We start from the raw sequence: 144179 nt of genomic DNA, 5'->3' as shown, positions 1-144179 counted from the left end.
TGTGAGACTTTTATGGGCTAGACATGGAAGTGGCACCTATATTTCAACTAACATTCATTGGACTAGAACTCAGCTACCTGGTCAAAACCTAACTGTGGGGGAGCCTGGAAAAAGTACACCACTGCATGTCCAGAGAACAGAGGAAATAGTGGAAAGTGGGGAAAAGACTGTGAAATCTTCGAACTGCACTTCTCTCTTAATTCATCCACCTTTCTTTAAACTTATCCAGTTCTTGAATTTCATATAAATATTTATAAATTCAAGTTTTTATTTCATAAAATTAAAAAAATTCTATTGTCAAGTTTCTTTTGAAATCATGTTCAACTCTTTTATTTTATAGATGAGAAATATGAGGTCTAGAGAGGTTAAATAATTTGCCTACCATCCCACAGCTTGTAGATGACAGAGCTAAGATTAAAGCTCAGGAGTTTCTTGATTTTCTAATGTTTTTTTTTTAAGATTTTATTTATTTATTGAGAGAGAGTGAGAAGGAGAGCATGAGCAAGGGGGGAGGCACAAAAGCAGACTCCCTGCTGAGCAGGGACCCCCCCCACACACAGATGCAGGGCTCAATCCCAGGACCCTAAGAATATGACCAGAGCCAAAGGCAGATGCTTAAGTGACTGAGCCACCCAGGTGCCCCTTTTCTGTATCTTCCCAAGTTCTTCTTATCTGTTTTATATTTTCACTTCCCACAGAACAGTTTGAATCCATTTTGTAGAGAGCTCGATATGAATATTATTTATTTATTTCACTTATTTTGTATTTCATTTTATTTTTCTTGTTCAAAGAGGTTCTCACTATAGCCTTTAGGTGGCACAAGTTAGCTAATCCAAGGCTGTTTTGTAGCTACAATAATTACAGAAGGTTCAAGTAAAGTTTATGGAAAACGGGAGCATTGAATAATAATTTAAACAAAGTAGATGTATTATCAGCAAAGTCTTCTTGCATTTAGAATCAGTCTTCTGAATGAGTCTTTATGTGCAAGAGGCAAATGTTTGGAAGTTTTTCCAGGAGTCCTCTAACTCCTCTAGTGTCAGGAGTCACTAGGAATAAATGACTCTTGGGATAGATTTTGTGATAAAAATTGGAATTGGAGAAGGCTTTCTGAAGTGGATAGAATATAAAGCTGGGAGATAAGAGGCCTCAGTTTTCCATGAATTCCTAAATATTCAGGATAAGTTTTCTATTGATTGGCTTATGCTATTTATTGTGGATCTGCATAGCATTTGCTAATGCTGTTTGCCTCACTAGGGTGTTCTGAAGACCGATAAATTGATGTCTGGAAAGTATTTTATGTACCACTGTAGGATGGTACTGCAGCACAATGGTTTGCCTTTGTTAGGGCAATAGCAATGATTTCTGGAATTGAATTTTCCCACTTGATTTTCTTTTTCTCATTCTTATCCCTGGAGGGGTTGTAAACTCCTCTCCCAAGACGCCAAGGGGAAGTGGTATTTACCCAGTGCCTCTTAGGTTGACCAGCACTCTGGCAGTCAGTGTGAGGAATCCTAGGAAAATCTACTCTTTCCTGAGATCTAATTCAGTTCTGAAGACAATATTTAGCTAAGAAAAAAAAATCACAAAAAGAAGAAGCAATTTCAAATCAAAACACTGAGTGATTAGGTGAATAATTAGTCCCTCTGCTGTGAGCATGTGCAAACAGCCATCATACACCACATAGGTGAAAATGTGTTGAATTGAGAAAGGAGATGATAAAATTTTCCTCTACTATTTACCTAGAATGTGCTTGTTGGCTTTACCATTTCTAATTTTCCAAGTTCTATGATTTTATAAAGAGTATTGGAATCTGAATTGGAGTTTGAATATGCTAACTTCATTTCTCCTGACAATGTCAATTGCTAGGTTTATCTAATAATATGAAGTAGGCAAAGCTAAATGTTGGTGTTCTTGGATTCAGCAATGTGAGTCCTTTCTCATTTTGGGTAGTATTCCTACCCTCAGCTCATTCCCGGCACCTAAATCTTCTTGTTGTCTTCCCATTATTCCTCACAAAATCCACTCTGTCAACCTTCACAGTAAGGCATATGTAACTGATGCCAACCTCAATTGTTCCTGATATCCACCAAGTTTTAAATTTTAACTCATCTCAACCATTTTGTAAAAATGTACACATGGTCATTATAAAAATTCAAATGATACAGATAAGCACATCCTAATTTCTATTTCCCAAAGTTTCCACTATAAACACTTTCATGAAAATTCTTCCTTATACATTTATATATGCATACATATGCACAAAAATGGGATATGAGGTTTTGTGGTGAAATTGAAGTCCTCCAAATGCTAGCCTATTCCAACAACTATGTAATTTGCTTTGCCTACAGGTAAGACACCTTGCATAACAGGCTCAGGAACTTAAAATACATTGTATCCAATTATCCTCTGTGAGTTGATGATATATCTATCTTTCAAATATTCTGAAATGTGAAAGATTATTTTTGATGATCCATTTCTATTTTGGTACATCTTATTGTACAATTTTTGGTAGGAGAGAATGGACACCTGCATTTGGCTTTTAGTGCCCCATTAGGAAAAATCACAAGTGTGGTTCCTATTGACTGCATGAGGGAAAAGGGTTAGAAAATTTGGGGTATGAATCACTGAAAAAATGATTAGAAACATTTTGATTCTAGTCCATTTGTCTAGTTACTATTATGTCTTCTAGAACAAAGTTTGATATCTTAGAACTACATTAAGGCTTCTATACTATTCCCCTATTAAATTTCAAAACTTTATTTAAATTTTTATATGGAAATATCTTCTGTAGAATGTAAAATTCTGTACACTTGATCTCTTGAATACTTTTCTCCCACTCCAAATACCTGCCAATCATTTTCTTCATCTTTTAGGTTTAGATTTTTCCTTTCTCTTATCCTTATTCTAATCTGGACCAGCATTTTTTTCTTCTTGTTTCCATTCTGAAGAATAGGGTTTTTCATCCAAGATAAACCATTAACTAATTAAACAGGTAAGCCTTTTAGTAGTGTGCCTAGTATATTTCCAGGTACTGTAAAGGTTATGAGAAGAGACAGTGTTGCTTAGTGGTTTAGCACTGGATTTTCAACTCTGGTTGCATGGGTTCATACACCTGTTTTACTAGCTGTGTTAACATGGGCACTTTTTCTCCTATGAAGATGACAGTAAGAGTAATTCCATCAAAGACTGTTGATATAATTAATAGAAATAATCTACATAAACCATTAAGCCCAGTACCTGGTACATAATAGTCAATAGATGTTATTATTTTTTACTTATAATTCTTATTTCATTATTATTAAAGAGTGTTTAACATGAAGACTGTTCCAAGGAAATACACGGTTTAGCTGAATTAATATTCGTATGTAAAACCACAAAGAACAGAATAAAGTAACAAAATTGAGTGATGTAGATTGTGAAATTGGCAGTAGAAACTATAACTAAGGAGGAGTTCATGAAGAATGCAGGGATTTAGCTGAAACTTGAAAGGTGGGTTAAGTCTGCAAAGAAGAAAGAGAGACAAAATTCCCTTGTGTAGACAGTATGTGTTAAGGTTAAGTTTTCTTGAATATCAAGACTTGGGATCCTTCCCTCTTTTATGGGTAAGCTACTTCTAGAGGTAGATTCTGGCAAGACCAGGAATACAGTAACTTCAAGGCCCCAGGGTTTGATGAATATGTCCTGTGGGGATTAACAGAGCAAATGAATGAGTAACAGAAATGGTAATTAAGCAATATGATAGGACAGACTGTGGCCTAACAATGATTAATGGGATGCCTCAGGTGAGTACTGAGGCACAAGACAGAACTGAAAGCTCTTGATGTACCAGAGAAGTGTCATTAATCAGCATTACATCATGCTTGAGAGTAGTTTATTGAAATTATAAAATAGGTACTTAAAATAACATTAAAAGCACAATTTTAAACATGCACAACTGATTCTAGTGAAATCCTACGCCAGAAATGAATTTCAACCTTTCAGAGGACAGTACCCCAAGAAAAGAAAAAAAAAAACCAAACAACCTATGCTCCTCAAGCTGAAAGTAGCCCATTGACACAGTGTGGCCCTGCCAGCTTTACCTTCTTAAAACCATTCTTTTCACTGGAAACCACAGTAGAGACCAGCAAAAACAGAAACAAAATTTTGGCAGTGCTTCTTCCTGTCTCATGTGCCTTGTAATGTCGCCCAAGCTGTCAGCCAAGGCTGGCTGTTTCTTCCACACCAGATCGCCAGGGACTGTATAAAGGAAGGGGTTCTGGACAATGCACAAGCATCTGTTGAATTTGGGACAATCTATTGCAACTACACATCAAAGAAAAAAGATGGAGTTTGGGGGTTGATGGTCCAGAAAAGAGATCAGGTCTTTCACCTTGAGCTGCTACTGTGGGTTCATCCCAGCAGGAGTACAGTTCAGCATCTAGCATTGAAAATCAAGTAGTTAGACAAGAGGTCAACATCCAGAGTCAGATTTGGGTTGCTACTTGGGAACTCAGGATCTAGAGAAGAGCTAAAGTTTAGAGAAGGCTTTTGGACAGAGAAGGGAAGAATGAGCCAGGTAGTACAGAGTTGATGCACTTGACAGGGCTCAAAGAGGTGCCTAGAATATTAGGCCGTCAGAAGCTAGGAAAGAGGCATGAATACGTTCTCCCCCAGAACAACCAGAAGGAACCAAACCGTGCTGATGCCTTGATTTTGTACTTTTGGCTTCCAGAACTGAGAGAATAAATTTCTATTGTTTTAAGCTACCAAGTCTGTGGTAATTTGTTACAGCAGCAACAGAGAACTAACAGTCTTGTAGAGCTTGCCTCAAGAAGCAATTCTGAGTTAAGAGGTTCAGAAACTTGCTAACTTGCTGAACTTAGTATCTAATAATAAGCCTCTACAGTTCACTCTGGCAGTCTGGGTTTCTGAGGCCAAAGCAGAAAGGTTTGATATGGATGAATGGATGGATCACTCTGCCAGTTTTACTCCAGACCATTTTTTTTTTTCTGAAATGGGTGGAAGCCTTTTATTTCACAACTCACCCCTACCAGCTTGCTTTGATAGCTGTCAAGTGGATGGGTTTAACTACTTTGATGAATAGTTAAAATACCATCTTAAAATGCAAAGTTTTTTTTTTCATCTGTTAAAAGAGCACAATTCTATAAACCACAGACAAGTGCTCCGAGCTCTGGTTTCATTAATTTATTCATTAAAAGATATAATAAGCACATTCAAGGTCTTTGCCTTCTTGGGATTCACATTTCATGGGGTCCTTCCATTTAGTTCAATAAACTTCATTTGACTTAGTTTACTCTTCCTTCAAGTTCCTCTCAATTGATGTATAAAGATCCAGACTTGCAAAACGGATAAGAAAGAGGATGACGATTTTACAGAAGGATCCTTTGCTTCATGAAAACATTATATACATGGTTCATTCATTCATTTTGTGAACATTTATTAAGAACCCTTGAGGCAGATACCTTTCAATGCCCTGGGGATACAAGAATGAACAAGGCAAACTCCCCTCATCAAGCTTACTTCTATTGGGAGAGACAGACCCTGAACAGATAAACCAATTATATTAATGAATAAACATATAATATAATGCCAGACAATAATAGGTATACGAAGAAGTCCCTTGTCCTTCAATTCCTGGATATATTTTGACAGGATGTTTCTATCATTTATGACTTTTTTTCCCCCCAAGGAACCTTGGTTCCTCTAAAGGCAACAACTTCCATTTGAACTCCTGGTTTCCACTCTTGAATGCAAATCTGTCCTTCATCCAGCAGCCAAAGTGATACTTCTAAAGCACAAACAAAGTCATTTCTCCCTTGGCTTTGCCCTTCAGTGGCTTCTCTTGCACTTAGAATGGAATCCAGATTCCTGCAAAGTCTTGCATTATCCAGCCCTGACAACCTATAACTTTGTTTCATGCCAGTTGCCCCTCTGCTCACTTGTTCAGCCACATTGCTTTTCTCTCCTTTCCTTGAGTACCCACGCAAGTAACTTCCTCTATCTGCAATGCTTTTCACTCCTTCCCCTTTCAGAAGGTCCCTCCTATAATTCCCTATCACAGCATCTATTACAGACTGGAAATATATTTTTATTTGTTTTGTACTTGCTTCCTGCCAGTCTTCCCCTGACTTTGCTCATTTGAAACCCCTGGAGGGGCTGGGATTACAGTTGTGGACCTAGAACCCAGCCCAGCACTTGGCACATAGAAACTATAGGCAAATATTTGTTGGACAAATTTAAAAAAAATGGGAAATGCAGTTGTGAGTAAGTTCCAAGCTTTAAAGTAATCAACCCATTGCAAAGAATTACTTATATTATTCTTATGTTAAATTGTATTGCTTTATACATGTGTTATCTTCTAGTCCTTTTGTGCCTATGGTTGTAGGTCCAGAAAGGAGAAAGTTTACTGCGGATTAGGTGATTTGTTGCCTTCAGACGTACTTTTATGTTCCTTCCCAGCAACAATATATTGGTTAACATATAGAAGACAGCCATCTAATAAATATGACTGGCTGTTGATTGAATGTATCACTAATAAAATAGGAGATAAATGAGATCATTCTTCAATAAGTTCTAGTAAACAGGTCTCCAGTTTATGAGTATTCAATCTACCAGTAACCTTTAACACAATTAAAGATTACTGTCCCCTTTTTCAACCAGGTGGTTTCATCTTCCTTCCCACTATGGAAACTTTAGGTGCTCTTAATGCTGCTTGAAGGAAGAGATGCCCACAAAGCCAATTCCTCTGTCTCAGTAAAGTCAAAGTTAGAAATCACTATTGCTTCATGTCCAATATGCACCAGTGCTCATGGCTCAGAAATGACTGGCAAAGTCTCTGCCTCCTAGAAGAAGACTAGAGTTTGGTGGCTTGGTGTCATAGCTTTACCCATGCCATAGTTCAGTACCCTTATACATTAAGTAGGATTTTGTGGGCTGATCTGGAAACCTAATAGCCCTTCATGGCATTGTTTTAAAGGAAGAATGCAACCAGAGTGCCAGATAATAAATCTTCAAGGAAAAATTTAGAACTTAATTCACCCACAAAGTAAGAAGGAACTTCACTTTTTTTATTCTCTGGAGAGAATCTGAAACCAATTTTTTTGGAGATACTGGGCCAATTTAGCTAATTTGGAGTCACTTGGCCAAGAACACTTGATTTTTCTATTTTCTGAATTTTCTATAATGAGTATGTCCTTTTTATTAAGAAAAAATATTTTTAGATGAAAGCAAAGACATACAGGGAATACAATGGCATAAATATCATAAATGACATAAGGATCCATCACAGTGGAGGTGAGGATAGGAAATGTGCACACTGCTGGGAATCACTCACACATGATGCTGGAGCTCTCAGTCTCAGCCTGAAGAGGAATGGACGTGAATGAGCAGATTTGAAACCGGAGTTTACACTGATGTGAACAGCTTCTGTTTGAACTCCTGGTTTCCACTCTTGAATGCAAACCTATCCTTCATCCAGCCAAAGTGATATTTCTAAAGCATAAACCAGGTCATTTCCCCCTTGGCTTTGGCCTCAGCTTTGATCCTTCCCTTTGGAAGATGAGTCTAACTCTTGAAAGCATATTATATTCTCTGTTGGACAATGTAGACGGTGGCCAGAGAATGCGCTTGCAGTCAGAATTAGAAATTGTCAGACTGTCATGTAAAAACCAACCTGGACCCACTTTCTTCGTCTCATTTCTTTTCTGGGGCTGCTAAAGTCCAGATACTGCCAGTTTATTCTAGGCTTCTGCTGTTTCCATCATTTATTCTAGACATTCAGAGAAGGAGTAAAAGTAAGTCACACAAAATCCTCTTCTGGGGAAACTGCTGATTCATAAATTGTAAAGAATTAAGAACATTTTTAATAGTTTGCATATGTTTGGCACTTTACAATCTACCAAGTGTTTTCTTTTTAGAAATTAAAGAAAATTAAATGTGGTAAATACACATAACAAAAAAATTTTCATCTAACCAGTTTTAGGTGTATAGTCCAGTAATATTAAATATATTCAAATTGTTGTGCAGCCATCACCACCCTCCATCTCTACAACTTTTCTTGTCTTGCACCATGGGAACCCTGCACCCATTAAACAACAATTTATCAAGTTTTTTTCTTTTCTTGTATATTACTTCATATTTCATGCTTTTCTCTACAGCCCTGAAAGTGAGAGGGAAGATATTATTAGCTCTATAGAGCACAGTGGTTAATGGGGAAGGCCCTGGAATAAGGCTATCTATCTGGCTTAAACTTCACTCATTAAGTATTAATTGTTAACAGTATAGAACCTGTGTTCTGAGGTTTTTATGAGGATTACACAGGGTTATTCATAAAGTGTTTAGAACATTGTAAACACAGAAATGCTGGCTATATTTGCCCACATTTTGCAGATAAGAAAAGTAAGACTCAGGGGTGCCTGGGTGGCTTAGTTGGTTGAGTGTCCGACTCTTGGTTTTGGCTCAAGTCATGATCTCAGGGTTGCTGGGCATGGAGCCTGCTTAAGATTCTCTCTCTCCCTCTCCCTGTGCCCCTCCCCACTTGTGTTCTCTCTCTCAAATAAAAGAATAAAAAATATAAAAAAAAAAGTAAGACCCAGAGAACTCAAGCAATTTACCTAAACCCACAAAATTAATAAATGGCAAGGGGAAACCTAAGCTGTGGTTGATTTAGTGTTCTTTCCTTTCTATCAGTCAAGAATTAGTCAAGACTTAGCTCACAACCAACAGAAGCAGCATACAGTAGTCCAGATTTTAGGCTAGCAAAAGGAAATGATTTCACTTGAGCCTTATTTTATGATTTTTTTAAAAAGTAGGCTTCATACCCAGCATGGGGCCCAATGCAGGGCTTGAACACAGGACCCTGAGATCAAGACCTGAGCTGATATCAAAAGTCAGATGCTTAACCGACTGAGCGACTCAGTCACCCTTACATTTTGACTTTAGAGTCAAAGCCTTGCAAACTTCCTTATCAGTCTTGGAATACCATCGAAGGTACTACACATGATCTTAAAGCATGTTGGGAGTCCAGGAAAGCAAAAGCTAGGGATGGGGAAGTTAGAGGAAAGGTGGATAAAGGTCAAATAGGAGTAAGATAAATTTAGTCCAGTTCTCAGCTAGGTACTAGAGGCCCAAAGGGAGCTTCTTTTGAGTGGACTGGCATAGGGAATGATTTTGAATTGCAGAATAGCAATGGTGAAGGAACCAAGCAAAGCTTTGTTAAGAAGTCATTCTCAAAATAAGGTGAGAAATAGCATAGATTCCAGACCTAGGCACAGGGGTGTGTGTGTGTGTGTGTGTGTGTGTGTGTGTGTGTACCTGGGATTTACGGCAGGATTCTCTCCTCACCTTCCTGCCCCACTCTGTACTAATGCCCTGGGAATGTCGGGGAAACAGCAGAATCCTTCCTGTCCCAAGAGCAGTTAGGCAGCAAGGGGCAGAAAAGTGATCTGGTCATCTTCTACTTTAGGGATTGCTGAGGAGAAAGAAGTTTTGTGATTAATAACACCATGAAAGTGCCTGAGGCTTAGCTTTAAGGCATAAGATCCTTACCATTTATTTCCAGATTCCACTGGTGCAGGAATTAAAGGCTCTTAGTTATGGTGTTTCTAGTGGCAAGGTGGGGAAGTCTTTGTATAGCTGGATGCATCCTTCAGAGCTGGCAGGAGGCTAGGATAGGACAGAAGATAATATGGGTAAGATTTGTAAGATGAGCTACATACTTCCTTATCCTATTTCTTGTTTTTCCCTCAGGGACCTTCTTCATCAACACCAATCTCCTCCCCACCGCCCCCACCTTTTTTGTAGTACTTCTAACCTCTTCTCCATGGCACATTCTTTTTGTGTATAAGCATGTTCAAGTCTCTCATATAATTAAAAATCAAAGAAACAAAACCAACAAAATAGCCCCTCATCCTCAGCTCCCCGTTGCCTCTGGTTCCTGCTCTTGATTCTTGACTATCTTCATTGTCATATACGCTTCTCACTCCTTCTTTCCACGAAACTGCTGCTGCAAAAAACCACACAGTTCTCTGCAATCCCTAATCCCATGGCCACTCTTTCTCCTTTTGATGATAACAACTGGGTCTGTGTTTGTTTTTCACTGCTCTATCCTCATTACCCAGTAGCATATACCTGGCACATAGTAGGTGCTCGATAAATACTTGTTGAACCGACTTGACCCCTCTGTGGCATCTTATACTTTACCATTCTCTCCTTTCTGTTCTTCATCAGGCTTCTTTCTTGCTCTCCTTCCCACAACTACCTCAAAGTCAACAGTTTCTGAGCTGAATTCATTCTCTCCCTCCTCAACCTACCTCTCCTGTGATCCCTTAGCTCAGTGAGTAACACCTACCATGAACCCAATTGTCTAAGGCAGAAACCTGGAGCTGGGCTCATTCCTTGTTCTTCTTCATCTCTCTCACCCTTAATAAGTCATGAAATCCTACCAATTCCAACTCCTTAATAGCTCTCAGATCCATCTTTTCTTCTCTAACACCACTGCCATCGGCAAAGTCCAGGTCATTGTCATCTCCTCCTCCATTATTGTGGTGGCCTCCTCATTGTTCGTTTTGGCCTTTGGCCTTCTTAGACTCTTTGTCTCATCTCTATCCTGCATGGACAACTTCCAGTCATCCCTCAATGTCACTTCCTTTAGGAAACTTCCCTAAGTCCTCCCTACCCCTTTGCATTAAGACCTGTTGTGTCTATTCTATGTGTTCCAAGCACTTAAATCTTCCTATTATAATTTTTTATTTAATTGCTTAATTGTCTAACTAACCTACTAGATTGTAAATGCTCTGTTTTGTGCTGCTGTATTTTTAGCACCTAGCACAGAACCTAGAGTGCATAGTATACAGTAGCACATAGCACATAGTAGATACTCAACAAAATATTTGTCAAATGAGTCAGTGAAAAGATCCTCTAAACTGAAGAAGCACCATTTTGTACTTCATCTAAAAATAAACAAAATCAGTAGTTTAGCAAATAAATCTATGGTGTGTGTGCAAACCTCCCACTCTCAGATCATGTGGTTGATGAACCTCAACTATGTAAGTAAAACCTTATTTTCCAAATAAAAATACTCAGTGTGAATTGCAGTGTCATAACTTTTGGTGCTCATGGCAACAAGCAGCTGCAACAAACGAAATTAGCAAGGAAACAAAGGTAACAAAACCTCATTTATCTCCCGGAATCTTTTCTGTTTAACTGGGCAGTCTTAACAGTTCAACAATTAAACTGCCAATTTGTTAAGATTCATTGCTTTCCAAGTCTATCACATGCTTGGGCCTATTTGCTTGTCTCTTTCTGCTGGGAAACTATTTGTCTGTGGAGTGGCCCAGAAAACAAATCTTTTCCACGTTAATTACTCAAAGATTATGAAAGGTAAAATAAGAGTTATGTAATAGAGGGTTTGTTTTCTCCTGGATTACTTGGTAGTGAGCACGCATACTTTTCCTTGGGAATGCTTACAATGATGTTATTTTACGAATGGTAGATTTTCTTCTTGTGACCCTATGAATAAGATACTAATTTCCGTTTTCTTATCTCCATCAATTAAATAGATTTGTCCAAACCCTTCTGTACCTGTAATTACAATTTTGGACTATTTACTATGTTTCTGGGAATGTGAGAATTGCGAAAGCAGTAAGGAGATGTATCCTAGGTCCTCAGTACCTTTGGGAGCATGGGATCCAAACCCTCATGAGGCACATGGGATGGGATGTGAGGAAGTAATTGTAACCAAAACCTCAGAGGCAGGGTTCCTTCCTACTAACCATCACCCAGTAAATACTGAATATTTCAACTCTAAGGGTGAGTTTTTTACAAACCCGAAACGTTGTTTTCTTCTTGAGTTGTAGTCTCTAGAACTATGGCTGCATTTTTATAATACTTTTATAATTTTTTTTAATACTACAGCATGTATAGAAGTCTAGTTTAAGAGGAATAATTTGATTCTTTCCTCCCTCCTTTCTTTCCTTTCCTAAAAAATTAATAGTGTCCTGGGACACCTGGGTGGCTCCTGCCTCTCCCCTGCCTGCCGCTTCCCCTGCTTGTGTGCTCTCTCTCTCTGACAAATAAATAAAATATTTAAAAAAATAATTAAAAATAAATTAATAGTATCCTGTTTTTCATCAAACTAATATGAGCACACAGTTTGAAAAGTCAACTAATACTAAGAGCCTTAGAGAAAACCCAGTATTCTCTGAATTCCTCCAGTCTTCATTGCCTCTTGTCCATCAGGTGCTCCTACCTCCCTCCAATAACTACTTTCAAAATCTTCAGCTTTTTAATTCAGTATTTATTTCTAATATCAAAATACTATGAGCTACTGCTATTGTTTAATATTTTTAGGTATTACTTATTTTGGCTTCTTGAAAAAAATTTTATTTATTTATTTATTTGAGAGAGAGAGAGAGAGTGTGCAAGTGGGAGGAGGGGCAGAGGGAGAGGGACAAGCAGACTCCGTGCTGAGCATGGAGCCCAATGTGGTGCCTGATCTCATGACCCAGAGATCATGACCTGAATTGAAATCAAGAGTAGGAGGCTTAACTGACTGAGCCACCCAAGTGCCCTTGGCTTTCTTACAGCTCCTATCTCCATTCTATTCCTTTCAAAATGGTAAATTCACAATTTTTGGTTGAATCAATATTCAGTGATTTTTTTATAACTGTTATGTAGTAATATATGTATATAATTGGTGTATATATCATATATAGTTTATACTGTGTATAGATCATAATATAGTCACACTATATATACTGTTTATATAGTTTATACTATATACTATATATTGTGTATATATGCTATATAAGTTTAAACATACTAAGATATAGTATATATGTATATATAGTGTATATATATGTAGTTTATACTATAATTGCTTTTCTTACACAATTTCTAAGTTTTCTTGCAGTTAATGTTTACTTTATATTTTCATTTACTTAGTTTTTATATTTTTTGAATCTATGGTTGTGATTCTTTTCTTGTGAGGTGGCTCTCAATACAGCTTTCCACATGATAAAATCTGTAAGATAACCTGCAAGTTCCATTTTATTTCCTTCCTAGAAAAATCCATCCAACCACCTTTCAAGTTCCTTTTTCAGTCAGGACTGGTTGCTTTTTAAACCTGTTATACACCTGGTTACTAGGATTCGTTTTGACACCATCTCGAGAATTCCTTCTCAAAAAATTCTCTCTCTACTATGTTGAATCTTCCTTTTTCTTGGTTTATTTCAGCATTTTAGAGGAACACATTTCTCAGGAGCTTCTATAGAAAGGGTGCTTAGGAGTTTGCATGAGACTTTGTATGCCTGGAATTGGTTTTATTTTAACCTCATGTAGTTTGATGTTGAAAATTATTTTTTTCAGAATTTGTCTTTTTTTTTTAAATTAGAACTTTTCTTCAAATATCTGGCAATTCTTGGCAATTATTCTTGGTTTTTATTTATATGTTCTCTGTGGGACAAGATCCTTCCTTTATTTTCTTTCTTTCTTTCTTTCTTTCTTTCTTTCTTTCTTTCTTTCTTTCTTTCTTTCTTTCTTTCTTCCTTCTTTCTTTCTTCCTTTTTTTCTTCTTTTATTTCTTTCTCTCTCCCTCCCTCCCTTCCCCCATCCTTCCCTCCCTCTTCTTTCCCTTTCTCTCTCTCTCCCTCTTTCTTTCCAATGTTATTTATTACTTTGACAATTAAAATTGGTTTAAAAAGATAGACCAGTTTGAAGGAGAGGAAAAAGGCCTGATCACATAAATTTACAGCTATATTTAAAAAATATTTTAAAGTTTTATACACAAACACATACATGCAAATATACAAATATATACAGAAATGTCTATATACACATGTAAATGTGTAAATATACATCCATATAATATTTTCACATATAGTGAAATGCAAGATCTTAAATGAACAATTGATGAGTTATGACAAATGTATATGCCTGTATAACTAACACCCTAATTAAGAAATAGAATATTTCCATGACCCCAAGGTAACTTTCAGTTTGGAAGCTTTTAAAGACAAAGTTGAGGGGTGCCTGGGTGGCTCAGTTGGTTTAGCCTCTGCTTTCGGCTCAGGTCATGATTCAGGGGTCCTGGGATGGAGCCCCATGTTGGGCTCCCTGCTCAGTGGGGAGTCTGTTTCTCTCTCTCCCTCTGCCCCCCACAACTCATGCTTTCTCTCTCTCTCAAATAAATAAATAAAATCTTAAAGAAAAATAAAGAGAAAGTTGGAAGATAATTTTAACTAAATGTAATTTAGCTTAATCAATCTTCTTTTTAAAAACAGCATTGGGGTGCCTGGGTGGCTTAGTTGGTTGAGTGTCTGACTCTGGGTTTCAGCTCAGGTCATGATCTCAGGGTCATGAGATTGAGCCCTGCATCAGGCTCCACACTCAGGGGGTAGTCTGCTTGAGATTCTCTCCCTCTCCCTATGCCCCTCCCCTAACCCCCTCACATGCTCTCTCTCTCAAATAAATCAATAAATCTTTAAAATAAAGAAAAATAAAAACAGCATTAACAAAGATATACAGAAGTGTTTTAAAAACATTATTAATAAGTTCTATAGCTAAATAAACTTTTAAATACTTTATAGAAGAGATAAGACATTGTTTTATTTAGACATTATTTTTTCTTTATACCTTAGAGTTAACATAAAAGATTACCAAATTCACTAATTGACTTTGTATTGATTGTATTCTATTAATATTGTATCCACTTATTCTCAAATTTCTGTCATCTTTTTTGTATTCATTAATTTTGAGGGGAGGAGGTTTATCCTTTTTTTTTAATATAGCAATTCAACAATTCTATACATTACTCAGTGCTCACCAAAACAAGTGTACTCTTGGGGTGCCTGGTTGGCTCAGTTGTTAAGTGTCTGCGTTCAGCTCAGGTCATGATCCCAGGGTCCTGGGATTGAGACCCGCATTGGGCTCCCTGCTCGGTGGGAAACCTGCTTCTCCCTGTCCCACTCCCCCTGCTATGTTCCCTCTCCCGCTTGTGTCTCTCTCTCTGTCAAATAAATAAATAAAATCTTTAAAAAAAAAGATAAGTGTACTCTTAATCCTCTTCACCTATTTCACCCATCCCCCCACCCATCTCCCCTCTGGTAACCATCTCCATAGTTCTCCATAGTTCTTTATAGGTAAGAATCTCTTTTAGTTTGTCCCTTTTTTTTTTCTTTGTTCATATTTTTTGTTTCTTAAATTCCAATATAAGTGAGATCATATGGTATTGGTCTTTCTCTGACAGACTTGTTTCACTTAGTGTTATACCCTCTAGATCTATCCATGTTGCAAATAGCAAGATTTCATTTTTTATGGCTGAGTAATATTCCAGTGTGTGTGTGTGTGTGTGTGTGTGTGTGTGTATCCTCCTTTTTATCCATTCATCTATTGATGGACACTTGGGTTGCTTCCATAATCTGGCTATTGTAAATAATGCTGCAGTAAACATGGGGATGCATGTATTTTTTCAAATTAGTGTTTTCATATTCTTTGGGTAAATACCCAATAGTAGAATAACTGGATTATATGGTAATCCTATTTTTAATTTTTTGAGGAACTCCCATACTGTCTTCCACAGTGGCTGCACCAGTTTGCATTCCCACCAACAATACATGAGGGTTCCTTTTCTTTTACATCTTTGCCAACACCTGTTTTGGTTTTTTGATTTCAGCCATTCTGACAGGTATGAGGTAAGATCTCCTTGTGTTTCGATTTGCATTTCCCTGATGATGAGTGATGCTGAGCATCTTTTCAGGTGTCTGTTGGCTGTCTATGTTTTATTTGGAGAAATGTCTGTTCATGTCTTCTGACCATTTTAATTGGATTATTTGTATTTTGGTGTATTGGGTTATATAAGTTCTTTATATATTTTGGATATCAACCCCTTCATTGATTTTTTTTTTTTTTTGCATTATTATTGTTGGTGTGGGACTTTGTTGACACTTTGTTTTAGGTCTGCACCTATTTGAGATTTTTTTTTCTTTCTCATTTCAAAGAGAAAGGTTAATTTGGGTAGATATTACATTTGTAGTTAGAATTCCATTTTTCTTGGAGAGGGAGTTCAAGAGACCTGATTTGTTTTTCTTACTAAATGTGCTTTATCTTACATGATTATGTTAATTGTCCTTTGAGGTAGGATTTTTGTACTCATTCTATAGAGTACAGCACAGTAAACAGAACCAAAGTCACATATTTAAGACCAGTGCCACTGTGATTTAACTCAGGTTTTTCAACTCTCTGACCTTTGCTTTTCCAATTGGAAAATTTGGAATTGTCTAAAATGTCAATAGTGCAGATTGAGAAACCACAGCTTAGATGATTTAGGAAGTTTAGGGCAGTTACTTTCTTTAGGTAAATAATATTTCCAACATTACATATGTCATGCAGATTCTTATCAGAGATTCATTTTGAAGACTTCCTTTTTTATTGTCTCCAGCAACTGTCCAAAATTACACCTAATTTTTTTTTTTTGATAGAACACAAAATACAGTAGCCCCCTTTTATAGTTGCAGGTATTTACTTTGGCGTTTAAAACAATGCTTTCATTTGAGGCATTTCCAGTAGTACATTATTTGTAAATCTTAACTATCACTTTTTTTCCCTGTTTATTCAAGGGACTTCATAAATCAGTGAATAAAGAAAGGTGATTACATTTATAAAGCTAACACAATAGGCCTGTACTTAACTTGGATCTTTTTTTCCAAAATGCTTTTGGATGAAAAATATATTCTCAGCAAAGTCTTTTTAAGACTTGACTATTTTAAAGGGATTCTCAGCATGAACATACCACAACATTTGCTCAAGAAGTTATCCAGCATGTATGCCGAAAACTCTTAAGTTGAGAAACTGAACTAGATCAACTTTTCATTCCCTCTGGTTGAACTTCAAGTACTAATAAACACTATAGCATGAAAACATGAGGATATTTGGGGTTAGAGGTTGGTTTGTAGTCTTGGTGAAAGGTTTTATTATGTTATTTTTTTCTTGGGCTTAGGATTTAAACTAAGATAAAAAAAGAAGTAGGAGAGTTGATGCTTTGCTCTGAAGCTTTAAAAAGAGAAAACGGAGGATTTGTGTCCACTCTGTACTTGCTGATTAGTGCATCTTAAACCCCAACCAGGCAGATGACTTCCAGACGTCCTGAAAAGAAGTGGAGTCTCCGTAACCTTCTCATGTTTCCTATGCATATGGCCTTTAGAACACAGGAGTGCATTTTATTATTATTTAGATCAAATATTTATTGATTACATATTGTGCTAGGTGTGGGGGATACAGATAATGATAAGATGTAATCTTTGCATTTTAGGGATGCATATATTAAAATATTAGTCACTTTCCAAATTAGAACCTGATAACTGCAGAAAGGACAGGACAGGCAGTTTCTGCTACTGAAATCCCCTTTAATTTTCTCATGTAGCCTGTCCTGCCTTGAGCTGTGGGGCAAATTCTGTTCTCCTAGGGATGTGCTCTGCATGACCCTCTTGCTTCTGGTGTACTAGGAGCACACCCTAGCTCTTGGATATCCACGTGGACACTGGGGTTTTGTGTCTGCAGCTAGGCTTCATTGGCTTGGTGATTAATTGATAAAGACCATCTTTTCTGGATTACTGACCTCTGTGCTTTGCCTGTCTCTTCCCTCTGCAGCCTGGCTTAATTTTGTTCCTTAGCAGGTTCTGGGAGATGACAGTCTAAATTGGGCCCACAGCATCCCTATTAGTGCTGAGCAGCTGACACTTCCTGATGTTCCTTTCTCCCACCTTGGTCACACTTACCTTCCTGCCAGGGAGGAGGTAGGACTTCAAGTGAACCTTGTGCAAAACAGAGCTTTGAAAAGATTAATCTGAGAGGGTCATGCATGCTGTGGAATAAAGCTGGGGAGACTTCATGGAAGTTTTGTAGTAGCCCAGGATCAGGGGATAAAGTCCAAATTGGTGGCAATAAGAAAAGAGATTGATGGTAGAGATGTTACTAAGAAAGAATTATCTATGGCGCACCTGGGTGGGCTCAGTCGGTTAAGTGTCCAACTCTTGGTTTTGACTCGGGTTGTGATCTCAGAGTTGTGGGATCGAGCCCCCTGTTCCTTGTTCAGCGTAGTCTGCTTGGGATTCTCTTCCTCTCCCTCTGCCCCTCCCCTTGCTCACCCTCTTTTAAATAAATAAATAAATATCTTAAAAAATAAAATTAAAAAAAGAAAGAATTATCTAGGGCAGAAGGAAAAAAAAAAGAAGTTTTTGAATTGTTGGAAATGCTAGACATAAAAATAAAAAAATTTGCTCTAAAGGTAAAACTGACCCCCTGGAGAAAACATGAGAGAATTTTGAGGGATCATCCCCCACTAGGGTGACAACTGTCCCAATTTGCCTAGGACTGAGAAGATTCTCTAGAAGTGGGACTTAGGGTTTCAAAACCAGGATGGTTCTTGGCACACTAGGATGAGTTGGTCACCCTATCCCCAACCAGTGTCAACATCACATAGCATGGTGTTGAATAATAGCTTTTATTCTTTTTTTTTTATTTTTATTTTTTGGTGTGGGCTCTTTCAACTTTGTGTAGGTCATCTTGGACAGGCATTTCAAATAGCTGTTGGGAATTTAGCCAAAAAGGTTGGGATTTTATAAATGGGGGAGACGGCCAAATATGCGTGGCAGGTGCCTTCGTGAGTATAGCCAAACTTCCTGCTCCCATTTTGCTGAGAGGCAAATTTAAAAAGTAAGATCTTTCCTTTTGATGTACTTTCATTTCTCTCCCACCAACCCCTTAACTTCTGCGCCCCTCCACAAAAAAAATCAGAGTTCAATTTGTATGGCTTAAAATGTTTTGCGCTTTATGGTTTCTTTCCTTATACTGGATAATTTAATAATTACTGACACGGCTCAAAGCAGGAATCAGAGGGACAAAGAGAAGACAAGATTAGGAGGGGAAGAAAACCCTGAGAGTGAACAAATTGATTGCTGACTGCTGAACTTGGCTGTGCAATATCCAAGGACAAATAATCTCTCTGCTGTGAGATACAGATGAAGAGCTGATGAAGAGCTCAAAGGACTTTGAGCTACCAGGATAGATGCTGCATATTCATATACTGATACTTATGCATTTATATGAGAGGGCTGAGATTCAGAATACCATCCAGAACTAATTTACTTTTTTTTTTTTTAAGATTTTATTTGTTTGCCAGAGAGAGAGAGAGAGTGGCAGGCAGAGGGAGAAGCAGGCTCCCCGCTGAGCAAGGAGGCTGATGTGGGACTCGATCCCAGGACCCTGGGATCATGACCTGAGCCAAAGGCAGACACTTATCTGACTGAGCCACCCAGGCATCCCAAGAACTAATTTACTTTTAACAGAGATGTTGTGTCAACAAACTTGTTTGGGTTTCCAGTCATCCGCAAGCTGGAAGCAATAAACCCAAAGTTTGCTTCTAGGGGCTGACATATGAACATCAGTGCAAAGTAAACACTGAAAGTTTGATATATGGAAGGACATAGAAATAAAAATATAAAAATTTGCCAAAGTAACCAAGAAAGCATAGTGGCCTATTTAATGTAGGGGCAAATAATTCTATGTATCTATTATTGTTTTATAACTGATAGCTTAAAGATGACCCTAAATCACCGAGAAAAAGTCAAATACATTTAGCATAACTTGTATGAGACCCAAGAGAACTACTTAATATCTTAGAAAGAGTTTGTACCAAACCTTCACATTAACAAAGTCTTCAGTTATCTGAAAAATTGACTTCTGTGAAATACTTTACTCCAGGAACTAACGATAGGGAAATGTTACTGCATATTTAAAACAAACAAAATGGAGGAACCTAAGTGAAATTCAGAACTCTATGTTGGGATAACAGGGAACCTGAATTTGTGAGAAAATTGACTTGCAATCTCCCTATTCAGCTGGGGCTGCACAATGGATGCCAACTGTAGGACAAAGCCGGATCTTGTAGACATTCTGTTGCCCTGACTGCCGGCAGAGAGCCATCACAAGCTTCAGTGCAGCCCCAAGGGGTGCATATATTAAAGAAAAAACAAGAACCATGCTCCAAAATGGCTTATTTAAAATGCAAAGGGTAACAAGAGAGCTACATTCGGGGAAAGCCCAGCTCTCAGAAACAGGAAAGTAATACCAAATCTTGGTTAAAGTTGCTTGCTCTTGAACTAATTAGTTAGGGATTGAATTCAGCATGAGAAGTCAGAATGTGGGTTAAAAGTGAAGGAAAATGTTATTTTTCCTCTTAGGTACCAGCCTGGCACTTCAGAATGTAGTAGCAGGCAGTACATGATGAAATTGCAAAATTGTGAAAAACACCATGGCTAACTGAAAAGGGGTTCCAGAGATATAATTTGGTCCAGATGCATGATAAAAGACATTTTTATCTTCTTTGGTGGAAACCTCTTTGTAATAAGATATGGGCACATTTGTCATTAAAGAAAAAAAAAGAGAGAGAAATGAATAATAGAGAATGCAGTGGAACAACAAATATGTTCTCACCACTTTTGAAATACTATTCCTACCTAGCATTGATCTGCTATTATTTTCTTTCAAATTTCTTTTCTTGTTTTTCTAAGATGGGAGATTTGTGGGAAAATCATACATAAAAGAAGGAAGCTAAGATCTTTTGCTTTTATTTAACTTGCAAACCTTTAAGAAAAGGGTAGAACTTTTTAATAAAGTTTTATTATCCATTGATGGCATCCCTCACTGGATATGCACCCTTGACAGATCATGTCTGCATATAGCAAGATCTTTTTTAAATTTATATTCAATTAGCCAACATATAGTACATCATTATTTCAGATGTAGAGTTCAGTAATTCATCAGTTGCATATAACACCTGGTGCTCATCACATCACATACCCTCCTTAATGCCCATCACCTAATTACACTATCCCCCCTACTCACCTACCCCCCAGCAACCCTCAGTTCATTTCCTAGAGTTAAGAGTTTCTCATGGTTTGTCTCCCTCTCTGATGACTTCCCATTCAGTTTTCCTTCCCTTCCCCTATGATCTTCTGCACTGTTTCTTATATTCCATATCTGAGTGAAACCATATGATAATTGTCTTTCTCTGATTGACTTATTAGCTGTATAAACAAATTTGGAATTTAGGGACTCTTCTATGTCACACAGGAGTGAAGGTTTAGAACCCATTTTGTAGATAGGCTCTCCCCAAATTTGATGGTATAGACTGTCTGAAATCCATGTTATCCCCTATGGTAGTCCCTTTGACTCTTCCATTGTGTATTCTGTGTTAATTCGGCTGCCACTTCTGCATTCAGAAGTGCTCACAGTCAGAACCGAGGGTGGACCGACGGTCTCAGGGAGAGAGTTACACTGCCCACAAAGTGCAGGGCACATTTCAGCAGAGGTCACCCAGCCCTTCAGATCCTGCCCTGCCAAGCCCAACAGTTATATAAGGTTCCCATGCCCAGATCTCTGCCAAATTTGGGAATTCTGTGAATTTCTCATTAGCTCATTGCAGAATGAAAGGAGAAGCAGGTAGAGACGGTGCCAAATCAGGGGTTAGTAGAGAAATGCAATAATTGGTTGTGACCATCTCTCGGCAGAGAGGACCCACCTCAGCATCAGTTGGTCAGGAATCTACAGAGAAGCTGGGGGTGGGGAAACAGGTGGGGGTGGTACAGGTCACCTAGAGGTGGCTTTATCTTCTATGACTGACACTTAAATGGCAGAGCTCATTTGATGCTGTTCCAGGCTCACTGCTGGGTGTTTCTAACCATGTATTTTAATTAATGTTTTTATTGTACTTGGGCCCAGAAGCTGTTTCAGCAGGCCAGCATATATTTAGAAGTCTCTGAATAAATAAATGTAAAGCAAAGAAAAACTGACTTTGCTGGAATGATGAGAGTGATTGTTTCTAAAGAGATAGATGAAGTTTTCAGGCTCTACTGCTTGAAACTAACCCCCCTGCAATATCATGGCATGTCACCTAAACACACTCTTTGGGTATAATGGCGTGCCTTCAGGATCTTATCCAATGTCTGGCTTTAGAAGTCTATACTCTGAGTCTTAAGGCAACCGGGGATACAGTAGAATTTATTGTGTCAATTTTGACTTTAAAAAGAGCAAAGAAATAGTAGGGATGTTGGGCTGGCAGTGGTAGAAAATTTCTGAGGTGACATTTATTTGGACTAGTGTAGATCTCTTCCCACTAGTGGAGAAAGGAACTAATTGGAATGGGCTAGTTCTTTTGTCTTCCTTTACTGTTAGCTCTTGAATTTTTGCTCTCCTTTTTAAAAGGGGCTTATATCTCTTCTCCATACATTTTAAGTCAGTAGCACTTTTAGGGAGTGGATTTAACTCACTTTAGCCAATCTTTACTGAGCACCTCTTCATTCAAGGCAGGACCTAGACTTTGTGGGGAATAAGATGTTTACAAGTTAAAGAAATTGTATTTATAAGATACAATCTTGCTTCTGCATATGTGCTAAATTTGGAGTAGACAAAATCATCTTCCTTTTCTTGTCAGGATCCATTATTAAATTCCCTAGTTGTGATTTTTTTGGGGGGCTCCAGAGACCTTGTGAAAGTTACTAAAGAGCTATAAGCCTAGGGTGTTAGCAAATTGCCTAGCGATGGTAACCAGGTCTGGTCCTGGGTAGAAGAGTAAGGTTCTACAGTGTGTCTGGTTATGTGCCATCACTTTTGCTCATCTTTTCTCACAGTGGTACTCCTTTTCCTCCATTTTTTCCATCTTCGTTTTCCAAGATGCTCTTAATTAGTGGTTCTTTTTAAAAAAAATATTTTATTTATTTATTTTAGGGAGAGAGAGCTCATGAGAAGGGGGAGGGGCAGAGTGGAGAGGGAGAGAATTTCAAGCAGACTCCCCACTGAGGGTGGAGGCCAACGCAGGGGTTGATCTCATGGCCTTGAGATCATGACCTGAGCCAAAATCAAGAGTCAGACACTTAACAGACTGAGCCATTGAGTTGCCCCTAAATTAGTGGTTCTTGACTCTGGTTGCAAACAGGATTGAAAAAACAATGATGGCTGGGCCTCACACCCAAACCAGTGAAAAGCACTGTAGTGATTCTATTGTGCAGCTGGGGTTGAGGCTACGGTGCCCCTTGCCCACTATTAGCAATTCTCTATGTACAATTTGGCAAACTTGCCCTCAGGAAAGTACGTTGCTTACATTATCCTAGTTCTTTGATTTCAGAACTAGGCAAGAACTCCACTGAGCAACCACCTATCCTAGGTAATTGGGGTGGCCCAGGTGTCCTCTTCACTCCTTATTTACATTTTTTAGATGGAGTTGATTTTTCTTCTTTCTTTTACTCCATTCTCCTCCTTATTTTCTCTTTGATTACCATTCTTTTCACAAGTCTTCTTTTTCCCTGACCCTAACTTAGGTTTTCTGAGGACCTGAAGAATATATATTTCATACTTGGCTTTGTCAATAAACATGACATGTTAAGTTGTAACATATACCATAGATTTAATAACAGTTTTTTTATTAAAAAAAAAAAGAACAAGAAATAAATATCACCACATTAAAAGCACACCTTAATTTTAGGTCATGGCATGCTTTCAGAAATATTAAAATCTGACAATCACAGAATAAAGAGAACATCATTTTTGAATTGGGTTATGAGGCTCCCGGGGAGGGTACCTCACCTCAGCCATTGAACTCACTTTGCCGGCCGTGAGTCTGTTCCAAGCTCCGGCTAAGGAGGCATCCGCCAGGCCCCGCCCCGAGGGGCGGGGGAGAACATCATTTTTAATACAGTATTGTATGACAGCAAATATTTACCTGTAATTTTTTGAGCTATTTGCACTGTGAAAAAGGTACTTTTTCAACTAAAATATTGAAAATATTGCCTTTTAAAAAAAAGATTTTACTTATTTATTTTAGAGAGATAGAGCACAAGAAGGGGGAGGGGCAGAGGGAGAGGGAGAATCCCGAGCAGACTGCGCTGAACAGAGAGCCCAATGTGGGGCTCTAACCCAGGACCCCGAGATCATGGCCTGAACCAAAATCAAGAGTTGGATGCTTAACCAACTGAACCACCCAGGTGCCCCAAATATTGTCTTTTTAATGATCAATTTTCAAATGGTATTCTGGGCTAGGGAAGTGTTTCTCAATCTCAGCACTACGGACATTTTGGATTAGATAAGTCTTTGTTGTGGGGGGCTGCCCTGTGCATTGCTGGATGTTTAGCAGCATCTCTGACTTCTACCGACTAGATGCCAATAGTATCCTCGCCTTCTAGTTGTTATAACCAAAATATCTCCGAACATTGCCAAGTATCCTCTAGGCAGGGGACAGAATTATCCCCAGTTGAGAACCATTAGGCTAGTGAAAAAGATATTTTGGGAGCAGCAGCTTGTATCAGTTAGTGTTCAGTTGCAGAGAACAGACCCCACTCTAGCTAGCTTAAGCTGACATGTATTAATGACGGGGTATTCAGTGTTCTACAGAACTGGTCTGTGGGCTGAAGAAACAGACTCTAGGCTGGTGAGCTTCCAGAAATGAATCCCAAAGCCACACCACAACTGAGCCATCAAAGGAACTGCTGTGCTTGCCTTGATCTGGACACTGCCTGTCAAATGGAGAAGCTGTGGTTGGGAAGCCACTTCTGCTAAACTGGGGAGTTAACACTCCATCTTCAGGAGCAGAGGATGCCTCATGTCCAGCCTCTCTCGTTTCACTCACTCTCCATTCCCATTCTGAAAGTGAATCTGATGATGGAGCCTACACTGCACCCAGAACTCTAGTTACAAGGAAGCCATGGAAAAAAGCAGAAAGCAGTTTTTGGTTTACCAGCCTCCTGTAATACACAGGAAAACATTCCAGAAGGAAGTTGGAGTGGATGTTAAATGAGTTCATCTCTAGGGTTCTTCTTGGAGATCCTTTACTCACACCACTAGGCAACCACCTATTCTAGGTAATTGGGTTGGCTGAGATGTCCTCTTCACTCCTTTTTTACCTTTTTTTTAGATCGAATTAATTTTCTTCTTTCTTTAATTCCATTCTCCTCTTTTTTTTTCTTTGATTACCATTTTTTTTTTAAGATTTTGTTTATTTATTTGACAGAGAGAGACACAGCAAGAGAGGGAATACAAGCAGGGAGAGTGGGAGAGGGAGAAGCAGGCTTCCTCCTGAGCAGGGAGCCCAGTGTGGGGCTCCATCCCAGGACCCTGGGATCATGACTCGAGCCGAAGGCAGACGCCCAATGACTGAGCCACCCAGGCACCCCTCTTTGATTATGATTCTTTTCACAAGTCTTCTTTCCCTGACCCTAACTATAGGTTTTCTGAGGACTTGAAGAGTATGTATTTCATAGTTGGCTTTGTCAATAGACATGACATGTAAAAAAGTCTTCACTGATGGAGTGTGAGCTGAGGCCTTAGGATACTCAACTAACACCACCTGTATCTCTAGCCATGCAAGATGCTATGGGACTAGATATTTTGGGGGAGGGGCTTGTATCTTTGACGTCTAGAAGAATAGACCATCAATTAACATAAACAATCATATTGTCTGATTTGAACTAAATGTTGATCAGTAGCCTTAAGTCCAAGCGGATAAGAATCAAACTATGCTTTCTGTCTCTGGATTATGATCTTTTCCAATTTCAAAAAAGGTAACTCCTCAAGGCTGGGCATAATAAGTGATTGCTTACCATATATCATATATCTTTCTTGTAGTTTGTTGCTAAAAAATCCTAATTATTAATTGGTTTAAGCTTTGGGAGTTAAAATTAAGTTAAAATTAAGTCAGTATCCTTGGGAGAAGTAAAGACATCATGAGTCATTTACTCTTTAGTGTAGAGTTGCTACATAAAATACAGGACAACCAGTTAAGTTTGAATTTCAAATAAAAAATGGCTAATTTTAGTGTAAGTACAATTTTACTTTAAGTAGGTTCCAAATGTTGCACAGGATATAGTTATACTAAAAATTACTTGTGGGTTATCTAAAATTAAAATTCAACTGGATGTCCTGTATTTTATTTGCTAAGTCTCATGTGAATGAGCTGATCGAGTTATTTCTTGAGAGGGATGGGAGATGAAGAAAACATGAGGGTAATAGACTCCTGAGAGGAATAAAAATGACCAAACTGGGCTACGTAGAGAAAGGAAAGGGGGCAACTAAAAATAATCAGGCACACACACACAAAAAATAAATAAAAAATAAATAAAAATAATCAGACACTTTAACTGGTCCTGCTGGTCACTGACCATTCCCTTAGACATGCAAATAAAGCCCTATGTCAAGATAAATCTCTATTTCTTCTCTGCAAATGTAGTCACTATCTTAAAGCATTTGGATCTGGTCCCAATGCATCATTTGTTGCCCCATTTGGACAAGCCAAGCTTCGAGGTAAGCAGAAGAGATGAGCAGCCCAGGCACTGGATACCTTGGAGCCTTGTAATCTTGCTTGCACAACCTCCAGATTGCATGGTTCTTGGCTTCAGTGCAGCTGGGCACAATTTCAATGCACATCTATGGAGACCATGTCACAACAACAAAACAAACCAATGTAGCTGCAAGTTACATTAAGGGCTTGAAAAAACAAGTCAACAGACTTGAAGACCGCTCTGGGAGCCCCTCCCAGGGAGTTAGTCTTTGGCAGAAAGGGAGTTACTGTGCCTCCTTTTTGGCTTTTTTTTTTTTTTTTTTTTGCTAAGATGATTCTATATGATCTGCAGCTTGTCCCTTTCAAAGAGTTTTTGTTTGTTTTTTGGAGATAACCTCTATTTGCTTTATTGTTGATGAGCATTAGATCTTCCTCAGGTGTAGAGTGTCCTGTATTGCATACAAGTTTCTTGTCCTAAGAGATGGTTTCCCTACTATAGATGTCACACCCATGCAATGATACATCCTTTCCTTACACTGCTGTTGGTCACAGATACACCGAGACAATTTTCCAAATATTCTGATACTTCAGGCACTGCCTGGTTGAAAATTGGTTAGTCAGGAAGACTTTATACACCTTGCAGCAGTATCTCATATGACAATTCCAAAGTAATCTGTTAGAGACATCTTGCTCCTTACAGAGAGTACATGAGTACATATAAATTAAGGCTGGTAGCACCCTCCCCATTACTGTACTAAGAACAAACTGGATCCTTAATGTTAGTGGAGCTGACTCAGGACTATATGTGGATTGGAGTCTTGCCATATCAGGAAACTTCTGTGCTCATATATTTTTTAGTTCTGATTTTTATGAAAGTTTTGATTTATGTGCCACTAACATCAGGGTGTGTGGGTGAACACACTGTGAGGAAGCTGGTGAAGAGAAGGAAAAATTAAGCATTTTGGAGGGAATATTCTTAGCTGCTCAATGTAGTTTCTTTAAAAATAAATATAAGGTATGCTTTATTTTGCATCTTGAATCTTTTTATCTGATTTGCATATACCCTCGGATTACTGTATTTTGCCTCAAAAAATTTAGCCACAGACATACAGTACATTATAACAACTCTAATTTTTGCCTTGTTTAGTAACTGTAAGCTTCTGTTTGTAAGAGAATAATAACAACAGAAACAGCAAACCCATTCTAATTTTCCTTTGGTTGGCTTTTTTTCTTTTTTTTTTAGCAAGGCTTTTCTGACTCATACCCTGGGCTATCTCAATTTGTGCATGCTTCCAGAATTTGGTTTTTATTGTTTTTTCATTTTCTCTATTTTCTCTAGTTCTTCCTTTTCCTGTTATTCATTCTCCAAGTCCTGTTCCCACATATCCTCGCTTTTTTTGTACCACCCCTTCCTATTTCTCTAGACCTTTGTGGAGAGACACAACTTTCTTTGCTCTTTCATCACAGAAATGTCATGAAATTCTGCTCCAAATTCCCTTAAACTATGTGTAACGGATTGCCCTGGCTCCAGGGAACACACCAGTGAGAGGCACGGAATGACTCGGAGTTGTGAGCATGAAAGAGGATGGGTTATGCTCTCTCTTAGGTCCATTCCACTCTTAGGACGCCGTGATTCCATGAAGAGATACTCCTGGGGTAGGTATGTCAGGTACACTCTTTTTGTGCATTTAGCTTCTCCAACTTAAATGTTATAGTTTGAAGTTAAGTTATGCTAAGCTAAAAAACAAACAGACAAAAACATTTCCAAGCCATAAAAAATTTGGCTCTTTTCAGAGAGGCCAAAAAAAAAAAAAATCAATATTGTAAGATAGTCTGAAATCCTTATATTATCTGAGAGGGGATTAACTCACAAGGCAAACTAACTGTGGAAGGATGAATTCCTAATGCAGTTAACAGGTCTTTCTCTGGCACACCTTGGCTCTCCCAACCTGTTGGTAATTTTAAATCCTCTCAGGGAAAATAGAGGTCATTGATATAGGTAGCATTCCAAGCCTTCCCTTGGATTCCTGTGTTGAGATCTTTATTTGGGGTAAAACGCTGCTGCCTGTATGGAAACTTGCCCAATATGGAAGCTACTAAAAAGGAAGACCGCAAAATTATGTCACAAGTGGTGAGCATAAATTCAAATCTACTCATTTTGTTAAGACAAAATAGTATTTGTTTCATAGTGTACCTACTCTATTTCAGGCACAATTACTCAGTGGTGAACCATGGTGAGTAAAGCCAGACATAAGGCTCCCACCTTCATGCAGTATAGCATCCAGGGTGGGGGAAGACAGGCAATGATCACATAATCACATAAACATATTTAAAATGGTATCAGTAATAAATGCTAAAAAAAAAGGGAATATATTGGAACATAAAATAGATGGGTTTGACATAGTTGTGAGATGGGAAGAGGGCTGAAGGAAGAAGTGAAGGTGGTTCAAGTGGGATGAGCAGTTCCCTAGGGCCAAAGGCCAAGTGCTAGAACTTTGTGACAGGAGGGACAGAGAGAGGGGGCTAGTGCAGTGGGAATAGAGTGAGGATGGGCAGCAGTGGTGGTGGGGGGCAACACAAGGATGGGCAGCAGGGGCCAGATCATTCAGAGGCTCAAAGGCCATGTTATAGATGATTTTTGTCTTTAATTTTTTTTAAAAAATTTTTTATTTTTATGTAAATCACCATACATTACATCATTAGTTTTTGATGTAGTGTTCCATGATTCATTGTTTGTGCATAACACCCAGTGCTCCATGCAGAACGTGCCCTCTTTAATACCCATCACCAGGCTAACCCATCCTCCCACCCCCCTCCCCTCTAGAACCCTCAGTTTGTTTTTCAGAGTCCATCGTCTCTCATGGTTCATGTCCCCCACCGATTCCCCCCCTTCATTCTTCCCCTCCTGCTATCTTCTTTTTTTTTTTCTTAACATATATTGCATTATTTGTTTCAGAGGTACAGATCTGTGATTCAACAGTCTTGCACAATTCACAGTGCTCACCATAGCACATACCCTCCCCAATGTCTATCACCCAGCCACCCCATCGCTCCCACCCCACCACCCACTCCAGCAACACTCAGTTTGTTTCCTGAGATTAAGAATTCCTCATATCAGTGAGGTCATATGATACATGTCTTTCTCGGATTGACTTATTTCGCTCAGCATAACACCCTCCAGTTCCATCCATGTCATTACAAATGGCAAGATCTCATTCCTTTTGATGGATGCACAATATATATACCACTTCTTCTTTATTCATTCATCTGTCGATGGACATCTTGGCTCTTTGCACAGTTTGGCTATTGTGGACATTGCTGCTATAAACATTGGGGTGCACGTACCCCTTCAGATCCCTACATTTGTATCTTTGGGGTAAATACCCAGTAGTGCAATTGCTGGGTCGTATGGTAGCTCTATTTTCAACTTTTTGAGGAACCTCCATACTGTTTTCCAGAGTGGTTGCACCAGCTTGCATTCCCACCAACAGTGGAGGAGGGTTCCCCTTTCTCCGCATCCCGCCAGCATCTGTCGTTTCCTGACTTGTTAATTTTAGCCATTCTGACTGGTGTGAGGTGGTATCTCATTGAGGTTTTGATTTGGATTTCCCTGATGCCGAGCGATATTGAGCACTTTTTCATGTGTCTGTTGGCCATTTGGATGTCTTCTTTGGAAAAATGTCTGTTCGTGTCTTCTGCCCATTTCTTGACTGGATCATTTGTTCTTTGGGTGTTGAGTTTGATAAGTCCTTTATAGATTTTGGATACTAGCCCTTTATCTGCTATGTCATTTGCAAATATCTTCTCCCATTCTGTCAGTTGTCTTTTGGTTTTGTTGACTGTTTCTTTTGCTGTGCAAAGGCTTTTTATCTTGATGAAGTCCCAAGAGTTCATTTTTGCCCTTGCTTCCCTTGCCTTTGGCAATGTTTCTAGGAAGAAGTTGCTGCAGCTGAGGTCGAAGAGGTTGCTGCCTATATTCTCCTTTAGGATGTTGATGGACTCCTGTCTCACATTTAGGTCTTTCAACCATTTGGAGTCTATTTTTGTGTGTGGTGTAAAGAAATGGTCCAGTTTCATTCTTCTGCACGTGGCTGTCCAATTTTCCCCACACCATTTGTTGAAGAGACTGTCTTTTTTCTTATTTTTTTTTTAAAGATTTTTTTTTTTTTTTGAGAGAGAGGATGAGAGGAGAGAGAGAGAGCACATGAGAGGGGGGAGGGTCAGAGGGAGAAGCAGACTCCCCGCTGAGCAGGGAGCCCGATGCGGGACTCGATCCAGGGACTCCAGGATCATGAACTGAGCTGAAGGCAGTCGCTTAACCAACTGAGCCACCCAGGCGCCCAAGACTGTCTTTTTCCATTGGACATTCTTTCCTGCTTTGTCAAAGATTAGTTGAAAATAGAGTTGAGAGTCCATTTCTGGGCTCTCTATTCTGTTCCATTGATCTATGTGTCTGTTTTTGTGCCAGTACCATACTGTCTTGATGATGACAGCTTTGTAATAGAGCTGGAAGTCCGGAATTGTGATGCCACCAACTTTGCTTTTCTTTTTCAACATTCCTCTGGCTATTGAGGGTCTTTTCTGGTTCCATACAAATTTTAGGATGATTTGTTCCATTTCTTTGAAAAAAGTGGATGGTATTTTGATGGGGATTGCATTGAATGTGTAGACTGCTCTAGGTAGCATTGACATCTTCACAATATTTGTTCTTCCAATCCATGAGCATGGAACGTTTTTCCATTTCTTTGTGTGTTCCTCAATTTCTTTCATGAGTATTTTATAGTTTTCTGAGTACAGATCCTTTGCCTCTTTGGTTAGATTTATGCCTAGGTATCTTATGGTTTTGGGTGCCATTGTAAATGGGATCAACTCCTTAATTTCTTTTTCTTCTGTCTTGTTGTGGGTGTATAAGAATGGCACTGATTTCTGTGCATTGATTTTATATCCTGCCACTTTACTGAATTCCTGTATGAGTTCTAGCAGTTTTGGGGTGGAGTCTTTTGGGTTTTCCACATAAAGTATCATATCATCTGCAAAGAGTGAGAGTTTGACTTCTTCTTTGCCAATTTGGATGCCTTTGATTTCTTTTTGTTGTCTGATTGCTGTGGCTAGGACTTCTAATACTATGTTGAATAGCAGTGGTGATAGTGGACATCCCTGCTGCGTTCCTGACCTTAGGGGGAAAGCTCTCAGTTTTTCCCCATTGAGAATGATATTCACTGTGGGTTTTTCATAGATGGCTTTTATGATATTGAGGTATGTACCCTCTATCCCTATACTCTGAAGAGTTTTGATCAAGAAAGGATGCTGTACTTTGTCAAAAGCTTTTTCTGCATCTATTGAGAGGATCATATGATTCTTGTTCTTTCTTTTGTTAATGTATTGTATCACGTTGATTGATTTGCGGATGTTGAGCCAACCTTGCAGCCCATAGATAAATCCCACTTGGTCATGGTGAATAAGCCTTTTAATGGACTATTGGACCCTATTGGCTAGTATTTTGGTGAGAATTTTTGCATCCATGTTCATCAGGGATATTCGTCTGTAGTTCTCCTTTTTGATGGGGTCTTTGGTTTTGGGATCAAGGTAATGGTGGTCTCATAAAATGAGTTTGGAAGTTTTCCTTCGATTTCTATGTTTTGGAACAGTTTCAGACGAATAGGTATTATTTCTTCTTTAAATGTTTGGCAGAATTCCCCTGGGAAGCCATCTAGCCCTGGGCTTTTGTTTTTTGGGAGATTTTTGATGACTGCTTCAATTTCCTTAGTGGTTGTAGGTCTGTTCAGGTTTTCTGTTTCTTCCTGGTTCAGTTTTGGTAGTTGATACCTCTCTAGAATGCATCCATTTCTTCCAGATTATCTAATTTGCTAGCATAGAGTTGCTCATAATATGTTCTTTTTTTTTTTAAATTTTATTCTTATGTTAATCCCCATACATTACATCATTAGTTTTAGATGAAGTGTTCCATGATTCATTGTTTGTGCACAACACCCAGTGCTCCATGCAGAATGTGCCCTCCTCAATACCCACCACCAGGCTAACCCATCCTCCCACCCCCCTCCCCTCTAGAACCCTCAGTTTGTTTTTCAGAGTCTTTCGTCTCTCATGGTTCGTCTACTCCTCCGATTTCCCCCGCTTCATTCTTCCCCTCCCGCTACCTTCTTCTTCTTCTTTTTTTCTTAACATATATTGCATTATTTGTTTCAGAGGTACAGATCTGAGATTCAACAGTCTTGCACAATTCACAGCGCTTACCAGAGCACACACCCTCCCCAGTGTCCATCACCCAGTCACCCCATCCCTCCCACCCCACCCCCCACTCCAACAACACTCAGTTTGTTTCCTGCGATTAAGAATTCCTCATATCAGTGAGATGATATGATACATGTCTTTCTCTGTTTGACTTATTTCACTCAACATAATACCCTCCAGTTCCATCCACATGGTTGCAAATGGCAAGATCTCATTCCTTTTGATGGCTGCATAATATTCCATTGTATATATATACCACCTCTTCTTTATCCATTCATCTGTCGATGGACATCTTGGCTCTTTCCACAGTTTGACTATTGTGGACATGGCTGCTATAAACATCGGGGTGCACGTAGCCCTTCGGATCCCTACTTTTGTATCTTTGGGGTAAATACCCAGTAGTGCAATTGCTGGATCATATGGTAGCTCTATTTACAACTCTTTGAGGAACCTCCATACTGTTTTCCAGAGTGGTTGCACCAGCTTGCATTCCCACCAACAGTGGAGGAGGGTTCCCCTTTCTCCGCATCCCGCCAGCATCTGTCGTTTCCTGACTTGTTAATTTTAGCCATTCTGACTGGTGTGAGGTGGTATCTCATTGAGGTTTTGATTTGGATTTCCCTGATGCCGAGCGATATTGAGCACTTTTTCATGTGTCTGTTGGCCATTTGGATGTCTTCTTTGGAAAAATGTCTGTTCATGTCTTCTGCCCATTTCTTGATTGGATTCTTTGTTCTTTGGGTGTTGAGTTTGATGAGTTCTTTATAGATTTTGGATACTAGCCCTTTATCTGATATGTCATTTGCAAATATCTTCTCCCATTCTGTCGGTTGTTTTTTGGTTTTGTTGACTGTTTCCTTTGCTTTGCAAAAGCTTTTTATCTTGATGAAGTCCCAAGAGTTCATTTTTGCCCTTGCTTCCCTTGCCTTTGGCGATGTTTCTAGGAAGAAGTTGCTTTGGCTGAGGTCAAAGAGGTTGCTGCCTGTGTTCTCCTTTAAGATTTTGATGGACTCCTGTCTCACATTGAGGTCTTTCAACCATTTGGAGTCTATTTTTGTGTTTGGTGTAAGGAAATGGTCCAGTTTCATTCTTCTGCATGTGGCTATCCAATTTTCCCAACACCATTTGTTGAAGAGACTGTCTTTGTTCCATTGGACATTCTTTCCTGCTTTGTCGAAGATGAGTTGACCATAGAGTTGAGGGTCCATTTCTGGGCTCTCTATTCTGTTCCATTGATCTATGTGTCTGTTTTTGTGCCACTACCATGCTGTCTTGATGATGACAGCTTTGTAATAGATCTTGAAGTCCGGAATTGTGATGCCGCTGGCTTTGCTTTTCTTTTTCAATATTCCTCTGGCTATGCGGGGTCTTTTCTGGTTCCATACAAATTTTAGGATGATTTGTTCCATTTCTTTGAAAAAAGTGGATGGTATTTTGATGGGGATTGCATTGAATGTGTAGATTGCTCTAGGTAGCATTGACATCTTCACAATATTTGTTCTTCCAATCCATGAGCATGGAACGTTTTTCCATTTCTTTGTGTGTTCCTCAATTTCTTTCATGAGTATTTTATAGTTTTCTGAGTACAGATCCTTTGTCTCTTTGGTTAGATTTATTCCTAGGTATCTTATGGTTTTGGGTGCAATTATAAATGGGATCGACTCCTTAATTTCTCTTTCTTCTGTCTTGTTGTTGGTGTATAGGAATGCCACTGACTTCTGTGCATTGATTTTATATCCTGCCACTTTACTGAATTCCTGTATGAGTTCTAGCAGTTTTGGGGTGGAGTCTTTTGGGTTTTCCACATAAAGTATCATATCATCTGCAAAGAGTGAGAGTTTGACTTCTTCTTTGCCAATTTGGATGCCTTTGATTTCTTTTTGTTGTCTGATTGCTGTGGCTAGGACTTCCAATACTATGTTGAATAGCAGTGGTGATAGTGGACATCCCTGCTGCGTTCCTGACCTTAGGGGGAAAGCTCTCAGTTTTTCCCCATTGAGAATGATATTCGCTGTAGGTTTTTCATAGATGGCTTTTATGATATTGAGGTATGTACCCTCTATCCCTATACTCTGAAGAGTTTTGATCAAGAAAGGATGCTGTACTTTGTCAAAAGCTTTTTCTGCATCTATTGAGAGGATCATATGATTCTTGTTCTTTCTTTTGTTAATGTATTGTATCACATTGATTGATTTGTGGATGTTGAACCAACCTTGCAGCCCAGGGATAAATCCCACTTGGTCATGGTGAATAATCCTTTTAATGTACTGTTGGACCCTATTGGCTAGTATTTTGGTGAGAATTTTTGCATCCATGTTCATCAGGGATATTGGTCTGTAATTCTCCTTTTTGATGGGGTCTTTGTCTGGTTTTGGGATCAAGGTAATGCTGGCCTCATAAAATGAGTTTGGAAGTTTTCCTTCCGTTTCTATTTTTTGGAACAGTTTCAGAAGAATAGGTATTAATTCTTCTTGAAATGTTTGGTAGAATTCCCCTGAGAAGCCATCTAGCCCTGGGCTTTTGTTTTTTGGGAGGTTTTTGATGACTGCTTCAATTTCCTTAGTGGTTATAGGTCTGTTCAGGTTTTCTATTTCATCCTGGTTCAATTTTGGTAGTTGATACATCTCTAGGAATGCATCCATCTCTTCCAGGTTATCGAATTTGCTGGCATAGGGTTGCTCATAATATGTTCTTATAATTGTTTGTATTTCTTTGGTGTTGGTTGTGATCTCTCCTCTTTCATTCATGATTTTGTTGAATTGGGTCATTTCTCTTCTCTTTTTGATAAGTCTGGCCAGGGGTTTATCAATCTTGTTAATTCTTTCAAAGAACCAGCTCCTAGTTTCGTTGATGTGTTCTACTGTTCTTTTAGTTTCTATTTCATTGATTTCTGCTCTGATCTTTATTATTTCTCTTCTCCTGCTGGGTTTAGGCTTTATTTGCTGTTCTTTCTCCAGCTCCTTTAGGTGTAGGGTTAGGTTGTGTACTTGAGACCTTTCTTGTTTCTTGAGAAAGGCTTGTATTGCTATATACTTTCCTCTTAGGACTGCCTTTGCTGCATCTCAAAGATTTTGAATAGTTGTGTTTTCATTTTCATTGGTTTCCATGTATTTTTTTAATTCTTCTTTAATTTCCTGGTTGACCCATTCATTCTTCAGTAGGATGCTCTTTAGCCTCCATGTATTTGAGTTCTTTCTGACTTTCCTCTTGTGATTGAGTTCTAGTTTCAAAGCATTGTGGTCTGAAAATAGGCAGGGAATGATCCCAATCTTTTGGTACTGGTTGAGACCTGATTTATGACCTAGGATGTGATCTATTCTGGAGAATGTTCCATGGGCACTAGAGAAGAATGTGTATTCTGTTGCTTTGGGATGGAATGTTCTGAACATATCTGTGAAGTCCATTTGGTCCAGTGTGTCATTTAAAGTCTTTATTTCCTTGTTGATCTTTTGCTTAGATGATCTGTCCATTTCAGTGAGGGGGGTGTTAAAGTCCCCCACTATTATTGTATTGTTGACAATGTGTTTCTTTGCTTTTGTTATTAATTGCCTTATATAATTGGCTGCTCCCATGTTAGGGGCATAGATATTTACAATTGTTAGATCTTCTTGTTGGATAGACCCTTTAAGTAGGATATAGTGTCCTTCCTCATCTCTTATTACAGTCTTTAGTTTAAAATCTAATTTGTCTGATAGAAGGATTGTCACCCCAGCTTTGTTTTGATGTCCATTAGCATGGTAAATCATTTTCCACCCCCTCACTTTCAATCTGGGGGTGTCTTTGGGTCTAAAATGAGTCTCTTGCAGACAGCATATTGATGGGTCTTGTTTTTTAATCCAATCTGATAGCCTGTGTGTTTTGGTTGGGGCACTAAGCCCATTTACATTCAGGGTAACGATTGAAAGGTATGAATTTAGTGCCATTGTATTGCCTGTAAGGTGACTGTTACTGTATATTGTCTGTGTTCCTTTCTGGTCTATGTTGCTTTTAGGCTCTCTCTTTGCTTAGAGGACCCCTTTCAATATTTCTTGTAGGGCTGGTTTCATGTTTGCAAATTCCTTTAGTTTTTGTTTGTCCTGGAAGCTTTTTATCTCTCCTATTTTCAGTGACAGCCTAGCTGGATATAGCATTCTTGGCTGCATATTTTTCTCATTTAGTGCTCTGAATATATCAGGCCAGTCCTTTCTGGCCTGCCAGGTCTCTGTGGATAGGTCTGTTGCCAATCTAATGTTTCTACCATTGTAGGTTACAGATCTCTTCGCCCGAGCTGCTTTCAGGATTTTCTCTTTGTCTCTGAGACTCATAAGTTTTAGTATTAGATGTTGGGGTGTTGACCTATTTTTATTGATTTTGAGAGGGGTTCTCTGTGCCTCCTGGATTTTGATGCCTGTTTCCTTCCCCAAATTAGGGAAGTTCTCTGCTATGATTTGCTCCAATATACCTTCTGCCCCTCTTTCTCTTTCTTCTTCTTCTGGGATCCCAATTATTCTAATGTTGTTTCATCTATGGTATCACTTATCTCTCGAATTCTGCCCTTGTGATCCAGTAGTTGTTTATCTCTCTTTTTCTCAGCTTCTTTATTTTCCATCATTTGGTCTTCTATATCACTAAGTCTTTCTTCTGCCTCATTTATCCTGGCAGTTAGCACCCCCATTTTTGATTGCACCTCATTAATAGCCTTTTTGATTTTGACTTGGTTAGATTTTAGTTCTTTTATTTCTCCAGAAAGCGTTTCTCTAATAACTTCCATGCTTTTTTCAAGCCCAGCTAGTATCTTTAAAGTGATGATTCTGAACTCTAGATCTGACATCGTACTAATGTCCGTATTGAGTAGGTCCTTGGCAGTTGGTACTACCTCTTGTTTTTTTTGTTGAGGTGATTTTTTCCATCTTGTCATTTTGTCCAGAGGCAAATAGGTGAATGATAGAACAAAATGCTAACAGGGTAACAATGTCCCCAGAAAATATACTCTAAACAAATCACTAACGACCTGAAGCTGGGGGAAAAGAAAGGGAAAGAAAGAAAAAAGATAAAAACAAAAACAGAACAAAACAAAAAAACCCAGAATATGATCAAATATGATCAGGCTGGTGAATAGATCAGTGCCACACACTAGATTCTGGGTGTATTTTGGTCCGTTAGAAGAAAGTGGCTCCCAAAATTTTAAAGAAAGAAAAACTTATATATATACAAAAATAAGGGTTGATATGATGAAGGGATGGAATTTGACTGTAAAGATGAAAATTATAAAAAATTTTATAAAAGGAATTGATAAGAAGTTGTTTGAAAAAAGAAAGAAGAGGATTTAAAAAAAAAAGAACAGAAAAGAAAAAAAGGGAGAGGATGTGATCAGGCAGAAGACCAGAACAAAGCCATACACTAGAGACTTAGGGTATGTTTTGATCTTTTAGAAGAAACTGTATCTCAAAATTTTAAAGAGAGAACAACTCATATATATATGCCAAAAATAAGGGTAACTACTAGGAAGGGATAGAATATGACTCTAAAAATGAAAAATAAAAATGTTTTTTAAAAAAGGGATTGATAAGATGTTGGTTGAAAAAGGGAAAAAGAAAAATTAAAAAAAAAAAAAGACCGTTAAAAAAAAAATTAACTTTGAAAGACTAAAGAATCATGGTAAAAAAGCCATGGATTCTATGTGCAGCATTCCCCTAGTGCTGTAGTTCTGCTGTTGTCATTGATCGGTAAACTTGGTCTTGGCTGGCTGTTCTTGCTGATCTTCTGGGGGAGGGGCCTGTTGCTGTGGTTCCCAAATGTCTTTGCCAGAGGCGGAATTGCTCTGCCCTTGCCGGTCCGGACTAAGCAATCTGCTCGGGTTTGCTCTCGGGAGCTTTTGTTCCCTGCAAGCTTTCCGTTCGGCTTTGGAGGAGGAGAGTCAAAATGGCGGCCTCCCAATCCCTGCCCCGGAGGAGCCAAGAACTTGGGGCCCCACTCTTCAGTGCACCTCCAGAGAAAAGCAGTCAGTCACTTCCATCTCCCTGGTCTCTGGCTGCACTCCGTGCTCACCCGGCCCGTGACCAAGCGTTTCTATCTCTGGCGCATGACCCCGTGTGGAGTCTCCAAACCCAGCAGATCCCTGCAGTGCACTCCCGCACTGCTCCTCCTGGGGGAGGAAGGGGAGTCTCCCCAGATCTGCCGCTTGTTGGGTCCCTGCTGGAGGAGCAGTGGCCCGACTGTGCCGCGGATCATGGTTTATGGCAACCCCGAGCTGAGAGCCCGTGCCTCTGCTCTGTCTCTGCAGCCGGCTTCCCTGCTCCGATACCTAGGAGCTCTGCCACACTCAGGCACCCCCGGTCTTTCTGTGACCCTGAGGGTCCTGAGACCGCACTGTCCCACGAGGGTTCCATCCCCTGCTTAGCCACTGGAGCAACGTCCCTCAGTGGAGCCGACTTCTAAAAGTTCCGGTTTTGTGCTCCGCTGCTCTATCACTTGCCGGTACTGGCCGATGGAGGCCCCCTCCCCCACCGTCTAGCCTCCCGAATATCGCCTCTGATTCACTTCTCCGCATGTCCTATCTTCCAGAAAGTGGTCGCTTTTCTGTTCAGAGAGTTGTTGCTATTCTTTTCTTTGATCTCCTGTTGAGTTTGTAGGTGTTCAGAATGGTTTGATCCCTATCCAGCTGAATTCCTGAGACCAGACGAAATACAGGTCTCCTACTTCTCTGCCATCTTGCTCTGCCCCCCCCCCCCCGATTTTTGTCTTTAATTCTAAAAACAGTGGGAGACGACTGAAATGCTTTCGGTGTAGGATGATGCTTTGTGGGGAGAAGTGATCAGACTTACATGTCAAAAATATTTATTTAAATGTTATACTAAGCATCCTACAAGTTATTAGAGAACCTCAAATATTTAAAACTGAGACATGTTTTCTTTTTTAAAAAATTTTATTGTGGTCAGGACACTTAACGTAAGATTAAGATTAACAAATTTTAAGTGTACAATACATTATTGTTGAATATAGACACAATATTGTACAGCAGATATCTAGAGCTTATTCATCTTACTTAACTGAAATTTTATGTTTTTTGATTAATAATTTATTTCTCCCTTTCCCTACCCCCTGGTAACCACCATTTCAGTCTTTGATTTCATGAATTTGACTCGTTTATATATCTCATAAAAGTAGAATCATATAGTATTTGTTTTTCTGTGTCTGGCTTATTTCACTTAGCATCATGTCCTCAAAGTCCATCTATATTGTCAAATATTACACAATTTCTTTTTTTTCTTAAGACTGAATAGTATTCCATTGTATACCATATTTTTTTTTATCCATTTATTTGTCAATTACATTGGTTGTTTCTACCTCTTAGCTATTGTGAATAGTGCTGCAATAAATATGGGAATACTAATACCCCTTTGAGATCCTAATTTTAATTTTTTTGGATATAAATTCAGAAGTGGCATTGTTGAATCATAGGGTAGTTCTATTTTTAATTTTTTCAGGAAAATCCATTGTGTTTTTTTATTAAAGATTTTATTTATTTATTTGACAGAGAGAGAGACACAGCAAGAGAGGGAACACAAGCAGGGGAATGGGAGACGGAGAAGCAGGCTTCCCGCTGAGCAGGGAGTGCGATGCAGGGCTCGATCCTAGGATCCTGGGATCATGACCTGAGCCAAAGGCAGATGCTTAACGACTGAGCCACCCAGTTGCCCCCCTTCGTTGTATTTTTCATAGCAGCTGCACTATTTTGCATTTGCACCAAGAGTGTTTAAAGGTTCCAATTTCTATGCATCGTCTTTAACACTTTTTTATTTGCTTGTTTTTTTTTTTCATAATAGTGATTTTGATAGGTATAAGGTGATATCTCATTATAGTTTTGATTTGCATTTCCCTGATGATTAATGATGATGAACATCTTTTCCATACACCCATTGGCTGTTTGTATGTCTTCTTTGAAGAAATTTTTATTCAAGTCCTTAGCCCATTTTTGAAATCAAATTATTTTTTTTTGTTATTGAATTGTAGGACTTCTTTATATATTAGGGAGATTAATCCCTTATCAGATACATGTTTGGCAAATATTTTCTCCCATTTCATAGGTTGCCTTTTCACTCTGTTAATTATCTCCTTTGCTATGCAGAAGGCTTTTAGTTTGATGTAGTTAGACCCACTTGTTTATTTTTGTTTTTGTTGCCTGTGCTTTTGGTGTTAGATTCATGAAATAATTGCCAATACCAATGTCATGAAGTTTTTCCTTTATGTTTTATTCTGGGAGTTTTACAATTTTAGGTCTTATGTTTAAGCCGATTTTCATTTATGGTATAAGATAAGGATCCAATTTTATTATTTTGCGTATGGATATCTAGTTTTGTCAACAACATTTGTTCAAGAGACTCTCCTTTCACAGTGTGTATTCTTGGCACCCTTGTCAAAGGTCAATTAGCTGTATGTGTGTGGATTTATGTCTGGGCTCTATTCTGTTTTATTGGTCTATATAGCTGTCTTTATGCTAGTACCATAGTGTTTTGACTACTGTAGCTTCATAATATATTTTGAAATCAGAAAATATGATGCTTCCAGCTTTGTTCTCCTTTCTCAGGATTTCTTTGACTATTTGTGGTCTTTTGCGGTTTCATATGAATTGTAGAATTGTTTTTTCTATTTCTGTTAAAAATATCTTATGGATTTTGATAGGGATTGCACTGAATCTGTAGCTCACTTTGGGTAGTATGGACATTTTAACAATATTAAGTCTACTAATCCATGAACACAGAATGTCTTTCCATTTGTTTCTGTCTTGTCAATGTCTTCCATTGATGTTTTGTAGTTTTCTGTATATAAATCTTTCCCTTCTTTAGTTAAGTTACTTTGGTATATCTTTATCTGTAAAATGTAATAAAGACAGCCCAGAGTGAAAATGATAAGATCAAAAAGTGGATAAAATTATTTTGAAACTATTATTTTTGCATTTTTAGGTATATCTTATCAGCATTTAATATGAGGTCCTGTTCATGATAGGTATGCTTAGTTTTCATTCTTTTCAAATCAAATTTTTACATTATCTTATTTGGAAGATAAGTGAAAAACTAACTGTTGGGGTCAATATGCTACTTGGAAAGGAAAAGCTAAGAAAAGTTATCTTTCACTTTAAGTCAATAAATAACCCTTTTATTTCTGCCTATTAATAATATGGATACTTGTTTGAGATGGCTACTGATTATTTAGTTCATATTGTGGTCACTTAATAAATTCTGTTGAATTATAATTACTTGATTACATTATTTTGTAAGTTGGTAGTGAATTTAATTTGCAATTTATGACAGTGATTTATAATTTGACAGTTTAGAAAATTTTGAACAGCTTAAAATACAAGAAGCTGTTGCTTATTGTGATCATTCAAAAAAAATTCAGATTATATTTCAAAAAGGGTTCACCTGAGATTATAGTCAGTTTCCCATTGGCAAAATCTGTAGTAATTATTGGAATTTTTCATTTACCTTAAAGGAAAGTAACCCCATATATAATCTTTGTGGGTTGTTCCCAAACCAAGTATAATTTCCACTGATAATTTATGAGAGCTAACTGGAGAAAGTGATAAATGATGACTAAAAAATAGAGATGCTGAACATTTCATCAAAAAGAGCAATCTTCTAGAGAAAAAATTAAAGTTCTTGAAAAATATTAAAATAAGTGCATAACTATAGTTCTTAAACTGGATGCAGTCTTACATTAATTTGTTATAAAAATTATCTGGTGAAATTAAATGTGGAAAGGGCAGCATGAGAATTATGAGTGTTGAATTATTCTACTGTTTAAGCTCAACAGTTCCAAGACATACTATAAAAAAAAGAAAAACTTAGGGCCCCTGGGTGGCTCAGTCAGTTAAGAATCTGCCTTTAGCTGAGGTCCTGATCTCAGGGTCCTGGGATCAAGCCCCATGTTGGGCTCCCTTCTCAGCAGGGAGTCTGCTTCTCCCCCTGCCCCTCCCCTCTGCTAGTTTTTTTTTTCCCTCTCTCTCTCTAGCAAAAAAATAAATAGAAATTAAAAAAAACAAAAATCTAAAATTTTGTATATAGAATGAAACTCTTATTTTTTTTAGAAGATTTTATTTATTTATTTGAGAGAAAGAGACACTGACAGAGATAGCGAGAAAGAGCAAGAATGGGGAGGAGAGGGAGAAGCAGGCTCCCTGCTGAGCAAGGAGCCCGATGCAGGGCTTGATCCCAGGACCCTGGGATCATGATCTGGGCTGAAGGCAGTGGCTTAACCGACTTAGCCACCCAGGTGCCCCATAGAATGAAACTCTTATTTTTAAGCTCTGGGAAATCATTTGCGAATCAGTCTCATGCATATTGTTTATGGTTGTGTATATTAAGCCTAGTCAATATGATATAACAGTTAAAATGGCAGGCTCTGGAGCCTGACAGTTAAGGCTTAGAAATTCTTGCTTTCTCATTTATTAGCTATAGGAACAGTGAACAATTGGGAAAATTACTTAACCTCTTCCAGCCCTGGCTTCTTCCCTTCTAAAATGGGGATCATAATAGTCCTACCTCATAGGATTGTTGTCAGGATTAAATGTGTTAATGCATCTAAAAAATTGTACCTGTTATTATTAATTCAAAGGACCTAAAAATCCTACCTGTTGTTATTATTATTATTATTATTATTATTATTATTATTATTATTAGCTACAGGAGAGAATTTTCTGGCCTATTACAAATAGACTTCTTCTCAATTTAATATATAGTTGGTGTTTGGAGAATGTTCTTTCCTACCTAACTCATTTTCTATGTCTAAATGAACTTCATGAAGGAGTTCTAGACAGCTGTGGGTTATGTGTGTGTGTGTGTGTGTGTGTGTGTGTGTGTGTGTGTGTGGTCAGTCACTAAGATTAAAAATTTAGCATATTATTATATTGTGATATGAATCTAATATTGCAGGTATTAAAACAGTAGGAACACACAGAGAATAAAACTACGAGAAGGTATTTATAACTATGTGACCTTGGTAAGGCACTTTCTCTCATGTCTTGGCTTGTTTAAAATTTTTTTTCAGTCATGTAAAATGCTGGCATTGGAGTAACTCCCTAATTTCCTTCCTAAGATTCAGATCTGTAATATTCTTCCTCTTGTCTGAAATACTATCCTTACACATCACTTTAATGATGCCTTGCATCCTTGGACACTTATAAGATGGTTCAGTGTAGAGTGCATCATCTGTTTTTAACCCACTCAGGCTTGTCAGTGGAAACCACAGTATAAGGGGTAAAAGCATCCAGAAGTGAAGTATGCAATATTGTATGATTTAATATGGAAGCAGTGCTAAATGACAAAATGATGATGTAAAGAGGGGATCACCCAAATTCTTTCAGTGCTTAATGTTAATAGGCATTGACTAGCCTCTTAATGAGCTGAAGTTTCTTTCCTTTCTTTCTCTCTCTCCTTTCTTTCAGGAGATAGAAGTTTATTGAATACACCGCAAGCGAGCAGCAGGTAGGACAGCAAAGGAGAGGCTGTCTGCCTGAGCTGAAGTTTCTTTAACTAACATATTCCAGATAGAAGCTGCTGGAAATTTTTACCTTTAACTTTCATCTTCACTACTCTGTCTTCTCTCCATTTATAAAAATCTATGGCTTAAAGGGCTATTTTTTACCATTGTTGAGTGTCACTACCATCAAGGACCCACCATTTTCAAGCTATTCTTCTGGGCATTGAGTCAATATTTGCTAATGTTCTAAATGCCAGGGCCTCTTGAGAACTTAAGAGGAATGTTGCTTAGGCAGGGAGAGGGGAAGGGCAGATTGATTCCTGGCCCTGTAGCTGTGCAGTGAATTTTGAAGGTCTGGGCTGAATGTCTCCAAAAATGTACCACTTATTACCATGTTAACAGTTACTGTGTTGGTGCCTGCATCTCCCTCAAGCTGCTTTGAAATATTCTTTCATGTTAACACTGTGGAGGAGAGCGAGAATTCTTCTCTTCGCATTTGAAGAGAATTAAAGGAATCATGGAAATGTAGGTCTGTGAGGGCACGAAGAGGCAAGCCATCAAGCTCACAATGAGGGCTCAGCAAGTTGCTTCATGTTTTCCATTCATAGCTGCCTCTTCTCTGTCAGCAATTTTGAAGCATTCATAAAACAAAATAGGCTCATTAAATATGAAGGGGTAAGTGAAGTTGGCAGTTGTACCTATTCAAATGGGCCTTCCTTTTTAGATGTTTACACTCCAGAAAAATGAACAGTCAGAGGATGAATGCCTGCTTTATCGGTGGCTGCTCATGGCCTCTCTTTGGGGCGAGTGTCCGTCAGGATCCAGATGGGGGCATTTTGCTCCAGATCTAGCTCTAAAATGGTCCAAGGGGTTAATGTCACAGTGAAAAGGTAGGATGGCCTTTTCACCTCATTTCATTCACTAAGTTTGAATATAAGGTTGAAGACTGTCTCATGTTCTTTTCTAAACAAAAAAGGGCGTTTCTTGATGACTCTTCCTACATGGACATGGGCTTAGTTGTACCATCTTCCTGACAGGGACAAGCAATAGTTCCAACCTGTGGACCAGCTCATCCCATCCATACATTCTCTGCAATGAAATTTTCTCTGCAAATTTGGTTCCTTTCCTGAACCTACAGCATCCACATTTTAATGAGCTGAGAAGGAAGTCAAGACATATGAGATAGTTTTAACTCTCAAAATTTTAGTCAGTAAATGAGGTAACCTGTGATGATGTTCAGTAAATCACTATGCAAATGTGAGGCAATTTGAGCTGATCCTTGAAAGATGGAAAACATTTCTATGCTCTTTGGTTATTGGGATAGTTTGAGCAAAGGTACAGAGATGTTTCTAATCAGTGGACACTGTTTTTGGTCTTTATTTTATTTGGCATGAGTAGTATTTGATGCCTTTGACCACATGCTTCATCTTGAAGGGTTCTCTTGGCTTCTGTGATATCACGTTTTACTAGGTTTTCTTCTGTTAGTCTAACAGCTCTTTTCAATCTCATCCCCAGGTTTCTATAACCATATAGATGCTCATGATGCCTGGCCTGTGCCTCTTAAAAGTCAGACCTATATATCTGCTGTGCACACCCACATATCCAACTCTTACTTAAATACCTTATGTCTAGCATGGCCAAAACCAAACTCACCATCTTTCTCCCCACTTCTGCATCCCTCAGTGTGTCCTATCTCAGTGGATAATGTACATCCAATTATTTAAGTCAGAAACACAATTTTTGATTCCTCCCTTCCTATCACTCTCCATATGATTAACCATCATGCCCTTTATATTGTAGTTATTAATATTTCCTGAATCTGCCCAGGTCTCTCCATCTCCACTGCCACCTGCTTGGGTCAGTTCACCACCACCTTTGCCTGAATGACTGCAGTAGCATCTACCTTTGATTTTTCCTCCAGCTAATTCTTTCTCTACAGTGTTGCCAGATAAACCTTTCTAAAGCACAAATATGATCATTGTGATTTTTTCCCTTAAAGCCCTCTAATAGCTTCTATTTGCCCTAAGGATAGTGTCCAGGTTCTAAATAAGGCTACTTGCCTTTCTTGTCCTGGCCTTGCTGACATCGCTTGCCTCTTCTCTTGCCACCACCACTCAAGCTCCCTGAGCTTCAGCCATTTTGAAGTGCACTTGCAGTGCACTGACTCACCAGGTGAGTTTTCTTATCTCTAGGACCTTGTGCATGCTGTTTCCTATCTAGCACATGCTTCTCCCTTGCTGTTTCTGTGGTCTCTGCTGGGAAATCACTGTTCACACTGATTCTAATGGCTTGTTTACTTGTCTATATCTCTTAAGGTCAGTAAATACCTCTTATAGAGTCTGGAACATTTTAGATATTCAGTAGATTTTTTTTTTTTATGAATAAGTGGTGATATATGAGGTTATCTTTAAGGAATGGCAGATCACTGTTTGATTGTAATGTAGGATATAGGAAGGACAAGAGTGAAAGATATGAAAGAAAGATGGCTGGGTGTCTTAGGTTGGGTTCCTTGAACACAAATTCTGAAATAAAGACTCCAGTGCAAGAAGTTTATTGGGAAATGCTCGTAGGGTCAACCCTTGTGAGGGAGTTGAGAAGTAGGATAGGGCAGAGGCACAAGTTGAGGTGAAATGAAGTTGCAACAGAGGCCTCAGCTAATCCCACATGGCACACAGGAGTTAGCGTAACTGTAAAAAATTGTCCTGAATTGAGACAAGGGGGGGTGGGCCTTTGTATTCCCATAGTAATCAGTTATTAAATGTGGTCTGCCTCTGGGGAGAAAGCAAATCTTGGGCCAAACATTTCCTTTTGGTCAATGGCAATTTCTGGGGAAGAATTAAACTATGACTTGTCAGAAGCCAACACTGCTAGCATCGGGGAATGCATGCTTTGGTACTGAAGGGGGATCTGGGTGGCACACCACAGCATCCATGACACTATGCCTAGCTAATGCCAGACTGAGGAATTTATACTTTATTTGGTAGGCCTTGAGATGCCATTGAAGGTATTTTCTCAGAATAGTAATGTGATTCAGAGCTACATATAGGAAGATTAATCTGGCTGAGGTGTTTAGATTGGACTGAAGTTGGGAGAAACTGGAGACAGAGAAGACAGTGGGAATCTTTTCAAATAGCCCAAGTGAGGAAATAAAGGCCTGAGCAATTGAGTTGGCATTGGAAATGGGAAAGGCAAGTGGTTGGTTATAAGAGATGGTGACTGGTTTAATATGGGAAGTATGTAAGAGGAAGGAGACTCAAAGGTGAATCTAAGGTTTTGAGCCTAGCTGAAATGTAAGAATAGTGGTGTTGGTAATAGAAGTTTAAGAAGAATATAGGCTTGGTGGTAGGTTTGTTGAATTTGCAGGACGGCAGCCACTCAAGTAGAAGCGGCCTACAGGTGACTGGAAACTTTTTTGGGAGGGCAAAACACACTAAAATAAAAGGTTATATAATGATATGAGGATGGTCATGCAGCAGTATAAGTATTAAATGAATAGATAAACAGTTAATGCTAAGGGAGATCAGAGAAGACAGAAATCCCTGTGGCCAAGAAGTCATCATGGAGGAGCTGGGTTTTGAGTTGGTAAATGGAGGTGTGGGATCTAGGAGAGAGGGAGGAGGAATGATAACATTCTAGGTGGGGGGCAATGGTTTGAGTAGAGGCAGAGAGGTAGGAATGTATACCATGTGTTCATGGTATCGTAAAAAGATCACTTTGGCTAGAAGAAAGAATTCATTGAAGGAAATATTGATTTAAAAATTATACAGTTGATTGTGGAAGGACTTGAATTACAGGCTGAATGACAGGGAGGTTAGAGGAATTCAGATTTTTTTTTTTAAGATTTATTTAATTATTTGAGAGAGAGCGAGCGAGTGGGGGGAGGAGCAGAGGGAGAGAATCTTCAAGCAGACTCCCTGCTAAGCGCGGAGCCCAGTGTGGGGCTGGATCCCACGACCCATGAGATCATGACCTGAACCAAAACCAAGAGTCGGATGCTCAACCGGCAGAGCCACCCAGGTGCCCTAGGAATTCATATTTCTTGTAAAACTTTGTCTTTGTTCTAAAGTTTGGTTCTATCTACTGCTGAATGTAGGTGTTCATAAACCACAGAACTAGAACTTTCCACTTGAGAGATACTTTCTGTGTTTTTTTTACACCTAAGTGGCTCTGATGTAGAAGACTACTGGTCATTGGCATTCTTTTTTATGGAGATTATATGAGGACACATTAAAGGAAAGTTCAGGCTGCATGTATTTCTGTGGCTTTTATATTCACAGTCTTGCTTAGCTTTCATGAAGTGCAAAGAATCTGTGGCCTAATTGGTCAGCTGGTGTACTGGCTCACCCTGAAAAGTAAATATTGTGTATCTGCAAGTGGAAAGTCAGTATGTGTAATCTAGCTGCCTAGTCATGCCTGCCGCAAACACTGTTGAAAACTTTGACCAAGGGTTATAAAACTGTCAAGAGCTGGGCCCAAGTTTGCTTCCACATCAAATAACTTGTTACAGAAGCTATTGGGAAGACAATAGGGCATGCATTTGACTTGCTGGGATCCCTTGTTTGTTACAGAAGCATCTGGCAGAGCTAAATAGCTTTGTATTACATCATTTTTCATTTCTTGTTTTTTATTTATCCTTTACTTCGGTTTATTTGACGTTGAAACTTGCCCCACCCTCTTCTAAGTACACTCATAGAATGAAAAGGATATCTTGATATCAATGCTATAACTTCAAAATGGAATCTTCAGATTGGCACTTGAACCATTAAAAAATAAAACAAAACAGAAATTTATTTGGTATCTTTGAGCAGATGTTTAAAAATTTCACCTTCTTCCAAGGTGATCAAGGGCTGCTATGACACTTCCCCATTGCCATTTTGTGACATTCACAGAATCACTTATTTCCTATTTTCTTTGCATAATTTCATCACAGAGTGTTTGAAACATCTCTTGGGAAAGGGATGAGAATTACTGCTGAAGGCACTAACTCTTTTTTTTTTTTAACAGGAAGTGAATGATGTTTGTTCAAGCCACATGGTTACTTTTGGAATGGCCTGCTAGATTTAGAATGAGTGATGGAGAGTATGCCGTTGATGTGCCAACAGTTACTCCTGTTAAGGTAAAGTAACCTAGGCGTGTCTGTAGCTTTTTGTGCAGCTAATTGCATGAACTCTCACTCAACAGAAGAAAACATGTCAAATCTTGAGTGATTAAAAAACAAAGCACCTGAGCACGTTATTAAGTTGCAACTGATATTCAACAGCTCTACGTTAATCTCTAAGAAACAAAGGAGTATTTACTCTTTTTATCTATTGTTCAACTTTGCACAATTGATTTTATTCTTCAGTCTGCAGAAATATTTACTGCACTGTAAAGATTTTTTTATACTTATATATTTAATGGTGTCCTTTAGACGCTTGGTCTAAAGGGGGTACAGTTCAGTGATCCAAAGAATCACATAAAAGTTTGTGTGTTGTGTTTTCAATTTTAATTAGAAATCTTATTTGTTTAATGCCTTACTTACTCCATTTAGATCCTTAGTGAATCCAGACTAATTTTCACAGCTACCTAGACTTCCTTTTTAGGAATTTTTCATTTCTTCCCTATTTACCTTGGCTAGAGATGTGGGAGTCATCTCCAGACCCATGGTGTGATTTTAAGGGTACTAAGACTTCCTTGTTTCCAAATTAACTCTCATAAATAGTACTTTTTAATTGAAATATAATTGAAATATAGAATTATATTGGTTTCAGGTGTATAGCATAATGATTTGATGATTGTATATATTGTGAAATGATCACAAGAAGTCTAGTCAACATCTGTCACCATACACAGTTACAGATTTTTTTCTCTTATGGTGAGAACTTTTAAGATCTATTCTCTTAATAACTTTCAAATATGTAATAATTTTTAATTAGTAATATCCCTTTAATAGGCACAAAGATCTTGATGCAATTTGCTTATCCATGATATCTATTAGTCTCATCCCTGGTAGACAGGATTTTTGGCTTACTGACAGACAGATTTTTCTAAAAAGAAGCACAGAATATACAAATGGCCACACAGAATTAGCCACTGATCAGTAATGAGGTGGTTAGGACTATAGGCTTTGCAGTCAAATTGACCTGGGTTGTAGACCTTGCTCTGCCACTTTCTACTTGTGTGACATCTGTTTCTTATTTCTCTGAGGCTCAATTGCTTCCTCTTTCAAATGGGATGGAAAAGCCCATATCATAAAATGAGGTAATATTTGTAAAGCACATCAAATGTCTAGCACAGCATGAGGCCACAGTGTATGGCATATAATAGGTACTTAGTAAATTTTCGCTCTCATTATTACTATTTAAATAACCTAGGCATAAAAAAAATGCCTTTCTTGGAAAAGGCTAAAATAGATTTGCTGACACTAAGCTATACCTTCGAGATGTTTAAAGTCATGCCTTAGATTTTCAACTGAGGTACTAGCCTAAATCCCATTTTAGGAGATTAATGTGAACTGCCCAACACCTGAATCCTTGCTCCCGAACTTCACTTAAAATGTTTGAATCCATACTGCTCCAGCAGCTTTTGCCTCTTGCATCTACTTATTTGATGTCTGGCAGCTCTTACCTCTGCTGTTGTGGTAGCCAAAGTCTGGACTTTTCCCCTGATACCCCATTTCCAGAAAGTTTGGCTTTGTTATACCATCTCATCTATCCAGGCCTGACTTTCTGTCCTGAGTTCTGTTTTTTGGCTTTGTCCTACCAGGTCAGCATTGCTGCACCCATCCCATGGGCTCGATATATGACACTAAGATGTTGAAGTTCTCAGTTAGATAATTTCTTTTTTTAAAAGATTTTATTTATTTATTTGAGAGAGAGAATGAGAGAGCATGAGAGGGGTGAGGGTCAGAGGGAGAAGCAGACTCCCTGCTGAGCAGGGAGAAGTTCTCAGTTAATGCGACTGGTGGACTCTATAACAAAACACTACCTGAACAAGCACTCATATGGAAGATTCTGGTAACCCACTCCCAGATTTTGGACTCAGCCTCTAGCTTTAGTTTAATGCCTGGCTGTAATTATCTATCATATTTCCAAGTCTCCCATGGCTTCCTTGAGTTTGCTTTGAATTTTTTAAAAAAGAACTTCTTAATCTGACATGAAACTCATTGTAAAAAAGGTAATAAATTATAGATATAGGAAAGCATAGATAGGGGAATACAATATTCTTTCATTCCTATCCCAGAAATAACTATAGTTGACATTTTGGCATACCTTTTTTCCCCATACATATATTTATGTGATTGAGACAGTACCTCCTGTACTTAACACTATATCATAAACATCCCCCACTACATATCAATCTCTTTATAAACATTTTAATCACTGAATAATATTCTACAGTATAGATGTACCATAATTTTAACTTAGCCATTTCTCCATTATTGTGCATTTTAACTCTTTTCATTTATTAGAAATAACACTAAAGTAAACATATTTGTGCATAAACATTTTTTATAAGTTTAAAACTCAGTTTTAATACCTTTTTCTTAAAGAATAAAAGGATAGTATTCTTTCTTTCTGTCCTCCTTGGACAAGAAGTAAACAACTAGGCTGAGACAATTGTAGACACTTACATATTTATTGAATGAATAAATAATATTGAAAACCTGCCCTTATTAAAAATAAATAAATGGAAATGTGGAACTACTTAAGGATTCTACTTACCCCTGAACATAAGAAGTACACCAAAGAAAAGGGATATAGAGTTTTGAGGGGGAAAAAAAGGGTGGGGGAGGTTAAGGGAGAGTTTCCTGCACCAATGCCTGCCTTCCCACCTGGGTTAGTGATATGCATACAAAGGACCTAAAGAGCAAGGTGGAGGGAAAGCAAGAAGGAAGGCTTCACCACATTAAACAAAAAGCAAACAATATGCATCTCAGCATCCTAAGATATACTACTCTGCTAAGAAAACCCAAGACAAAAGAATTATCGGACACAATAGTTCAAAGCACTTGCACCTGTCAAAATGTCCATCATCTTGTATAGAAATGCACCATTCTAAGAGAGAAAACGGAAACTTTAGCAAAGTCACTCAGGAACAAGAGTTTACTTTGTCTCCTTCATCTGGTCAACTCCTCCATCTGAAAGCCATTTAGCTCCATGCTAAGATTGTGTAGAAGGACAATAGGGAGGTCTCTTTCATTGTCAAGGACAGGTACACTTTGAAGATGACACTCAAAAGAGGTTAAAATGGGTCAACAAGCAATTGTTGGGCTTATGCAAGGGCATGTGAAGCTAATGTTAAAGCCACACACAAAAAAATCTTAATCTCAAAGAATTCAATTTTAACCTAGAGGAAGTGTGGGAAGGAAGGAACTAATACGCAATATTGATTTCATTCCAAAGAAAATTTAAGGGGGGAGGGGATCTACCTCAAGAGTATTAGTTAATAGATGGTCTGGGGATGGTCTTTGCCATTCCAAACATCTACCTACACTGTGTATTAGAAGGATAATAACTAGAATTTAAATAAAAATTTGAAGAGAAAAAAGAAAGATAAGTGTAATTTGGGGCAAAGTGAGAAAATGTGACTCAAAAAATGATGTAAAATATGCAAGTGGTGCTAATTCTATGCAGGCTATTACATTTGTAAGAATTATATTTTCTGGGTGCACTTTAGGAAATATGTGTAGCATTTAGTAAGATGACGGGTAAATGGCTGGAGGGGGCTGGGCATATTTATTACTTTTGTACAATTTCTTAGATATCCTTAAAAGGAAAGCTTAAAGATCATCTGAGAAGAGCTGATCTAGAGAGAAGTAGCATGGCAAATTTGAATTGGACTGCCTGGGTTTATGGCCTGGCTCTGTCTTATACAGGTCATGAGACTTTGGACAAGTAACCTAACCTTGCAGTTCTCAGTTTCCAATTGTGCAAAAGGAGATAACAGGGATGCCTGGGGGCTCAGTCTAAGTGTCTGACTCTTGGTTTCCGCTCAGGTCGTGGTCTCAGGGTTGTGGATCGATCCCTGTGCTGGGCTTGGAGGCTGCTTAGGATTCTCTCTCTCCCTCTGCCCCTTCCCCTGCTCATGCTGTCTCTCTCTCAAAAAAAGGGGCAGGGATAATAATAACAGGTCTTAGGAGTACTGGGAGGGTTAAAGGAGACACTACATCCAGGAGACATGAAAACATATGCCTACACAAAAACTTGCACACAAATGTTTATAGCAGCATTATTCGTAATAACCAAAAAGTGGAATCAACCCAAAAGTCTATCAACTGAAGAATAGATAAACAAAATGGGGTGTAGCCACAGGATGGAGTATTATTTGGCCAGAAAAAAGAATGGAAAACTGCCACATGCTACAACAGATATGAATCTTGAAAAATTATATAATTCCATTCATATTAAATGCCCAGAATAGGGAAATTAATAGAGATAGAAAGTAGATTAGTGATCATTTAGAGTTGGGGGGTGGGCATAGAGGAGAGGATAAGAATATGATAGCTAAAGGATATAAGGTTTCTATTTGAGCAGGTGGAAATGTAAAACTGACTGTGATGATGGTTGCACATATCTGTGAATATACTAAAAGCTAGTGAATTGTATACTTTAAACAGATGACTTGTATGATATGTGAATTATATCTATAAAGCTGTTAAAAATTAAAAAAAGAGAGAAGGGATACAGAGAAAAATAAGTGAAGCTCCAAGTGAAGCTAAAAGTAAATCTGAGAGAAAATTATTCTCAGCGGGTGCCTGGGTGGCTCAGTTGGTTAAGCATCTGACTCTTGATCTCAGCCCAGGTCATGATCTCAGGGTCATGAGATTGAGTCCTGCTCCACACTAAGCATGGAGCCTACTTAAGATTCTCTCTCTCTCTCTCTCTCTCTCTGTGGCCCTCCTCTCCTCCCCACCCCCCGCTAACACACTCCCCCGCCAAAGAAAAGAAGAAAATTATTCTCTGTTCTAGTGGAACACTCCCATTCCTAGAATAAAGAATATACTCATTTGCTAGCTTCCCCATTGAGGCAGAAACTGCTAGCTAGTGACCAAACCCATTTTCTTGTCTTCCTGGACACACAGCTAGACTCTATTTCCCAGCTTTCTAAAGGAAGAGGAGCATGGTGATGGAAGCCACTTCCAGGCCTGCCCCATAAAAAGTTCTCACATTCTATCCGTCATTGATCCATCTCTTGATGTAGAGGAGCACAGTGACCTTGGAAGCCTTTTGAAGATGACAGAGCCCCAAAATGAAAGGAGTTTAGATTTCTGAAATTGTGCTTGGAAACAATTGCCTGCCTATGAGGTTATGGGAGCCAGAAACCTAGGCTCTCTCACCGTCCATGTCCAAGCCATCATTGAATTCTTTATTTTGTCTCCTATGTGTATTCAATTTGTTCCCTTCTCTTCATGCTCTCCACCAACACTTTGTCCAAGTGAACACATCTTTTCTCGGGCTGCTGGCATAACTTTCTAACCTGCATCTGTTCTGGCCCTCTTCCAGTCTACCACCAACTCTGGTTCTGGATGCTATAAGACACATTGCATTGTGATAGGACCCTTGGCCTTGAACCTTTGTGCATGCCGTCAACACAGAGGGTAGTAGGAATATTTCTAGAACCAGACAGGAACTGAAATTAACTATATATAGAAGTGACTGTGAATTGTATAGGGATACATATATATCCCACTAAACTCAAACCAAATGCACACTTCTAACTTAATTTTCCCAGGTTGGATTCCCAAAAATGCTTGTGACCACTCCAGTGCCATCCAACATGAAGAGAAATATGATGTGATGAAGGAGGAGGGGCAGGTGGTAGTTGGGGGGGACGGCAGGGGCTAAGCAGAAAGAGTAGTCCTAATCAATTCAGCTACAATGTATTACTTTTGCAAATTTTACAAAAATATGACCATGTGAACACATTGCTAGTGTCCCTTCAGGACCTTGGAAGAGACTGGTGTATGGGAAGGCTCTTAAAGATTTAGCTTCATTAGTTTCTTTGAAAATTCACCTTTGAAGGGCAACCAGTTTTTATTTTATTTTATTTTATTTTATTTTATTTTATTTTATTTTATTTTATTTTATTTATTATTTGACAGAGAGAGATTGAGAGAGCACAAGCAGGGGGAACAGCAGTCAGAGGGAGAGGGAAAAGCAGGTTCCCTGCTGAGCAGGGAGCCCAATGTGGGGCTGGATCTGAGGACCCTGGGATCATGACCTGAGCTGAAGGCAGATGTTTAACCCAGCGCCCCAAAGGGCAACCAATTTTATTTTATTTTATTTATTTATTTTTTTGGGTTCTCTTTTTTTTTTATTATGTTATGTTAATCACCACACATTACATCATTAGTTTTTGATGTAGTGTTCCATGATTCATTGTTTGCGTATAACACCCAGGGGTCCATGCAGAACATGCCCTCTTTAATACCCATCACCAGGCTAACCCATCCTCCCACCCCCCTCCCCTCTAGAACCCTCAGTTTGTTTTTCAGAGTCCATAGTCTCTCATGGTTCATCTCTCCCTCTGATTTCCCCCCCTTCATTCTTCCCTTCTTGCTATCTTCTTCTCTTTTATTTTTTTTTAACATATAATATATTATTTGTTTCAGAGGTACAGGTCTGTGATTCAACAGTCTTACACAATTCACAGTGCTCACCATAGCACATACCCTTCCCAATGTCTATCACCCAGCCACTCCATCCCTTCCACCCCCCACCACTCCAGCAACCCTGTTTGTTTCCTGAGATTAAGAATTCCTCATATCAGTAAGGTCATATGATACATGTCTTTCTCTGATTGACTTATTTCACTCAGCATAATACCCTCCAGTTCCATCCATGTTGTTGCAAATGGCAAGATTTCATTCCTTTTGATGGCTGCATAATATTCCATTGTATATATATACCACTTCTTCTTTATCCATTCATCTGTCGATGGACATCTTGGCTCTTTCCACACTTTGGCTATTGTGGACATTGCTGCTATAAACATCAGGGTGCACATACCCCATCGGATCCCTACATTTGTATCTTTGGGGTAAATACCCAGTAGTGCAATTGCTGGGTCGTATGGTAGCTCTATTTTCAACTTTTTGAGGAACCTCCATACTGTTTTCCAGAGTGGTTGCACCAGCTTGCATTCCCACCAACAGTGGAGGAGGGTTCCCCTTTCTCCGCATCCCGCCAGCATCTGTCGTTTCCTGACTTGTTAATTTTAGCCATTCTGACTGGTGTGAGGTGGTATCTCATTGAGGTTTTGATTTGGATTTCCCTGATGCCGAGCGATATTGAGCACTTTTTCATGTGTCTGTTGGCCATTTGGATGTCTTCTTTGGAAAAATGTCTGTTCGTGTCTTCTGCCCATTTCTTGACTGGATCATTTGTTCTTTGGGTGTTGAGTTTGATAAGTCCTTTATAGATTTTGGATACTAGCCCTTTATCTGCTATGTCATTTGCAAATATCTTCTCCCATTCTGTCAGTTGTCTTTTGGTTTTGTTGACTGTTTCTTTTGCTGTGCAAAGGCTTTTTATCTTGATGAAGTCCCAAGAGTTCATTTTTGCCCTTGCTTCCCTTGCCTTTGGCAATGTTTCTAGGAAGAAGTTGCTGCAGCTGAGGTCGAAGAGGTTGCTGCCTATATTCTCCTTTAGGATGTTGATGGACTCCTGTCTCACATTTAGGTCTTTCAACCATTTGGAGTCTATTTTTGTGTGTGGTGTAAAGAAATGGTCCAGTTTCATTCTTCTGCACGTGGCTGTCCAATTTTCCCCACACCATTTGTTGAAGAGACTGTCTTTTTTCCATTGGACATTCTTTCCTGCTTTGTCAAAGATGAGTTGACCATAGAGTTGAGAGTCCATTTCTGGGCTCTCTATTCTGTTCCATTGATCTATGTGTCTGTTTTTGTGCCAGTACCATACTGTCTTGATGATGACAGCTTTGTAATAGAGCTGGAAGTCCGGAATTGTGATGCCACCAGCTTTGCTTTTCTTTTCAACATTCCTCTGGCTATTGAGGGTCTTTTCTGGTTCCATACAAATTTTAGGATGATTTGTTCCATTTCTTTGAAAAAAGTGGATGGTATTTTGATGGGGATTGCATTGAATGTGTAGACTGCTCTAGGTAGCATTGACATCTTCACAATATTTGTTCTTCCAATCCATGAGCATGGAACGTTTTTCCATTTCTTTGTGTGTTCCTCAATTTCTTTCATGAGTATTTTATAGTTTTCTGAGTACAGATCCTTTGCCTCTTTGGTTAGATTTATGCCTAGGTATCTTATGGTTTTGGGTGCAATTGTAAATGGGATCAACTCCTTAATTTCTTTTTCTTCTGTCTTGTTGTGGGTGTATAAGAATGGCACTGATTTCTGTGCATTGATTTTATATCCTGCCACTTTACTGAATTCCTGTATGAGTTCTAGCAGTTTTGGGGTGGAGTCTTTGGGGTTTTCCACATAAAGTATCATATCATCTGCAAAGAGTGAGAGTTTGACTTCTTCTTTGCCAATTTGGATGCCTTTGATTTCTTTTTGTTGTCTGATTGCTGTGGCTAGGACTTCTAATACTATGTTGAATAGCAGTGGTGATAGTGGACATCCCTGCCGTGTTCCTGACCTTAGGGGGAAAGCTCTCAGTTTTTCCCCATTGAGAATGATATTCACTGTAGGTTTTTCATAGATGGCTTTTGTGATATTGAGGTATGTACCCTCGATCCCTATACTCTGAAGGGTTTTGATTAAGAAAGGATGCTGTACTTTGTCAAATGCTTTTTTTGCATTGATTGAGAGGATCATATGGTTCTTGTTCTTTTTTTTTATTAATGTATTGTATCACGTTGATTGATTTGTGGATGTTGAACCAACCTTGCAGCCCAGGGATAAATCCCACTTGGTCGTGGTGAATAAGCCTTTTAATGGACTATTGGACCCTATTGGCTAGTATTTTGGTGAGAATTTTTGCATCCATGTTCATCAAGGATATTGGTCTGTAATTCTCCTTTTTCATGGGATCTTTGTCTGGTTTTGGGATCAAGGTAATGGTGGCCTCATAAAACGAGTTTGGAAGTTTTACTTCGATTTCCATGTTTTGGAACAGTTTCAGATGAATAGGTATTATTTCTTCTTTAAATGTTTGGTAGAATTCCCCTGGGAAGCCATCTGGCCCTGGGCTTTTGTTTGTTGGGAGATTTTTGATGACTGCTTCAATTTCCTTTGGTTGTAGGTCTGTTCAGGTTTTCTGTTTCTTCCTGGTTCAGTTTTGGTAGTTGATACCTCTCTAGGAATGCATCCATTTCTTCCAGATTATCTAATTTGCTGGCATAGAGTTGCTCATAATATGTTCTTATAATTGTTTGTATTTCTTTGGTGTTGGTTGTGATCTCTCCTCTTTCATTCATGATTTTGTTGATTTGGGTCATTTCTCTTTTCTTTTTGATAAGTCTGGCCAGGGGTTTATCAATCTTGGTAATTCTTTCAAAGAATCAGCTCCTAGTTTTGTTGATCTGTTCTACTGTTCTTTTGCTTTCTATTTCATTGATTTCTGCTCTGATCTTTATTATTTCTCTTCTCCTGCTGGGTTTAGGCTTTATTTACTGTTCTTTCTCCAGCTCCTTTAGTTGTAAGGTTAGGTTGTGTACTTGAAACCTTTCTTGTTTCTTGAGAAAGGCTTGTATTGCTATATACTTTCCTCTTAGGACTGCCTTTGCTGCATCCCAAAGATTTTGAACAGTTGTGTTTTCATTTTCACTGGTTTCCATGAATTTTTTTTAATTCTTCTTTAATTTTCCTGGTTGACCCATTCATTCTTTAGTAGGATGCTCTTTAGCCTCCATGTGTTTGAGTTCTTTCCGACTTTCCTCTTGTGATTGAGTTCTAGTTTCAAAGCATTGTGGTCTGAAAATAGGCAGGGAATGATCCTAATCTTTTGGTACTGGTTGAGACCTGATTTGTGACCTAGGATGTGATCTGTGCTGGAGAATGTTCCATGGGCACTAGAGAAGAATGTGTATTCTGTTGCTTTGGGATGGAATGTTCTGAACATATCTGTGAAGTCCATTTGGTCCAGTGTGTCATTTAAAGTCTTTATTTCCTTGTTGATCTTTTGCTTAGACGATCTGTCCATTTCAGTGAGGGGGGTGTTAAAGTCCCCCACTATTATTGTATTGTTGTCAATGTGTTTCTTTGCTTTTGTTATTAATTGCCTTATATAATTGGCTGCTCCCATGTTAGGGGCATAGATATTTACAATTGTTAGATCTTCTTGTTGGATAGACCCTTTAAGTAGGATATAGTGTCCTTCCTCATCTCTTATTACAGTCTTTGGTTTAAAATCTAATTTGTCTGATAGAAGGATTGCCATCCAGCTTTGTTTTGGTGTCCATTAGCATGGTAAATGGTTTTCCACCCCCTCACTTTCAATCTGGGGGTGTCTTTGGGTCTAAAATGAGTCTCTTGCAGATAGCATATTGATGAATCTTGTTTTTTTAATCCAATCTGATAGCCTCTGTCTTTTGAGTGGGGCACTTAGCCCATTTACATTCAGGGTAACTATGGAAAAATATTAATTTAATGCCATTGTATTGCCTGTAAGGTGACTGTTACTGTATATTGTCTGTGTTCCTTTCTGGTCTATGTTGCTTTTAGGCTCTCTCTTTGCTTAGAGGACCCCTTTCAATATTTCTTGTAGGGCTGGTTTCATGTTTGCAAATTCCTTTAGTTTTTGTTTGTCCTGGAAGCTTTTTATCTCTCCTATTTTCAGTGACAGCCTAGCTGGATATAGTATTCTTGGCTGCATATTTTTCTCATTTAGTGCTCTGAATATATCAGGCCAGTCCTTTCTGGCCTGCCAGGTCTCTGTGGATAGGTCTGTTGCCAATCTAATGTTTCTACCATTGTAGGTTACAGATCTCTTCGCCCGAGCTGCTTTCAGGATTTTCTCTTTGTCTCTGAGACTCATAAGTTTTAGTATTAGATGTTGGGGTGTTGACCTATTTTTATTGATTTTGAGAGGGGTTCTCTGTGCCTCCTGGATTTTGATGCCTGTTTCCTTCCCCAAATTAGGGAAGTTCTCTGCTATGATTTGCTCCAATATACCTTCTGCCCCTCTTTCTCTTTCTTCTTCTTCTGGGATCCCAATTATTCTAATGTTGTTTCATCTATGGTATCACTTATCTCTCGAATTCTGCCCTTGTGATCCAGTAGTTGTTTATCTCTCTTTTTCTCAGCTTCTTTATTTTCCATCATTTGGTCTTCTATATCACTAAGTCTTTCTTCTGCCTCATTTATCCTGGCAGTTAGCACCCCTATTTTTGATTGCACCTCATTAATAGCCTTTTTGATTTTGACTTGGTTAGATTTTAGTTCTTTTATTTCTCCAGAAAGCGTTTCTCTAATAACTTCCATGCTTTTTTCAAGCCCAGCTAGTATCTTTAAAATCATCATTCTGAACTCTCCTTCTGACATCTTACTAATGTGTGCATTGATTAGGTCCCTGGCAGTCGGTACTGCCTCTTATTCTTTTTGTTGAGGTGATTTTTTCCATCTTGTCATTTTGTCCAGAGGAGAATAGATGAATGATAGAACAAAATGCTAACAGGGTAACAACGTCCCCAGAAAATATACACTAAACAAATCAGAAAAGACCTAAAACCGGGGGAAAAGAAAGGGAAAGAAAGAAAAAAGAAAAAAAAAAGAGAAAAAGATAAAAACAAACAAAACAAAACAAAACCGGATATGATCAAATATGATCAGGCTGGTGCATAGATCAGTGCCACACACTAGATTTTGGGCATATTTTGGTCTGTTAGAAGAAAGTGCCTCTCAAAATTTTAAAGAAAGAAAAACTTATATAGGTACAAAAATAAGGGTTAATGTGGTGGAGGGGTGGAATCTCACTGTAAAGATGAAAATTATAAAATATTTTATAAAAGGAATTGATAAGATAAGAAGTTGGTTGAAAAAAGAAAGAAGAGGATTTAAAAAAAAAAAAGGTAGAGAATGTGATCAGGCAGGAGACTAGAACAAAGTCATACACTAGAGATTTAGGGGATATTTTCATCTGTTAGAAGGAACTGTATGCCAAATTTTTAAAGAGAGAACAATTTATATATATATACCACAAATAAGGGTAACTACTAGGAAGGGATAGAATATGACTCTAAAAATGAAAAATAAAGAAGATTTTTTTTTTTTTAAAAAGGGATTGATAAGATGTTGGTTGAAAAAGGGAAAAAGAAAAATTAAAAAAAAAAAAAGACCGTTAAAAAAAAATTAACTTTGAAAGACTAAAGAATCATGGTAAAAAAGCCATGGATTCTATGTGCAGTATTCCCCTAGCGCTGGCGTTCTGCCATTCTCATTGATCGGTAAACTTGGTCTTGGCTAGCTGTTCTTGCTGATCTTCTGGGGGAGGGGCCTGTTGCCGTGGTTCCCAAATGTCTTTGCCGGAGGTGGAATTGCCCCACTCTTGCTGGGTCTGGGCTAAGTAATCTGCTTGGGTTTGCTCTCTGGAGCTTTTGTTCCCTGCAAGCTTTCTGTATAGCTTTCGAGGCGGAGAGTGAAAATGGCAGCCTCCCAATCTCCACCCCGGAGGAGCCGAGAACTCGGGGCCCTGGCCTCAGTGCACCCCCAGAAAAAAGCAGTCAGTCACTCCCGTTTCCCTCATCTCCAGCCACATTCTGTGCTCACCTGGCCTGTGACTGAGCATTTCTATCTCTGGCACACGACCCTGTGTGGAGTCTCCAAACCCAGAAGATTCCTGCAGTGCACTCCCGTGCTGCTCCTCTGGGGGGAGGAAGGGGAGTCTCCCCAGATCTGCCACTTGTTGGGTCCCTGCTGGAGGAGCAGTGGTCCGACTGTGCCGTGGATCACAGTTTATGGCAACCCCGAGCTGAGAGCCCAATCCTCGGCTCTGTCTCTGCAGCTGGCTTCCCTGCTCTGATACCTGGGAGCTCTGCCCCACTCAGGCACCACCTGTCTTTCTGTGACCCCGAGGGTCCTGAGACCACACTGTCCAAGCAAAGTTTCCATCCCCCCGCTTAGCCAGTGGAGTGACGTCCCTCAGTGGAGCCGACTTATAAAAGTTCCGATTTTGTGCTCCATGGCTCTATCACTTTTCAGTAGCAGCTGATGGAGGCCCCTCCCCCGCTGTCTATCTTCCTGAATATTGCCTCGGATTCACTTCTCCGCAAGTCCTACCATCCAGAAAGTGGTCGCTTTTCTGTTCAGAGAATTAGGACAACCAATTTTATACAATAGTCTGTAATTGAACTTGTGATGTGCTTTGGAATCTCATAGGCTATATGATACCACTTTACATAATATCTTAATGTGTCTTTGCATCTAATTTAGAACCATGTGTCTTGGATGTGGTTGGTCCCTAATTTGTGATACTTGGAGGAGAAGAAAACTAGAGTAGAAGAAGAGAAAGAGTAAGAAAGGAAAAAAAAGATGGAGAACCAACAGAAAAAAGTCAGGGAAGAGGTTTATGTGATTTGAAGCCATTAGGCCAGTTCCATGTGCTTCAGGTTTCAGACTCATCATGCAATGAGCTGACCTCAGTCAGCAGATTTTCGTGCCTCCTCCAATTCCCTTCAGCCACTTGAGTTTACTGGGGCTGCAGTAGAAATTTCTAGTTCACTGATAGCATCCAACATCAAGCCTCTGTCTCTTTTCCCATCTGCCTGAGGGCTTCCTCCAGGGCTAAGGAGCTCCCCCTTGAGCAGGCAGTTATAAGTGGGTGTGGTGTTAGTGCCCCTGGGGGCAACCTCCACCACAGAGTTGGAAGTTGGTAGATAAATGGCCCAGCCTAGGCAGCTTTTAGTGGGATGCTTTTGATGTGAGTTCCACAAGATTTCTCAGAGGCTCCCTAGAGGAAATGCATACCAGTTGCCCACAGTAGTGATCTCCTCATTAACTCATTTATTGGCATCTCTCCTCTCCCTGACTCATTTTCCCCACTTCCTTGCCTGTTCTTTCTGAGTTAACCTCTCAAACTACCCACACTCATTTCTTGTGTCAGGGTCTGCTTTTGGGGCAACACAAACCAAGACACCTGGTTTAAGTCACAGGCAAGTAATTTAGCACTTAAAGAAAGAAATGTAATCTAAATATTAAAATACAAAAACATGGACTACAGTTTTTAAAGGAAATAAACAACTTGGAGATACCAAGAAAACTCAACAAAATTATTTGTGTTACATGCATCTATTTAAAAATAATGCTGAGATTCTGCAGAAATTAATTTAGTTTCAATGGGAAGATAAGAAAGAACTGAATTATTGCATTCAGGTCTTTAAAATTCTCTTGCGTTTGTATTCTGACTCTGGCTTATTAAAGGGGTCTGTGCTCCGTTAACATACACATGCACTTACAATATAAACAGATTAACTAGACATCTGTGTTGACTACATATAAGAGGCAGTTAACTTTTTGCCTTGTTTCTGTTCAACGATCTTGATATTTTAGTCTGCTGGCCAGATGAAACAAGATTGGTTTTTTGGTACCAGATGTGTCACAGTTTGGGTTTGTATTTTGCAGGTGCTCCCCCAGCTGGGAGGATGGAAATGTGCCATCTTTCTGAGACGATGATTCGGGATAGAAATATAAGTCTGTTAAAAATAATTTGACATATTAATGGAAGGTTTCGTCCCTTGTGGGCTTCTTATGCATACCATATGAGCAGACCAGCAGCTGTTCTATATTTTAAAAGAAGAGTTAGAAAGTTAGAAGCATACACGGCTATTCAAAACATAAGCAACTGCTTGGCGTCATGGAAACAGGATTCAACAATAAACTTGTATTTGTGAAGCTTCCCCAAAAATAATAATCCCACTGGGCTGTGTTCAGGTGGTTTTAGGATACTGAACAATCTTTCTATTTCCATCATTTGGATTCACTAAAACATCTCCCTGGTAGAGGCAAAGTGGTAGAGATGACTATATTTATTAGATGTGGGGATTGGTTTCCAACTGATTTCTACCCTTCAATATTTATATTTTTAAATTACAATTTTAAAAGCCCTACTGTTTTTGCCATTTTTACTTAAACATATTGTGAAAGAATATGTTTAGCCCCACTGAGGACTGAGTTGTTAATAAAATGAGGCATCTTATCTTATTCTGGGTGATGATGTTCATTGTTCCTTCAGAAATAACCTAACGAATATTAACCAATGTCAAGGAATGGCAGTAATCTTTACACTAGCCCCTTACTTTATACTAATCCTATGGAAGGACGGACTCTGTAAGCTTTTTGGCCCAGCTTCTGAACCAGGAGAGTGTTAACCTCATTCCCTCTTCACCACTGTTGCTCTCAAAGCTCCCCCATGCAGAGAGCTACATCTGGATCTTTAGTAATAGACTTTATCTTTTGGGAATTGCTGTCCTCTCCAGTATAGTAAGGTCTACATGATTGGTTCTTGACTTTGAATTTCTAGAGTTTAGGAGTATTTTGTGTAACACGATGACTTCTGCCTCTCTGGAGTTTTTAAAGAGAACAAAGCAGCTAAAGTTTAAGAAAGTAAATCAGAATCAGGTAGGTATCTGTGTTATTTCAACACAATTGCCTGTAACAGCAGTGGTGACAACTGGTCATGGCAATCAGCAAAACTGGTCCACAATTTGGGGTGGACGCTTTGCAGGAAAGAAAGGGATTGCTTGTTGGTGTTGAAATTTGGAGTACGGCCAATGAAATGAGCTTAATCTAAATCAGAAGACCTGCATTCTAGGCACAGCGCTGTTGCTTAACAAACTGTGACCTTGAGCAAGTCTTAAAAATAAGATGACCTAAGTGGCATCTAAATTTAGAATCCTGTTATTGTTTATTATCATTATTATTAAAAAGAAGTGCATGTAATAAGAAATTTTATGTTTGGAGGGGGTGGAGATTGCAAGTTGTTAATGAAACTATTTAAGAGGGAAATTTGGCAGCTGCAAGGGAACTTACTCTTTTTTGGAGCAGTCTTAATAACCAAGAGGCCTTTCCTAATCACTGTCAGGATGGAACTGTCCAGTTAGAGAGCATGGAAGTCTCTGAGCCCAGATATGGTAACAGAATGGTGAAGTGATGGAAATGACTAGTTGTGGCCTCAGTACTGAGACTTACTAAGAATGTACATATTTCCCTGGATGCATGTTTGGAAGTGTGGGAACCCATGGCTGGACTTTTTTCATTGGTGAAACAAGGCGAAATGACTTTTAATTTAACATGAGTATTTATATTTCAGTATCAGTGAAAAGGAGCAAAAACATGAATAATTTAACAGATTGAATAGCAAAAAAAAATAATTTTGAATTTTAATTTAAAAATTCATAGCTAAATTTGTCCTTGGCCCCAGTAATGAACCCACAGTGTGAAGACCTATTTTGGGGAAGGCACTATGAGTTTTCTCTTCTACCAATGTCCAATGCTTCCCAATAGCCACTGCATACAAGGAATGCTCAGATGCTTTAAAAAATTTGGCAAATTGAGCTACCTTATCTCTCAATGCAGCTTAGGCATAGGGATTAGTTACAGTTGTTAAAACTGGAAAAGCTCCTTGTTTCAATATCTCAGTTTTATAGATAAAGCAAGCAGGGGCCCCAAAAGCTAAGTCTCACAAGTGATTAATGTTAGAACTGATTTTTTTATACTACATCACACTCTTAAATGTTGGAAGGGATTACTACAGAAGTTGCTTAATAAATGTTTGCTGCTGAATAATGATTCTGACATGAATTTGTCTTGTAACATCTATGGGAGCTGGTTTAAATCAGTGATTCTCATAGAGAAGGGGAAGAGGGAGTCATGTGTAGTTCGGAAACAAAGCAGGTCTTTGTCTTACTGCTTTGGTTTGTTTTTAGTGAAGATGTTTATTTTGAATTTCAAATTACATTAAAAAGAGAACAGGAGATTTTTTTTTTAAAGATTTTATTTATTTATTTGAGAAAGAGAGAATGAGAGAGAGCACATGAGAGAGGGGAGGGTCAGAGGGAGAAGCAGACTCTCTGCCAAGCAGGAAGCCCAATGAGGGACTTGATCCAGGGACTCCAGGATCATGACCTGAGCCGAAGGCAGTCGCCCAACCAACTGAGCCACCCAGGTGCCCGAGAACAGGAGATTTTTAAGTTTACTAAGGATGGTTGTACCTGTAAGGGAACTCATGTGTTAGCTTTCCAAAGCTCTCTCCAGGATTTTGCTTCTGTGAATGAATAATATATTTTTTTCACTTGCTATTTTTTTTTTCATTTTTAAAAATGAAACTAAAAATGGGTGATTTAGGCCACGAAATTAGTGGATGAATCATCTAGGAATCAGCTTCCTTTTTGTAGGTAAGACAAAAAGGAATTGCAGGTCAAAACAACATATCAACTTATGTCCATCAACTGATGAATGTGAGACAGGGAAACTGAAGGACTCCATAAAAATCTGCTTTTTGCTCCTTTTCCCACTTTTATTCTTGCTAGGACCTGCACCCCCACTTTACACATGCCTCAGAATGCAAATAGTGTATGTCCTCCTTGTAAGGAACGAGCAGTTAATGATTTCTTTGGAATAGATAACATCTAAAGAGGGACCGAGTGAGAATGACCAAATGAAGCCCTCATATGCATATTCCAGACCACCATTGGAGCTAGACATCTTGACGCCATGACCCCCTGCTTCCAAGGAATAACACCTCGGTCCTTGTCTTTGTTCTAACTGGTTCCTGGATGCCTGAGAGGACACATACACCAAATCACAATCCCCAATAAAAACCTCCAAACCCCAAGCAAAGACCAGACTCCCTCCTTTCCTTTCTGAGTCTCCCAAACACTCCCTCTGTGTCTGCTCTCTCTATGTCTTCAGTAAGCTCTGCTCTCACTCCTTGCTGGTTCACATTTGATTTCCATCCTGCACAAAGCCAAGGACCCTCTTGGCTGGTCCTGTGGACCCCCTTCTGGTTCCTTGGACCCAGCCTTCCAGCATCAAATGGATAAAGTGTGATATGTCTACACTGTGGAATATTATTCAGTCATAAAAAGGAACAAGGTACTGATACATGCTATAATATGGCTGAAACTTGAAAATACCATGCTAAGTGAAAGAAGCCAGACACAAAAGGGTACCTGTTGTATGATTCTATGTATATGAAATGTCCAGAATAGGCAAATCCAGAGACAGAAACTAGATTAGTGGTAACTCCTACCAGAGTTTGTGGGTTGGGGAATGAGGCATTACTGCTAATGGATATAGGGTTTATAATGGGTATGGGACTAGATAGTGTTGATATTTGTATAACATTGTAATGTACTAAATGCCACTTAGTTGTACATTTTAAAATGAATTGTATTGTATATTTTACAATTAATAAAAAAGGAATTGCACCAGTGACATTTCACTATATCAACCCTTTCCATCTGTCTATGATTTGTGAATAGAGCTAGGCTTTGGGATGAAAGGGGAGCCAACTCGCCTATAGTTAATGGTTTCTTTTGGTTTCTTTTTCTTTCCTTTTTATGATTCATTTATTTATTTTAGAGAGGGAGGAGGGGCAGAGGGAGAGGGAGGGGCAGTCTTAAGCAGACTCCACACTGAGCACGGAGCCCAGCATGGGACATGGGACTTGGTCTCACAACCCTGAGATCATGACCTGAGCTGAAACCAAGAGTTGGACGCTTAACCGACTACCCCACATAGGCGTCCCTGCAGTTAATGATTTCTATATGTCACATATATAGATATATAATTATAAAAATGCAGTTTATAAATCATTATATATTATAACATGTTTTATATATTAATTATATAATACAGAAATAGTAATTTATATATATATTTACATATAACAAAATATATTATTCTATAATACATAGCATATAATTATATAATATGTAATTATATAATAATATATGTATGCTTAGAGGTGGAGGTGGAGGACCAGGGCTTATATATAAATATTTCAGAGAAATTTCTGTTTCTTCTGTAATCATCTCCAGAGTTATAGATAAGACACTGCCTTCTTATTTAAGAGTGAAAAATCTGTTGGAAGAGGTCTTAGACTTTCTTTTTAAACTCTCACCATTCCCATCACTGACTTGAGAACTGTGTCTATATGTAGAAAAACCAGTAGACTGATTAAAAACAGAAAAGTTTAGATCAAGCCTTAATTTATCTGGACTGCAAGTAATCATGTGGACGGAGTGACAGTAACACACTCAACAGTCCTGCTGTGTTGTGGCTGGCTATTTATTCTGCTTCCTTATATGGCTCTTGGTTAGAGCTGTTCTCTCATCACTGTTTCTATTCCCCTATAACAAAAGCCCATCCCCTGTTCACACAAGAAATTTGTGTTTTGTTTCTTGATATCTTGGTGAACTTTCTTTTTGACAATTACTGCACACTTAGTCAACAGTTTGAGAAACATCTGTTTCAGGGTAGAGGTTGCCTGGGTGTCAGAGGTTATTCATATGTGCTTTGAAACTGGATGTAAGAGAAAATTGGCTGCACACATTCTTGTGGCATGATTTTAGCAGTCTTTTTGTTTCATCATCTCCTAGATTATCTATTAGAAAAAAATCAAATGGTTGTTCTTGCTGTAGAAGCTATAACTAATTTTTTCCTAGACAAAATTATATTGACTATCATTGGTTGCACTTAAAAAAACCTTCAAAGATAGAGTGATCCTCTAAAAGAATATTTATTTTTATTTAAAAATATGATACATCCAAGTGAAGCAGTTACACTTTAAACAAATAAAACATAAAACCTTTTCTTTGAATTCAGAGGGAGGGCAATTTGCTTTAGTTCACGGTCACTCTGGATGCCAAGAATAAGAACTGTTCTCATTTTCTTCCTCTGTGAGCATCAGATATAAAGATGAGAAATTTTAGTTATAAGTGAAGTTTTAGAGTTTTAATTTTATTCAGAAACTAAAGCTTCCTCAGTACAATCCCTTTTCTTCATTTTGTTCTACATCTTGTGGAAGACCTGAATTCAGGGGTGTTCTTACATTTACTGAGTGTTAAAGATTGAATGTTCGTGTCCTCCCCAAATGTTGAAATTCTAACTTCCAATGTGATAGCATTATGAGTTGAGGCCTTTGAGAGGTAATTAGGTCATAAGGGTGGAGCCCTCATGAATGAGATTAGTGCTCTTATACAAGGGACCCCAAGAGAACTCTTGCTCTCTTTCTACCATGTGAAGATACGAGTCTGCAACCCACAGGACAGCTCTCACCAGAACGTGACCTTGCTGGCACTTTGATCTTAGACTTCCAGCCTCTAGGCTGTGAGAAATAAATTTCTGTCATTTATAAGCCACCCAGTCTATAGTATTTTATTATAGCAGCTTGAACTGATGAACACACTGAATTTACTTCTTCAGGTCAATTCCAATATAGTTTTAAAAGAATTTGTTTTCTCATCCCTCTCTGTAGATTTCTCAATATAATAATTATTCTATGGATAACTTATTCACTTTGAGAATTTTGCTTACTTTTTTGTTTACATTCATAATAAAAAATTTCTGACAAAATTTAAAATATTCAACAGAAACCAGCATACTATACAATAATCTGTGTTTAGACTGATAATGAAAATAAAACCAACGCAAATATGGTAGATCCTCATTTTCTAAAGAAATATATCTTTATTGACTTTTTCCATTTTCTTACAAAGCAGTTAAAAAATTCATTCTTGAACTTGCATGCTGTTCAATGTTATGATGGTTGCCTCCTTATGAGACTGTCAGTGGAGCTGTAGTAAGTTCCCTTAAGCACCACAGAAGATAATCATTGCTTTGTCCCATTTTTACAGAAAAGAATCCAAGTTTCATTGAATAGAGTATGCTTAGCTCTCTTGAAGAAGACCAGTTTAGTGGATTAATGTCTAATTTACATAAAGTAATAAAGACAAACTTTGAATCTTTACAGATTAAATGCCCACTTTATACCATGGTGTAATTGTTTGAATTATTGGTGAGTGTACAGCATATAGATGTAGATGTACTAGATACGTCTATAAATAAAATAGTGCTTTATGGTATCAATATTCTTTGGCTGATTTAAATGCCTATAGTGGACTCTTTTAAAAGACTAAAATGAAAATGGCCCCACTATTATTGTCAATCTTAACACTGAGCTTGTGCGGAAGGTTCCTATACTGTTGACTGTTAGCATCTCCAGGTCCACGATATATTCTCTTGGTCCTGATAGCGACTTCACCAGCACAAGCATTGCACTTACAGGACTTGTTTGCTAAAATAAAAGAAAAAAGAGGGAGGGAGAGAATAATTTTTGAATTGGAGTTTCTATTGTGAGTATACCTAGTCCTATAAGAATTAGGGGAAGAATTTTGAGGGTAGGATAAAAGTCACTACTTAATTCCTTTTTGGTTTCAACCTTTCTTGGTTCTTTTCCCCTTGTCCACACATAGTCATTAGTTCCAAGTTACAGGGACCTGCTTTTTTGATAGTTCTGTGTTTTCTGTTCATCCCTCTCTGTTAATGTTTCTCTTCACTTTTACTAAGTCATACCAGCCTTTATAGAGACTGTAGTTCAGGTGAGAATCTAATAATTTTTGAACTGGTAAACAAAGTTATCACCTTTTCCTTCTTAGCATTATGCATTTGTTTACATTCTAGTAGGCAAAGAGACATGTAAATAGTTAACTTCAATAGAACATAGCAAATGCTAAGATACATGAGGTTATGTAGATATGTGTGAAGATACATAAAAGTCAAAAATATAGGGAAAAAGAGAAGGGACCTTGAAGCATTGAGGGGAGGCTTTTGAATGTCTAAGGAGAGTCACCAAAGATAATTGGAAGTTTTATAAAGAAGTATGTTCAGGAGAACTGGATGGAGTTTCATTTTGATGAAGAATGTGATGGGTGCTGGAGAGTAGAGGGAGATGAGTTGAGGGGCAGGTTAGTAGATGTTTGAATCTGAAGCCAGAGGAAAGCAGGTGTAGAGACAGTGGATTAGGATTTAGCTGTCACTTCAATGGGTGGATATTTAAACCAAGGGAGAGAAGGTATATGTGATAAGACTGGATCTGGGAGACGCCAATATTTAAGGAGTGGGCAGAGAAGAAGCCATTGAGGGAAGCTGAGAAGAAACAGATGATTAAGTGGGAAACAGATGAATGGCTAGCAGTATCCAACAGAGTAGCAAGCGAGGCTGAAGGAGCCTGGAACTGAAAAATGCCCTCTGGAGTTAGCAGTGTGGATGTCACTGGTGGCTTTTTTCAGGGCAACTTCAGTAGGGTAATGGGAACAGAAGATAGAAAAGGGTGACTAGGAAGTGAGAATTCAGAGACTGTGTTTATAGGCTGTGTTTTAAGAACCCTGGGTGGGAAGGAGAAGAGAGAGAGGGCAACATCTACAGGGAGGCAAGTTGAATATGTAGGAGGTAGATGGGAGTTTGATGGAAGAAGATTCTAGAGGAGATGGAAGGAAGAGTACAGGTGGTGAATTGGCCTTGATTGACAGAAGTGAAAGCTCATCTTTGGAAAACTCAAGGGAGAAGGTAAAAAGGAGGACACACGAACCTAAATTTGTAGGGGGTGAGTGGGAAGTTCAGGTAATTCATATCTGTTGGCCTCAGTGGTTTCAGAAGAGAAGGAGGTGAGGTCACCTACTGAAAAAGAAGGGTCCAAACTGAAAGGATGTCCACACTGAACTCACCTTCCTCTCTACACTGGCTCCTTCTTCCTTATCTTAATAAATGGCACCACCACAATTTACTGTTGCTCAAGACAGAAACTTATCTTTGGAAGTTACCTTTGGTGCTTCCTCTCCCTCCACCTCCCCATAGCAAATGACTCACCAAGTCATGTAGTTCTTCCTATATCTTCATAAATCTGTCCACTGTTTTTGGACTCACTGCTACCACCATAGTACCCCATTCTCTTGAACTACTAACTGTCCCACTCCAATCCAGGCTCTGCAGTGTAGCCAGGCATCATTTTTTAACATGAAAATCTGATAGCAACTCCTCTACCTGAAACCTTAATATGATCTTTAAGACATTCTGTGATCTAGGCCCTGCTCATCTCACCAGGCTCCTCTCAAGCCACTCCACTGGCAGCACTTGGGACTTTCAGACCAACTGGACTGCTTTTTATTCTTTCCATTTTCTAGTCTTTAATTGTTAGTCTTCAGCTTAAGTCCACTTCTTTCAGAAGCTTCCAGACCACTCCTATCTTCTTAGCGGTTGACTTGGTAGGCACTCATGAGCACTTGCAACTCCCTATTGTAACATTCAGCATACTTGTGAGCACTTGCTCTGTGTCTTGACCATGAGCTCCACTGGGGCAGGAATTGGCTTCATTTTATTCACTGTTGTGTATCCAGGACCCAGCATGGTGCTTGCCCCTTGAAGGTAATAGTAGTACCTTGAAGGCACTAGTTGAATTAATTCATTCATTTAAAAATATTTTTTTGAGCACCTGCTAGGTGCCAGGTATATTCCTTGTGCTGAGTATAGAAGAGTGAACAAACAGGTAAAGTCTGCTCTCATTACACCCGCACTGTAGACCACACACATAGACCAATGACTACTATGCAAAGTGGTGATAAGGGCTATGAAGAAAATAGGCTCAATAAGGCATAGATACTGGGTGGCATGGATGGGGAGGATGGTATTCTACCTTCAATTTTATGTACTACTTCTTTACAGTATGTCCTCTTTTCTAAGGAAGAGGGTTTTCTCAGTATTCTCCCAAAAGGAATATAAATAAAATTCTATATTCTATCATCCAGATAGAATTCTTACCACCAAGAAACATTCTTTAACTGTTCCAGCCAATGTTAATTCTTTGATGTCTTGGACCATGGAATTAAGCATAAATTGCTCCCTTTCCCCCGCCCCATAGATGTTAACTTTTGCCACACGTAATATTTAAAGCTCTTTAAAATAAGGAAGTATGTATTCCATGCACCTGGCATGGGGCTGAGCATACAGTGGGTGCTTAATTAAGGCCTGATGATTGATTTTTATGCATCAAATGCCCTCTACACAAGTGGATTTTCAGTAGAAAAATTTTGTAGGATTTAATCCAAGTAATTCTTGAATTATGTGATAAGAAATAATCTTAAAATGACTTTTTATTTCAAATAGTTTTTGTTTCAAATAACTTAATATTTAACTCTGGGATTAGCAAAATTGCCAATGTTTTATATCATTCATGGAAAAAAAAGATTTTACTTGAGAAAAACACTGTGAGAATTTATATTTGAAAATATCAAGTCGATAAACGCATTGATATGAATCATAAAACTTTTATGGTGCTATGTTTATTGCAAGGAAAATAACATGCTGGAACTTTGCTTAACCGTTTGTTGATTTTACTAGAAATTTTACTTTCTTAAATAATAGCTAAAAGTTCAAAGTGGAAAACTATTTTTAAAAAAGATTTTGAGATGAACCTATTTTATTGCCATGGGTTACAAATAATGTTGTTTGTTTGGGCTAGAATTATTAAATTGGTATTATCTGAACTGTGTGAAATTCATTTAAAGTAAACTTCTTACAAATATCTAGTATATCTCAAATTTAAAGCATCAAATGTTAAAGAAGTTTATTCTTAGCTATTAGAAAAAAAGAACAGTAATAAATTTTGGGTTGGATTTTTCTCTTCAGAAGTTGGTCATGAGAAATTAATCATTTCTAATTTACTGGCAAAGAAGCAGAATCACATAATTCTGGAGTTGGAAGGGAACTTAATATATCAAAGAACGGGATAAACATGTAAACATTAAAAATCTCTAAACTTTACCACAAGAATGAATTTCCCAATTACTTTTCATGTTCTTAAAATGAAATACTGACTTTAAAATTTGATTAAAAATGAAGAGTGCCCAAAGGAGTTTTGAGAAAATTGTAACTGGATGAATAACATCCTTAGCGTGAAACAGTTACCGGAACCCTGCAAACGGCTTGGTGGGGTGCCATCATTTGCACATGAAGTGGTGAGCCGTATTTAAAATATGTCAGAATTTTCACCTAAAATGAACTTGCTGAGATGTTGTCTGGGGCCTGGAAGGCTGAGGCACTGGAGTCAGGGAGATCTGCTTGGAAGCCCTTGGAAGGATGAGGGGGTATGAAGAACCAGTTTAAAGGAAGAGAGGCAGGGGCACGGGGAAGCAAAGATATCCATGAAGAGAGAAATGGCAGAATTCAGAGAAAGATTTCATATAGGCATGAAATAAATGGAAAACACAAAGTTGACCTCACATTATCTGCCTACAGTTTGCAAGAAGGGTACAACTACTGGCACATTTGGTGCAGGGGGTTGGGGTCATTGCTCAGGGACTTCCAGTTTTCAATTTTGGTGTGAATGTAAATAATCTTGCAGATGTAACAACAAGGAATTTATGGTTTTTGAAAAGCTCTCCAGAAATTATTTTTTTACAATTAAATAACTATCACTAATTGGTGGTATCTATTTGAAGTGTGTGTATATGTGTGCATTGGCTTGTGTTCTGCTGGTCACACACAACTCCATTAGAGTCTTCAACTTGGTATCTGAGTGACTTTAGAGAAGCTACTAAATCTGAGTCTCACTGTTCTGTAAAAAGGGAGATGAAATATTTAGTATCTATCTGACAGTGTTACCAAGAGGATTAAATGAGATAATGCACACAGGAAGACCATACACAATGCTTGCACATAAAAACTCCCTAAATGTTAGCTTTCCTTCCAAGTGAATACTGCAAAACCACAGCAAACTTGCATCTGTCCCAACAGCTACAGCTGCCCTCAGGGTACTACTCACTCTTAGGTAGAACTCTCCATTTTCATTTCCAGATTTAATCCGAAAAGTATTGATAGTGTTGGCATAAATGGTTGTGGCCTGTATCTGGAAGATATCTGATGGCACAGACCTATCGGATCGGATGCTCATGTACTTGTAGACTATAGACTGGGGAAGTTCTCGGCACACTGCACTTGAGACTGGGCAAACACATCGGCTGCAGAAAAAAACAAAAGTATTTCCCAGTTTAGCATGGGAAGTCAGAAGGTTCTCACTTTCAAAAGCTCTGATTTTTCTTACTTCTCTGATGTTAGAACATAGGGATCTTGACAAGGATTTCGTGGGTAACAACGGAAGCCGCCATGATAATTCCAACACATTTCATCTTCCCGACATTCATTTGTGGTCTCACACTCATTTATATCTGTAAACACATAGGGTCAAAGAATTTACCGATCTAAGTAAATCGTATAACACTTCATAGCTTCACTTCTTGTGCTGTGCTTCCTAGGGACAGTCTAATCCACTGTCCAGAGCATCAAGTCTCCGCCCTCATGCCTTGCTTACCAAAACCACACCTCTAGGCTTTACCTCTTGGAAGCTCCTGAGTCAGTCAAATGCCCTCTCCATTGGTTTTGCTTGCTGCTTTCCCAGCCTAGAAGGCCCTCCCCACCCCAACATGAAAATCCCATCTAACCAGCACACTTCAAGGCCAAATTGAGATGCCTCTTCCTTCCTGCAGCCTTCTAACCCTCCAGGCAGAATTTATTCTGCTTCTAATCTTCCAGTGCACTTATCCATCTCTTATTTAATTCCATTTTATTTTATAATTAACTACTGCCATATCTATATTCTTAACTAAATTACAATCTCCCCGAGGGCAAGAATTGGTGTCTTTCACTTTTATATAAGCACAGTCAATGGCTAACGTTTGGCTTTGAATTCAACAGATGAACGAACAATAGGTGCTTGATAAAAATATTGTAAAATGACACATACTAATCTGTCTGGAATGACTCAGCTACATCTGTCCTCAATTAAATGCAATGAACTCAGGTCCTACTCAGTCTTGTGTCTAAAAGCACATTAAACTTAGCCCAGATCCCCATACAACCTGAATCTATCTGGATGTGTTCCACCTTGGGTGGCATAGCTATTTGGAGACTGTGTGGAAGAAGGGGAATTAAAGCAGGGGCTGTGATGAGAGGCAAGCCAGGAAAAGACAGTGTGAGGAAGCCAGAAGGGCAGAGAGTCCCATAAAAAGAGTGCTGTGAGTAGGCCAGGCTGGACAAGGACTGGTTTCGGATTTGGGAATTAGGAGCCTCCAGATGACATCTGAGAGAACACTTCCACTAGAGAGCCATTATATTTACTACTAGAACAACAACAATGAAAATTCTATTAATATTTACATCCCTAGCTATGTCTACCTCCCTTTACATTTGAATAATGATTTCGATTTTATCCATTATAAGCCTTTTCTGAATCCTTCTGCCTCATAACCAAATACTTTCATTCATTAATTTACTTCTTCCATAAGTAATTTACTAAATCCCTGCTGCAAGCCAGAAATGGGCGAGTTGCTGGGGTTGAATCTGTTTTTCCTATCAGAATTCTCACACCCCATGTTCTTTTTTGGGGGGGTCTTTATTGCTCTCTGCTTTGCATTACTGAAATCTGCATGTTTGTCTTAATCCTTCTATTAGCTTATAAACCCCATTAGAGCAGGACTATAGTATTCATCTTTATATACCTTTATCACCTAGCATTAATGCACTCAGGGGCACCTGGCTTTTAAGAAATATTAAAATGAACTAAGTTGCTCTTCACACAAATCATGTAGACATAGATGAGAAAGATATTATCTCTACTTGACTTGGAGGAAAAACAAATAAGGGTTAAGTAAGTGGCTCAAGTTCATACAGGTAGTGACAGGCATGTTTCCACTGTAAGGTACTACACATCCTCTAAATGAGAATAATTCCATGCCTTGTCCTTGGAGGTAAAAAATTTTCTTTTAGCTTCCAAACTGGTCAAAGCTATCTGGAACCCAAGGGGAGACTGGAAAAGTTTCCAAGAGTTTCCAAGAGTCAGTTATACAAAGTATCTTCTTTTGGACTGGCTATGGCTAAAGAAAGAATTTAGATCCCTTAGAAGAAATCATAAGTGACTTGTCCTTTCAATATTCTTCACTTCTCTGAAAAATAAAGATGCTGTTAGCTACAAGGAAAACTAAGACTGGTTTGTTATATGGATACCAAAAATGGCAAAAGGAAACTTTATGTAATAATTTCATTTATTACTTCCATTAACTTAGAGCCTAGCATAATCAATATCTTAATCATTCTGGAATGTTTTTCAGGAATTATTAATAGTATTAAAATATTTGATGAATGTGTGTCTGTGTGTATATGTATTCTCTCTCTGTCTCTGTTTCTCTGTCTCCTCTGTGGCCTCCACCCCACCCAAACACACACAGAGTTTTCATTTTTGCAAGGTTGTGGAAATGAGAACAGTTATTTCATCCTCAAAATAAGCCTTTTGGGTAAGGTAAGAATCCATACTCTTTTGTTTTTACTTTAGTCTATAGATGAGGTTGGGAAGAGATGATTTTAGTGGAGAGAACCAATTGCTTTGTACCTTAAAAGAATGTTAAGTCTCTCTCATAAAAAAATGTTTTGGCTTAACCAAACATTCTGGAGCTGCATATCTTCAAGATATAACACTCATGAATCCCTTATTTGCAATTCCAGTACATTTTTCACCTTTAATTGTAACAGATATGTTTCCATATACATAGAGTAGGCAGGTAAGATTCCACTGTATGTTAATTTACTTCTGTCCTTTGCTGAGTACCAAATCCATTTATGATCAAAAACACATAGACATTTATCTGAAGGACTCCAGGGAAATTGGTTAAGATATCCCACTGGCTAACATTTTCCTCCACGTAATATTCATGTTAAAAGTCTCAGGCTTCAGAAAGTAAAATCATCAGAATGCAATGTTTTTCCACAATTAACATTAGAGCTTCTAGGAACCTGGAAAGGGGTATAAAGGTGTTCATTGTGCAATGAATGGCATTCTGATTATGCTCATACTTAGTGGTTGGAGTCTAGTTAAATGATCATATGCATACTATAAAATCCCAGGTCCTGGGTGTTCCTCTGAGTTAATATTCTCCTGTAAAATCATGATATAGACTGCAAATTCCTAGTGTCTCCTTTCCTTGATTTTTTCCTTTCTTAAAAGATTTTACTGCCCTTGTATGTCCTTTCTCAGTTATGATTAAAGAGGACTATCTAGGACAGATTTGCTACTAGTCACTTACATTGCTAAGTAAATTTTATGAAAACGTCTCGGGTTGTAAGCCTTTTTAGTTTACAAATAATTTTTATGTATGTAATCTCATTTCATGCTCACAACTCCCTTTTCCAAATGAGAAAGCTGAGGCTTAGAGACATTTGATAATCTGTTCAAGACCGTACAGATAGAAGGCAGTACAGCTAGGACTCAAACAAATTTTCTGTCTTCAAGTTCAGTCATTTTTTCCCCACCCCTTCACTGCTTTATGTAAACTTTAAGTCTCTATACTAGCTTTTCTAGGATTATCTGTACTTATGGTTTTTATCTGAGCAGAGTTTTCCCTGTTAAAGAAATTTGAAACTACATATACCATTGGAGGTGTGTAGGTATGAAGATCACCTGAGTTTATTTTAAAACTGGACCCTAGGATATTAGCTATTTGGGGATCAATGGGTTTTTTTTTGCTGAGGAATTCAAGCACATTTTAATACACATGAGGCTGATTTTATCAGCACCTAAATTACTGCCCAATTCATAATCTTGGTGTTTTAGAGGATAAGAGACTGGTTTAAGGTTTGCCTAACCCACATATTAAGTTTATTCTCTAGACTCAAACTCACAGTGAAATATTTTAATAATTGAATCTTTTGGGGCAGGTGATTAGAAGATGTATATCATAGAGATTATGTAGGCTATGTAGAAGAGATATCATTATCTTATTAAAATTATTTATATCTTAAGAAAGAAAAACAATTACTTTAAGTTTTAAAAAAGTCAGTGTTAACTGAATCATACCCTTTTTATGAGATGTGCATATTGCATGATGAACAAGGGAAAAAAGAGCTCAGATTTTATTCAAGAGGGAAAAAATGAAAGTCTATGGTAGAGGATCCTGTAACTTTCTCCCTGCTATTTTTCTGGTTAAAAATGAACACTTAACAGATATGAAAACAATAAACTCACCCTGACAGGTTCTACTTCTCACCACTTGGTATCCCTGGGGACACATACACGAGAATTTCCCAGGTTCATTGACACATTGATACTGACACAGGTAGCTTGAGGTTCTGCATTCATCAATGTCTGTTGAATCAGACAAAAGCAGGGACACAGAGTTAAAAAACATACAGGTCACTACTTTGGCAGTATTTTTAAAGGTAAGGTAAGAGGGTAAAAATGCTACAAACTCTAAAACAGAAATATAATACTTTGTAAGAAGCTCAGGGGAACATACTACAACATCAGCTCATTTCCTCTAGAACTTCACCACACAAAGAGTTTTTCTTACCATCAGTTTACCTCAATCATTGCTGAGAGTTCGGTAAATCTCAGACCTAATCATACCGACTGAGCAGACTGAATGAACTGGGAATTCAGGGGAAGAATGCTTTGCATTTCTCAATGGTGATGTCCTTATAGCTTGCTCAGAAAGGCAGAGGCAGCTCTCCAGAGCCAGCCCCTTTTGGTTTTGAGCATAGTGGCATGATATGAGGTCTCTCGGGGGGGGGGGGGGGTATGACCTTTGTGGCCCCAAGTAAAGCTGGGAGGCCCCAAGTGTCAATGGCATTCCCCTCAGGATGTCTTATGCCTTCTGAATTGCACAGTGGAACATGCATGGGCAATGGACTCTGAAGTTCATCCTTCCAATTAAATGGCCCTCTTTTTACTTATGTGGAAAGTGAAACCCAGGCAACTTAAGAAATGTGTCCAAATCACACAGTGGTGGGAAAAAGACTAGAGGACAGGTCTCTTGGTCTATATTCTAATGTTTCTGACATGTGATTAGCTCTCTTCAAATTTAAATGTGCATACCAGTCACCTGGGATTCTTGTTAAATGCAGCATCTGACTCAGAGGTCTGGTCTGGGGCCTGAGATCTGTATTTCTCCCAAGTAGAGACAAGGAGGTGTCATTGCTGCTGGCCATCAGATCACTTTGGGAAGCAAGACAATAGAACACTCCTTCTAATTATTAGACCCAGTCTTAATCTAATATTTCAGTTATTTTGTTCCTTCTCCTTTCTCTTGATAACATACTAAAAAGCCAATGTTATAATTGAACTTAATTAACTGGATTTTAAAATAGAATTCCCATGGTTAAAAATTTGTTTTCATAAACAGACATAATTGGATAAAGCAACAGCAATTATTCAGACTGAACTGTTATTACAAATTATTGGAAAATATTTTACCTTCACAGTTGAGCCGGTCACTGCTCAGCTCATATCCTTGATTGCACTGACAGATGAATGAACCGAGAATATTGTAGCATTGCTGAGCACATTGATTGCTAGCGTCACATTCATTTATATCTGAGAGGAAACATTATATTTATATATCTATGTCTTAAAACATATCCTTGCTCTTTTGTACCTATGCCATCTAATGATAAGTGAATGATTCCCGGATTGGATTCTTTGCCCTGCAGAAGCTCACTGGAGAACATCCATTCAAGTTTCATATTTGTTGGAATAACTTCAAACGTCTGTCATGCACTTCTTTTAGAAATACCATAATATTTCTTTCTGGGAATGACAGTTTGTGTTTGATGAATTTTTCCAAAGGAATTTAATGATTCTAATAAATATACATTCCAGTATCTATGTTCTTTTATTGTTGTTCAGATGCAAAGTGCCAAGTCCATAAATAATTGATATAAGACATTCATACTGATACGGTCTCTCAGCATGCTGTGGTGAAGATTTATCTGTGCTATTTATTACTTTTTAAATGGGTCCTGTTAAATTCCATTACAATTATAACATAAGCCTTCGAGACCCATACAGAGTTTTGCAATGCTCTAAGGCACTGAAAATATTGTGAAAAGGCATTTTTCCTGCACTAGATTCTTTCCATGTCATGCCAATCTTAAGATTGTGTGCCGTGACACTGCATTCTGAAAGGGGAGAAGAAGCATGTAAAAATCAGATGCACTTTCAGTGGAAATTTATGTACTTGAACTTACAGTAACCCATTGGCACCTTCAGCATTTATATCACACTGTTGACTAATTGGTGTGTGTATATCAATTGATCTGTAGTTTTTTATATCTTTGATACACCCACAGAGAAGAAGTAAGACCAAGGTTAACAAAGTTTTCCATTCACATCTTGACGTGTTTTAAGAAACAGATTAGTTATTGTCTTTTCAGCTTTATGCAGGGAAGATAATGCCAGTTCACTCAAGAGCACAGAAAACTGGAAATACTGCAACATGCCCTGATGTTTGTTTTGAAGACAGAAATCCGTCAGTATGGCAGTTTCCCCAAATCTTACCTACACAGGTATAGTTGTTTGCGGCCAACTGAAACCCAGGACTGCACTGGCAATAAAATGATCCTGGTGTATTCACGCATCTTTGGTGGCAATATGGAGGGATGGTGCATTCATCTATGTCTGGGTTATCAGGCACACAAAGAGAACCAGGTTATTGACTATCCATAGCTGTTAGCTCTTTAGTTCTCAGCAGAACATTATTTAGAAAACCTAGCTGGAGAAAAATCTCATTTTAAAAGTAATTCTCTCTCTCTTTTGAATTAGGCTTTATTTTTTAAAAAATATACTTTGGTTTGTGTTCTGCGGTTGAGTGAGTTGTTAAAAATAAAGACTCCACAAGGCTGGTTGAGTGGGTTGAGATTTAAAGACCGAAAAGCAATGAAGACTATTTCACATATATATGAGAATATATATGTCAGTTTGGGGATCTAAAAGATTATCTGTAATGACAGAAGTAAAAAAGGGCTATGGAAGAATCGACTGATGTAACATAAAACTAAGAGAAAGGAGGCGTAGTCTGCCGCTCGGCTGATGACGTTGGCCAAGTCACATAAATGTTTGGCATCTTGGTTTTTTCTTTTGTAAAATGTGGATAGTAATGCTTGCTATGTGTATCTTATGAAGTTTCTGTGAGAACCAAATGAAAGAACACTGTGGAAGGAGTAGGATGCTAAACAAATTACCTCTTGAGAGTGCCCTCTGACACTCTGATGAAGTGTTCCAGGCTGTGTTCTTCTCAGATAAATATTTCCAACAATAAAATGGTCAGTTGAGAACTTGTGGGGTAGGATTAATTAACATCTTAGAAGCATAATAAAATTTCATTAACTCTACACTTTGTGACAACTTTAACATGGAGTGTGTAATTTAAAATAATAATTATGCATGTAAATGTAAGACTGTAGTGACACTACCTTATGGTAAAAAACGAAAAGAAAACAATACTTTATGCTGAGTTCTTCTGACTAAAACTGTGGGAGGCAGTATGCTCAAGTGGCCTCAGGATAACCTGAGATGAATCTTTGTTCTGGCACTTACTAGCATGGTCTTAACCTCTCAGAGCTTCATTTCCTCTTCTGTAAGTGATAATACAACAATGTGGTGGACATGTTGGGAGGATAACATGAAATTATATAGGCAAACTTCCTTGCAAAAAAACAGGTAAAAATAAATGGCAGCTATTATTAATAGGCTGCAAAATAGATTTGATTTCACTTGAATATTGAAGTAAAAGGTAATGACATTGACATGGCTTTCCACCTCATTTATTGAGGTGTCTGCTCAAATGTCACCTCAGGGAGGCCATTCTGTCCATCTATATAAAATGGCTTCTTCTGTCCCATCTGTCCCCTTTTCTGCTTTATATTTCTTTGTAGCTATTGACACTCCTTCACATTGTGTTATGTGTTTATTTGCTTCTTATCTATCTCCCTCACTATAATGCATGGCAAATAAGACCTGTTTCCTCTTCAGGTGAAGGTAGAATATTTTTTGTCTGTTCACTGCTTTGTGCTTAATACCTGGAACAGGGTCTGGCATAGTAGGTGCTTGATAAACATTAGTTGAATGAGTGTAGACTTTATACTAATTAAGAGCAATTTTAGCATAGTTCTTCCTAGTACACCATATTATAGCCAGGTGCCAGTATTGACAGTGAATTTGTATAAATGGTCCCTTCTAATAGCTCCATGAGGGACGTGATTCTGTAAAATGTGTTTGTTCACCATGAAGGCCCAGCACTTAGAACAGTATCTGGTACATGGTCAGCCCTCAGTAAATACTTGATGAATAAATGATGCATGTCTTCTTAACCAGTGAACATCCATTGAATCATTGTTATTTGCAAACATTGTGTTTGGCACTACAGTTTTATAATGATCGTAAATACATACAGTATACCCTGTCTAGCATGGAAGAAAGGCATGAAAACATATTATTGCATGGAATGGTAAGATCAACAGTAGAAAGCTGTACAAGGGACAGAAAGAGCCCATTCTACTCAAGGTGTGACCTGCTGACCACTGTTACTCCATGGACTATTTGGACCAGTCTGCAACAAATAAGTACAGAAATTGAGAAAAATTGAGAATATGTGTTTAGGAATAGCAATTTGTGTTACCACAACATTTTTTTATTGTACTTTATAGTAGTATCAATCTGCAACAGACTAGAAATTTACAAAAAAAAAAGACTCATCAAGGTTTGAGAAGTAGTGACATAGAGGAGGGAGTAACTAATCATGTCTAGGTAAATCATGGAAGACTTCCCAGATGAAGTGACCCTGAGCTGGGATTTGGAAATTGAATAGGAGTTTGCCAGGGCTGCACGTTCCTGGTGCTGAAAGAGCTTATGTAGAGGCACTAAAGTGTGACACTGTGTGATGTATGTGGGGAAATGTAACTAGTGAACAAGGCTGAAGTATAATATTTTGGGGAGAGAAGGGTGTTGATACAAAAGAGCTGGGCAAGGATCTGATGGAAGAAGACCTTATATGCTCTGTTGACGAATGTGGAGTTGGTTCTGTGGGTGAGGGGAACAGCAGGGAAGCCACATGATTAGAGCTGAATTTAAGAACGTTTCCTCCTGCCATATCATATAGGGCTGTAATCATACATTTTATTCCCTTTAATTTTTCCCATAGTAGGTTGAGTTAGTTCTTTTTCTGTACCTTTTATACCCTCAATTGTTTATTTTCCTGACTAATCCATCAGGCAAAACTTTGGTGCCTGTGGAGTTTTCCATACAATCTTCTCCTACATCACAGCTTCAGTCACACAAAACCTGGGCCTTCCTCAGAGGCTGGGCACTCACCCCAAAACCTGGGCACAGCCCGTGGTGGGCAGGACTGGGCCAGGGCCCTTGAGGAGCTCAGTATTGACATCCTGACATCAACAGTGGACATTCTCAGGTGAAAATTAATGCTAGCTTCCTGTCCCCACATTCTTATCCTCTGTTCCAAAGAGGAAACAAGGACTCTTCACTGATGTGTGTTAAAAGGTGGTATGTAAATCACTATCAATATCATATGAACACAATTGATATAGGGAGTCAGTAACAAAGTTTTACTCCTAGTGCTGGACCTCATGGCTGAATCCAGAACACATTTACTTTTACTGTTTACTTCTCATTTGCCAGTCAGTATCCTCATACTGTATACTTCTAGTCATTATAAAAAACAATGCACAGAGCATCTACTTGGCAGGCACCTTTCAGGTCTGGGGAGACAGCAGTGACACAAACCAGACCTGGCTCCTGCTCTCAGGTAGCTTAAGTAGAGCTCTCAAGTAGAGGCACATGCTGTACTTGGCTTTGCATTCCCAGCACTGCACCAACATGCAACATAACGAATGTTTAGTACATGTGTCTTAACTCATCACAGAATGATAGCACACAGCTATTCCACCCAGGACTTGTCGCAGCTCTAATCACTCCCATATATGAGCTCCTGAGTATGTAAGTCATTTGTCTAAAGCCTCAAAGTGAATTAGGGGTAGAGCTGGGATTTGAACCTCACCATGTGTCCTATAAGCTATGCTATTTTTTGAACCAGTGAATGAAGGTCACCTCATCAATGTTTCGGTGCTATGGCCCCCAAATAGCTAATTTAAAATTATTTTCTTGGTTGCTTTTGTGGTCCCATTCATACTCCAAATTTTTGCTTTTGCTTAGTCTAACATGTAGCCAACACTTTGATATCCAGAATATGCTCACCCTTTAAGGTTAGCTCTTTCTTGTTAATGTGGAAAATGGATCAGGAGCCAATGAAAGAATAAGCAGTTGTTAGCTATCATTCTCCAAATAAATATGAGTGCTTTGTTTTGAATGACTGAGGTTTAAACAAGTAAGAGGTTTAGGACCAGGATTTTGCTCACTGCCCTGCTGTACTTACCTACACACTGCTCTCCTCGCTTCTGATACCCTGGAGGGCACTGACAGGCGAAGGAGCCTCGTAAATTGATGCACACTTGGTCGGCTCTACAGTTGTGAGTCCCTGCAGTGCACTCGTCTATGTCTGGTAAAGACATCCAGCACAGAGTTTGAGTTGGTTGTGCAGATGTTACTATTTCCTCCATTTAAAAAAAACCCGAAGAAGTATAGTTGACACATAAGTGACATTCAGATGTACAACATAGTGGTTCAACAACTCTATACGTTACATTATACTCACCACAAGTCTAGCTACCATCTGTCACCATACAATGATACTATTGCAGTACCAGAACTACATTCCCTATGTTGAATTGTCATCATACTTTTTTTTAAGAAATAAAGTTTTTTACTTTATTCTTAAAACAATACTCTGTAATATTATTATATTAGAAATGTTTAAAATGATAAATGATTTCAAGTGTTCAGAAAATAATTTCATAGGTGCCGGTGTATACCACTCAGATTTAACACATGCTAACATTAACCGATGCTTGTCTCGGCTCACTTTATTTCCAGAAATGAAATATTTGAGACATAGCTAAAGCCTTACTGTATTCTCATCTCTTTACCCACCCACCTACCACTATGCTGGTAGGTGTGAATCTTTCCCTGAAATGGTTTTATACTTTTATTATACATCCATCCATTAGACTAAACAGTGCATCTGTTAGAATATACAGTGCTATTTTGTGTGTTTTAGTGTAAATAAATTGTATAATATTTCTACCCAACATATTGTATTTGAGATCATTTATGTTGACAAGTCTCTAAAGATCTGTTCAGTAACCAGATATAAATCAAACTTTAATACTGTACATTTCCTGTTGCCTTTTTTTTTTTTAACTTTAATTGCAGCGATGCCTGTGTGGCTCAGTTGGTTGAGCATCTCTGTACTTCTCAGTACAAGAGAATCTCATGTCATGATCTCAGGGTCGTGGGATGGAGCCCTGTGTCACGCTCCACGTTCAATGTGGAGTCTGCTTGAGATTCTCTTGCTCTCTCCTTTTGCCCCTCCCCCCAGCATGCCCTCTCTCTTTCTCAAATAAGTAAATCTTTTTAAAAAAACCCTTTTTGGGGCCCCTGGGTGGCTCAGTCAGTTAAGCATCTGCCTTCAGCTCAGGTCATGATCCCCGGGTCCTGGGATAGAGCTATATCGGGCTCCCTTAGCTGGGAGCCTGCTTCTCCCTCTCCCTCTGCCCCTCCACCCCCCTGCTCGTGCTCTCTTTCTCACTCAAATAAATAAATAAAATCTTAAAAAAAAAAACCTCTTTCATTGAAAATTTCAAAATGCAAAGGATTCAACTTGTTCATATTCCTCTAGGAGAGATAAAACTGGTGTAGTTTAAAATACCTATTTTCCCAAAGCATTTCATTTCAGTTTAAAAAAGGTATTTCCCCAAAGCAGTTCTATAATTTACTAAATGTGCCCTAAGGAGTAGGTAGATTATAGTTTCAGAAAAGTAAAAAATGCTCATAATATAATGAATCTGTTATAATGAATTTCTTTGGGATCAAAGTGTGATGTGAATTTGTGCGTGTGCATTCATATTACAGTAATTTATAAGTGAAATTTAATTTTGCCTTTTCAACATTACCTTCGCATTCAATTAACTCTCTCCCATTATGAAGTTAAATAGGTGAGTTAAGAAGATTATGTGATTTTGGCATTCTTCAACAACTGAAGAGTCTAAGCTTTGTTAAAAAATTTTATCAAACTTGGAATTCCTAGATGACAAATTTTGCACAGAAACTGAGAGCCTTAGATCATCACTGTGGTAAACCCAGGGTGGTGCTTTGGAACAAACAGTGGGCTAAAATTCAATACAAACGATGAGCCATCAGTAATTAGAATGTATTCCTCAATTCCTTCCTTCTCCTAAAGACGCTCAGAGAGTGGTTCCTGCTGTGTTGCCTTTCAACTCTATTTCCAGGGAAAGCTGATGCACTCACTCTACCAATATAAGAATGTAGGAGGTTCCTGTTGTAAGAGAGTTGTCCTCAGATATCGGCTTTGAACGATAACAGAGATTTTTTCCAAAAGAAAGAAGAAGGGGAGATGAGAAATACTCGAGGGATGTATGGCCATTTATTGGTTAATACCCTATAAAAGCATCTACTTAACATAATTCTTTGAACCTGGTTTTAAAGTTGTGGTGAACTTTTTGCGTTATTGATTTTTATTTTTGTTTTGACATCCATTGTCATCATCATTATTTTCAAATCAGTGATTTCAACTCTGTCCTTTTAAGGTACTATGCAGAGGTGCCACAGTCTTGCTTTGAAATTATCTGCTCTTTTTTTGTGTCTTTTATTATATTCTCATATGCACTTGATGAAAACATTTCTACTGGGGTTTCTTTCAGAGCTTTATGACTCGCTAATGCAGAAATGACAGCAGAATTCCTATTGTTTTATGTCAAGAGCATCTGCCAACATTTGCAGTGATAACAGCCCTGAGAGATACCGAAATGTGAGACTCAGATGTGGCAAGTTTCCTCAGTACATGCGGGCAGAAGATCAAGGACTGGGGCCGGCTGCTGCATGTTCTAAGGGAGGCCTCACCAGTGACTGCGGCTTTTCTTTCTGAGACCTCTCTGCAAACCGCCTCCACCCCATCGCATTCCCAATGCCCTACAATTTCCTTCCTACTTTCTTGTTCACTTCTAAGGCTCTTTGATAAGTAGGCTAATATTTCTAGTGGACTTAATATATCATTAAATAGGTTTTAAATGTAAAAATTGCGCTACCTGGACCTACCCCTTCTTAAGAACCAGGTCCGCTGACCCTCTGAGAAAGATTATTGAGTAAAAATGTTAGGTGAGTTAAAATAATTTAATAATAAAAAAATACCACTGCCCCCATGCCACTGTATTCTTTTCCTTTCTCTATCAAAACAAACAAACAAACAAACAAACAAAACTGCAATAGGACTCACCGCACCTAACACTGGTGATATTTTTAACACACTTTGTACATACTTGGACTCACTTTAATTTTTAATTCTTTCAGATGGGAAACTTCCTGAAATTCAGTAAAACACAACTGCATGAAATCCCCTTCAAGAAATTATTCCAAAGGAGTTGAATGCGTGCTCTGTCATATACCTAGAGCTGGATCTGCTAGGAAATGAACTGACTACATTTTCATTTACAGCTTCTCCAACTCAAGCAGAGACGATTTATCCTCTCCTTCACTCTTAGCAGTTTATCTAATGCTGAAGAACACATAGACAGATAGGATCTCTTTGAACTATCTTCGATTATACTGTCAATTCATACCATTATTTAAATAACACAATTTTATTATTTTAAAAATTGTACTTTGAGACCCTGTTATTATTTACTCACAAAGCATATGTCATATGAGAAAGTCATGTAAGAATTGTTATGCATTGTTAAAGTCTCTTACACTTTTTTCTAAGGTTTTATTTTTTAAGTAATCTCTACACCCAACATGGGGGGCTCAAACCCACAACCCTGAGATCAAGAGTCGCTCGCCCTACTGACTGAGCCAGCCAGCTGCCTCTACGCTTTCCTTTTCTACTTGTATGCATTTCTATTTGTCTTAAACATCAGAAAGTTAACGTGGTAAGTCACTAAAACATACATCTATGTCAGAGACTCGAAGAATATCCATTCCTATGCTGGTATATCAGAAGACCTGGTTTCCCAGACTTTTCATTTATGAAAGGCCTCTGTGGTGGAAGTATCTCAAATGGCAAAAGCACTGCTTTATTCATAAGGGAAACGACTCAGGTCAGCCATGATTTTCTTGGTAATCTAGGAAAAAGTACTCTGGGAGAGGAGTTTTTGTTTTGCTTTTAAACTATCTATAATTTATCCTTGACAGTAAAGCTCACAGTTCTTAAGCAATCAGTTAACACATTCCCTGGGCCCTGGCCCCAAACTCTTTGAGGATGGGGTCTACATCTTACTTTTTTCTGTATTCCTAATGCCTCGCAGAGTGCATGAAACATCGTGGGTTTCTGTTTGTTCAATAAATGGATGAATGAATGATAATCGTTTGCTGGAACCGATGCCTAGAGTTTGAAGGACGTAGGATCAGTGTTTTATCTTATGGAACTAATCACTGGAAGGGTGACAGGCAAGATGTGAGAAACAGCAAAACCAGCAAGATGTCAGCACACGGAAACTGTAGGAAAGCAAAGTTGTTGAGAAGTGCAGAAACTAGGAGGCATAAGGCAGCATCGGAGGTGGGTGGCTGTAGAAGGTTTGCTGGGCCAGGGGAGTTTTGAGCTGCGTTTTGAAGAAGGTGAGGAGGCTATTTCTAGGCAGGAGGCAGGCTCGCATTAGAAAACCTCCAATGAAACAAGTGGTCTGCAAGGCAGTTGGAGTCAGCCTGGCTGGAGGGGCTGTGTGTGAGGAGCCCGCTGCGGTGCCTGCTTGAAGGGGCTCATAAAGTGGTAGCGCAAATCCTAAGCAAAAATTCAGGGCCTCAAAGTGGGATTGGAATTTGAATTGGACATCACGGGGAGCAGCTCTGAACTATGTAGACACAGCCTAATGTAAACATAGCCAGAGAACAAAATAATAGAGTGTGCTTCCTAAAATATCACAACACGTAAATCAACTCACATTTCATCATTCTAATGCATCAAGAATAGCTAAGGGCAGTATTTGGTGATTCCCTCATTTTTCAAAAATGTGCCCACACTCTCCCTCCTAGTGATTTATACTGTTGTAGGTCCCTTTCTTGCTGACTTTGGCACCATTATTGCTTCAAATAATGCAGTCTGATCTTTGCTCGGCTCTTACTCCTAGCCTCTTTATCATGCGGACCCCCAGTCTATGGGACTGCATACTTGGTTTCCTCTCAAAAGTTAATGGAGGCAACTGTGTCCACATCTCTGTGGTGTCCATTAAGTCCCTGCTTAGGCCCGCATTCTCTATGTTTTTGGCTCCTTCCTGTCATTCTGACTCATATTTCCCAAACCCCTGACTCATGCTGCTTTCTCTCTTATGCAACATTTTAATCTCTGCAATGTTCTCTTCATAATTTGATAACTTACCACGACATGGACATTGAGTGTGTTTTCATGGGCAAACATTTTCTGTACCTTAAATGCTTTAGATTACCATTTAAACTTTGTGCTTTAGGTTTAAGGAATAATTCATAACTACTTTGGAATAATCCACCACTGCCCAGTGATGAGAGAACACACTGAAATAGGAGGAAGAGACTGAAGTGATTTTGCATGTGTCACTGCCCAGGTGATCTAGGACCATGGAATCAATTCTTTTTCTCTGTTTCTCCATCTATAAAATAGACTGTCCACCCTTAATAATGCATGGATTTTTTTTTTAAGAGTTCAGAATCTTCAAAATATATCTTTTTGTTTCCAGACTGAATCCTTAGAGTAAAATAGCCACATCTTTATGAGTTCTGTGGGGAGCACTGTGCATGCTTTGTGAATATTACTTGATGGCACTGTCCTTTGAACTCCTGTGGTTAAAGCAAAGGCAGCGGTTAAATTCAAGTTGCTATTTCTTCGTCTGGGTGAATTTACAATCTTATATCTTCTGCAACCATACTAATTTAATCTCATAAATGGAGTAAAGTAGAAAAAAAAGAGGTCAGGGATTCATGTTTGCTGTGAGAAGGAGCTACTTTATTCCTAGTGCCTTCCCTTCCCTTCCCTTCCCCTCCCTTCCCCTCTCCTTCCCTTCCCCTCCCTTCCCCTCTCCTTCCCTTCCCCTCCCTTCCCCTCCCCTCTCCTTCCCTTCCCTTCCCTCTCCCCACCTTCCTTCCTTCTCTTTCTTTCTTTCTTTCTTTCTTTCTTTCTTTCTTTCTTTCTTTCTTTCTTTCTTTCTTTCTTCTTTCTTTCTTTCTCACATTCTTAACAATCTAGATAATACCCATCTGCTCAGAATGATTGGTCCTAATCCTTTCCAGTGACAGGACAATAAATTAGTTCCCAGCACTCTATTTACTCTATAAAACTTTTTAAATAAAAAGGACTCATTGGGTAAGGATCTCATTGTTATTTTGGGTCTTCACCTTATTTTTCAGTATAATCCTGGAAAGTAGGAGCTAGCTCAACAAGTGCTGAGAGCATTGCTGTTTTACTACTGCCTCATCCATTCATGGCTCTTAGTAATGACAATCTGAGTATTCAAGACATTAAATTATGTTGCTTCAATTTTGATTAGGAAGGAGGTATGTGATATTTTATGTAACTTCATATACAAATTTGTTAAAATTATAAAATTAACGGGTGTAAAAATAGGTAAGTGCTTACCAATATTTAAATACTTATTATTTGATTAGAAAAATGGATCTGCGAGCCTCTGATTTAATCCTGATAACAGCTCTGTGGAATAAGTGGTCACATCATGCACAATTTATGGAAGAGGCAGGAGGATGCCACTGAAATGCAGATAAGTGAGGTCACCTGCCCAACATCACACAGAGTAGAAATTCAAACCCCAGATTTCCATTTTGCCCCTGCAATTTAGGTTTCCAGAAAGACTTATTTCCTAAGAGCTCTGGATAGCAGACCTTGAATTGTAGTTTTACATATACATATACATATACATATATATATATATATATATTTAATTTTTCTTAGAAGTAAAGAGAGGATCGTTCATCTGTAGTGCCTTGATTCCTCCCTTGTGTCTTTCTTCTACATTAGAATAACATTCATAGCTCTCCAAGTCTTCTGTTTCCCTCCCCAGTCCTTAGCCAATTATCAACAATTTTTGTCAAAGACTTTCTATTTCCCTTGCTGCTTCTTTCATAGTACTGGAATCAGATTTATCTGGGCTAAATGCCCAGTTCTAGTTAGCTTTTCACCCTTCTGAAATTATCAGCTAGAATTCACCCCAGCTAAGCAGTTCTAGTGGAGAAAATAAATACTGATATTAAGTAACAAAAGAGAACTGTCTTCATCTATAGCCAGCAGTAGATTTATAGTTCTAGATTCTTATCTGTTCTGGCAAAACAGATTGTTAATAATTTGGTGTGCTTTAAATGATAAACAAAAATATCACCAAAATCAATAAACATCAGCCTCCCTGATAATTCATTTCTTTGTTTTATAGAGTGGTGAATCAAGTGTCCTGGAAGTCCCTGTCATTGCACTGTGTTCTATCAGAACCTTTGAAATATGCTGCTCTCATATGGAAAAATCGAGCTATATGTACTGGGAGTTGCTTTTCCAGCAACGATGACTGATTTGCCCTGCAAACTGACCTTTTCTCACCCAGTCTTCTTTGTGGCTAGTGGTCTTCATTTGCAAAATGATGGGATGAGGTTAGTCATGCAGTTCATGAACATGGGGGAGAAAACCAAGTGGCACACCTGGCCAGTTCAACTTGTGACTCATCTGTACTACACACAGACCAAATGCACCCATCGCTCATAAGCTAAAACAGAACCAGCAAGGAAACAAAGGCCTTAATTATTCTTTAGCTCTTTTTGCACACTGGCAAAGTGAAGCTTATTGCTTTCAGAATCTTAAGGAAAAACATTTTCTAATGATAAATGATTGCTCATCATCAGGAGTGTTCTCTGGCATCTCTGTGAATATGTCATTCCCAGCTAAACTTCCTTTTTTACTTCTTAAACTTAATTATCCATTAAAAACATGTTTGGGAAAAGATGACCCTGGTATTTGGAGTGATATTACAGCCAGTCATCAGTCCACAACCTTGTGGAGGTAAAACTGTTTTTTTGAAACAAGTAGCGCCGTTAATCTTTGCTTAAAGATTGAATTAAAGATGGTCTGTGTGAAAGTTAAAGCCCAGTCCCTACAAGCTGGGAACCAGCTTCCAACTGCATGGCTTTCAGAGGAATTATGATCCCATCTTATTGTGGGATGCCTCTGAACTGACATTTCAATTGTAGTTTTCTGGTGCCTTCCTCTTTACCTCATTCCTCCCAACCACCTTCCATCCCCAGCTCCAGATCAAACCCCTGGAGAGCGATGAACTGAATGGACACCACATTCAGCTGAGTCCACTAAGCACTGTGACTTGATTTCTGGCCCCCTCCCTGAGCCTTGCAGCCAGATTAGTCAGTCTCCCTAGCCCAAAGCACACACATTCTTGGCTTACTCCTTCAGGCCAATCATTGCTTGAGGTCGCACAAGCCCCTGGCTATGGCAATGCCAATTATAATAAGCATGGCTTGGTGACCTCCTAATTGTATGAAACCAATTACATTATACTTGTTGTTCATTCAACAATAAACAGGTTTTGTGCCCACTAAATTGGGGCATACTACTAAATTTGCTGAGTGTAATTTGGCAATACTTCTCCAAATCATTAACTGCTTAAGGCTTTTTAAATAAAGCATATCTTTGTGCTTCTTGCCTTCAGAGCATGTTACCTTCTTGTGTATATTTTCCTACCCATTTCATTACCTCTTACTTATGATGTTTCTGCACAATGTTTCCCCATATACCTCAGGGCCCTTATGTTTTTCTGAATTCCAAATGAAGCTGAGAGGTAGGATGAAGGAGGGGTGGAACTCACCAGATATGCACTAAATTCCTTTCTCTTTTTGATTCAAAATTCCAGCACAATGAAAAGCAATGAAAGGATAAATACGTGAGTAAATCTAAATGAATACTGACTGTATAAAACAATAGGAAGGTCTTTTGGGATTTATAAAATATTTGGGATTTATAAAATATTTATAATTAAAATACATGAGAATACATGAGAATAATAAGTTGGCAGGAAAGTAAATAGAGTTTAAGTCCTTGAAGGTCCTTGCATTGTCAGGGGAGAGGTAAAACTACTAATTTATTTTAGACTTTGATAAATCAAGGATGCATGTTAAGTAGCCCCTAGGGAAAAAACTAAAGGAATAGTAAAAGCCGAAAAATACAAATCTAATACAGGCGAGAAATGGAACAATACAAAATGGTCCATTATTTTAGAGAGAAGGGAAGAGAGGAAAGAAAAGGAAACTAAAATGTGCAGAACAAATAGAAGGCAAATAGTAAAATGACAGTTTAAACCTAATCACAGCAATAGTTGCATTAATGTAAACAGATTAAATGGTCTTACTAAAAACCAAAGTTCTCAGGTTGATTACAAAAACAAAACCCAAATATGCTGTTTCAAGAGAAACGATTTAAATGTAAGGATGGAAAGAAAAATATGTTAAAGAAAAAAGATGAAAAATGTACTATGCCAACACTAATCAAAAGAGAATTGGCTAGCAATATTAATATCAGACAAAGTTGACTTTAAGGGAAAAGGGATTACTAGAGAATAAAAAATACTATGTAATAATAAAAGTTTTGATTTACCAGGAAAATGCAGAAAATCAGAATTTAACTGCATTTAATCCCACAGCCTCCATATAGACAAAGCACAGATAGGCAGAACTAAAGGGAAAATGAATACACACAATTACACTAAGAGATTTTAACATACCTCTCTTAGTAACTAAACGAACAAACATATATTTTTCAGAAATGAATAGAAAATATGAATAACATGATAACAAACTTTGAACTACTTGACATAATATAGAACACTGTATAGAATACATAACCTATTCAAGCATTGAGAGAATGTTAAAAGAAAATGATTAAATGCCACCCTTAAGGAAAGTCTAAATACATTTCAAAAATTACAATATACAGATTTTTGTTCCCTCACTACACTTCATATATAATGGAAATGACAATGACCACAATGAAATTAGAAAAATCCCCTTCTTTCAGAAAAGAAGACATACACTTCCAAACAACTCATGGTTTAAGGAAGATAAAATTGAAATTTGAGACTACGTCAAACTGAATGAAGATGAAAATATCACATATGAAACCTCGTAGGGAAAAAATGCCAACTCTTAAAAAGGCTTATAGCCCCTCCTTCTCTCCTTACATCTCCTTCTCTTTGCCCCCACTCTACTCAATTTATGAGAGAAGAAAATACAAATGAGATTTTATCTGAGATAGTCTGTTATGAAAGTGAACTTTAGGGTTTTGAGAAGAAGGAAAAAGTCTTGACCGTGTCTTTCCAAAGGCAGAACTAGAATAAATGGGTAGAAATTTAAGGAAGGCAGATTTTAGTTCAGGGTAAGAGAAGAGTATGGTCATTGGACACTTTAATATGTTAGGAAGTAGTGAGGTTCTTATCACCAGAAATACACAAATGGTGCAATGTGGATCTCAGTAGCAGGTGGGGATTTGACCAGTCATCTGTGTTGAAAAATGATGTTAAGGCACTGCATGCAAATATGGCAGAATGTTAACAATTTTTGAATCTGGATGGTGGGTGTTCAATATTTATTGTATTGTACATTCAACACTGAGTTTGAAAATGTTAACTAAGTGTGCCTGGGTAGCTCAGTTGGTTAAGCATCTGCCTTTGGCTGAGGTCATGATCCTAGGGTCCTGGGATTGAATCCCACATCAGGCTCCCTGCTCCTCCTTTTGCCTCTGAATCTCTCTCTCATGAATAAATAAATAAAGTCTTAAAAAAAAAGAAAGAAAATGTTAATTAAAAAACTGAAAAACAGGGCGCCTGGGTGGCTCAGTTGGTTAAGCGTCTGACTCTTGGTTTTTGCTCAGGTCATGATCTCAGGATCTTGAGATCAAGCCCCGCATCATGCTCAGCTGGGAGTCTCCTTGTCCCTCTCCTTCTGCCCCTCCCACAGCTCTCTCTCTGTTGAATAAATAAACAAAGTCTCTTTAAAAAAATTGAAAAATAGGGGCACCTGGATGGCTCAGTCAGTTAAGTGTCTGCCTTTGGCTCAGGTCATGATCTTAGGGTCCTGGGATCGAGCCCTTCATTGGGCTCTCTGCTCAGCAGAAAGTCTGCTTCTTCCTCTCACTCTCCCTCTGTGTTCTCTCTCTCTCTCAAATAAATAAATAAAATCTTTAAAAAAAATTGAAAAACAGATGCTGCATCCACCTGAATATAGAGAGTTGTAAGGATTTAACAAAGTGAATGAATGTCTATATGTTCTCTCATTTGACACACGATGCACATACATATATCTTTGTACAGTTGTGATGTTTACTTTTTTTAACTTTTTAATTGTTATGTTAATCACCATACATTACATCATTAGTTTTTGATGTAGTGTTCCATGATTCATTGTTTGTGCATAACACCCAGCGCTCCATGCAGAACGAGCCCTCTTTAATACCCATCACCAGGCTAACCCATCCTCCCACACCCCTCCATTCTAGAACCCTCAGTTTGTTTTTCAGAGTCCATCATCTCTCATGGTTCATCTCCCCCTCCGATGTCCCCCCCTTCATTCTTCCCCTCCTACTATCTTCTTTTTTTTTTTCATAATTTATCCTCTAACATCTGAAAACCTTGCTCTATGATAAAGTATAACAAGGAAAGATCTTATCTTAAGTGGTTTTTTATTTTATCCCTCTTCCTTGAGCAATGTGACAGTCAAAACCTAGACTTATTCCTTGTTCTGTATGAATGATTTTTCAGGAGTAAGGCTCTGCAGCTTTCATCATATTAAGGCATAAGGTTATTCAGTGACTAAAATGTTAAATTTGAACAACTATCAGCTTGTGTCCAAATCCTTCATATACCCTTAAACCAAGTGAGATTTGACTTTTTGGTTTTGTTTCAAATGGATACTATGGTTGCCATTTTCCCCAAGTTATTCATGAATTATCATGCACATCTGAATTTAATTTGCTGATAAATTGTGTTTGACATATGTAGGCTATGGGATATCCCCCCCATCTATGTTAAAACACTTTCAGTGTTGTGAGGTAATAGCATTCAAATAACTCCTATGAGTTCAAGGAGTACCTAAATGCAATAGGGAACTAAAGAAAATACTGTTCAGTGAAACTGGTGACCCTGTGAGTGTTTCAATCCTAAAGACTTCTCAAGCTAGCATATAAAATAGTCTTTGACTTTTAAGTGAATTTGGGGCATTTTACCTCACATTTCCATCAGAGACAAAATTATGTTTGGACTACACATTCCCTGTGCTCGCTTTGGCGGCACATATACTAAAACTGGAATGACACAGAGAAGATTAGCATGGCCCCTGTGCAAGGATGACTTGCTAAGTCGTGGACTGTATGTTCTCTGAGATATCTTTCAGTTTTAAAAATCTGAAATTAAAGCTCACTTTACTGAATTCCTGAATGCTATTGTAAAACATATTCATTTGCCAGCTCTTACCTCTTCTGCCCTCTCTACCTTAAAATATTGGATCCCGGGAAACCTGAACAACATGCTCTTGCTTTCTGGGGCCCATGATCATAGATCTCTATTTCTTCTTCCCTTCTTTTTCATTTTTCAGCAGTGGCTTCCGATCTGTAGAGTCAAAGGAGGGTCTAAAAATGGACTCATCTTTCAGGATTAAACGGCTGTGTTAGCAGAGCGGGATGAATAGAAAGTTCTCTTCAATGTTTAAATGCACTACTGTGTACCTGTAAAGTTACATACTTTCAGGAATTTAGAGTTGCTTAAAGCCTGTTTGGCAGCATAAACTCTGAAAAAAATCTCATGGGGAAACACACCCCGTACACGGTTTCTATGTCTGTAGAGTACAAAGGGATATGGACCTCTGCCAGTTACACAGTTGATATGTTAAAGGTAGACGCCAAACTAAGTCAGTCTTTAAGGGAATTTCTTGGCATGCATAAACACAGACGAAAAAAAAGACTATGTTCTTAGATCTGATACACACACACACATATATGTAGGGTGCCTATAAGTATATATATACTTAAAATGGTTACTGCATGGAGCACATCCATAGAGTCTATCATATTCCAAGTTTTCATTCTGGAAGAAAATGGAAAAATTGAGCAATTCATATTGTTAATTTTAAAATTAGCCTGGAATTATTTTTCCTTAGAAATGTAATAATTTGTTTATGGAAACCTTTAAATGAAAATCTTTGGCTTCAGGCATGTATGTGGTTAATGTGGATGAATGTGAGGCTGCCAGAGAGGTGTAGGGATCTCTTTCAGAACTACAACGATCACACTATTTTCTCACTGCACACGATTTTTAAATTTTAAATTATTTTATTTGAGATCATTTCTTTAGTTGCTTGTGCTAGCTTTTTTCTAACCTTATTACACCAAGAGTTTATTATACCAAGAATTAGAGTTGATGGGAGGACTTGTCAATCCTTTTAGAAAGTCTGAGAACCACAGAATGAATTTTTTTTTATGCAACTCACTGACAGAATGATATGAACTATAATTGAGACAGAAGAGTAGGTAAGATCACAGGTTTTAGCATCAAAGAGATCTCAGTTTCAATCCAAGCAACACCACATTTTAGGTATGTGTTCAGGGCAAGTTCTTTAGCCTTTCCAAGTTTCACTGACAAAGTCTGTCAAGTAGAGATAATATCCATTTCATAATGTTATTGTGAGTACTAACTGAAATAACATACCCCTCAAACTGGTTGACACTACGTGCTCAATAAATTGTACTTAACATGGTGAAATGGCTGTAAGTCGGAGTACATCAGGTTGGTACTATTGTTGTCTACAGACCAAAGGAAGCAAAAAACTGCAGAAAGTTAGGGCTTTTAATATAATTTGTTATGCACTTGTATATAATTATATATCCTATCTTTGCTTCCTTGCACAGTGTCATATTTTGAATGTGGTCTGTTATGACTGAAATCCAATCGGGATGAACTTCATAGCTTTGAATGACTTCCTTTCCTTTGGCATATTCCAGGTGAACAGATAGGAGAATAGGCGAAATCAGCCTTTCTTTCTTAAAGCTATTTCTTATTAGGGAAGGGCGCCTCGGTGGCTCAGTTGGTTAAGCGACTGTCTTCAGCTCAGGTCATGATCCCAGGGTTCTGGGATCGAGCCCCGCGTCGGGCTCCCTGCTCGGCCGAAAGCCTGCTTCTCCCTCTCCCACTCACCCTGCTTGTGTTCCCTCTCATGCTGTCTCTCTCTCTCTCTCTCTGTCAATTAAATAAATAAATAAAATCTTAAAAAAAAAAGCTATTTCTTATTAGGGAAATTGCAAACATTCAAACAAAAGAGATATGGGAAAGCAAAAAAAATCTAGCATCTTTTGCATTTCATAATATTTTGTGATATGAAAGAACAGTTAATGGCTGTAGGACCCCCTTCATGGCAATGGAGTGTTAACGTTTATAAAGACTACTTAGCAAACATAGCTTTAATTGGAGCTCTAATTAGAATCTATATGTAACTCTGAGAAAGAACTTTTGTGTGAACAAGTTCCAACTATGAAAAAGCTATGAAGAGATAAATTTCAGCAGCAATTTTTATTATAATGGCTATGTTAAGGACATTATGGTCATCATCTTTCAAGGCAGTGATGAAATTATAATAAGAACTAAAGAACAGATGGGGAGTATTTTCAAATGTAGTGGAAATAACCACATGTAAAGTTAGGGCAAGTATTTCTGGTTGTTTATTCATAAGGATGAATACGTAAGATGAAAACATCGATGTCTGACTTTTCAAATGAGCGGGAGTCTCCACAAAACATCATGGTGATCTACATAATCACTTGTGGTTGTTGAAGCACCCATTTAATCATATCATACAGGAGAGTTTGATTTGGAGCCAAAAGTTTTTGTTTTGTAAATGCTATGCTAGTAATATGGCAAAACCATGGCATATTAAAAAATATTCTTTAGGTATATTAATTTTGGTTTTCTTCAAACACTAAATGACCTCTTCCCAATGATTTCATCATAGTTACAGGCAAATTATGTATGTGGATATGACAGACTCTTGTTTCCATATTAAGGGTTTAACAGAGAAAATCAACAAAAATAGTGAAAGAATTTAAAGCATGAAGAAAAACCCTATGCCTATGGTGACAGTGTGACAAACCAGCAGGTGGCTAGGCTGACTTCCCTCTGTCATCTTTTTATTTATTCTATCTTTCCCTATCCTGCATTTCTGACTCCTTCTTCCTATTTAAATGTTCAATTTTACATTTGCCCTTTCTCAATTTCACCCCGATCAGACAGACCATTCTTCTAACTTGAGAGCTCTGACTGCCGTTACCTCCGAAGTAGTGTTAGGACGTCTCCCACTGGTTTGTAGGTCTTGGGTGCTGCTACTTCAGCAGTGGTTTGTGAGTGCTATGGCCCAGTGCTGTGACCCTCCAGTGCACCCTCTGGCAGCTCAGCAAGGTGCCCCTGCCATCTTTATCTTCTCAGTGAAGGTGGACTGCTGTCCAGGCCCCCAGAACTCCAACACCTGCAGCTAGTCTCATCGCTACTCACACAAATGTTCATAAAATGCAGAAGGTCCTATATGATTAGTTTGAGCCTCACTGCAACATAACAGGTGGTTTAATACAAAAACTAGTCTTTTCCTTAGATTCCAATTTTTGGAAGGTTTTAAGATTTTATTTATTTATTTGAGAGAGAGAGAGAGTGAGTTCATGTGGGGGAAGGGGCAGAGGCAGAGAATCCATAGCAGAATCCACTCTGAGCACGGAGCCTGATGCGGGGCTTTATCCCTTGACCTGTGATCACCGTGATCAAGACCTGAGCGGAAACCAAGAGTCTGTTGCTCAGCCGATTGCACAGTCCAGGTGCCCCTTTTCGATGCATTGTTACATAATCCTCCACATCAGTCAGGCTACGTATTGCCATGTGTAAGACACCTGTTTCCACCTGTCTGATTTTGCCCGTGAGCCTCTCCCCAGCTTCTCTACTTTAACAGGATAGATTCCCTTTCAAGGTTCAGCTCAGGCCCACCTTCTTTATGCTTCTTTCCCCAGGTTTCTTTGGTTAATGTAAGATCACTACAGAAAGCAGCTTGTCCAGCTGACTTTGTGACAGCTGTATCCTTGTTAAGAAAGAACAGTAGCAGCAAATTTGTTACCTCTAGAAAGTCAACTGCCTTGGATAGGTCTTGAATAGCTAGCTGCTCCCAACCACCTCCTTAACTAGAGCCATCTTAAGGGTAAAGGTGTGCCCCTGGCACCTTATCTGGTTCAGGGTCCTAAACAAGTTTTGCTCCAACTACTGATTTCTGGCATTCTTCATTAGGAAACCAGCTGCTGAATAACCCTAGGTACACATCAATGGCCTATATAAATTTTATGGCCCCAATTTGTTGAAGGTACCAACTGAGCTCTTCATTGGATATGATGCATAAATTCTGGCACCGTTATTTACAACATGGCAAAACATAATAAGTAACATTCAATGCTTCCATAGTATTTATATAATTGTTATTATGGTTTTTTTTTTTTTTTAACAAGACTAAGGAATGCTATGCCAAATAAGGTGAGTGTGTAGAACATCTTGTAGCTTCTGCAAAGGCAGAGTGAAATTTTACTTTCAAATTAGTCTTCCAATAAGTTTTAGTACGAGCTTTAAGATGGAACAAACCCCAAGTAGTAAAAATCTTTTAAGAATTACACTTATATTCTGGGTGGATAAAATCATAATAGCCTAGAACAATGCACTAAATGCCGAGTGGATTTTTAATGCTGATGTTTTAAACTTTTCTTTGAGCTAAGATATTTTCCTCAATGCACTTTATTTGGTTAAAAATGTGAGCTGTGCTATTTTTAGAATGAAATTCATACTTAATTTGCCTTTATTAATTAATTGCCTCTATTAATTTGCAGTTATAAGTGGAAAATAAAACCTATCCTAATTACTTACAATGAAACTATCTAATTGGGCTAACAAAGTTAGGATTCAGAAATGTTTTGAAAGTAAATGATGTGTTTCCCTCCTCTGTGAGCAAAGAGAGTGGACTTCATTTGGATTTGCAGAAGTTTCATATTTATATAGGACATCTTTCACTTGGTGCAGATGAAAACTCATTATGTCACTTTCCAGTGATGAAATTCATACTTTTTAACGTGATGTGCAAGGCCCTTCATGATTTGATCCTTGCTTACCATCATGTACTACACACTGAATCATACAGAACACTTGTTCCCTTCTGTCTTTTACTCAGGACCTTAGCAAGTGCTGTTCTCTCTGCATGGAACATTCTCCTTCCGTCCTTCCCTTCCCCCAATTTGTTAAAGGCTAATTCCCACAACTTCCTTAGACTAAAGACTGGTGTCACCTTCTCTAGGAAGTCTTTAAAATGAGACTCAAAATGCCACATTGTAACTAATGTCCACTCTCTCTTAGACTGTGAGCTTTTGAGGGCGGGCATTATAAGCTTTTTTATCTTTGTATTCTCAGCACCTACTGTGCTTTGCACACAATAGTTACTCAACTCAAGGCTTCTTGAATAATCTTACAGTTATATGATATTTAGTGGTCTTGTGCCATCTCCCAAACTGTAATTAACAAAGCAAATGTTAAAATTTTCTTTCCCCATCTTATTCCCAAATCCAGTATAAAAGAATAAAGTAAATCTAGGCAACTAACACATCATCTCTAGAAGACCCCACTTTTAAGGAGAAGTACAGGTATGACTATTGCCTATGAAGTGTTTTAGAATTGAAACTTAAATAGATCAATAAACAGAACAGTTGTTTTACCTTTGCAAAATTCTAGCTGTTGCGTAAGTCTTAAACGCATAGACAAACACACACACACACATAGTATCACGACTTAGTGAAGTGAGATCTAAATCCAGTTAAAATTCTTTTGGATTATTTCATAAACTATATATTCTTATGTTTTTAAGTTCTTGCTTTATCAGCTTAGCAGTCCAGCCTTACCCCCACTCCCAAACAGCCCTTCCAAACCTCTCCTCCCCTTTTTGTACTCCATTTAAATTCTCATTTTTTTTAAAGATTTTATTTATTTATTTGAGAGAGAGAGAATGAGAGAGAGCACATGAGAGGGGGGAGGGTCAGAGGGAGAAGCAGACTCCCTGCCGAGCAGGGAGCCCAATGCGGGACTCGATCCAGGGACTCCAGGATCATGACCTGAGCCGAAGGCAGCCGCCCAACCAACTGAGCCACCCAGGCAACCCTAAATTCTCATTTTTAATTAAGGTAACTGTTAACTAGGAAATACATTTCCCCTAGCCATACTGGGAGAACTTTTTTTTTTTTTAAGATTTTATTTATTTATCTGAGAGAGAGAATGGGAGACAGAGAGCATGAGAGGGGAAAGGTTAGAGGGAGAAGCAGACCCCCGCTGAGCAGGGAGCCCGATGTGGGACTCGATCCCGGGACTCCAGAATCATGACCTGAGCCGAAGGCAGTTGCTTAACCAACTGAGCCACCCAGGTGCCCCGTACTGGGAGAACTTTTTGCTCTCCTCTATTTATAACCAGATTATTCCTTCATTCATGCTTATATGCAAAATGGATGGTAGGGGACTTATTGGGGAGAGTGAGCCTATGGGTAGTTACCTCTTGCCATAATTTCCTGTAATTGCAAAAAACCTTGTTATAATCAGGGCATGACTCTGCTTAGGTTACGTTCATTGCATTTTGCAGCATCACAGCCTTAACCATATTAGAAATAAGAGCACCTCCTGTTAAAGGTCTATCCTCAGATGTAATTTATGGTTAGAAACTTACTCTGTATTCCTTCAGCCATATATTATGACTAATGAACATTCTACAGTTTAATGGATGTGAGCACAAGGCAGAAATGCTGACTGTTCAGAAGATCATATAAGGGCTTGTTTAGCTCCGAATTGGTTATTTCATGGGGCATAGGAGCTGAAACTACACCAAAATATTATTAATTTACTATTTGATGTTTACCTTTATAATACCTATGAATAAATATATTGCTAAACAATATTATAAACCGTTTATCCTACTTAGAGTGGAACTTGTTTAGAATCGTCTTTGAGTCAGGATTTGACTCATCACTTATTTGCAAAAATAATGAATGTGTCTGTTAGAAATGATTTTAAACAAATTATTATGATCCTGAAAATAGTCCTTGTGGATCAAAATTTTTTTATGCTTATTAGCATTGTATTGTATGTACAGTACATGAAAATTAATGTAACTTTTTTTGAGGAACTCATTCACTTTACAAGAAGTCAGATCTGCCCCCATCTCCCATCCCAGTCCTATTAAGATGATTTAACACGTTTAACCATATGTGTATACTTATTTTTCCCTCTCATCCTACAACTGTTTGGAGGTAGCGTTTTCATTATGTCACTCTTTGCTCAAAATCTTTCACAAGTTATGACATGACTAAATCTAAATGGCTTAACCAAGAATTCAGGATTCCTACAAACTGTCCTCCAATGACTTTTCTTATCTTGTTTCCTGTGGTCCCCACAATAGCCCCCCTTTCCCTCACTCCAAACAGCGACAGGATATTGTCACCATTATTCTGCATATAGGGCATCTACCCAGCAAAGCCTGCCTTTTCTCTTCTCAGGATTATTTATATCCAGTTCATCCTTCATGACCCAGATTACATCCACTGCCTCTGGAAAAACCCGTTATGGCCCATGATTGTAGCAAGCAATCCCTCCTCTGCACTCCCACCACTGCTTTTATGATTGACTCCATGGGGACTGAGGCTCTTGACTAAAGTTTTGTTGACTTGAATTGTTAAGCTGAATTATTTGTATCATTTAATTTTTTTAAAATCCGACCTTACCTTACCACTTCAGATAGCCTGAAAAGTCCTTGCAAGAAAGGTGCTATGTCTAGGCATCTAGTACAGTTTGGATACATATTAGCTGAATATATAGATGCATGAATTGATGAATAAATGACTAAAATTGAACAAATGAATGCATGAATCATGTAGATATCAGAGTATACATGAGAAAATACATCCTAAATTTACATGAACAATTTGGGGTCTGGTGAGGGAAAGGTGCAGTTCTTTAAAGCCAAGGCTCATGATATTTAAATGATCTTTTAATGCTTACAGGGCAAAAAGTAGTGGATCTAGCAAGAATGGCCAGCAATAGGCTTTTTAGTTCCATAATCCCTCATTTGAGTCCTGCACGTTTGGGAATTTAAGATCAGCATGAAGTTATGGTGACAACCTGGCCACACAATGTCCCCCTTTCCTTCTACCCAAGGAGGGATCATGACCTCATTCTCTGGGAAGGGGACTCTCCTCCAAAGCATTCAAGGATCATCTCACTGAAAAATTAAATGAAATGCAAAATGGGGCAGGACAGAACCAATCTTACTCAGAGAGCATGCATGAGTTCTGGCAGTGGGGGAAGTCATTGCTGAGTTTTATAATATTTTTTTCTTTTAAACCTTTGAAAAAAGAGATCAACTCTGGTTTCAGTTTAATTTTTTTTTTCCAAAAAAACAAAACAAAACAAAACAAAAAAACCCTACATGGCCACATCTTCAAATTTGTTCCAGATGGATTTAGTCATAGAATGATTGATTATCCACTCAGTGTGAGCTATGTGGTTAAGCTCAGAAACCTACAACAAACTGGTTTGGAGCTGTGTTTCACGGTAAATGGCAGAAAGGATAATCCTTAAGCTGTCATTTTAGAGTTAGTGATGAGGAAAGAGGAATTTAGTGGGACTACTTATGTCAAGAGAATGTATTAGCAAATGGATGGTTGAATATGAAGAAATTTTATGAGCGTAATACTTTTTTTTTCCCTCTCTGGACTTCATGGTAAGGGGAACCAGATCTGACTAGCAGCCCCCTTGAAGGCTTCCCCAGCTCTCACTGCCTGTTCCGTGGGCCAGACCCACCTCCCCAGGATGCTCCAGGCCTGAGGCCAGAGGCTGGCCTCTACCTGGAAGCTGAAGCACCCATTTATCCTAGCCTACTCAACAGGCCCACAGAGGTTTTTATTATTGGTATCAGAGACACCTGGGCAAATCTGGGAACTAATTCTGGGGAGAGTGAACCAAAGAGAAACTGTACTACATTCCACTCAGAGCTGTATCATGCACTTTAAAAGGCAATTTAACAACATTTGGTACCTTTCCATTTTAAGAAAAAAAAACACTTCCTTTGGATTTTACTCCTTTTAATAGCTGCATTAGCCTTTTATCTATTCTTTCCATCTGGTTAATTTACAATTTAGCTACTAGAATATTCTTTTAGGAGAGATTGGATGTGGCTGGTGGCTTTCCCTACCTGCCGCCATTTGATTTTATAGGTTCTCCTATACGTTGTTCAATTTTTTGGTTTCCATCTTCACTGATTTTTCTGTTTTTACTCATATATCTTTTCTCTTTTTTCTTTCCCTCTGTTATTGTCTTCTTGTTGAAAAACAAGCCACTATCCTGCCTCCTAATCAACATATCTACTCCTTAGAATCCCAAGAAAATACATGTTGGATTTTATGGCTTCTGAATTTTTAAGTCTTACATAACCTATTTATTGTAATCTTAGGTTATGCTCAGTACATGTCTCTTAGTAGACTTTTGAGGCAAAAGAAAAGATGTAAACAAGTGTAAACATAAAAATGACAGTTCTAGGCACAGGCTTTTAACTAGGCTGAAGGAAGAAAAATGAGACCAAAACAGAACAGAGGTTTCTATGGGAGAGATGGAGAACATTTTCCATGATTCCCTAGCAAACACATAAATATCACAGATGTCTAGGATGAAAGTTAACATGGAGAGCAAGAGGAATGCTTATTAAATTTATTTTATGTAACAGGCATGTAGGTATATGCTGATCTGCAAGAATAAAGGTAGTTCTGTTTGCTCATAAAGTTTTTGTTTCATGGATATTTATTTATAGAGTAGATTAAAGGGGTTTTTAAATACAAAGTTTCAGAATCAAAGGATATAGTCACAATTATTTAGGCGTGGTTTTGGAGAGGATTGGTAGCATTTTAGAAGTTCCAAGTCCATGAAGGAGAGAAGGGTACATTCATTCAGAATGAACTGTCAGAAGAGCGAGGTTCTTCTTACAGACAGTACTCTGCCTATTTCAACCACACCCATCAGGCTGTGTATCTGAATGAGTCATCCAGTCTCCTGCACTGCTGGGGAGGTGGGTGCATTTTGCTTTTTAACTCATATTTTGCTTTTTGAAACCATTCAAAATTCTAGATTTTACTCTAAAGGTTTGGTTTGGAATCAATGGAGGGGAATTTTCATTATAGATTGTGGTAGGCATGGCTCCCACATGATTCCAGACTCCTGGCATTCATACCATTGAATGTGGACTGGATCTTGTGACTTGTTTCTAATGAACAGAATATGGCAAAAGTGATGGGTTGTCGTTTCCATGATTATGTCACAAAAGACTGTGACTTCAGTCTTAGTAGCATTCTCTCTCTCTTGCCCCCTCACTTGCTTACTCTGATGAAGTACCATATTGTGAGATGGCCTATGGAGAGGTGTATGTGGCAAGGAGTTGAAGGAGGACGAACTCATGACCAACAGAGGCAGGAAGTAAATCCTGCCAACAACCACTAGTGAGGGAGCTAGGAAGTGGATCTTACCCAGTGAAGCCTAGAGATGACTTCAGTCTTGTGAAAGACCCAAGGCCAGAGGACCCAGCTAAGCCACATCTCAATTCCTGACCCAGAAAAAATGTGAGATAATAAGGGTTTGTTGTTTTAAGCCGCTAAGTTTTAGGGTAATTTGTTATGTGGCAACAGATAACTAGTGTGTAGACTTCCTTATGGTTTCTGTGTGATGTATAATAACGCATACACTCAGGAAAGACTGGTTACTTTGGTTGTAAACCTGGTTTGAGTCTGAGGCTGAAAATATCCCAAAATGTGAAATGAACAGACTTATAGAACTTAAACAGATTGTTCTTTGCTGAAAGGTACTTAGGAAGGCAGGAAATCTTAATTCAGAATCAAGAAAATAATACAGAGCCTTTAACATTTAGTATTGGCACCTTTCATATTAAAGCAGCTTATATTAATACATGCAAAAAAGTGCACCAAAATAAAAATAACTCCTTTCTCTGCTAGGATTGAAATGGAGTCCTGGGCTATGACATGAACCACAATAATTACCCGTGTCAGTGCCTGGGGAAAAGACTGCAGTGATCTAGCTTTAAAGCTTCAGTGATTTGGTCCAGACTTAACAAACAACCATACTAGGTGTGAACTGTTTTGTCAATAAAGCTTCACGTCATTAGAACTGTCTGTTTTTTTGTTTCTGAGTCATTAATGTTATTATAATCACAGAATGCACCTGCATTCTTCCCAGGGCACATTTTAACTTGTTCTGGTATGTTTCCCTGACAAAATACCATATGAAAGGCAAAGAAGAACTCCTATCAATATAAGCAGTTTAAAGGCCAGGCATGTATCAATCAAGAGCCATATGGCTACCACACTTGGAAACTTTATAATCTAGGCAAAGTTCACTCTCTTTACTTTACCTCTCTCTTAATTTCTCTCTTATTCTTTTACAATTGTTTTGAATAAGAGCTGGGAAGGACAACTTCTTCATTTTAACAGCTGAGAAAACTGATGCCCAGAGAGGCTAACTGGCTTAATACAGTCAGAATCACTTAGGAGAAGACCCAGATGGGAACTTTTGTCTCTTGCTGAGTTTCCCGGGGGTTTTGCCACTCTTTGCTGCCAAAGACTACTTTCTGGGATCCTCCTGAGCATTCAACCATAAAAACATTCCACTACAGGAGATAATTCTATTAATTAGTAAGCAAAGGAAATATCTATGTATTTATTACAGCTGTAGCTGTAACAATGGAATTTACATGGGAGAAACTGAGTACTAACCAGAGGAGAAAAATATCTTTTTGAAAAAACAAATGAACAAATAAAACCTCACCACAGCAAATTATCCAGATTATAACACATTTTGCTAAAGGCAGAAAATAGAGGATGAAGAATTACTAGACATATCAGCTTCTTGGTGGGAAGCACAAACTTTCAACTATTGGAAGACAGGCTCTGTATATATCCACAAAATCTAGGGGCTTTGTAGAAATGTGAAATCTCAAGTCTCATCCCAGGCCTACTGAATGAGAATCTTCATTTTAATAGGATCCCCAGGTAATTCGTTTTGCAATAAAATTTGAGAAGCACTGGTCTATCACATATAATATATAGAAGATTCTAAAAAACATATTAGACAATTGAATTGCAAATTTAAAGACTCCATTAGCCAATTTTATAAAAACAGTAAAACTGATTTATTCAGTCACCCTTCCTTTTCTTCATCATTTTTTTTTGAGGAAAATATCCATTTGTATGTATGAACATAAGTGGAAAATTGGTAATTGTAATACCATTTTATGAGATACTTCAGTAGAACCTATTTTCGATTAGTGTAGTCTACACTTGCTCATTGTCCTTAAAGCTCCTATCTTGCTCTCCTTTTCTCTCTCTTTCAGTTCCATTCTACATCTCTTTTTTTCTGACCCTCATTCTTCTTTTATTTTTTTATTTTTTTTATTTTATTTTTTTTAAAGATTTATTTATTTATTTGAGAGAGAGAGAATGAGAGAGAGTACATGAGAGGGGGGAGGGTCAGAGGGAGAAGCAGACTCCCTGCCGAGCAGGGAGCCCGACGCGGGACTCGATCCCGGGACTCCAGGATCATGACCTGAGCCGAAGGCAGTCACTTAACGGACTGAGCCACCCAGGCGCCCTGACCCTCATTCTTCTTACAGCTGCTCCTGACTCCCAGGGTAAGAGGAGATTCCTGGAAGAGAAGGTTATGGCTCAGCTGTTTGCCCTATCTTGCTTTTTTTCTCCACAAATGTGTGAATATGGTCCTGGCCTCTACCCTAACAGGTGTTCACTGCATTTTTTTTTTTTGCTTTTTCCCTAGATGACTGATTTTCATACCGAGTGGTATGTGGTGATGGCAGGTAGTGTTGGGGGGAGAGTGTCACTGTTACTTGAGTCTCTCAGCAGAGGAGCCAGGGAAGTCCCATAATAGGCTTCACCATTTCATCCTAATAATATTTGGTATACATATTTACAATCAGTCAATGAGCAAGCAACACTTAAGTCATGAATTTTCAGCAACTGCAGTTACTCAGTTGTGAACTTTGTGGATAAGAGGTTCACTTAACTGTCACAGCGAAGAGAAATTATTTCTTCTCCTTTAAGGGAAAGTGGTGTTTTCTTTCTGCTGAGTAGAATTGACATACCAGTGATGTGTCATTTTTTAGAACAATTTGTAAATGTAGCTCTCCAAATTCAGTGCAAAGACATGGTCTGAACTTGAATCTGCATTGATTTTTCTTTTCCTAACCTGAGAACTACACTGAGTAACTTGCAGGTAGTTTTACCCTCTTCTCAGGACCTTTATTTGATTTTTTTAAGCTCTTGAGAAAATTCAAAACACTACTCATATTTAATCAAATAATTCATGCAATCTTCCTTGTTGAGGTCTTCCTTATTTTTTCTTGTCACTATAAACTGTTCCCTTAATATGAGACCAGAAACTGTATTTTACCAAGAAAAACCATGTTATGACTCTCTGTAACACTTTTCGTAATGTGTAATTCTGCCTACTCCTGACTTTGATATTATAACCAGATTTTCCAACAATTCTTTAAAACTTTCTATCAGAACCCTAATACTGTGTGTGGCTGGGTTTTTACAAGCCCAAGATCTTCTAATAGAGTGATATTCTGATGGTCTATTTGGGGTATTAACCATCTGTGACAGCTTGGTTTATTGAAAACTATGGCTCTGGCATGCTTACACAATCCATTTTTCCGCTTAAATTGAAAAATCAATGAGAAGATTTTTTAGTTTACTTAGAGTTGAATTCTAATTTACAATGGTTTTGTTATTTAACATTTTTTTTTTGAATGAGCTATTCACCAAATAATTTTTCCTGGTATTTCAGAACTATCATTAGCTGCTTAAATTGCACCATGATTAAGTTTCCTTCTTTCATTTAGCTTCTTTTTTTTTTTATCATTAGCTTATTTATTTATTTATTTTTCAACCACTAAAGAAGGAAGGTCATGCAATTGAAGTGCAGAACAAAGCCCTGTATCTTTACCAGCTTGTGTGGGAGGATTTTCTTTCCCCCTCTGGCTACCTCCCTGGATTAGGGTACTTTTGATATGCCAGGTCATGAACTATTTTTACAAAAAGGACCCACAGCTTTTACTGGGAAGTTTAATTAACCATGAGTGACTGGAATTTTCTGCCTTGCTTGTTGAGTGGACTTTTATTCTGGGCTACCTCCAGACTATATAATTTACCAAAGTCTGAAGAATGAAAGAGCATGGGGATTTAGTGTCAGGCCCAAATAAGCTATTTTTAAATCCATTCTACGAGGGTCTACCTAAAAAGTTTATTTTGTTAAAAATTCCGTTTCTCATTGTAGAATACAGAGGTGGGTCAGGATAGAATCCAAGTAAATCTCTAAGAAGGATTAGTAAAGAAATAACCAGGGTGCTGTAGAAGTGTAAGACAACAGGGCTTTAGAGGTCACCCCCTAAGACTTTTGCTTCTGTTTTGTTGACCCTGTCTCTACTCTACTCCAACTAACAAAATTACTTGTTGATTAAATAATTCAGTAGCTGTCCAAGGTGTCCTATTCTCTTGTGATAGGTAAACACATGAATTTAGAAAGCAGTTTCCAGTGTTGATTTTACAGAAATAATGAGAGAGTAATGAAATCATTTTAGAAACTTTATCAGCTTTGATTGGTTTGATTTGGATACATGTTACTTTCCTACCAAAAATGATGGTTCCTCATACATGTCTGTGCATATGTCTGTATACAGGTATGAACCTGAGTAGGTGTATGTGTGCATACACATGTATGAGTGGGAATAAATGCAAGCTAGGCAAGAAAGGGGGTGTCAAGCTGTCAGAGGTAGATTTCTGAGGTTTCTTTTAACAACCTCTTTTAGAATGTCCTTTTCTCTTTTAGATGAGGTGTCTTCTGATATCACAAACTGCTCAGGAAAGAGCATGGATAAGGACAGAAAACCGTCTTACATAATAATCTCTCTTCAGGCCTCAAATTATGAAACACAGTGATTAGAAAAAAATTCATTAGTGGGTTTAGTAAAGTTAAATTGATGCCAGATACCTCAATTGCTCCTGTATTTTGGGAGAATAATTAGAGTTGAACTAATTCTCTAAGAAGCCTCTTCAACAATAGTTTAAGGGATTCAACAGCAGACTCTGAAAAACAGACATACTGCTCTTCATAATTAATACTGGGTAAAAATTTGGTAATTTTTGGTAAAAAATTACTTTTTACCAAAATACTGAGATATTTAAGTTTTTTACCAGATAGTAAAAATGTCAACCATGATTTAATGGCATGCTCATTTGTGAATGTATGTATGACAGGAGAACTCTGCTGCAAAATATTTCACAAGTAAAATCTAACTAATCACCATTGAACAAAAGATCTTGATTGTGATAGACCTGGTTTCCAGGGAGGACACTGAATAGAACTCCATGAGTTGTTTCCCATTTTGGATGATGTTCTACACCTCCACTCAAGGGAGCAGGAGTAGATTCCTTACAGCACACATAGCTGTTTAGGGTGCAAAATTTGTTTCATTACAGTTGCTGGAACTTTTTGGGATTTAACTATATGCACAATGGCAGTTTCAATTCCTCATGATTCTTATTTTAGCTGGACATACATAAAAGCTATACAAACAGCTTTTGCAGATGTCTCTGGTTCCATTCCCTACTTGACACTCTTATTTCATCTACAGTTCAAGTATAAGCTAGTTATTAGCTCCCCAGGGGCCCTCAGGAAGCTGGGTTCTTTCTTCCTGGGCCCCTGGGATCCACGGATTTTCTTCTCACCTCCCAAGCAACTCAGCTCTTCCTACCTTGGGACCAGATCAGAACTGTACTTCTTTAAGTCACCTACACCCACCTAAGTGACTTTCCTGGATTCTACCCTTCAGCATTTGAACAAAGTTGACTTAAAAAGGATAATTTCTGGCTGGTAGTTGAGGAAAATGAACAAGATGGATTGCTCTGATCCTTTCTTCCTTTCTTACTCTTATTTTTGAGAGCTTTATCAAGTGCCTTGAGCTTGTTCACAATATCAGAGGGTTTACATAAATATTTTCCAGCCTTATGATTATGTCACTTCAAATATCATAAATATTAACATTTCCCCCAAACAACTGTATTTTCATTACTCACCATTAGATTTCTGAGGAATTATATATTTGATACAAAGAGGCATTCACTAGTTAAATGACTTGTCAGAAAGTAACAACAACAACAAAAATCTAGTATTTCCAGTTACTAGTTTTGCTCTAGGGATAATAGAAACCTGTTTATTCACCAGTGTTTATTAAAAACCTAACAATCTAGGATATAAAGAATAGACTTTATAGCTCTTTTCAAGCTGCTTAAGCTTAAAATGGGAACAAGGTATCTAAGACCCCAATTATTAATGAGAAATTTGATAACATATAGTTGGAAGGCAGCTATGCTCACCACTATACCACCAACGCCGGCTATAACATATAGTTGGGAAATATACCTTATATCTGTATATTTGGTACTTAATAGCTCATTTACAAGGATGGATTTAGAACTCAAAGTAAACCGTAAGCCTGAGCTGATGCTTAAAAGCCATTCATTTATTCAATTAAACACACACACATGCACAAAAAAAAATGCATTTGCTTAGTGTCTATTCAATAATAAATAAAACAGGACACCGTTCAGGAAGAAATTTAGACAGAGCTGGAGGAACATATTAGTATTTTGCTAGGGAGAGTTACTGAGGGTGGAACCAGTCATAGATGTTTGCTCTGTAGTGGCTCAGCGTTATGTGTACTTTCTGATTAGGTTTTCCTCCACCTCCACCTGTGCCTTTCCTCGTTAGCAATCCTATCAGCAGCACACTGTTTCTGGGGACTCTCCTGGGAAACCATTCTAGGGTAGAAGGAACACAATGCTGATTTTCACCTATTCTGCTTGGCTACACTATGGTTACTTCCTCCACTGTTTGGATTTTAATTTCCTCATGACACCTCTCAACTTCCCCTCATCATTCTCTTCTAAATGGTCCATTCCAGGGGCACCTGGCTGGCTTAGTGGTTAAATGTCTGCCTTCAGCTCAGGTCATGATCCTGAGGTCCTGGGATGAGCCCTGAGTCAGGCTCCCTGCTCGGTGGGAAGCCTGCTTCTCCCTCTCCCTCTGCCTGCAGCTTCGGTGGCTTGTGCTTGAGCTCTCTCTCTCTGTCAAATAAATAAATGAAATCTTTTTTTAAAAATGGTCCATTCCAGGGAGGAAACAAACTTTTGTTCTTGACCACATTTCTGGGGACATGTTTTTTTTTTTTTTTTTCTGTCCAAATATAGATTTCAGTAAATTGGAAGGATACCTGTATCACACATTGGTGATAGTTTTGGCAGTTCGGTTATGCACTTGTTGTGATGTCCCGTGTGTTACTTTGCTGGACTGTGGTTGGTTTCTTTTATTGCTTTTTGATAACTGAGGGGTCAATGATGCCAAGTTCCCTAAGGACAATGACCACTCCTTCCTTCCACTTTGATTTTATCAAAATGCCTCACAACAGAAAGTAGTTCTCAAACTTGATTGAGTTTGTTGAGCACTAACTAAATGCGTTTGTGTTCTGTTTGATCAATTTCACTTGTGGTATTGCTTGGTACCCTTGACTAGGACAGATGCAAAATTATTTGAAAAGTAGTTCAAGGTTTAAAAATTGATTTTGCCCAAATCTTAAGTTTTTCAGTCTATTTAGTACACATTTACATAACATTGATTCACTGTCTCTCCCTCCTTTGAATCTGTTGTCATATGAAATTGACAGCAATAAGTTGTCCATGCTGCTGCTGGTATCTTGCCACTCAGTCTTCCTTTCATGTCATTTCTTCACTTCATCTTTATTAAATGTTTACAAATCAGTTAGGTTCAAGCTACAAGCCTGAAATTGTGGCTAAATGCTTGCAATGACAGCTGTGGTTTTCTGCCAATATTTGAATGCAGTTTTCTTGATCAGTTTTGTTTTTTAGTGTGCAATTTACAGTTACCTCCTGGAAAAAGAAGCATGCTAATGGATTTCAGATGTGGCATGAATTACTTATTTGTACATTCGTGCAAAATCAAACACATTTGGGACAAATTTTGTTTACTCTTTGGTTTCAAAGAATAGAATTGTGCCAGTAATTCAGCAAGTGTAAAGGCAATCCTTACAAATGGGGCAACTTGTTGATTTCAAAGAGTGCGGTTTGAGACTTTCTGCTGGAGAAAGAAATAATGAGCCAGTAACCAGTGCACATTCCTGAAGTTACCCAGGCTTGCAATGCTACTGTCATCTGCTTCTTTTTGCTGCTACAGGGAGAGGGAAATTCATTCCACAGATTAAGTGTTAATTAGTGTTAATGAGAATCTTGTCTTTGATGAGAAATAAATCCTTGATCAAGTTTAAATTGAACAGAAGACACTATGGGAACACTTCTAATATCTGATGATATTCACAGACTCTAAATAGAATGAGATGTTAGCTGGGCATCTGATAGTGGAAGGGTCTCCTATCACTTTGGTAAATGAAAGATGCTTTAAGGCCAAGGTCCTCATTTGTGACTCTGCATGAACTAAACCTCCAGACAGTATTATCTCATCTCACCAGTTTGTGCTGTGAGCATAAGGGGGATGCCTATAGAAGGTATGAGTATCTCTTAGCACCAACCATTACCATAGCCGGAGCAGAACTTAAGAGTTTCACCAACTGACAGTTTAAGGATTGCTATGGTATTTCACATTTGCAGGTTTATAGAGAGATGCAAGGTCTCTTGTTTCCTTCTTTAGATGCTTCCTTTTCCTCTAGACTGCACATATCATACCCTACTAACTAGGACTCATGACCGCTCATGTTTAAGAATCAGAGTACTGGTGATGACAATAAGAAAGGTGAGAGAAGTAAAATAGAATATTCTATCCTAGAAACAGAATATATATATTTTTGATGGTTTCTTTTTCCTACTTCACATTTTCCATGTAAAGTATTATGACCCTACCCTCTGATTTTTGTAGCTGAATGCAATTTTCTGATGTTAAGGTTAAATTGGGTTATTGGTTCTCAAACTTGAACACCCATCAAAATCATAGGATTGTTAAAACATAGATTGTTGGGTGTCATCCCCAGAGTTTCTGATTCAGTAGGTCTGACGGGACCCAGGAATTAGCATTTCTAATAAATTACTAGATAATGCTAATGCTTCTAGTCTAGGGACCACACTCTATGACATCATAGATTTACGTGGTTATACAGCATAGTCTTTTGTTGCAGAAGTGTGATCATACTGACCTCTTCCATCCTTTCACCTCAAATAGGTGCCATTCAATTTTTATGAAGCAATTTTAAGGACACTTCTTGAGTGTGCATGAATCAGATACATATACATACTGTTCACAAATGTATATTAGAAATAAGTCTTTTTTTTTAAGATTTATTTATTTATTTGAGAGAGAACAAGACAGCACTTGTGCGTGAGGAAAGGGGAGGAGCTGAGGGAGAGGAAGAAAATCTCAAGCAGATTCCCCACTGAGCTCGGAGCCTGAACTGGGGCTTGATCTCATGACCCTGAGATCATGACCTGAGCTGAAACCAAGAGTCCCCGACTGAGCCACCCAGGCGCCTGTATTAGAAATGTCTGAACTAGGCATTCAGTGACCATAGTATTTGGGAAAGTAAATTACGAAACTGTGCTAGATTTTTCAGGAGAAAATCAATTACTTCTATTGCACTGCATCAGCTTATTTAAAAAGTAATTAAGTTATCCCTATAAACTGGACCCCCATTTATTTACATGACTTTAGAGAATTTTTAGATACTCAAAGGCAATTAACAATTAAAAACAATGAAAAGCAGTAAGCAGGCTAAATACCCATTTTCCTTTCTGCTTGAAGTATTCATTTCTGTTAATATCATAATTTACTCAATTATAGTCTTCCTTTTGCAAGATATCTATTTTCTGAGATCAGAGTTCTTCACTGGGTTGTATAATTATACATAACAAAAATTAGGCATTTCCTCACAAAACTAACCAAAGCAATGAGAAACCCTAATGACATTAGTGAGGATCAAAAAAAAAAAAAGGGGGTAGTGTTTGAAAGCTCTTTTGTTATGACAATGCCAGGTATGTTAAGCCACTTGATTAAACTATAATTTATAAATCCTCTTTTGGATATGAGATCATTTAAATTTCAAATGAAAGAAGTCAAAGAAAGACGTCCCTAGCATCTGAGAATCTGTACATGTTAGTTCAAGTTTCTCTTTTTAAAAGTAGATGTATAGATAATAACTTCTTTCCTTTTCAAAATAGTATTTTAGTTATCCTTATGTTTATAAAGAAATGTGCAAAAGATAATAGGTGATACCCAACAGCATAGAGCTTTTTAAACCCTGAACATAATTTTTTTTGTTCCTTTAGGCTGTATAAAAAAGCAATTTTTTTTCTTTAGCTTTTTTAGTTGCTCCTGAATCACAGATAATAGTGATAAAAATGAAATCACTTAAAATACAGCTAATTTTAAAAAAAAATTGACAAAACTTTATAGTTGAAGCATGATATTTAATTTGGCTGTGTGGTACATTTTTTCCCAGCAGAAATGTGGAAAAATGAGCTATCTATGTTATGACATGTATCTAAGTATGTAGGTGCTAATGTCTAGGTATTCTGTACGTGCAAAGTCTAGAACAATGTGGAAACCAGCTTATTGACAAACTGGCAAGTGGGATCCTGACAATGGCAAAGAAAGGCTATGTCCAGGTACTTAAAAATCAGTGAAGATTCGTTTTTGAAAGTTCAAAACAAATTAAAAGAACAAATTTCACTGGACAAACAATGCCCTAACCTGAAAAAATGGCTTTAACGTTGAGACTTTCTCACTCTTGGCTGTGAGGTGCAAGAGATTCCATTATTGGGGGTGTGCTAGGGTGATCAACCAACCCATTTGCTCAGGACTGAGGCATTTCTGGGAATGCGGGGCTTTCAGTTTTTGAACCAGGATAGTCTTGGGTAAACAGAGACAGTTGGAAACCCTAGTTTGTGTTTTCACATCTCTCAGTTATACCTTATATAATACAAGCCAGGTGCTGCACTTGGCTTGGCTCCATAATCATCTTCATTAGGCATTTGCATCAAGTTGATTTTTTCATGTTGCAGTTTCTTTGGCAACATGTAGTAATGATACCTGTAAATCCTGACTGGTTTTAGTAATGGCTTAATTATCAGCTATACAAAATACGTTATGTTTAATTTTTTTGTTAAGTTCAATTAAGTAAACAAATTCCTTCAAATTGGGCAATTGATGCTTTCTCTTCTTACTTGCCAGTTCCCAAATGATTTTTTTTTCTACAAGAATGAGGTTTTTAGAAAGTTATATATGATTTTAAAAAATCCTTTCTTAACTTGAACTAGTGATTTTGAAATCCATTGCCTTTGAGGAAGATACACAGAGACTATGCAATAAAGTTGTAGAAAAATAAAGTGATCCATTAATGGGTTATAATATATTTCCCATTCACTCACCTCCCTTTTGGAGCAGATGAATATCTGTTGTCTTTTACAAAGATGATAGCTCATAGAGAAATGATTTCTAAACCTTTATTTATACATGACTCCAGGTATGGGACAATAAAATGATATTCATGTAATTTTTCTAGCTGCCAAGGATGGCGCCTGTCATTTGAAATTCTCAGTGCAAATTGCTCCCCTAGTATCAGCCATGGTTGGCAAAAATTGTCTGAAAAAACTTCCTCAGTGTGAATTGATATTTGGATGTAATGTTGCTTTTTAAACGTCTTCCTTTTGAACAAAATTGAAAAATTCTGGACAAATACATGAAAAGGAGTAAAAAAAAATCATGTTTTCACTGAATGTTTATACACAGACAGTTGGTTAAAAGTATATTTATAAAATAGGGGTGCCTGGGTGGCTCATTCAGTTAAGCATCTGACTCTTGATTTTGGCTCAGGTTGTGATCTCAGGGTTATGATATCGAGCCCTGAGTGGGGCTCCATGCTCAGGGGGAGTTTGCTTGATTCTCTCTCTGCCCTCCCCCACCCCTGCTCTCTTTATCTCTCTCTCTAAAAATAAATAAAATCTTTAAAAATATATTTATAAAATAGAATACACTTAAAATATCTACTGGTATTTAAATTATTAGGCGCCATCTGTAACTGGTAATAGTGTGTTCAAAGGTACGATTGACTTTAACAATGAAGCACAGTACAAATTTCAGCCATTACATAAAAAATGTCCTCAGCTTTAGGTTATGTAATGATAAACTGTACCTGTTGAAAAATATATGTGGAAAAAAGAAATAATTTTAATACAGATATGACTCATCTGCAGGCATTCATTTATTCTGATCCAGCAACCATGGTAAATGTGTTTGGATTACTGGGCATAGTATGAAACATTTAAAAGGGAGTGGAGATCTCTTTTAAAACAGAAGGCTCTTCAAACTCCACAATGATGTCAGAAATATAAGTCCTTGGAGCACATTATTGTTTTAAGCAGAGGTCCCCGCACTTTCACATTGGTTATAAAACATTATTTTGTGCTGCTGGCCTGGAGTGAGAATGTCATGCATCTGCAGGCAATTAGAAGAAGCTGGACTGCATGTTTGATTAGCTCAATAATAAACGGGCACAAGTGTGACTCCACTTATGTTAGTCAGATTCCCTAGACAGATTATCCTGTTGTTATCATATGAAATAACCCCCTTTTATCAACAATTAAGTAAATCCACATTTATGGGCACTTTGCAAAATTGTGAGGTGGGAAGAAATCCAACTTAAGCCTTAAGTCATCCAAAAAACTTTTAACCCTGCTTTCAATGATACAGACCCCAATCCCAAGTTTTAGAAATTGGTTGAATTATGTAGAACAGTTGGGTTAGAAATACCCTGTGTGCACACAATCAGTTAAGTATGTTTTTAGAATCTATCGTAAGCAAGGCATTTAATAGTTTTAGCTTATAACTAAAGAAAAAAGTTCTCACAGAAGAATTACAAATGTTTTAATCTGTGAAAAGTAATTTTGTAAGGTAGTTCTAAATCTTTTTAAGAAAAATTAAATAGGATTTCATTTTTATTATTCACATTTTATTATACAGTTTCTACTATAACCAATGAATGTTGTAAGTCTTGAATATGCTCTATCCTAGAACTTCTTCATTCAGTTCTAGGCATTGTTCTTGAATTCAACCACAATCATCAATGATAGACTATAAGCCACTGTGGGAAATGACCCATTCATTTATCTGTTTTTTTTTATCCTAAGTACCATTAAAATATACATCTGAAGCATGAAAAATAATTCGGTATATAAAAGTCAATACTTAAAAAAATTTCAGCATAACTTTCCAGTTTCAGGAAAAATACCACCAAACCTTCCAATCCAACTATATATTTAAATAACACAATTAAAAGTTGCTATCTTAAATAAACTCAAGATACTTTTTATCAATATTCACTCACATATACATAAAGTAACCTCATGAGCCTATCTCTTTGACATAATCCTTAAATTAAATATCGGAATATCAAGCAGATGCTGAAGCATTCATCATCATTATTGGAATTCTGACTCATGACAGTAACACGAAACAGATGCTAATATGATGCGCCCTCTGAAAAGTGACACCATCACGGCATGGGTTAGCTCTTGATGTGGGGTACTTAAAAATTTGAACACAAAATATAAAATAATAAAAGTCAGGGCATGATGGGTGTCCTTCATATATAAGCCATTTGAACTCTATCTCATACAGAAGATAAAACTCAAAACTGGCACATAAAGGGCAGCATCTCAGGGCAACAGAAGATGCTTCTTTCACTTAATGCAGCAGTTAGGTGGTCCTGATTGAACCCCTCAGTGTTGAGGGAGGCAGATGCTGTTGTCCTCACTCATGAGCAGGTAGAAGGTTAGAAACTCCTGGACCCTTTCCACTGGCCAATGTGTACCAGGCACCTGTGGTGTAATATGGGATCTACTCTGTCAGCCCCTGGCAGTGCAAAAGGAGTCTGGGGCTCCTATGGCCCAGCTCAGTAACAAGCTCCACACCAGGCAGATCTGAAAGGGTTTGCTAAGTAGGAAAATGGAAACAAAATCTCTTAGCACAGTCCAGTTAGCTAATATCCTACACATCTTCAAAGCCCAAGATTCTTATCATTTTGCTAGCATGAGTCTACTGTTTCTAGAACACACAATGATGTGTGTACTCCTTGTGAAAATAAACAGAAAAACCCAAGCAGATGGTGCCATGGTGCAAGAGATATAAGCAAAACGTACTCAGATGAGAACTTAAAAGATATAAATGTGAGTGGGGGAGATGCCCCCAAAGGTAACAAGAAACAGAAGTCCCATTTCTTTATTCCTCAGTGAGAAAAATAAATCAGTGGCAAGTTCAATGAAAAGAAAGCTTGAGAACCCAAACGAGGACATTTAGGGAGTAGCTTGACAGTACAATTTCAAAGTCTGAATGAATAATCTGGCTGTTCCTTCTGAGAGCTGTGACCCTGGCTCTGCCTGCCTGGGTTTGAAAGCGAGTTCTACTCTCAGCACCTGTGTGACCCCTGGTTCCCAAACTTGGCTGCACCCTGGAACCACGTGGGGAGCTTTAAAAAATATGGATGCCCAGAACCACCCACCCACCCCCGCCCCCCCAGACTTACTTAATTGGGCTGGGGTGTGGCTTGGATATGGAGAAGTTTTAAAAGCTCCCAAGTGACCGTAGATAGGTGCCACTACGATTGAGAACCACTGTGCCGCAGCTTCCTCATTTGCAAAATGAGGACCATACAGGCAGCAACCCCCTTTTAGGATTTTTGCCATGATTAAATGATAATTCAGGCAAAGCCCTCGGCACAGTGTGTGGCGTGTGGGAAGCTCTCGGTAAACGTGAGCTGTTACCATCATCACCATGAGGTGCACTTGGACAAGAACATTCTCATTAGCATAGTAAGTCATGCTTACCTTGGCACACGTTATGCTCACTCTGTTCGTAGCCTGTTGCACACTGGATCCGGTGAGAAGGGTTGGCAGGGATGCGCTGAGCGTCCGCTGGGTTCCGCCGGATGACAAAGTTATTTCGGCCAGTCTGCACTTCCGGGCCTGCCACCGCAGCTGCGCTGGCAACGAAGCCGCCCCCGGGCATCACTCCACTGGCTGCCATGCCGGTGGCCGCCACGCCCCCAGCGCCTGTCCCCGACGTGGCAGCTGCATTGGCCGCTGCACCCACGCCTTCCGCGGCGGGTGTTTCTTGCTGAGGTTGTTCATTATTGACAATAATCTGGGCTGTTTTAGGAAGGCAGAGGTATCCTCCATAGTGGTTGACACATTTCATTCCACCTTTGCAAGCGTCTGGAACAATGTCACATTCATCAATATCTGCGGTCGACAATAAAATAAATCAGGGATCTTAGAGGGAACTCTGAACATGTAAATATATGCTCATGCCTTTTTGATAGATACAAACAGGACAGCAAGAGTGACATGAGATGGAGACAGAAAGCTATGTTCAGAAGGGAAGTCTTTGAAGTTGGCTCACCTTTGCACTGCTGTCTTACAGGATCCCACTCATATCCATCTGTGCATTGCTGTGAAGAAAACATCAAAGATGGGACCAGGAGACAGTTAATTGGTGTATCCACTTCCTAAGAAGTCACTCTAAAAGCTTCATTCCTATGGCAACAATCCTTGCTCTAGAGTCCTAGATAGATGATGAGATGGGTAGTTTAACATTCCCTAGATTTTCTCCCTTCCTTCCTTCCTTCCTTCCTTCCTTCCTTCCTTCCTTCCTTCCTCCTTCCTTCCTTCCTTCCTTCCTTCCTCCTTCCTTCCTTCCTTCCTTCCTTCCTTCCTTCCTTCCTTCCTTCCTTCCTTCCTTCCTCCCTTCCTCCCTCCTTCCCTCCCTTCCTTCCTTCCCTCCTTCCTTCCTACAAATCTGTGCATTGGACCACTTCAGGGCTCCCTTCTCAATCACCAGCTGCCTCAACTCTTGTGTTGTATTTGGTACAGGTGCACATCACCGTCTCAGAATTCTTTTCTCGGTCTCAATACTGATCTTCTCTAATCTCTCTGAATGACCGCTTTTGCTTTATTTGCCCTTCTTCCACATTATAAATTTTACCACCACCACCACCAACAACAACAAAAACAAGTTCCTTTTCTCAGCCCTTGACTCTTCCCCTCCTCTCTCAATTCTTTTGGAGCATTCCAGCACCTGCCTTTCCTTATTCCTGTTCAGCTGAGTCCCAAGCCTCCCACTCACACCCTGGCCTGCCTCCTAGCTTTAACTCCTACCAGTCCTCTCTAGTTCACTCACTAAATAAACCATCTGCTGAGTACCTTCTCCTACTGGGCACCATTCTAGTCCCTGGGCATGCAAAAGGTCATGAAGACCTTGTCCTTGTCCTCAAGTGGCTCACAGATCACAAGAGGAGACAGACAGGTAGACAAGTTGGAGCAAGATGTCAGGTGCTGTGACACAAGCATGTATGTGCAAAGAGTGATGGACTCTGCCCAGGGCTGTGTGTGGGCATGACAGGGTGGAAGAGAAGGCTTTATGGGGGAGGCTACAAGTGAATTGGGCCCTAGAGGCTCTTTCCAGGGGAATGTGGGAATCCTAGGATGAGGGACCACGTGAGCAAAGGTACAACACTGTTAAAGAGAGAAAGAGCTGCAAGTAGTCTGAGTGGGGGGGATGCAGTTAGAGGGACAGGCAGGAACCAAATCCTACCTTGAATGTCAGTGAATCTCAAGCTTTATGATCAAGCCTAAGAGTCACCCAGGGTGCTTGTTAAAATGCTGACCCAAAGGATCGGATTCTGGAGGTCTGGGTAGGAGGTTTGGAATCTGAATTCCTAACAAGCATCCCAGGTGATTCTGACACAAGTTGCCTATAAGCTAATTCTTGAGAAATGCCACTATATGTGATAAGAGGCCCCTGAAGAATTTTATTTATTTATTTATTTCCCTGAAGCATTTTTAAGCTCAGGAAAATATGTGACCAGATGCAGATTTGAGGAAGATGCTTCAGGAAAGATTGAGCAAAAGTAGAGTGAACAGACAAATACACTTGAATTTTTTTAATAGAGCTGAGAGTTGCTTATGCACACAACAGATGCTTGGCAAGTAAATAGCTGAATGGAGACAGAGAGCTCAGTTTAAATATTTCAGCGATATCTGAAACTTCACAGGGCGAAAACTAAACTCACTTTATCTCCTAAGCTAATTCTTTCTAGTTTCTCCAACCTGTCCAAGGCACCACCACCTTTCTTAGGACCTCGGATTATAACTGTAACATCCACACTGACTTCTCCACTTATTTTCTTTCGAGCTCTCCTGACTTCGTGTCCATTTCTGTATCTACCACATTGGTATAAGCTTTCCTGACTTCATGAATAGGCAAGGCTGTTTGGCTGTCCTCCATATCACTGTGTGCTGCACACAGCCTCCATGACAATCCTTCTTGCTCTCTTGATTATGTTACTCCTACATTTAAGAGCTCACACTGACTTGCAGACCTCTCAACTCCCAATTCTGCCATCTTCAGGTTCCCCCCACTACCCAGCACCAGCCCATCTAAGCTTGTCATCTCCTCAACTTGTCTTGGTTGTTTTTATCTCTAGACTTTGATCATGTCACTTTCTCTGATTCAGGTGCCTCTTCAGCCTTTCTAGATTAATCTGACATCATTACTTCTTTCAAGATTCAGCACAGAACTCGACCTCTTCCAATATGCCAGTACTGACATTCCTTCCTTGCTTTTCTGTATCTTTAGCAACTTGTATAATCAGCATAATTATAATATTTGTACTTGCTTATGAACTTTGTAGTTCTCAACAGTATTTTCCCTGGGTAAATTCCCTGAGGTGAAGGTCTGAATTTTCTTAGTAAACAAATAACCTTGAATTCTTTTGCTGGTGGTAAGAACAGCTTATGCACATGGTAGCTACTTGGCAAATAAATGGCTGAATGGACCCTAACTTTAAAATGGAAGGAGTAGGGGCGCCTGGGTGGCTCAGTCGTTAAGCGTCTGCCTTCAGCTTAGGTCATGATCCCAGGGTCCTGGGAACGAGCCCCACATCCTGGGATCCCTGCTTAGCGGGAAACATGCTTCTCCCTCTCTCACTCCCCTTGCTTGTGTTCCTTCTCTTGCTGTGTCTCTCTCTGTCAAATAAATAAATAAAATCTTTAAAAAAAATAAAATGGAAGGGGTATATGAGGCTGTCTTGTGAATATGAGCTCAACCTTCCAAAAAGTATCTTTCAAGCCAGGCGCAATGACAGTTCACTGAATAATCTGTATGCTAACTAGAGAAGACATGCAGATTGTTTTGGGTATTTAGTTCCAGTACATTTAACATGGATCTACTATTAAACAAGCCTAGACTGAGTTTAGCTTCACCACTTGCTGGCTGTGTGGCCTTCAGCAAGTTAGATACTCTCTCTGATCTTCAGTTCTACTATTGGTGAAAGGAAGATGATACCACTTACCTCAACCTTTGCTGTGAAAATGAAAGGAGATAGTGTCCCCACAATGGGGTACTCACAAAGTAGTTACATCTTATTCTTTAACCATGAATTATTAGGCATACACAATTCAAGAGAGAATAGGCCTAATTTTAGAACAAAAAGGATGTCATATCTGGAAAATCTGCTATAATAATAATGATCCCTAGTTAGTGGTTTAAAACTCTAGTGTTTAATCCACAGGGATCTTTCTCTGCTAAAGATGAATGTGATTTAGTTGATGAACCAAAGAGAAGGGGGTATAAACAAGCAATTGTAAAAGCAATAAAATATTTTATTGGATGACTATAAAAATGGGTAGTTAATTTAACTTTAGCTCCCTAAGAAGGTAGTAAGTTTAGCCTGAACAACAAAACATTCTCATTTGAAGATAAACAACACATGTATTCATTTCTCATGCTTTATTTATCTTCAGCAGAGGAAGCAACTACATTTATTATTAATTTAACAAAATATTTATGTGAAACCCTATTTGATTTATAGTTGATCTGAACAACAACAAGGAACATTTTCCAGATGAATACTAACATTCTGGGGATAATAGGATACCAAAAAGTGAGATAATGTTTATTATCAGTAATTGACATTAGCTCACTTTTAGGAGTTTTATTTTCAAAAATTTTTCACATTCTTTTGAGTAGGATTACTTCATTTTAAATTGGGAGCAAGTAGAAAAATATGTTTTTCATATTGTGATCCAGGACAAATGTCACTTGCCTCATGACACCGGTTAAAGACTAGAAAACACAAAACAAAATCAAACAAATAAAAAAAGAAAACAGAAAACGAGGTGCAAACAAACTCACTGGAAGTGAAGTAAGTACTGCCCTCTGTTCTCACCATACCCATTCCTGATAGTGGGATGGGTCAGATGATGTTTTCAATATTTTATTATACGTTGGTTATATCCATGCAATCAACTAATTAATCAGATATTACTTGGAAATAATCAGATGCAATTAATTAGAAAATGCAAAATCAAATTTCACACAATGCATTTTAGGACCACTTTAGCCAATACTGCATCCTGGTAGCACAAATATTCTACCTGAAGGGCATTTATATGAATTATCAGTTATACTATAAATGAATATATAGCCTTTATAAATTCAATAAAGGCCACTTCATGAGAACATAAGTCACATATACAAATGATGTATGTGCTTTTGTGATGTTTGATCTTATTTGATCTGTCTTACTCTGCAAATTTTGGTTTTAGCTGCAGGTATATAGGAATCCAGGCTTTCCAATTCCTTACCCTCATTAATGTATTGGATGTATTGGAAACATGGAGCTTACTTTGGTTTTTGTTTTAAAGGGGTCTCCTTTTTCGGTCTTGCAAAAATCATTACATTTTGGTCCCTATCTCAAATGGTGATCTAAATGAACTTTTGGAGAGACCACGGGCAATTTAAACAAACCTTAAATGTGAACCGTACTAAAGCGTTGTTTAATTTATTACCCTCCACAGCCTACAGCCCACATACACTGGCAGGAGTGGATAAAGTCTCCCTTGTGTCACAGAATCCCGCTGAACGCACTTATCTCAAATTCCATCACCCCTTACCGTGTACGTGATGGTTTCTTCGGTGTCCTGTGACTCGACCAGCGCCAGAGTCAGCATAGTTAGGAAAAGGGCTTTCAACATCGTGAATCTCAAAGAAAACACAGGACAAACGGATGCTTAGCAATTGCTGCGGGGGGCAGGGCAATAACAAAACTTTAGCTGTGCCGTAATAAGCAGGGAAGGGCAGGAGGGAGAGGCTGAGGTTCCATCATACCCAATTTCCAATCTACTTTCTCATTCCCCCTCCCCCTCCTCAACCTACCCTGGGCCAAACGAGGCACCAAAAACTGTAAAAGGGCTGCAGAATTACATTTCACTTTACTCCATCCAGCTGCGCTGAACATATACAAAGGATATTCAGCCAGCATTTTATACTGCATCTACACAACAGGCTCCAGAAAGGGGTGGAAGGGAAAGAATAGAGGGTGATTAATTTCAAAGGAGATGGTGCATTTGTGTGTATGTGCGTGTGTGTGTATGAGAGAGAGAAACAGACATACAGACACACACACACACAGAGGGGAGGTGGAGTTTAGCAAATCTCATATTCCTTGAACATTAAGGCTTTCCCTATATGCTCACCTCCGGCTAGTGAAGTTCCTCGCACAGCTCAGCAGAAATACCTGTGAATTAATATGAATTACCTTGGCCTCAAACTTTTTTTTTTAACAAAACACCAAAACAAAACTCAAAGAGCAATCTCCTCCCCTAGTAGAATACCTGCCCTTCAGAGTTCCATCTCATATCCCCCAGAACAAACCCTCAAAGTGGCATTTCCATGCCGTTCTCTGCGCGCCGTTTTGTGTGAAAGCCCCAGGTTGTGTGGAGGAGCAACCCAAAGCGTCTGATTTTCTGTGCCTTATCAGTCCCTTAGTACCCGACACGCTACCTTGAGGATCGGGCTGCCTAGAGCCAGAACCCGGGGACCACACCGCAGCCCGAGGTACTAGTTTCCAGGCGGCCGGCCTGGCTCCCCCGGGGAGGTGAGGTTCCCTTTTTTAGGTTAACAGGCTGCAGCCTCGGGAGCTGCTCTGCGCTCCCGCTTTTAGCCAGCTCCTGTGGAATCCAGTTGCGGCTTAAGTCTCGTACATTAGCCCCCTGAAACTTTCAAAACTTCGTTTAAGGGCAAAGCCCAGTCGGCTGATTGTCGGCGCGCACACACTTGCCCATCCAAACAGATGTTACCCTGGTACGCGCACACGCTGACAGATCGCATTCCGAGACCGCACACCTCCACCTCCCTCTCTGCCTGAGAGATCCTGCACAGTCTGGGGCAGTTCTCGGGCACCCTGCACCCCTGAGGTTACCCCACTTACTTCCCTGCGCGCGGCCCGGCGGGCACTGGGCGCGCCAGGGGCTCCTACCTGCGCGGCTGCGCTGCTCTCCGGGCCTGGGCAGCAAGGGGAGAGTGCAGGGGAGGGCAGCCCGGTGGGTCTGAACTGGCGAGGTCTGGCAGCGGCCGCGGCGGCAGGAGGAGGAGGAGGAGAAAGGGAGGGAAAGGGGGAGGGCGAAGGGGGGGCGGAGGAGAAAGCTGAGGGAGGCGCAAAGGCTGAGCCAGGAGCTGCAGGCCGGGCGGGAGAGCGTTCTGCGCAGCGGAGTCTGCGCCCCCTCCTCCGAGGGCCCTCGCTGCCGCGGCGCCTGCCCTCCTCTGCCAGCCCTTCACCCCAGTTCCCAGACACGCCGGAACCCCAGGCCGAAGATGGCATGCTTGGCATGTGAGGTCTTGGGTTTGAATCAGCCTTGGTGATGCTCCAGGCTTCAGGACAGTATCTCGTGCCCTGTAGAAGGAAAACATCTCTCCCAGAGAGCTGCTCAGGGTCCTGAGAAATTGCTTAAACATTTTTTTCCAATAAGTGAATCCTAGGACAGTTAATTAACCCCATTCATTGGACTGGTTCTTTTTGCCCTTTCTTTAAGATGATTTATTTATTTATTTATTTATTTTTGTGTGGGGGAGGGTCTGCTTCCTCAAATGTAGAAAAAAGAGAATTCATCCAACAAATATTTTTGACCTACTATGTGCCAGGGTTGGCAATGGGCCAGGTATAGCTCATGTTAACAAAATTGTGAGGTCACGTTTGTTTTTGGTCTCAAAACCTCCCCTATTTATGGGCCCTTTTTCTTACCTACTGCTTCTCTTCTCTCCACTGGTTCACTTGCAGGAGTCCTCACTACTGGTCATTCAAAGTTGGGCATTTCATTTTCACCTTTCATACTAATGGTGGAATTTCGGGAATCTGGAGAGCAAAAAAATTTTTTTTCTGGCTTCTTCAAATCATACCACACAGATTGCTGTTATCTCCGAAGGCTCCAACTCTACAGTCAGATTAATAGTTTGCTTCTAAGGCAGTCATGTCTTCTAAGAAGCAAACAGCCAAATACAACTTCATGAATGAGACAATGTGCCAACTGAAGGTACTAAAGGACTTTGACCCCAAGCAGGAGACAGAGGCTGGGAGAGAGAGGATCAGCTCCTTCCCCTTTTCTGCTGGCCAATGGCGGAGAAGGTGGTAGACAGTGCAAGAGAGAGAGGCTGTTGGGTGGAGGCCTCTCTCCTTATCTCTGGGGTATGCAGTGGGTTGTCTAGACCTTGCCAGATTGGTTGCAAGCCACACAATATTGGGCAAGATCAAAAGAGCTTCCTGGCCCTGAAGCTTACATAAGTATGTGGGATTTTGCTAGTAGTATTGAAGATTTTTACTACTAAAATTCAAATAAGTTTGTTTTCCCAGTCTTAATGACCCCCAAACTTAAAAAAAAAAAAAAAAAAGGAAACTTACCTTTTGTATGGTAAAAAGATCTGTCCAGACATTTTCTTCTTCTTTTTTTTTTAATTCTATCTCCAGCCCTCTCCCCAGAAAAAAGTGGGTTGAAACTCCCAAATTTCTATCTCCAGCCGGGAACTCTTCCTGCCTGAATATCCAACTGCTGACATTGTTATCTTCATCTGTACACCTAATGGGCATTTCAAACTTAACAGGTCTGCTGAGTCTCACCCTTTCTCCCAGCCTACTCTATCCACCTGCTTCACCATCTTGATTAATAGCAATTTCATCTTTCCAGTTTGTTCAGCTCCAAAATCATGAGTCAACCTTGATTTCTCTTTTTCTTACACACCTTGTATTCAATTCTTCAGAAAATTCTCTTGGCTCCATCTTCAAAATATATCCAGAATCAGACCACTGTTCATCACTTCTTTTGTTAACCCCTCGTCTGAGCAATCAGCATCTTCCACCTGGATTATTACGATAGCCTCCTGCAGTTTTTTTCTCAGCAGAAGTTCATATAGATGGATCCTAGAGTAGGTATTCTTTTGTGTCTGGCTTCCCTCACTTAGCATGCTTCTGAGATGCATCCTTGCTGTTCATTCCTTTTTATTGCTGAGTAGTATTCCAATGTATGGATATACCCTGACTTGTTTATCTGTTCACTTGTTGATAAATATTTGGACTGTTTATGAATAAAGCTGTCATGGGCATTCATGTAGAAATTTTTGTGTGGATGTATGTTTTCCTTTCTTTTAGGCAAATAGGAGAGAAACTGCTGGTTTATATGGTAAGGATATATTTAACTTTAAAAGCAAACACCAAATTGTTTCCCAAAGTGACTGTACCATTTTACATTCCTACAAGCAACATGTGAGATCCCATTTGCTCCACATCCTTGCCAGTACCTGGTATTGTCAGTCATTTGTAGTGTTAGCTGTTTTGGTGGGTATATAAGTGGCATCTCATTGGTGATCTCATTTCTAATGATGTTGAGCATTTTTTATTTCTTTATTGTCCACCAATATATATTCTTTGTGAAAATCCCATTAAAATAATTTTTTAAAAGAGGGAGAGTGGGGAGCAGGGGGAGAGGGAGAGAGAGAATCTCAAGCAGGCTCCATACCCAGTACAGAGCCTGACATGGGGCTCAATCTCACGACCCTGAGATCATGACCTGAGCCAAAATCAAGAGTTGGATACTTACCTGAATGAGCCATTCAGGCACCCATCCTTCCTATTTCTAATGATAGTGTATCTCTTTACTAGTTGAAGAATAGTGAAATTGGCAATGGCATTCTTGGGTTACTGATTCAGGAGTAGGCTTATTGTCCCACTTCAAATTAATCAGAACTAAAAGGAAGTACTTCTTTTCCATAGTTAGGGGAAAGGCCTTCCAAGCTCACAGTGGAGGGGAACAATGGAGCCCTTGGCCTCAGCTGCCACTGGCAGCCATATTACCACCTGGAGGTAAGCCAGCCTGATCGTGAAGGTGGTACATGCTGTGGGTGGCCAACATGTGGACGGAACCTAGATCCTGGATAGATTGTTCATAGGCTGACTGATCCTAGGACCCACGATACTTTTAAGGGTTCTCCACAATGTTTTATTTTCTTATAAATTCAGAGGAAGAAATAAATATCATCCAGCCTGATAAAATGTCTTAATACCATTGCAGTCATGGAATACAATTTATTTTATTTTTTTTTAAATTTTTATTTATTTATTTATTTATTTATTTATTTATTTATTTATTTATTTATTTATTTATTTTAGTGGAGGAAGGGGTCCATGAAGGCAAAAGTGCCCAGGGACCACGAAATTCATAATATGGCCCTGATTGTTGCGCTTCCAAATCAGGAAAATGTGGACTCTGTTCTACCTCGGCACTCCAGTTTTGTGAGGTGATATATTTTCTTATGATTCAAGCCAGTCTGAGTTAGGTGTTTAGTCACTTGCAGCAGAAAATGTACTCACTGCTAGCGTGAGGAGGTCTCCTACTCTGGAAGCTCTGGCCCTTGTGATATGCTATGTTTGCGTCCTGCACTCCTGAGTGGCAGGCTGTGTTTCTTGGGAGAGGCTGTTGGGAGAGATTCCCAGGCTTTCTGTCCTTGGGCAAGCTGAGTGTTCCAGCCACCTCTGCTTGGATCAGCTTCTGAGTTCCCTCCCACCACCCCCTGGCATATTTGTGTGTGTGTGCGTGTGTGTGATTTTAAAGATTTAAGACTTGAACTCTCCCTTTAGTTCAAGAAGGTGACTCTGGCTTCTCCTCATGTGATCTGAAAGGTAACCAGGAACTAACTTTTATAAGGGGGCCCTCTGCTTCCTAGTTTACCAACTATTACACTATATGTATTACAAAGAAAAATTTATATTATATTTTCTTTAATATTTCCCTTTTTAAAAATTCCCTGAAAATAATTAGAAGTCTCAAGGACCCACAGGCTCTTTAATTAATTGAGTCATGGAGTCAACAAATCCTGTGGTTACAACCTGATTAAGAATATTCACTGATGTGTGGACAATGGGAGAGTGAAATCTATAAAAAAAAAACAAAATGAATTAAACAAAAAGGCAGTAAAGATGAAACAATTACATAGGGATTAATGGCAGGGTGGTCAATTCACCCCAGTTTACCCAGGACCTTTCCAGTTTTTGCACTGACAGTTCTGTGTCTTGGAAAAGTCCCCAGTTCTAGGCAAATTTAAAGGTTTGTGTAGTGGAAAGAAAATAGGACAAGTAGCCAGGAGTTCTTGCCTGGACTTTGCTATGCTCTAGCTGGGTAACCATGGCAGTCACTCAACTTCTTTGAATCAGTTCTGCACAAAGGGTAACAACATTTATAACTGTAGTTTTTATTTTATACTTACCTGTATTTGTCACCTTGTTTTTGCTGGTTCCTCATCTATTCCATCTTCTTCTGGAAGGTAATAATATCCTGATTTTCCTTTGGAAACCAACCCTTATAGTGATAGGCCATGACCAGTCCTGCCCATAGAATGTTACCAAGTATATGCAAAGGGAAAACTCATAGGCCCTAAAAATAAGGGGAAATGGCCCAGTGCTAGTACAACAAGAATGTCAAGGCCAGAACCTGGTTATTAGGCCTAGTGATGCAGCAGAATTATTGTCTTCTTAAGTTGTTTCCATGTGCTGGTAAGAATGAGGATACAAAGAACACAGGGCCCGTAATTCCATGCCCCTCTGACTGGAAGGAGCCCATTCCACATGGGCTGTCAAGGCTTCTAGGCTTTAGGCCTGCCTCTGTGAGCTACAAGGCAGGCAGAGAGCTGGGGCATACATCCTGAGCCCTTATTTCATTATATCCTTTGCTGGCTGATTCTTTCTATCCCTGAATCCAGACACCATGGTTTGATCCAGAGCATTTCCAATCCATATGATTTGCATGAAGCTTATTTTTCCTCTGACTCTATGGGTGAACACATGACCCAGGCTCTGCCAGTTGTAACATCAGATCTCCTATATCCACAGTGATTGGGTCAGAAATGATAAACACACCCTAAGATAACCCCCACTGAAGGGTCAGTGTGGCATAAGACTAGGATTCCAGGGAGTCTGGGTTCAAGTCCTGACTGCAACTCACTGGTTGTGTGAACCTGGGAAAGTTACTTAACCTCTCTGGGCCTCAGTTTCCTCTTATGGAAAGTGGGGATAGTGATGATTCCTATCTTGTAGAATTTTTATGAGTATTAAATAAGAGAATGCACATAAAGCCCTTAGTACAGTCCCTTGCACATAGTTATTGCTGCTGCTGTTGTTATTATTAATACCAGGGGCCTATCACTCATGGGTCTGTGCTGTGAGCTTAGTAAATCAGATTCACTGTACAGTAAGGTAAAAGAAGTTACTAAGGTTAAAAATTGTCTTCTTATTTTTGTAGTTTATGGGATATTTATTATTATTATTTTTATTGTTATGTTAATCCCCATACATTACATCATTAATTTTAGATGTAGTGTTCCATGATTCATTGTTTGTGCATAACACCCAGTGCTCCATGCAGAACGTGCCCTCCTCAATACCCATCACCAGGCTAACCCATCCTCGCACACCCCTCCCCTCTAGAACCCTCAGTTTGTTTTTCAGAGTCCATCATCTCTCATGGCTCGTCTACCCCTCCGATGTCCCCCCCTTCATTCTTCCCCTCCTCCTATCTTCTTCTTCTTCTTTTTTTTTTTCTTAACATATATTGCATTATTTGTTTCAGAGGTACAGATCTGAGAGTCAACAGTCTTGCACAATTCACCGCGCTTACTAGAGCACATACCCTCCCCAGTGTCTATCACCCAGTAACCCCATCCCTCCCACCCCACCACCCACTCCAGCAACCCTCAGTTTGTTTACTGAGATTAACAATTCCTCATATCAGTGAGGTCATATGATACATGTCTTTCTCTGTTTGACTTATTTCGCTCAGCATAATACCCTCCAGTTCCATCCACGTCGTTGCAAATGGCAAGATCTCATTCCTTTTGATGGCTGCATAATATTCCATTGTATATATATATACCACTTCTTCTTTATCCATTCATCTGTCGATGGGCATCTTGGCTCTTTCCACAGTTTGGCTATTGTGGACATTGCTGCTATAAACATCGGGGTGCACGTACCCTTTTGGATCCCTACTTTTGTATCGTTGGGGTAAATACCCAGTAGTGCAATTGCTGGATCATATGGTAGCTCTATTTTCAACTTTTTAAGGAACCTCCATACTGTTTTCCAGAGTGGCTGCCCAGCTTGCATTCCCACCAACAGTGTAGGAGGGTTCCCCTTTTTCTGCATCCTTTCCAATGCCTGTCATTTCCTGACTTGTTAATTTTAGCCATTCTGACTGGTGTGAGCTGGTATCTCATTGAGGTTTTGATTTGGATTTCCCTGATGCCGAGCGATATTGAGCTCTTTTTCATGTGTCTGTTGGCCATTTGGATGTCTTCTTTGGAAAAATGTCTGTTCATGTCTTCTGCCCATTTCTTGATTGGATTCTTTGTTCTTTGCGTGTTGAGTTTGATAAGTTCTTTATAGATTTTGGATACTAGCCCTTTATCTGATATGTCATTTGCAAATATCTTCTCCCATTCTGTCGGTTGTCTTTTTGTTTTATTGACTGTTTCCTTTGCTTTGCAAAAGCTTTTTATCTTGATGAAGTGCCAATAGTTCATTTTTGCCCTTGCTTCCCTTGCCTTTGGCGGTGTTTCTAGGAAGAAGTTGCTGCGGCTGAGGTCGAAGAGGTTGCTGCCTGTGTTCTCCTTTAGGATTTTGATGGACTCCTATCTCACATTTAGGTCTTTCAACCATTTGGAGTCTATTTTTGTGTGTGGTGTAAGGAAATGGTCCAGTTTCATTCTTCTGCATGTGGCTATCCAATTTTCCCAACACCATTTGTTGAAGAGACTGTCTTTTTTCATTGGACATTCTTTCCTGCTTTGTCAAAGATTAGTTGACCATAGAGTTGAGAGTCCATTTCTGGGCTCTCTATTCTGTTCCATTGATCTATGTGTCTGTTTTTGTGCCAGTACCATACTGTCTTGATGATGACAGTTTTGTAATAGAGCTGGAAGTCCGGAATTGTGATGCCGCCGGCTTTTCTTTTCTTTTTCAACATTCCTCTGGCTATTCGGGGTCTTTTCTGGTTCCAAATTTTAGGATGATTTGTTCCATTTCTTTGAAAAAAGTGGATGGTATTTTGATGGGGATTGCATTGAATGTGTAGATTGCTCTAGGTAGCATTGACATCTTCACAATATTTGTTCTTCCAATCCATGAGCATGGAACGTTTTTCCATTTCTTTGTGTCTTCCTCAATTTCTTTCATGAGTATTTTATAGTTTTCTGAGTACAGATCCTTTCCCTCTTTGGTTAGATTTATGCCTAGGTATCTTATGGTTTTGGGTGCAATTGTAAATGAGATCAACTCCTTAATTTCTCTTTCTTCTGTCTTGTTGTTGGTGTATAGGAATGCCACTGACTTCTGTGCATTGATTTTATATCCTGCCACTTTACTGAATTCCTGTATGAGTTCTAGCAGTTTTGGGGTGGAGTCTTTTGGGTTTTCCACATAAAGTATCATATCATCTGCAAAGAGTGAGAGTTTGACTTCTTCTTTGCCAATTTGGATGCCTTTGATTTCTTTTTGTTGTCTGATTGCTGTGGCTAGGACTTCCAATACTATGTTGAATAGCAGTGGTGATAGTGGACATCCCTGCCGTGTTCCTGACCTTAGGGGAAAGCTCTCAGTTTTTCCCCATTGAGAATGATATTCGCTGTAGGTTTTTCATAGATGGCTTTTGTGATATGAGGTATGTACCCTCTATCCCTATACTCTGAAGAGTTTTGATCAAGAAAGGATGCTGTACTTTGTCAAAGGCTTTTTCTGCATCTATTGAGAGGATCATATGATTCTTGTTCTTTCTTTTGTTAATGTATTGTATCACATTGATTGGTTTGCGGATGTTGAACCAACCTTGCAGCCCAGGCATAAATCCCACTTGGTCGTGGTGAATAATCCTTTTAATGGACTGTTGGATCCTATTGGCTAGTATTTTGGTGAGAATTTTTGCATCCATGTTCATCAGGGATATTGGTCTGTAGTTCTCCTTTTTGATGGGGTCTTTGTCTGGTTTTGGGATTAAGGTAATGGTGGCCTCATAAAATGAGTTTGGAAGTTTTCCTTCCATTTCTATTTTTTGGAACAGTTTCAGAAGAATAGGTATTAATTCTTCTTGAAATGTTTGGTAGAATTCCCCTGGGACGCCATCTGGCCCTGGGCTTTTGTTTGTTGGGAGACTTTTGATGACTGCTTCAATTTCCTTAGTGGTTGTAGGTCTGTTCAGGTTTTCTGTTTCTTCCTGGTTCAATTTTGGTAGTTGATACCTCTCTAGGAATGCATCCATTTCTTCGGGATTATCTAATTTGCTGGCATAGAGTTGCTCATAATATGTTCTTATAATTGTTTGTATTTCTTTGGTGTTGGTTGTGATCTCTCCTCTTTCATTCATGATTTTGTTGATTTGGGTCATTTCTCTTTTCTTTTTGATAAGTCTGGCCAGGGGTTTATCAATCTTGGTAATTCTTTCAAAGAATCAGCTCCTAGTTTCGTTGATCTGTTCTACTGTTCTTTTAGTTTCTATTTCATTGATTTCTGCTCTGTTCTTTATTATTTCTCTTCTCCTGCTGGGTTTAGGCTTTATTTGCTCTTCTCTCTCCAGCTCCTTTAGGTGTAGGGTTAGGTTGTGTACTTGAGACCTTTCTTGTTTCTTGAGAAAGGCTTGTATTGCTATATACTTTCCTCTTAGGACTGCCTTTGCTGCATCCCAAAGATTTTGAATAGTTGTGTTTTCATTTTCATTGGTTTCCCCATGAATTTTTTTAATTCTTCTTTAATTTCCTGGTTGACCCATTCATTCTTCAGTAGGATGCTCTTTAGCCTCCATGTGTTTCAGTTCTTTCCGACTTTCCTCTTGTGATTGAGTTCTAGTTTCAAAGCATTGTGGTCTGAAAATAGGCAGGGAATGATCCCAATCTTTTGGTACTGGCTGAGACCTGATTTATGACCTAGGATGTGATCTATTCTGGAGAATGTTCCATGGGCACTAGAGAAGAATGTGTATTCTGTTGCTTTGGGATGGAATGTTCTGAATATGTCTGTGAAGTCTATTTGGTCCAGTGTGTCATTTAAAGTCTTTATTTCCTTGTTGATCTTTTGCTTAGACGATCTGTCCATTTCAGTGAGGGGGGTGTTAAAGTCCCCCACTATTATTGTAGTGTTGTCAATGTGTTTCTTTGCTTTTGTTATTAATTTCCTTATATAATTGGCTGCTCCCATGTTAGGGGCATAGATATTTACAATTGTTAGATCTTCTTGTTGGATAGATCCTTTAAGTAGGATATAGTCTCCTTCCTCATCTCTTATTACAGTCTTTGGTTTAAAATCTAGTTTGTCTGATATAAGGATTGCCACCCCAGCTTTGTTTTGGTGTCCATTAGCATGGTAAATGGTTTTCCACCCCCTCACTTTCAATCTGGGGGTGTCTTTGGGTATAAAATGAGTCTCTTGCAGACAGCATATCGATGGGTCTTGTTTTTTAATCCAATCTGATAGCCTGTGTCTTTTGATTGGGGCATTTAGCCCATTTACATTCAGGGTAACTATTGAAAGATAGGAATTTAGTGCCATTGTATTGCCTGTAAGGTGACTGTTACTGTATATTGTCTGTGTTCCTTTCTGGTCTATGTTGCTTTTAGGCCCTCTCTTTGCTTAGAGGACCCCTTTCAAGATTTCTTGTAGGGCTGGTTTCGTGTTTGCAAATTCCTTTAGTTTTTGTTTGTCCTGGAAGCTTTTTATCTCTCCTTCTATTTTCAATGACAGCCTAGCTGGATATAGTATTCTTGGCTGCATATTTTTCTCGTTTAGTGCTCTGAATATATCCTGCCAGTCCTTTCTGGCCTGCCAGGTCTCTCTGGATAGGTCTGTTGCCAATCTAATGTTTCTACCCTTGTTGGTTACATATCTCTTCTCCTGAGCTGCTTTCAGGATTTTCTCTTTGTCTCTGGGACTCATAAGTTTTACTATTAGATGTCGGGGTGTTGACCTATATTTATTGATTTTGAGAGGGGTTCTCTGTGCTTCCTGGATTTTGATGCCTGTTTCCTTCCCCAAATTAGGGAAGTTCTCTGCTATAATTTGCTCCATTATACCTTCTGCCCCTCTCTCTCTTTCTTCTTTTTCTGGGATCCCAATTATTCTAATGTTGTTTCGTCTTATGATATCGGTTATCTCTCGAATTCTGCCCTCGTGATCCAGTAGTTGTTTATCTCTCTTTCTCTCAGCTTCTTTATTTTCCATCATTTGGTCTTCTATATCACTGATTCTCTCTTCTGCCTCATTTATCCTAGCAGTTAGTGCCCCCATCTTTGATTGCACCTCATTAATAGCCTTTTTGATTTCTACTTCGTTAGATTTTAGTTCTTTTATTTCTCCAGAAAGGGTTTCTCTAATAACTTCCATGCTTTTTTCAAGCCCAGCTAGTATCTTTAAAGTGATGATTCTGAACTCTAGATCTGACATTGTACTAATGTCCGTACTGAGGAGGTCCCTGGCAGTCGGTACTACCTCTTGTTCTTTTTGTTGAGGTGATTTTTTCTGTCTTGTCATTTTGTCCAGAGGAGAATAGATTAATGAGAGAACAAAATGCTAACAGGGTAACAATGTTCCCAGAAAATATACTCTAAACAAATCAGAAAAGACCTGAAGCAGTGGGAAAAGAAAGGGAAAGAGAGAAAAGAGAAAAAGAAAAAAAGAAAAAAAAGGAAAAGAAAAAAAAAGATAAAAACAAACAAAAACAGAACAAAACAGAAAAAACCAGAATGTGATCAAATATGATCAGGCTGGTATATAGATCAGTGCCACACACTAGATTTTGGGTGTATTTGGTCTGTTAGAAGAAAGTGCCTCCCAAAATTTTAACGAAAGAAAACCTTATATATGTACAAAAATAATGGTTGATATGATAAAGGGATGGAATATGACTGTAAAGATGGAAATTATAAAAAATTTTATAAAAGGAATTGATAAGAAGTTGTTTGAAAAAAGAAAGAAGAGGATTTAAAAAAAGAGAGAAAAAAAAATGGAGAGAATGTGATCAGGCAGGGGAGTAGAAAAAAACCATACAATAGAGATTTAGGGTATATTTTGATCTGTTAGAAGAAATGATCTCAAAATTTTAAAGAGAGAACAACATATATATATATGCCTAAAATACGGGTAACTACTATGAAGGGATAGAATATGACTCTAAAAATGAAAAATAAAAATGAAAAATAAATTTTTTTTTTAAAAAAAGGGATTGATAAGATGTTGGTTGAAAAAGGGAAAAAGAAAAATTCAAAAAATAAAAAGAAAAAAGACAGTTAAAAAAATTAACTTTGAAAGACTACAGAATCATGGTAAAAAAGCCATGAATTCTATGTGCAGTATTCCCCTAGCGCTGGCGTTCTGCCATGCTCATTGATCGGTAAACTTGGTCTTGGCTGGCTGTTCTTGCTGATGTTCTGGGGGAGGGGCCTGTTGCCGTGGTTCCCAAATGTCTTTGCCGGAGGCGGAATTGCTCCACCCTTGCCCCGTCCGGACTAATTAATCTGCTTGGGTTTGCTCTCTGGAGCTTTTGTTCCCTTCAAGCTTTCTGTAGAGCTTTGGAGGTGGAGAGTGAAAATGGCAGCCTCCCAATCTCCGCCCAGAGGAGCCGAGAACTCGGGGCCCCACTCCTCAGTGAGCCCCCAGAGAAAAGCCGCCAGTCACTCCCATCTCCCCGGTCTCTGGCCACACTCTGTGCTCACCTGGCCTGTGACTGCACATTTCTATCTCTGGCACCCGACCCTGGGTGGAGTCTCCAAACCCAGCAGATCCCTGCGGTGCCCTCCCGCGCGGCTCCTCCCGGGAGAGGAAGGTGAGTCTCCCCCAGATCTGCCGCTTGTTGGGTCCCTGCTGGAGGAGCAGTGGCCTGAGTGTGCTGTGGATCACGGTTTATGGCCACCCCGAGCTGAGAATCCGCGTCTGGGCTCCGCCTCTGCAGCCGGCTTCCCCGCTCTGATCCCTGGGAGCTCTGCCGCACTCAGGCACCCCCAGTCTTTCTGTGACCCCAAGGGTCCTGAGACCACACTGTCCTGCAAAGTTTCCACTCCCCGCTTAGCCACCGGAGTGACGTCCCTCAGCGGAGCGGACTTCTAAAAAAGTTCCGATTTTGTGCTCCGCGGCTCTATCACTTGCCTGAAGCGGCCGACGGAGGCCCCTCCCCCGCAGTCTATCCTCCCGAATATCACCTCAGATTCACTTCCCCGCACATCCTACCTTCCAGAAAGTGGTCACTTTTCTGTTCAGAGTTGTTGCTCTTCTTTTCTTTGATCTCCTGTTGAATTCGTAGGTGTTCAGATTGGTTTGATCCCTATCTAGCTGAATTCCTGAGAGGAGACGAAATCCAGGTCTCCTACTCCTCCACCATCTTGCTCCACCCCCTAGTTTATGGGATATTTAGAAGAAGCAGGGTCTGGACACTTAGTCCACTGCAGTTTTATGACTAGGTCATGGAAATGTGTGGCTCCATGCTGAGCATCAGTACTGTCCTGAGGTGTCAGTATTTTTGGAATAAGTGGCTCTGAGATACCTAATATTCTGAATTTTGAATGGCTTATAAAATTAGACTTCCTTACTGTTAATAAACAGTACTAGCTAACACTTCTGTATTACTTACGCTGTGTCAGGAACTATAGTACGCAGTTCATATATGTTAAGTCAGCAGCACTATTATTATGCCTATTTTGCTAAAAAGGAAATTAAGGCACAGAGCAGTTCAGTAACTTGCCCTGGTCATACAGCTACTGAGCAGCAGAGTAGGGGTTCAAAAGCAGGCTGTGTGGTGCCCAAGCCCCTGCTCTACATGCTCCTTTGTGTCACTTTCTCCCCACTATAAACAGAACTTAGGGTGGCAGGGACAGAGCAGAGGGATGGATTATTTCTTCAACATAATGCAACCACAGAGATTCAAGCTGGACTGAGCAGACTGCAATTGGAGATTGCAATGAATTCACTTTGCTAAATTGCTATGAGCTCAATGGAACCTGAAATTTTAAAGATTTGAAGATCTGTTTGGTGGGGGGGAAAAAACCACAATTTCAGAAGAGATTCACAGATGTTGATGACCATTCATTGTGCTTTAAGTCTTCATATGCTTTAGAATGTGTATCTGAATCAAAGATGTCCTGTCAGTGTGGCTCAGTTCTAAGAGTGGCTAACTAAAGCATAGGCTAACTGCACCCAGCAAGAACCCACAGTGAGTATCCCTGACATTCTAGAGACCAAGACATGAATCGTAGAATTAGCCTACAATTTCTGGCCATGTAGCCAAACCAGGCAATATTTGGGTCCAGCTGGTTTGTAAAAGTATATTCCCTTATGAAGCTGTTGAAGGAGAAGCCAATGCTGGAGCCAGAATTGGCTGTATAAGCCTTTGCCTTTCATAGAAAGAGTTCATTTGTTAAATACTTGTATTCTTAGTGCCATGATAAAAATTGATCTCTGCCTAATGATAGCCCTGTAACATACTCTTTCAAGAGTAATGTTTATTAAATTATTTATTTTCTTGGGCTGCTTTCATATTGATGCTTAAAAAAAATCAATATTTTTGAATAGCTAGGTTTACTGTTATTAATCGTGAAAATATTCTCATGGTGAATACACATATGGATTTCTGATATGCTTGCCATTATTGAAACAAGTCCTTGGAAGAGATAGCTTCTAATACTCTTTTTAGTGCTAAGATTCTTTGATTCTATCTTGTCTTTTGGAGTCCGCACTAGGCCAAGAGAAAAGATGAATTTAAGTGGGCTTTCAGCAGATGCTAAGTCTTTTCTAATACACCCACTCAACATACACACACACGTAAACCGTTATAAACTTGTACACAGAAGATAATGTGTATTTATTAAATTGATTGCTCTAATACCCCAAACATTAAGCCATGTGACTGGTGGCTTGCACTTTAGAAGAGAACTCATTGAAACACCTGGAGGTTGGATTGCAACTCTGCCCTCAGAGAGTATTGGCAAATTTGTATTTACGTGATATTCATTTGCCTCAAGTATGTCATTGGTTAGTTCTTTATTTTAGTGAGAGCCAGATGTATTCTCCTTCAGAATGTATTTGGTGAAACGCTCTTTCTGAATGCCAAACTGACATGAGAAAACTTTCAGTCATCTGGAGCTTGTAAATTGTTCTGAAATTTTTGGAATTTTATTGAAGGCTTGATTTCATCATAGAGCAGAGAATACCTTGGATGAATAAAAAGCAAATCAATCAGAAGTGATTGGAACCAGTAATTAAAATTTCCCTGGAGAGATAAAATGTATGATGTAAATCCACTGCCTTGCAAAAAAGATTGCTTTCTAACAAGTTATCAGATGTTACAGAGCAACTTCAGGTGCCGACACAGATGTGAAGCTTTATTTTGTTTTCAGCGACAAGTCCCTCCCTCTCCTTTCAAACTTGGCTTTTCCAAAAACTTCATTTGGTTAATCAAGGCTGATGGGGTTTCAAGATGATTGCATTATGGAGCATGAAATTAGAAAAAATATCCCCTGAAAATTAGTAATTTGATTTCAATATGTAATTTAAAGAAATGGATCATTACTCTCCCACTTTTGTCAGTTTGGAATCTTTACATAATATTTTGTTGACTTTTAGAATTTCTATGTTCTACTTTCCAACTTTATTTTACCTTATGTGAATTATTTTTCCCTCACTCTGGATTTTTATTAAAATAGAAAATCCCCCTTATCTGTCCTTTTGTGAATACTTAATCTTGTATCTTGATACTGATCACAGATAACAAAATGGGTTTTGACATCTCTTTGAAAATATTTAAATTAACTTTTTAGGAATCAATGGTTCAAACAAAATTGAAATGTTTTCATTGAAATCTAGAATTTTAAAAAATGTGTAATAATATTAGTAATACATATTTATGATTTTTTTTTCTGTTAATATGTCATATCCTATACAAATGGAACTGCTGAGACAAAAGCCTAAAATGGAATAGACATTATTGTTTTCTCTCTGCGGAATTTTAAGGCATAAATTATTTTGGTTAACTATCTTTAACTTCTTTCTCAGTGTAGAATGTGGAAAGGCCAAAAAAAACCAAACCCTTTCTACTTGGAATTTATAGTATGCTGCTAACGTAAAAAAATATAAGGAATGACATATCTGACTTTTATTGTTGATTAAATAGGGCAAATGTGGAAACTCTATTCAAGGTAAGAGGTTGAAAGTTTACATATCCACAAGGGAGATATCACAAGGATATTGCTTAGATTTTAGCGGTTGTTGTTTTTTTTTTAAACTCTCTTCAGGCAGATGCTTCAAACTGTAGTTGATTTTTAAAAGGACCAAGAGTTATAAAACCCTTGAGTTTGTTCAACTCAGTTGGAAGAATGGCAGTATCAGAAAGGACTTTCCAATCTGATTTAAGATCGATGTATTCATTTTATGGTGAAAAGGAAATAGAAGGAAAAGAGGATCTTTGCAACCATCTGTTCCAACTCCCTCATGAACCTTGGAGCTTAGATGACTTGTCCAAGTCAACCCTAATTAGTGGCAGAGCCAAGGACTAGAACCAGGTGTCTTGACTCCTTGTCTTGGGAGTGCTCATCTCCCTGTCTTATCTCTTTATCTTCAGTCTCCTTTGTCTGTTTGACATACTCTTCATTGTCATCATCCATCCATACAACACAAATTGA

At 38.8% G+C, this 144179-nt stretch overlaps 1 protein-coding gene, 1 long non-coding RNA gene and 1 other non-coding gene across 6 annotated transcripts; 2 read left to right on the top strand and 1 right to left on the bottom strand.

The window, feature by feature from the left end:
* The first annotated feature begins 27603 nt into the window (after positions 1-27603).
* LOC135361766 (uncharacterized) lies at positions 27604-88550 on the top strand. 2 transcript variants are annotated; one of them, XR_010405692.1, is made up of 3 exons: positions 27604-27980; positions 49034-49145; positions 87597-88550. It is a non-coding gene; the product is annotated as an uncharacterized LOC135361766 (long non-coding RNA). The 2 variants fall into 2 exon arrangements; XR_010405691.1 differs by having other exon boundaries at positions 27604-27976; positions 87597-88549.
* On the bottom strand, positions 69594-128641 carry EFEMP1 (EGF containing fibulin extracellular matrix protein 1). Of its 3 annotated transcripts, none has more exons than XM_045884963.3 (12): positions 128473-128641; positions 127691-127731; positions 127109-127196; positions 122556-122604; positions 121982-122395; positions 85193-85315; positions 81304-81423; positions 80221-80340; positions 78994-79113; positions 75025-75148; positions 74746-74941; positions 69594-70224 (listed from the first exon to the last, which is right to left on the bottom strand). In XM_045884963.3, the coding sequence occupies exons 3-12, from the start codon at positions 127187-127189 to the stop codon at positions 70063-70065; spliced, it is 1509 nt and encodes a 502-aa protein (XP_045740919.1). In that variant the 5' UTR covers positions 127190-127196; positions 127691-127731; positions 128473-128641; the 3' UTR covers positions 69594-70062. The 3 variants fall into 3 exon arrangements, with proteins under 3 accessions (XP_045740919.1, XP_045740922.1, XP_045740920.1); XM_045884964.3 differs by lacking the exon at positions 128473-128641 and adding an exon at positions 71518-71603 and having other exon boundaries at positions 70075-70224; XM_045884966.3 differs by lacking the exon at positions 127691-127731 and having other exon boundaries at positions 128473-128608.
* Positions 97187-97293, top strand: LOC123852161 (U6 spliceosomal RNA). Its single transcript, XR_006792784.1, has one exon. It is a non-coding gene; the product is annotated as a U6 spliceosomal RNA (small nuclear RNA).
* Positions 128642-144179: the final 15538 nt, after the last annotated feature.

The sequence above is a fragment of the Mirounga angustirostris genome, unplaced genomic scaffold, assembly GCF_029215605.1.
Source record: "Mirounga angustirostris isolate CCGP_5_RB_7025 unplaced genomic scaffold, mMirAng1.0.hap1 SCAF_10, whole genome shotgun sequence".
In the NCBI taxonomy this organism is placed as follows: domain Eukaryota; kingdom Metazoa; phylum Chordata; class Mammalia; order Carnivora; family Phocidae; genus Mirounga; species Mirounga angustirostris.
The sequence above is the reverse complement of the archived record's forward strand: the minus strand, read 5'-3'. Positions and strand labels throughout refer to the sequence as shown.

Excerpts from the sequence above, each read along its gene's own strand:
- EFEMP1 (XM_045884963.3), bottom strand. The coding sequence starts at position 127,189 with ATGTTGAAAGCCCTTTTCCTAACTATGCTGACTCTGGCGCTGGTCGAG. Across the intron at positions 122,396-122,555 it reads TGTAAGACAGCAGTGCAAAG|ATATTGATGAATGTGACATT; the intron begins GTGAGCCAACTT and ends TGTCGACCGCAG. Across the intron at positions 80,341-81,303 it reads AAACAACTATACCTGTGTAG|ATATAAATGAATGTGACGCT; the intron begins GTAAGATTTGGG and ends GTTTCCTCTCAG.